This window comes from Adiantum capillus-veneris, chromosome 24 (assembly GCF_014529385.1).
Source record: "Adiantum capillus-veneris isolate H3 chromosome 24, ASM1452938v2, whole genome shotgun sequence".
Taxonomy (NCBI): domain Eukaryota; kingdom Viridiplantae; phylum Streptophyta; class Polypodiopsida; order Polypodiales; family Pteridaceae; genus Adiantum; species Adiantum capillus-veneris.
Genome location: NC_140954.1, coordinates 57,694,590 through 57,838,768, shown reverse-complemented (window position 1 = coordinate 57,838,768; position 144,179 = coordinate 57,694,590). Strand labels below are relative to the sequence as shown.

The 144,179-nt window shown below is 42.3% G+C and overlaps 2 protein-coding genes, 1 long non-coding RNA gene and 2 pseudogenes across 12 annotated transcripts; 2 read left to right on the top strand and 3 right to left on the bottom strand.

Moving 5' to 3' along the window:
- Positions 1 to 43,015: 43,015 nt before the first annotated feature.
- LOC147426422 (putative histidine kinase 6) lies at positions 43,016 to 51,011 on the top strand. The gene is made up of 12 exons (XM_086499147.1): positions 43,016 to 44,355; positions 44,477 to 44,713; positions 44,917 to 45,086; positions 46,029 to 46,244; positions 46,323 to 46,509; positions 46,585 to 46,636; positions 47,368 to 47,597; positions 47,692 to 47,790; positions 48,059 to 48,762; positions 48,872 to 49,393; positions 49,742 to 50,244; positions 50,392 to 51,011. Exons 1-11 carry the CDS (start codon positions 43,930 to 43,932, stop codon positions 50,007 to 50,009), a joined length of 3,111 nt encoding a protein of 1,036 aa, XP_086355273.1. The 5' UTR covers positions 43,016 to 43,929; the 3' UTR covers positions 50,010 to 50,244; positions 50,392 to 51,011.
- LOC147426423 (uncharacterized) lies at positions 50,090 to 50,936 on the bottom strand. Of its 2 annotated transcripts, none has more exons than XR_015186297.1 (3): positions 50,787 to 50,936; positions 50,614 to 50,716; positions 50,090 to 50,210 (listed from the first exon to the last, which is right to left on the bottom strand). It is a non-coding gene; the product is annotated as an uncharacterized LOC147426423 (long non-coding RNA). The 2 variants fall into 2 exon arrangements; XR_015186296.1 differs by having other exon boundaries at positions 50,094 to 50,231.
- Positions 51,012 to 53,098: 2,087 nt separating the features above from the next.
- On the top strand, positions 53,099 to 53,741 carry LOC147426421 (pentatricopeptide repeat-containing protein At2g42920, chloroplastic-like; annotated as a pseudogene).
- A 1,670-nt stretch (positions 53,742 to 55,411) lies between these two features.
- Positions 55,412 to 73,691, bottom strand: LOC147426420 (heat shock cognate 70 kDa protein-like; annotated as a pseudogene).
- A 23,068-nt stretch (positions 73,692 to 96,759) lies between these two features.
- On the bottom strand, positions 96,760 to 132,701 carry LOC147426419 (uncharacterized). 9 transcript variants are annotated; one of them, XM_086498838.1, is made up of 6 exons: positions 132,489 to 132,701; positions 131,481 to 131,547; positions 98,620 to 98,695; positions 98,400 to 98,537; positions 98,067 to 98,307; positions 97,041 to 97,981 (listed from the first exon to the last, which is right to left on the bottom strand). In XM_086498838.1, the coding sequence occupies exons 4-6, from the start codon at positions 98,403 to 98,405 to the stop codon at positions 97,455 to 97,457; spliced, it is 774 nt and encodes a 257-aa protein (XP_086354964.1). In that variant the 5' UTR covers positions 98,406 to 98,537; positions 98,620 to 98,695; positions 131,481 to 131,547; positions 132,489 to 132,701; the 3' UTR covers positions 97,041 to 97,454. The 9 variants fall into 9 exon arrangements, 8 of the variants coding, with proteins under 8 accessions (XP_086354964.1, XP_086354965.1, XP_086354968.1 ...); XM_086498839.1 differs by having other exon boundaries at positions 98,400 to 98,534; XR_015186254.1 differs by lacking the exon at positions 131,481 to 131,547 and adding an exon at positions 96,760 to 97,021 and having other exon boundaries at positions 97,346 to 97,981; positions 98,400 to 98,695.
- Between the last annotated feature and the right edge of the window lie 11,478 nt (positions 132,702 to 144,179).

Sequence of the window (144,179 nt, the reverse complement as noted above, 5' to 3'; positions counted from 1 at the left end):
AAGACATGGACGATTCAAATTGGGATCCTATTCTACCAATTCCTCTAATAAATTTGCATGTGTGCACTCTTCATGCCCGTCTATGAATTCTTGACAAGTTTATATGCTCCATATTAATTATGCTTGGAATATGGAGCCTGCAGAAACAAGGAAAGAGTGTATCAGAGAACTCGAATCTATTCTATAAAGTGTTGGCCTACATGGGGGTGTAGTAGAGTTATCAAAGGACAAGAAGGCATTTGGAAGTACTCAGGATCGTCCTAATAAAATATGTATGGGTGGTAGTAAAGCTAGGCATATGCTTTCAGACTATTCTGACTCCCAAAGTCCCATTGAGTTTCAATTATGGAAGAAGGTGTGTGACATTACCACCTACAGAGGTAACGAAGCATTCCTAGGAATTAAGCGTGCTCATGTGTGGCAATTTGGGAAGACTAGAGTGCAAAGAAGTTTAAATACAGAATAGAGAAAGTGGTTAGCGTGAGGCGATCACAATCATATCATGCTTCTAGTGCAAAAGATCGATTCCAATGATGGTTGGAGACAAGGCAACGAAATGGCTGGCGTTGGGTGGAAAACCAATAAATTTCTGACACTGACCATTTCTATAATAACCATACATTGTAATGCCACATGATTTGTTGACGCCCCAATCAGTGGTTCCATGGGTCAAATTTCGACAATTTTGAAGTTTTTTTAAATTGTTATTAGTATTATTGAGTTTTTAAGTTTTTTAATAAAAAAATAGTACTATATAAGTCAATACTCACAACTTGAAGTTCATTTCTTGTTTGCACATTCTAGAAGATGCTCTCAACGTGCACGCACTCATATCTTGCACCACATGGACGATTCACACGAGCAGATTGGCACTACGCACAACATGTAACATTTAATGGCCTAAAAAACTTGTGTGTAGCGGAAATTAGCATGAACATAGTGGGCATTTCATTAGAATAGATTCCTAATGAGAATTACAAGAGTGCTTGGGTGGAGAGAGCAACAAAAAGAATAACACCTAGTTAGATAGCATGAACAATACTTTCAAAAGAGAGAAAAATTAAGCTATTGACAATAGTTGAGGACCGGATTTGCATGGAGCCGGTCCCCCCTCCAAAAGGCTTTGTATTATGGTTTCTCCCATCAAGAGAGACATTGTACAATACAATTCTTTGTGTTCCTTCAAGACTAGCTAGTGCAATGAAGATGAAAGCTTCATGCACTAAGCAAAATACTTAGCAAACACAACATCAATTATCCCCGGTCTCAGACCCAAGACCTCACACACCTTCGAAGATGGTGAGAGCTAGCAGGGTATGAGAGTAGATTGAGAGGAAGAAGGAGTATCTTACGAGAAAGATGTACATCTCCTCACATAATCACTCATATTAGCATAGCTTAGCTTAGTAATTAGCATGGTAGAGGAGATGAGCATGCATTGAAGCTTGGCTCTTGGTTGGATTTGCATCCACATGCCAAGAGTGTGTCGATGTAGGCTTCTATCTCACAAGCTTGGAGTAGGTGATGAGCTCTCCATTAAAGCTTCTATCTCACATGCTTGGAGTAGGTGATGAGCTCTCCATTAAAGCTTGGGAAGAGATAGTCTTTTTCTTGCTTCTCACATAGACTGTGTGAGAGTGTGTGTGTGATAATGCCTTGCAAAAATCAGTCCCCTCTCTCCTTTGGGCGACCCCTCTTGCTATTTTCTCTTGCTATCCTCCCATTGGACCTCCTTAGGGCTAGCCAATGACAATTAAGCAGCATAAGTGATAGCCTTCTGACATGTGTCCCCCTTTCCCCTTTTGTGAGAGCTTTAGGTATTTTAATAATTCAGATAAACTCTCATTGGACCCCTTTGCCTCCTGGCCAATAGGAATCAGGCAAGCCATTGGGCTGCTGAATGCTCATTGGACCCCTTGGGAGACTGTCCAATAGTCATCCAGGAGACTTAATTTTCATTGGTTCTTTTTATTAAGTGTTTTTAAATTAATTAAACTAGATTTACTCTAGCATAATTCTCATTGGTCCACCTCCAAGGCCATCCAATAGGAATTGGGTACACCTTGTGGGCATCTGGGCTAGGGAGCTGACATGTGTCCCTCATTCCCTTTGTGTAAAGGGAGCTTGTGTGTGTGTGTGTGTGTGGCTTTCTCTCTCATCCCCTACATGCAAGGCTCGCCCCCTCCCAAGTAGGGATTGCAAAGACTTTTTTTGTACACACACAAAGCATCCAATTCCCTTAAGGTTGACCTTTGGACACAACCTTTGAATTTTGGAAGTCTTAATGGGCTGAACCTTAGGGTCTTTTTAGCCCATTGTTGCACATGGCTCTTTTGCAGATGGCCCCCCCTTTGGATCCCTATTGTGGCCGGTCTGCTAGCTTAACCAATATTCTAGCTTTTTCTCCCCTGGCAGTTCCCCATATTAAATGATCAGTTTAACATGAGAAAATCATTTAGGAGAATTAGATATTGATTATTATGACACAACAATACCACCACAACCACTCACACCACAAAAAATCCACAACCAGAACCCCATGCAGAATCTACGGCTTCAAATCCACATCCCCAACCACAAGTGGATAACCCAACGTCCCAACCCGCTCCAGACACACACGAGCCTCCCCAACCATCAAATCTAGATGATTTAACCACCACGAGACATAATTTTGGAGATCTAGGAGAATTAAACCATGCCAATCGCACAACTCTGCCACATCCCCCACCAATTTCAACTCTACACAGAGCCACACAAGAAACAAGAGCAACAGAAGAAGAATGCCGAGGTCCGCTTGAAAGTCAGGTGCCCTTGCCTTCTGTCACAGCAACTGGTGTACAGGCCATCGCGAAAACCACGCCGCAAAAGTTTCCACCGCAAATCAAAAAAAGAGTAATCAAGATAATGCCAGGAAAATCCAGCCATGAACATATCTGCTCCCTGCGCATCGTGGTGCACAGGGGCTTTTTTTGCCCCGTTTGACCCAGTCAGGCGTCGTCGTGGTCATTTGTGGTCCAGTTGACCCCGTACCCCCCCCCCCCCCCCTTGTTGCCCCGTTTTGCAAAAGAATCATCGAGATGTACCCCTCGGCCGCTCGGGGCTGCATGTTCAAGGTTATGTGTATGTGTTGCAGAAATAAAATTTATTGGATGATATGATTTTTTTTAATAAAAAGTACTGAATGTTGACAAAAATCATTGACAAAAACAATTATTATGTATTGATTTGGATATTACATCATGGTCAATTAGTTTTTCTACGAATTACATCTGTGGGTATGGGGCAAATGGCTGACTTGACACCGAGGGATTTTACAATTCCTCTGGGTTTGTCAACCCTTGATAGGCTCAAGGCGTAGTGGGAGAGGACCGAGCCTGGGTGCTTGCCTGGAAAGGCATACAATGCTGCCTCTTGGTCCACCAATATACATTTGTGAGCATTTAGGGTGAGAGAATTTTCAACGAGTATGGCACTTAATGCTTTGCACTTTAGCAGCTGCGTAGAACCATTCTTGGAGAACTCTGTGTGAGCAACTCTAAGAATCGATGGCCCCATGTGGCTCAGGTAGTGCCAAAGCGAGCTATCCCTACCCATGGACACGTTGCACGAACCTCTAGTACGAATTGCAAACTTATCAACATGGTATGCAGTCTGCAAAGCATTTTAATTGACTTTAACACTTGTAGTAAGGAATAATAGACAATCTACCAGGTTAAGATTTGTTCACCTCAGTTTCTTCATCCTTCTCTTCAAGATTTTTCGTTGTAAGATCGATGCTAGATTGATCATCTCTACCAATCACGATCAGTGGTTTGTGTGGATGCGATGCACTTTTCGGTACGCTTTCGTAGAAGGAGGCACATGATTTGATTTCCACAAGTGTACTTGCTACTATTTGCACCACATTGCTGCATGAAATGGAGTCAATGACACTCCTAGGTCGTCGAGTACCTGATGATGCCATGGGGAATAGTGGCACAACCTGCAGAAAAACACTTATGATTAGACATTGCACATCCATGTTCTCAGTTGTATAAAGATCAAGATTCTTGATGGTACACAAAGGTGAAGGATGCCACTTATTGCTATACTGCTTCGCCTGCTTGTTGGCTTAATGGGGAAGATAATGTTGCAAATCTTGAGAGGGAAGTAGATCCTCTCTAGAGAGCTTAATGGATAAGGAGCAAGAAACCCATCGAGGAAAGAAAGAGGGATGATCTAGCAGAAGGGTATGCTGCAAATCTTTAGCTTTAGCTAGAGGTGTTTAGTGAGGCCCATGGAGAAATGGAGAACTTCAGCTTGAGGAGAATGCAATCCTCAATAATGCAGTAAGCTTGAGGAGGGAAAGGAGGTTCAAAATTTTGCTGCAGAGCTTTTGGGAGGAAAAACTAAAAGGAACGAAAGAGAAGCAGCTTGCAAGGTGAAGTGAAGAGAATAGAGAGATGGTACAGTGTAGAGAGAGAGAGAGAGAGAGAGAGAGAGAGAGAGAGAGAGAGAGAGAGAGAGAATGATCAACACATTCTTAGAGGGACCCCCTTTTAGGAGAGAGGGGGGGAGAAATTGGTAGTCACTAGAGAGAGAAAGGATTGGTTTTTACTCAACTATTGAGAGAAAAGTTTAGATTTTTTAAATTGAAAAGAGATTTTCTCTTTATATTTTATAAAAGAGTACAAGTTTGACCACTTACTTCTAGGCCCTGCCATCCCCACCATTTCAATCCACATGGGATCCACCCATTTTTCCCCTTTCATAATCTCCTTTTAAATCCCATGGAAAATAAAGAGGCCCCCTTAGACCCATTCCCTTCCTAATGTTGTGTATGCGGCCCAATTGTGCAAGGTACATAGTTTTGCTATTTTTGTACATAAAAGTGTTGAGACTTCAAAGTGTGAGTATGTTCCCTTAATATATGGAAAAAAATGAACAATTTCTCAACTTGGGGTCAGTGAAGTGGGTTTTTCAATTGTGGATAAGGAAGCCCTTGTTGTTGCAACTTGCCATGGTGCGTGGGGGTTGTGTAGTCAAGGTGCTTGTGTGTGTGTGTGCAAAAGCCTAGAGCCTTGATTGGAGAGTGTGTCTCTCATCAAGAAGGACATTAACATGGTTTGTGACCACTTTCACCCCTCTTCTTTTTTTTGGGTGATGGAAGCCGCAGCAAGAAGATGTCCTTCATCTCATCATCAAAGTTAAGACCTTTGTGAGTAAGCTACAAAAAGACATGGTTGAACTCATTCAAATGAGAGCTAACACTACTACCTTCTTTCTTGTTTATGCACATAAGTTTCTTCGTGAGAAAGACCTTGTTTGAGGCACTTTACCATCCCATACTGCACATAAGGCATACCATAAATCTTTGGCATTTGGTCTTATCCATTATTGTGAAGTAAATGAATTCACCAAGGTGCAGACAAATAGTCGCCATAGCATGCTCATTCAATACTTCCCACTGATCATACGTGTATGAATTCTCTTTTCTATCACACAATGGCTCTATCAAACCCTTATTGATCAACACATTGTGCATATGCTGCTTCCAAATTGCAAGGTTTATTTTGCCCAACTTCTTAATGTAGTACTCATACTTGTCTGAAGCACTACTAACAGCCATATTTCAAGAGAATGTGACCAAAAAGACTTATGGCACAATTTTTGGGAGAATTTTGACAGAGTTTCTCTTGTAACAGAAGCAAAACCTCAAAAAAATATGTAGAAAAATCATTGTTGTGTGAACAATCAAGTGTGCCAAGAATGTGTATGGATGACTTGCAACGAAAATCGGGCAGAGTCTCCTTTTGTTTGGGGAGCGATATCTCAACCCAAAACGAATGTAAAACAATGTATAAACAAAATCAAATTCTCTCAGAGCATGTACTCGCATAAAATGGTAGCATAAACCACATACATATCACAGATGACCGCCAACTCGACGTCAAAAGCACCTATATCCTTCTATACATATCCTATGGGAAGGCCACGAATAGGGATCTCTAGCAACCTAATCCACCTCACACTGGGTAACCCAGCCCCCAGTGCTCGGCTTCAAAAAAGCTCACGCAACAACCCTCGCAAAAGGCTATGTAGACACGACTAGCCACAATCTTAGAAAGGGCTCTTCTAAATCGAGTCTTTGAAACGGCTAGGATCACCAAGAAAATACCAAAATTGGCTCCACAATGTCGTACAATGGTAGTATCTAAAACTCAATGTACATGTAGCACTAATCACTGCTAGTGCAGTAGGATTTGTGCACAAACAGGCTCCAAAAGAGTGCAAGTAGTATGTACTAGTAACTCTCCATGCCGAGAGTGAAAACTACTCTCAATAGAGGACAAGCACTTGAAGGTGCCAACACACATGAAGCACACCCATGGAATTGATGCCATCCCACTGAAACAATGTGAACCCTGTCAAAATCTATCAATTGTAGCCAACTAGGCTATGCTGGACCGGACATGAATTGTCAGAGAGGCTTGAAGATTTAGAAAATCTTGATGAACAAAGACTAACGACTGTAGCTTACATCTACGCACAAAAATGAAATCAAGAACAATTTTTTAACTCACATCTAGTCGCAAAAATTTTCAAAAAAGGGGACCTAGTTTTAGTTTATTCCCTTAAGCAACACATTCCCAAATTTAAGAAAAAGGGAAATAGACCGTTTGTCATTGAAGATGTATCTCCAAGTGGGGCAGTTAAGTTTTCCACTATAGATGGTGAACCAATGGCTAATTGGATTAGTGAATGCCGCTTAAAGAAGTACCATTTTCCACTAACCAATGAATTTCTAGAGAAAATGCATGCATCAAAGCAGAGAAAGATTAAACGACAACAGGTTATTGATGAAGCTCAAGAGGAAGCTCAACTTTGAGTGCTCAAGAGAAAAATTGCTTTCAAAAATCAACAAACACCTATTCCCATCAACACTTTGGAAACAGATGAAAGACTATGGGAATCATAAAATGATGCAGTATCGACAAGGGCACGAAGTGATGCCGACATGACCAAACCTTACCAAACTCATTTTAGGATGTGTTTTAGATGTAATAAAGATGTGTAGGTCATAAAATTGTCTTTTCAAGCAAAAAATACAACTGTTGTTAATAATCACAATTATTTACTTTTGTGCACAATTGGCTTGAAAATCATCATTTTGCTTCACCTATCACTTGTACACATCTATCTCATGCCACATGTCAAATATGAGCCCAAAAGATTAGGTAAATCTCAGATTTTGTCAAAAGAATACATTAAAAGCTCTTCAGTCCAAATTTCGAGTTTTTTGTCACATTTTTTGATCCAAAACCTCCCATATTTCACATAGAGGATCTATAGCATGTGTATAACCAATTTGCAAGAAAAAATGTTCAACTCGATGAAAATGTTAATAATCACGATTATTTACATTTTTGCCTGAATGAGTTCAAATTTCAACTTTGACCTTCTGGGACCAAAGTACATGATGTGACAAGCCCACCAATCAAGTTTGATCACATTTGGATCACAAAAACTAAAAATCCCTTCATATCTATTGTTTCACAATCTGAAGACTAAATCTGGCACCATTTCCACCATGTACACTGAAATGAGCTCACACTTCACTCAAAGTATCTAAATCACATGTCCTTCAAGGCTATGAAGTCAAAAGTGCAAAAATATAGAAAAATTCCCTTGCTATAAATAATCGTGATTTAGACACAGGGCATTTCAGAGCAAAATTTATGGAATTTTCTAACTTTGAAACTGTATTCTCCTAATAGGTGCAATGCAAGCTGCTGAAAAGTCAAAGAAGAGGATGACCCAAAAAGAAAAGCTACAAGAGTTTCCACCATATCAATTGGAGCCAATTTTCTATGAAAATGGCAAAAGTAACCTACCTGTCAAAGGAACAACTTGAAGAACACAACACCACAATCTTCACCGGTAGATTCGAGAGTGAAGATGAAAATCAGGTAGAGTTGCAGATGCTACCCAAATAAGTCTATGATGTAGTAGCGAAGCCAGCAACAAAAGAAGCCAACAAAAGGTTAGGACTTTGGGAATTTTAGGATCAAGAGCCATGCGGAGTAGACTTCCAAAGAGCTTATGAACTATTGTCAACAATCAAAGAGGATGGATCTGCTCAGATCAAGGATCAACAAGGACAAAAAGTCAAAGTGGTCATTAACAAAGACATAGTGGATGAAGCACTAAAACTACCCACTGAATTTATGACAATGAGGGCCAGAGATAGGAAGACATCTGGTAAATTCACAAAGGATACAGCTGCCACCACCTTCTCTGACCTTATTCTAAAGCAAGTGTAGGATCCCGCCCATCTCTATCACCAGCACTTCCACTTCCTCGCAAAGAGACCACCAAGATACACTACTCCAAATCATGCAGTTGCAACCACCTTCACACAGGTATTGCAGTCAACAACAAGACAAATAATAGATCATGCTTCGTATGTGCTTACAACACTCAAGAGCACAAAGAAGGAAGGAAAAGTAACATATCTGAGAGCTCTAGAAGTTCTAACCCGGATTGCATACCATGCCATTGGGATGGCCAATAACTTGCCGCCAACCCCAAATCAGAATACATAGATAGTCACAGCTCAACCCTCTCCACGAGGCCCTAGATCAAAGAAGAAAAGAATCTATAAATCAGATGAGGAATCGATAAAATCCTCATTTGAAGCCTATAGCAATGAAGAGAGTACTGGCAATGAAGAAAAAAGGGCAAGGAGAGAAGAAATGAAAAGAAAAGCAATGGCCGCCCATCACTAAGAACCTCAACAGAAAAAAGCAAGGTCGAAAGAGAGAAAGAATCTTATGAACGAAGTCAACAAGCTGCAGGAGAGAAACCCAGAATCATGGAGTCCAAGGGAAATCAAGGATCCTAGAACCAAGAACCCCGAGAAGAAGATCCAAAGGATCTGCTAGAAAGAATGTATGCGAAATCTGAAGCCCTAAATATATAGGAGGCTTTAGAAGCACAAAGAAAATCTAGAGAGGAGTCGACTGCTCGACAAACACAACAAGTTGAAGCTGCAAAGCCGACTGAACCACAACAGGAACATGGGGAGATGTCACCAAGACCACCCCCACCCACTAACAAACAAGAAGATCAACCATTTCCTAGTCCAAGCCCTTCACCAACTGACAAATCAGATGAAGGCGAGGAAACAAAATAAAGATGAGAAAAAAGAGGAGGAATCCAGTCAAGAACATCCTAAGGAAAAACACAAAGATGAGGCTGAACCTTCTACAAAACCTTAAGTAGAATCGGTTGAAGCATCTGCAAAAACCCAAGCAGAATCCGTTGAACCAACTAAAGAGCCGCAAGTCGAATCTATTGGACCTTCTAAAAAGCCTCAGGTGGAATCTGAAGAATAGGAAACAATGGATGAATTTATCATCCAAGTTAATGAATATGAAAGGGAGATGCAACTGATGACAAAAAAGATGCCAATAGTAGCTCTTAGCCGTAGTGCTAAAGCTCGGGAACTAGAACAAGGGACTGATGCTCTCCAAGGCGAGCTAGAAGACAGGATGGACATCATTGAAAATCTTCAAGGCCAGATTAAAGATCTTAAGAATGAAGCAGAGCAACACCAAGGCATCAAGGAAAAGCAACAAAAGAAAATGGAAGAATTAGGGGAGCTCCACACAAAGCTATCAGATGCATGTAAAAGCAAGGACCAACAGTTGACTGAAGTAACAAATGAACTTTTGAGCACTACTCAGTCAGTACAAAAGCTCCAAGTACAGTTAGATGGAGTAAATGCCTCTTTGCAATACTCAAAATAAGCGGCATTTCTAAATCAAATCAAAGAAAGCCCAGCAGTACCTTCACTCAAGAGGACAAATGAAGTTCACAAAACTTTGGAAAAGAGGAACAAAGACTTGGAACTTGAGTTGAAGCTGGAACAAGCACAAAGAAGGTCCCCTAATGCGGGTACAAAGAGAAGAGCAGTTGCTTAAAGAGATAGAGGACTTAAACAGAGCCAATCAGTTGTTGAGAGAAGGGAATGTGGAAGCTCAGAAGGAGGCAGGTACATCTGAACAGCCAAATCTATAGATACCATCAGTCTCCTTTGCAAAAATGGAAACACAGCCAATAGAATGGCAGACAGAAGGTTTTGAATTCCAAGTACTAATTACTGAAGAGGAACAAGTGCCAATCGTTCAGCTCTCTAAAGCTAAAGAAGATGCACTTAAAGAGCAAATTTCTCATGAAGTGGATGTTGAATGGAAAGCGGCTATGGATTGGGAGTTGAGGGTTCTTCACTCTATCAATGTAACTCTGCTCACTCCCAATCAAATCAATCCTTAGTTGCATCAATAGTCGTTGCCTTATCCTTTGATAAATGTGAAGCTACTGTAAGTAAAAGAAAGACTTTACAAGGATATGCAAGAAGAGGAGTCAAATGCTCTCCACCCCAAATGGAGAAATAATTGGCTCAACAAAAACTCAAGGTATCTTATCTTGTTTACAAGGGCACCTGCATCAATCTAGAAAGACTTGACATTCTGTCATGTACCAAGGGAAAGGACATGGCAATCACACAAAGCATTAAACAAGAAAAGGCCGACTTGGCTCAACTACCCAAAACTACCAGCTCTAGAGCAACGACCTGCAACAATTGAGGAATACATGGTGAAAACCCTAACGGGGGCCATGAACTTCTTCAAGAGCCTCCTTGACCTCTCATGTGCAATGCTATTTAAAATCTACAGAATGTTGCTCACATGTATCCAAGTCTTTCATGAGCCTAAACAAGCAGGAGCCCCATGGATGTCCTTTTTAGAAGGTAACAAAGGCTTGTGCTATGATTTGAGTGGACGACCTTCAGAAGAAGTCCTTTACGGCTTCTGTGCCAGATGTATGCTTTTGCCATCAAGCAATATGTTGGCATTTGAAGAAGCCTTTTACATAGGATTCTTTACATAGCATACAAAGATTTTTGGACCAGGGATCAACAATCTCACAACAAGGTTCGTCGAATATTCCGCCATTGAACTCAAAAATAAAGTTACTATTCAGTTTCTACAAGTCCCTGAGAAAGAACGGCGCATCAGATTTCCAAAAGCGCTTCAAGCACTTAAAGACCGCCTCGCCAGCTGTCAACCCGAAGACTATTTCAGTCAATGATACTGTGTCAAGGGACAACACAGTCGAGGAGGGGGGGAATGTTAGTAGCAAGCTAACCCATGTAACATTTTTTGAGAGATTTATTGTAAAAACGCTTATTCTTTTGATAAATCGAGAATATTGTAACTCGTATTTGCCAACTGGATATTGTAATCTATGAGCCGGAGCTATAAGCTTCCAGATTGTATCAATTTATCCTTAGTTAGAGCTCCCAAAAGATTAGTTTTTTGACCAAAGAAACCTTGGCTAAAGTATAAAAGCCAATCTTGTAAAGTTATTATTAAGTTTTTGGATAAGAAATACACAGTGTGAGCTAACGGGCGCTCACTTCTCTCCTTCTCATGCTTCCATCTCCCTTGGAGGTTGTCACATTGCAATGTCGTCTGTTGTGTTGCAAACAGATGTAAGAGCTCTATGCATTGACGTAAACATATCATGGTAAATCGTAGCTTTTGGCATCACTGGCCCGCGGCCTAATTTTATCCTAAGTAGGAATTTAAGCTAGAAAATCACAAAATAAGCATAGGCGGGGTATTGGGATATCATTGCTAAGCATTTAGATGCATTCGAGATTAGAAACGACTCGGTAAAAATCTCACTGCTGTCAATAATCACATTTTTTGCACTTCATCGTATATAAGACCTAAGCATGTATGCTTAGGTCTTATATACGTGTCCTAGAAGTTTCATAACATTCGGATATCATTTAATGTTGTAATGGTCATGTTTTGTTTGCCAATTATTGATTAGCTTTGGATGACTTAGGTCATTTAAGTGTAGCTTGTGTTAGATGCAAGCTGTCTGTTGTTTTCCAAGAGATTGACACCCTCTTGTAGCCTCCATGCACTAGTCGAGTCAGTTTCGTCTCATGGATTGACAATTATATTCGTGGTTCTCGCTGTGTCTGCAATAAGATAAGAGTGAGGTTAGGAAACCCATCCACACCTTGCTTCTAAATGCATTAGGAATTTTTGGCCTATTAACTGGATCTTGCCATGGAAACCCTCTCATGGCTTAGCAAGGTAATAACTTTAAAATCCTTATTGTACTTGGTTGTGGTTGCTATATCCAGCTATAAAAATCTTTTGGTGGCCAATGTTAGGATTTGAAGGGCAACCTATTCTTTCAAAAGATGGGTTGTAGAAAAATGCACTCTTCCCTATAGAAGGGTCTATTTTTAGTTTTCCCTTCCAATGAGAAAATTTCGCATATTTACAAGGCAAGATACTATATTCTGTCAATGAGTATAACCAATATATATATAGATATTATAAACCATTGACATGTATTCTATTTTTTTCACCCTTCTCTATAGAAGAATAATTTTTGAACAAGCCCTTCCAATGACAGACTCAAAAAAACTTTGGCCTTCATACGACCGGCAAAATGCCTTAAGAAGGGCAGATGGGCGTCAAATCCTATCACTGTTGGTGGCCCTACTATTACACACATTGACTTTGACACTTAAGGTGGCACTGTCTTGCTTATGTATGATGGAGATGATGGTTTTATTATCTTATGGGTGATTAGCATGAGTTTGGTGCCTGGGATTGGATGGGTGCACACACACACACACACACACACACACACACACACACAGATCACTAACATTCCTCGACTTGGTTATACGTAAATTTTCTCATATATTTACCTCTATTTTTCATCCCCCTCCTATTTCCATTTTTTCTCTCCCCTCTTGCCTAGCTTGGTATTTTCTAAGCCGAGATTTTGTCTACCCTGTGGTCCCCCCCCTCCCTCCCCCGGCCCCGAAACTACCCAAATAGGATCTAGCCACTCTATTTTTTTTTGGGCTCGGTTTTGGTCCAACTTGTGGGAACCCCCTAAACTACCTATCTCTTTTATGATCGGATACCACCCAATATTTCCGCTCCTCGTTAACTACTCTCTCCCCTCTACCCTACACTGAATCATTGCTGAGTGTATTTTGCTCCACTGCTTAACATTTAATCTATGTACCCTATCCGAGTCACATTGTGTGTATCCACCTCTGCTCGTGGATACCTTTGCCGATCTATAGGATATGATGCGATTATCACTAGATTTGAAGGGTGGCACCCAACTGGATTCCAATACACGCACACACTCGCGCTGATAGTGGCCTATCTACCATCCCAGAAGGTTAGCCCAGCTTTGTTGTAAGCAGGCAAGCCCCCCTCTCTTCATAAAAACATAATGTTCAAGTTTTCATAAATGTCTATGTCATGTGCGTACATGTACATACATACACTCACTGCAGTAAATGACAAAGTGGGAGAGGAGGGACAACAACACATGTGCCTAATATTCATTAATTTTTCAAGCACTTTAAGAAAGGATATAAAGTCTCTTTTTAGTTATTTTTTACAATTTTGAAATATAACCTTGCACAAATTTTTGAAAAATATCAATATTGGTTTCAAAAAAGGCCCTTGGAAAGACAAAGTCAAGTATATTTTCAAAAATCAGATTTTTTTTGAAATGATAAAACCTCCAACAAAATTGTCCTTTTTTTAAATGTGCACTTAAGTTGGTACATTTACTTTATGTAAGTGAGTACAGCCAAATAGCCAAATGACCACAAATGTTTGTTGCAACTCGCAACAAACATTTACTTTATGTAAAGTAAAAAATCTTTTGACTTTCCATTACCATTGACTTTTTAATTGTGTATCTTCTTACGCTTCACTTTTGCATTTTCCTTCACTTTTGTATTCTAAATTAGAAATTTTCTAAGGTTTTCAATGAAGTCAAGTCAATCAATGTATGAGAAGTGGATGTCCTCTCCTGAGTTGGAAATTTTAAGCTCCATAGGATGGGGGTGACCACTAATTTTTAACAGCACATAAACACCACAAATAGTATCATTACTCCATAGTGAGACAGGGCCGGCCAGTGGTCGGGGAAAATGTGTCTCAGCTTATCGTGCCGTTTTCAATTTAAAAAATGAAAGTTGAAGGCGAGGGGAAAAGGAGATATTCCTCTCCAAAAGAGAGAAAAATAGTGTAAAAATCCAAAAAAATAACCTAATTTTTTAAAATTTCTTCTTGGCAAACTCAAGGAAAGGAATTTTGTATGGTTGGAAAAATGGTTTTTCCGAACACTGGGCGGGCCCTAGCAATAGTTATTGTTTTAAGCTAATGTTGCCACATTGCAACACCCAAGTCATGTAAAGCATCCATGGGCTTTACAAAAGATGCTTGGTTTATATAAAGCTAGTAACCCTCTAAAAATTATGTTTTGTGGTATCACACTCAAGCTTAAAGAATGGGGTCATTGGGGAGAGGAGCACCTAAGGAATGGGTCCATTGGGAAGAGAAGCACCTAGGAAGCACACTGCTAGAAAATTCTTGAATTGATTGAAGAGCCCCTCATATCAAGCAAAGTATTTTTTGTGTGAAGTGCCCTCCAAAGCTCTCCACAGCAAAGTACAAGTTTGAAAGTCTCACTTTTCAAGGAGGTGACAATGGCCTCTACAAAAGGCCAAATACAAAATGTATATCTTTTGGTCGTATACAAAGGCACTTGTCTTGGTCACATCAACATTCATGATCTCAATATAAGTGGCTGGATATGATACTTTATTTCAAATTAATCTTACAATTTTATTGATGGAGCACTTCACTTGCATCATATGCCTTCTTTTTGCACCTAACCTAAAGATCATCTACTAACATAATATGGCATAGGGAGTGACCTTTTACATGTGTCACTTTGTGAGAGATGAAGGTTATAAGCCAAAAATGGGGGACCTAACGGCTAGAGAAGACAATGGGATCCATGGTGTCTAAGGATGTTTGTCAATTTGAAAGCCGGCCTTGAACGTTCGATGTGTCACGGGGACTAATGAAACATCTAGCACTATTCATCATGTCCTTCCTCTAAAAAAGAAAAATCATGAACACAAGGGGAATATATTGAAAAGGATAAAAAATTACTTCCTTTCGTAATGTTAACATTGTTCAAAGATCAAATGACCTAAGCGGACATAGGGATCGACCATGTGTGACGGCTTCGGCGCCCCATTGTTGTTTGATATCAAAGTATCAACCGAACACAAGCTTCTTCCATCAAGAAGGGAAGAAAGTTCAAAGGATGGCACATTTTGAAACAACTCCACCTTATGGAGGGAGCATTGCTTCATGGCTCCACAAAACTTTTCCCCTTCCCCCAAAACTTGACAAGCGTGAAAATATCTATCTAAAAGTTGATTACGTTATCCCTACAACTCGGTGCTCACATAACCCTAAATTTCTCAATTGGAAATGAAAAATTTCCGTTTGTAACGTCTTTGGACCTTAATTTTCAAAGGAAAATAATGGACTTTCTATTCATATATCCAGGAAAACACCTTAGGTTTTGTAATAAATCTTAGTTGTCTCATTAATGAAAATCGAGGCAACCTTTTTTAACGGAGTGCTATGACTAAAAGTTCTCTTAAGTTTTGATTTTTTTGTGGATTTTCTTACCCTTTATTTAGTTTTTAGCATAGTATAATACTTTCACAACAAGGCCAAAAAAACAGAGCATTTCAACTTTTTATATTTTGTATTTTGGTGTGTGTGTGTGTGTGTGTTTTTTTTTTTTTTTTTTTTGGGGGGGGGGGGGGGGGGGGGAGGGGTGTGGTGTGGTTTCCTTAATTAGCCCTTTGTTAATTTTATAGGTAGTAAATGATACTTTATGTGGGACTAGTGGCCCACACACCCCATGGTCTTTGATGGCGAGCTTGTAATTGCAAATTGCATAAATGGTTCTCACATCTTCTAAGAATTGTTGTTTTCTATCCATGTATACCATAAGAGGAAATATCTATAGCCATTTCAAGTTACACAAGTCGATTGAAAGCGTCCCAACATATCAAATGATTGAATGTGCATGTGTGGAGAGAGAGAGAGAGAGAGAGAGAGAGAGAGAGAGAGATTAGATAGATTTCATTGTCGTCCTTGGAGGTCAAATATGACCTATTGGGATCCAGAGAACACACATGTCTAGATCTCTTGCTAGAGTACATGAAGAATCATGAATAGTGTGGATACTACAAAATTGTGACATATGTGACTTTTTTTTTTTTTTTTTTGGGTTTTGGGGGGGGGGGGGGGGGACTTGGGAGTTTTGGACCTTGGAATTCCTCAATAATGGCCTTGCCGTCTCGATAGACAACCCATTTTTTGGTTGCTCGTGCTTCTCGAACCTTTTGGAGTTCATGTTTCTTGACTTTGAGTTGGGTGGGGGTCAAAGCCTCACTTATCCATACTTTGGTGCCCTTGAGAAGTTGTGCTTGTTGTAGAAGCACTATGCACACCTCTACCACAAATAGTGTTGACGCAGCAGTGAGAGCTTGTGTGACCTCCGTCGTCAAGATAAGGGATTTCTCTGCAAAGAGACCTTATTTGCAATCCGCCACTCTGCTCAAAATCTTTAGCCTGTTGTTCGCGCTAAGGTCCACAAGCTGCTCGTGCTTCTCGAACCTTTTGGAGTTCATGTTTCTTGACTTTGAGTTGGGTGGGGGTCAAGGCCTCACTTATCCATACTTTGATGCCCTTGAGAAGTCATGCTTGTTGTAGAAGCACTATGCACACCTCTGCCACAAATAGTGTTGACGCAATAGTGAGAGCTTGTGTGACCTACGTCGTCAAGACAAGAGATTTCTCTGCATAGAGACCTTCTTTGCAGTCTGCCACTCTGCTCAAAATCTTTAGCCTGTTGTTCACACAAAGGTCCACAGGCTGCTCGTGCTTCTCGAACCTTTTGGAGTTCATGTTTCTTGACTTTGAGTTGGGTAGGGGTCAAGGTCTCACTTATCCATACTTTGGTGCCCTTGAGAAGTCGTGCTTGTTGTAGAAGCACTATGCACACCTTTGCCACAAATAGTGTTGACGTAGCAGTGAGATCTTGTGTGACCTACGTCGTCAAGACAAGAGATTTCCCTGCATAGAGACCTTCTTTGCAGTCCGCCACTCTTCTCAAAATCTTTAGCTTGTTGTTTGCGATGAGGTCCACAAGTTTGCACTTCTTGATAAGTGTGTCGAATCGCTATCCAGGCTCTAAGCTGAAGTACCATGGCTGAGAAAAACCTAGATTTAGTGTAATCCTCCTACAAATTTTGAGATTGACCTAAGAACCTACAAATTCAAAAAAAAAGGTGTAATTTAATGTTAAAACCTTCAAATTTAGTCAATTTATCTCTATTGTTCCTCATCTTCAGGTTTGCCAAGTTTTTGGAAAAACGTTTTTTTCGAGCACTGGCTCTACCCTCAATGGTTCTAAGTACGGTTGCTTGTTATTGAGCATCTCACAATACTTGGATAGAGAAACCCAACTAGAAAACAGTAGTCTTGCTTGGTTGGCCATGCCTTAGAAATTTGATGATGCGATGTAGTGTTGATGTGTAGTTGCAACTCGGGAACGATATGTTTACGTATAATAAATTAGATACAACTAGATCCTTGACGTTGTCTTTGAAGGTACGTATGTATCTAGAGGCATCAAAGTGAGTACCATTGGATCCTTTGAGTTGAACTTTGTCTAGTTGGACCTAGTTGAGCGTCCATGTGCCCAACCAAGAGTTAGTGTAATTGGGTCCATGTTAAAGGAATTAGAATCTTTATGATTCTAAAGATATGCAACTCATCGCAATCAAGTATAAGGTGCTATTATGCCAATAAAATAATCGGGTGATGTAGATGTCTCTACTTGATGTAGTTACATGGTGAAGGTTTGTCTTCACATTCAAGCATTTTTTTCAACTAAATTTCTCTTAATTTTGTGTTGAAATGGGTAATTACATATTTTCTATGAATACTAATACATTGTCGCATACAGGGACTTGAGAACTTCAATTCAAGGGTTTCACTAGGATTCGATTGCACAACTAAATGCTATTGAGTCCAATGGATCGCAATTAGCTCTGATGATGCAATTGATCGTCACAAGTGCTATTAAGTTTGTAATAGTATATACTCAATATGTGAAGAAGCATGTACTAGAATACTCGATATGGTATGGACACCAAGCAAAGAAAATAGCTATAAGGACAGAAAGTAGACCTCACATCTGCTTCAAAGCTAGTATTAGATACTGAAGGAAATCTATAAGGATTATGGATGGATGTCGAAGGAAGAAATCTATGCCTCTTTCTAGATCTCACCTTCTTGTCTTGACATTGTTGTGTGTGTATGCATGCAGTTGCCCCCACCAAGACAACCAAGAAACAGCCTCTTTTCTACCATTCCTGTGTACATTTGGCTTGCTTGCACTTACTTTGAAGATAATTAATATTTGCATGATTAATATTCATTTTTCATTGTTAAAATTTCTATTTACAAAAACCTAATTTATTTACACCAGATATCTAATGATATAGAACTTATTTTGAAAGATCCACGGTCATTTGATAGATTATGACCCTAGGGATGTGACCATGCAAAAAAATTTAAACTCCAACGGTTCATTTTTTAAAGATCTACCTTAGAAAATAACAAAGATTGCTCACAGAACCTTGATATAGTGTTTTTTTTTAGATCTAATAAATAATGTACATTGTCACTCATTTTGATTTTCATATATGTCATAATCTTAGTGTAAGGTCCTCATAGAAAAAACAATTTGAGTCAATTTGAGTAAGGAAAAGACACTTTTTCATTGTTTTAATTTTTTTCACTTGCACCATTCACTTAAAGTGTACCTCCTTAGGTTTGGTAAAATACCAAACCTAAAAATTTTGACACTTGTCAACCAACCATGGCTTGGTTCTACTCTCTCAATCCTAGTTGGCTAGTCCACCTCATAGAAGGAGGCCGTCACATCACTAAAAGTCCTTGTCATCACCCCATCTCAGCTTCCACATCACCGCAGTCAACACTTTGACCGTAACACTTGTCTTGCCATGTCACTCTAATTGCCAACTCATCCACCATCCTCCACTGCCACCTTGCATGCCACTTCAACTTAAGTGTCATGTTATCCACAACCTCACATGCCACGTGTAAGTATTACTTAGCTTGCCACATCACTCGCCACCTCATGAGCCACCAAGCATGCCACATCACCACCTTGCCAACTCATCACCTCCTTTTTGGCCACCTAATCATTACATGTCACCAATTTGATACATCATCATATGACATGGCAGATGAGGGGATCCCATCTGCCACCTCATTTTTCCACTTATGCATTCCATGTCATCAATCATCCACATCAGCTTGCCACATGGATAACCATGTCATTCATGTTGCATGGCCACCTCAATAGCTACGTTATTTTTTATTTTTTATTTTAAATGTAAATAAATTAAAAATCAAGATATCTCAACCTGATTATTTACGTGGTAATCTAAGCAAAAAAAAAATATTTTTATGTAATTTTTTTCTTAAAAAAGTATAAAATTCTATTTATTTGAATATCATTGGATCACAAAAGAGATTTTTAAAAAATAGCTTTTGGTTTACTGATGCACACGAGTTTGGCACCTTCCCTATCAATACAAGCCGCACGTAGCTTGCGGCGAGAAAAACATATGCCATGTTCCTTGATCACACCGCGGTCGAGCGAGAGCTCACTATAGTCGATCCCTCGGCCCTGGACACGATCCGCTATCACTCATCGCCTACCCAGCCTTGTCGGCCACCTCGAGCGCGTCGAACCCCCCGCGAGACCCAAAAACGGCTCGAAAGTAGCCAAGCCCGTCATTGGAAGGAGGCGCGGGCCGACAAACCCCCCAAGAACCATGACCCATGGGCCGGCAAATGCGGGAAACCTCCTTGTTGGGGGAAGGCCCAGAGAAGGTTGCCATGAGAGGGTGTGAAGGGCGAGGGCGCGAAGGACGCATCCATCAACGACACCCAGTACGCTAACGGGATGGATCACATTGTGGAAAGGAGACAAGCGCACGAACGAGGGCCAACGAGTACTTAACGGAGCCACCGACGACTCCATCGTGATGTGGCTGACTACGTCAATAGAGGATAATCGAGGGCATGGATGCATTGACGGGATTGCATGGGCCGACGCTGTGAGTATGTCGGTGAGGGTTGTCAGGTACATGAAGCACGAAGTGGACAACGTCACTATCGATGATAATGTGACAGGGATGATCGAGGTCGGGTGCACCGACACGGCCGACTACGTCAAGGGAGGACAATCGAGGGGTCGTTCGTGCAAGTCTTCGATGATGGGATGGAGCGGGCCGACAGGGGTGGACATGCGATCGTGTTGAAGCACGAAACGGATGATGCCACCACGGACTACACCATGATGGAGCCGATTGAGGCCGATAGCGCCAACGAAGCCGACGAGCCATGCACGACGAGGGTGATGGGGTGGCATGGGTTGACGGGTGAGCCACGCGAGGATCAATGAGTCTATGAAGGACAAAGTGAACGATGCGAAGGCTAACTCCACTATGATGGGGCCAGTAGCATCGACGAGGTCAACGGGCCGTGCACAGGTGCAACGATGGGACAGCATGGGCAGAGGGGTGAGCCAACACGATGGGTGTGTCGATGAGGGTTGACGGGTGCATGAAGAACAAAGCGGATGTTAGGTTTCAAGCCAATGGCCCGTGGCCGGTTATGGTTGGGAGGGTGATCGCTCATCTATTCTTTGGTTATAAGGTTAATAAGGAGAGTGAGAAAGTCCTGACTAAGCTCCACCAAAACACACAATGTTCTCTGCATCCCCTTCCCCTTCTCTCCATCCCTTGTCTTGCACAGATCACCCTGATCCCCTAATTGGTATCAAAGCTCAGGGCACCCGAGCCCGACCCCGAGCCCCGGCTACCCGGCATGTGAAGCAACCCCGACTCGCTTGAAAGCTTTGAAGCTTTGCAAGTTCTACAGGAAATCGATAGTGCTTCAACCCAGGCTTGAGGAGACAGACACCGAGTATGGGAAAACTCTTGGACTGAATCGGGCTTAACCAAGTGCAATCGGGCATTTGCGGGCAGCAGTAAGCAGAGGGAATCGAGTTTGGAATTGGGGAGCAGACACAGAGAATCAAAACAAGGGCTTGCAAGGAGTGAGATCGAGGAGTGCAAGCATCAAGCTCAAAGGACCAAAAGAGATCCAAGGCAACAAAGGCATTCAAAGCCTTGAGAATCGGTGTAGCCGAGCAGATCCAGGGCTTGAATCGAAGCAATTGGGTGCAGCAGAGGTAGAGAATCGGGTTGAGGCTAGTAGAGCTTGGCATCTTGAGCAAGGTAGTAAGCAATTGAAGGAAATTGGCGTCACTATTGTGAGCAGCCAAGCTCAAGCGTGCGCATACACACACCCCTTGCCCAAATCAGACCTTGCAGTTTTTGTCAATGCAGTAATTCAAATTATTATTATTATTAAATTTGAGTTCACACTTCCTTGTGTGCAAGACATTGATCCCACGGGAGCCCTCGACACTCCCGACTCCTCGATCCTCACACACCCCGAGTTGCTAAGAGAGCGAGCAAGTGATTGAGAGAGAGACAGTTAAGAGTGAGAAACAAAGCTGAGAGAGCTGTGAGAGAGAGAGAGATATTTTCTCAGAAAAGAGAGCGAGCGAGTGCAATAGAGAGAGCAGGATTTTTTGGCCTCATCACCTCGGCACTGGAGGCTTCCGTCCAGCGGTGGAAGGCAACATCGACATTGACATTGTCACCACTCTCAGGCATAGGGGGGAGAGAGAGAGAGAGAGAGAGAGAGAGAGAGAGCTCCAGATTTCACACTGACACAACCTCTCCGACATTAACGAGAGCAGCCTCGACATTAGCGAGAGCAGCCTCGACATTGGCGACTTGCCACTCCGCACCGGCACATTGATTTTGACACCGATCTCAACGACCACAACACCGTTCTTGAGCATTACGCGGTGGATTTTTGACATCCACTCCGACACGTGCATTCCCACGGACGATCGTTTTCCTATGGACGGTTGTGCTTGCCAGACGCACGGGTGAGGTGTCTCTACCACAGAGGAGTGACACTTGGCATTTGTTGGGGTATAGGAGTCTGTGCCTTGCCCGGCCGCCCAGAGTCTAGGCGCCCACTGACTTGTATACCTTATACATAGCATAAGTGTATAGGGGGCTGCTCACTCTTTTGAGTCTCCCCACCCATATCTGTGTGTCGTGTGTCTCCTTCTCTCTCTCACTCTCCGTTTGTGGTGCTCCCCGATCCCCTTCAATTGGTATCAGACCGTAGGTGCGGAGGGAGCACGTGTGTGCACAGTCACGACAACAGCGGAGAGCGAGTTTTATTCCCGAAATCGCGTCCGCGCGCGAGCGCACTTTCAAGAGTGCAAACAGGGTTTCGACTTCGGCATCGGCAAATTCAGCTTTTCGAGAGAGTTTCCACCAGGCGTCTTGGTATTTTACCCCCCTTTCGAAGCCATTTGAGCCATCAGAAACCTCATTCGAGCTACGGTTGAGGAGCTGCATTTTCAGCCCTCTTTTGGCAGTTTATGCTGCGTTTTTGGGCCGAAACGGAGGTTTTTGGCATAGCTTTCACACTCGGACTCGGATACATGTAATCCAGGAGTCTACCTTGGGGTTTTGGCACGCTCCGGACGCGCTCATCATATCAGAATTTTAAAATTCTGAACGCTGAATTTTCTGCAGCAGCAGTTGTTTATTGTGTGTCGAGGATTCCACACATGGTTTGCTCTCAGATGTGAGAGTGATATTTGCTGCAAGTTTCCTCACAGGTGGGAGGATACGATGTATGCCTTATGTGGTTTGATGCTCAGGGAAACTAATGTGATTGCATTTTGAGCTCGGCAATGTATGCCTCGAGCTTGTTTTTTGGCAGTCACAGGTAGAGCAAATATTTGTGTACTAGATTTGCAGGTGTTTGCAATGATGTATGCAAAGTGTGGAGATTGGTGCATGCATTTGGAGTGCGGTTTGATGCGCTTTGGTTGCTCATGGTTTTGAACGTGCAGTCAGTTTGGTTACTGGTTTTGTGGCCGTTTTACTGACGAAACTCTGGCGAAATTTTCCCAGGAGTTTTATGCGCATCATTTATGCGATCTAGGTAGAGATTGTGGGTTGCACTTAGCATTTGCGTGCGGTGTTCTCTGCAGGTGAGAGATTTGTGGGTGTGTATGCATCGATACCGCACAGTGTGGGCTTGGTGATTAGCTCACGGGTTTGACAGGCGTACATTTATCTTGGCACACTCACAAGAGTGAATATTGTGATGTATGCTTGTGTGGCTACGAGCTAGGTAGCCGGATTCGAGCACTAATGGCTTGAGGTTTTTCAGCAGGTTTCAGCTACAGGTTTACAAGTTACAGACAGGTTTGAGGACTTATTTGGGCGCTGAATTTTTAGCCATTGTTTCCTCTTTGCAGGTGTCCATGTATGACTCAGTTGTAGGCTGATTTGGGACACATTTGTGACTTGTTTATGCAGCTGTTTAAGAGCTGAATTTTGGGGCTGTTTTGGGACTGGTTTGCAGTCATATTTTACAGCCATATTTGTAGACTTTTGTTGATGCGATTCGAGCCAGTTTAGGGCTGATTTGGTTGACATTGCGGGAGCTCTATTTTGGAGTGTGTCTCACAGGTTTTACATTGTGTTTCTGGCCATATTTGTAGACAGTTTCAAGGTGTTGTTGGTGAAGTGGTTTTGCTATCTAGCTTGCTACTTGTGCTCATGGCAGAGACAGGTGATCGATCAGATTGTGACCTCTCACAGATGCGCGTGTTTGATGGGTCAGACTTTGCGGCATGGAGAGAGTGTATGCTGGATGCATTGACACAGCGAGGGCTGCATCGACCATTGAGTGGTGATGTAGGTAGACCTTCAAACATGTCTGACGATCAGTGACAGGAGCTAGAGGAGATGGCACTCTCTTTGCACCTTGCGGAATCTGTATATGCTCTTGTTATGTATGATACTACTTCAAGAGCACTTTGGCGCAGATTACATGATATCTATGATAGATCTAAGTCATCATGGACTTGTGTGAGACATGTACATTCACGAGCACGCCGACAGGTGACATGTTGGTATTGTGGTCATTCTGGACACGTTAGACGGCGTTGTTTTCGTCGTATGCGACATCGTAGGAGACATGGCAGTCTCAGAGATGTATGTAGTGATGCCATGGACTCAGTTGCTTTGACAGTTGAGGCACATGTAGTGTCGGAGTATACTAGTGACGGGGATGTCACTTTTACCTCGAGCTATGCACGAGATGCTATACATGTGGATAGTGCACTCCCTTCGCAGTGGTTGCTAGACGCAGATGCTATGTTTCATGTCACGCCGCATCGTGCATGGTTTTGTAGCTATTCTAGCGGGATGCTTGGCAGTGTACGTTTGACCGATGGATCGGTGCATGCGATAGCAGGTGCAGGAGATGTGAGACTGTCATTACCGAGTGGTGCATCTTACTTGTTACGACATGTGCGCTATGTACCAGATTTGACAGTGAGTTTGATCTCGATTGGTCAGCTTAGAGATTGTGGATGTCAGATTTCGCTACGAGAGCGAGATTTTGTGATGCATTTGGGTTCGCTAGTGATTGCGAGAGGTGCCAGGAGTGGTACAGGTTACCCATTGCATGTGGATCACGGGAGAGACGGTGTTGTCTCTGTGATCATGCAGCCAGGTAGAGAGCGAGAGAGCAGGCGAGTCTCTTTTGCTTGTGGGTTGCAGGATGCTTTGCATGGAGTGCAGAGTAGTGAGCTCGTTGTGCACACAGTCGGGGCACAACTTGAGCAGTCACACAGAGAGGTGACAGAGTCAAACATGCATGCTTTGCTAGTGACTGAGCAAAGCAGAGAGTCAGTTGTGCGAGATACTTCTATGCAGGATAGACAGGTAGAGCGGTCTTGCTCTAGTGAGTCACTACAGGAGGACGTTGTGCAAGAGTCTATGCATACGGAGTTAGAGCATGAGAGCTCTAGTGAGTCATAGTAGATTGAGTGGTCATGTTCGCAGTGAATGATTGCAGAGGAGACTGAGATGTCAACGATTATGCAGTTATTCCTTTCTATGCTCGACAGTGAGCATGGGGATATAGTTGTGCAGGATATGTCTTCCAGCAGACATCTAGAGCAACTGGTTTGCTCTGAGGTTGCACGACAGGTTGATGCGTCTTTTGTGGACAGTCAGGAGATGCATGTGGCTGACACGCCTTGTCAGTCAGAGATGCCTATTGCCAGAAATATATATGTTGATGCATGCTCCGTAGAGCTACCAGGGCCCGCTAGCATTGCATCGGCATTCGGTGGTCTCATGTATGAGATGTTGATCTTGAGACCAGATATCGCAGCTGTAGTGGGAGCATTTGCAGTTGGGGTTGTCAGTCGTTTGTTGACTGATGATGGCATAGTGCACGAGGGAGATATACAGGTATTGCGTACGTACTTGCAGTACGTGTGTGGTACGTCTGGTGGTGTATGGACTTACACGTGAGCAGGACAACCGGATGCACACGATCACAGCCAGCCATTGGGCATCGGTTGAGAGCAATTTTCTCTCGCCTTTTGTAGTCTTTAGACTAGGTTCTCTTGCTTAAAGGCACAGTCGCCTTTAAGTGGGAGGTTGTTGGGGTATAGGCGTCTGTGCCTTGCCCGGCCGCCCAGAGTCTGGGCGCCCACTGACTTGTATACCTTATACATAGCATAAGTGTATAGGGTGCTGCTCACTCTTTTGAGTCTCCCCACCCATATCTGTGTGTCGTGTGTCTCCTTCTCTCTCACTCTCCGTCTGTGGTGCTCCCCGATCCCCTTCAGCATTGGCACCGATTGCACTCTACGAAACAATTTTTAGCTACGAGCACCTTTGGCGGCTATTTAACTAGGAATTTCTACCCGGCGATGAAAATTGGCACATACTGACACCGACACGTAGGTTACAAGCTACAAGGGGACTATTAAGCCCATTCACAGGCAGCTTCTTCAGACTTATAGACACAACGCTTTCACTAGAAATTTACCGGAAATTTAGCAGTCATTTTCATAGCAGTTTCTCTGCGGACAAATGCATTTTTATATGAGCACACCTAGTGCTACTGAGCTCTTTTGAGATCAAATATCCCCGCAGTGATTGCTTTTATTGCATGCAACAGTTTTCCCACTTGTTTGAGCGCGGTTCACTCATGTATGTTGAGTTGCGGACACTGCCTATTGTACTACGTGTGGAGCCAATTTTGGCTATTTTGGCAGTTTTTCTCGGCCGTTTCTGAGACTCGGATCGGATTTTGTGTTTGCATTAGCCTATGAAGGGTCAATAGAGTGAGGTTTTTGTTGAGCTGGGATATTCTCAAATGTTGAGATACCTTTGGTGATATAGGTAGCTAGAGTTTCCCTCTTACGGTACCCTTGCCATAGGACATGTATTTGGGTGGGTTTTTGTGCTTTTGACGTCGAGTTGATGATCACACAGCAATGGTTTTGTGTAGCATATGCCCAGTGGTTCTTTTGAGTAGTTTATGCATTTTTTTGAGTTGAGTTTTGACTCCTCATACAAAGGAGACTCTGCCAAATTTTTCCCACGAGTCCGTTTTATGCGTTCTTGGCACTTCTAGTTGTTCTTACACAGTGATTGTACTACATTTTGGTTTGATTTCTGGCTCCTTTCTAGGGGAAATTCTCATTTGTCCCAGGAAATTTGCTATAAATTTTTTGGCTATATTCTCTAAATGTTGCAAGTCGTGCTTTGGAAAGAGAAGAGTACTACATCAAAAAGTTTGATGGCTCAAACTTTGTCATTTGGCGGCAACGTATGCAAGATGTTTTGATCAACAAAGGCTTGATAGCACCCTTGTGCAAAAAGAGAGAATGCGTACACTAATGATGAGTGGGATGAATTGAATGAGTGTGCTATAGCAACCAAATGCCTACACCTTGGTGAATCCATTTACTTTACCATAATGGATAAGACCAATGCCAAAAATTTGTAGGATAATCTATGTCAGGCTTGGGATGGCAAAAACGCCTCGAACAAGGTTTCCTTGCGGAAGAAATTGATGCACATGAACATGAAAGAAGGCACTAATGTTAGTTCTCATTTGAACGAGTTCAACAACATGTTTTCATAGCTTACTTCAAAAGGTCTCAATTTTGATGATGAAATAAAGGCAATTTTCTTGCTATGTTTGCTACCATCGTCATTGGATACATTCAACACAGCCATAAGCAATTTTGCACTCAATGGCAAGCTAGAGTTTAATAGTGTTGCTGGTGCATTGCTCTCTGAGGAGATTCGATGTCGATGTCTTGCTGCGAGTGGGCATGGTGATGCATATGTGGCTAGTGGCAATTGTTACAAGCAAAAGCAGCATGGTCGTAGCTGTGGTTGTTCGCAGGCAAAATGTAGAGTGTTACTACTACCATAAAAAGGGACACTTGAAGAAATATTTTCACACACAATGTAGCATGATAAGGGAAAAGAGAAATCAAAGTCTGACAAACCTAAAAGCAACATGAAGATTGAAGAGCTTAATGTGACTGAGACTCCAGCCATTGAAAAAGTTTCTGAAGTGTCAAATGATGTGTTGATTTTCACATTGGATTTGAGTACTGATGCATTGCTATCTCATGATGAGTGTTATGCATAGAATTGGATTGTGGACTCAGGTGCTAGCTTCCATGTGACGCCTCATAAGAGTGGTCTTCTATGTACACTGCCACACATGGCACGGTGAAGCTAGGCAATTCTTATGAGCTTGATATATGCGGTGTGGGTAGCATCAAGTTTACTATGCGTAATGGCACTGAGTTTATGCTACATAATGCCAGACATGTACCCAAATTGACAAAGAGTTTGATGTCAATTGGTGATGTCATTTGAACAGTTGGATGATTTGGGTTACACTACCTTATTTACTCATGGTTCTTGGATTATCAAGAAGGGAAACCTTGTCATGCTTAAAGGCCAGAAGTCTGGCTCATTGTACTCATTTTATGTCTCTTTTGTAAAAGAGAATTCTATTTGTGTAGCCGAACTGTCGTCTACAAAGTTGTGGCATAGCTGGCTAGGACATATGAGTCAAAAGGGAATGAAAGCCTTGCAGCGTTCTGGTTATATCCCTGTGTTGAATTACTGTAACTTCTCTTTATGTGAGCATTGTATCTATGGGCAAATAGACTAGGTTGACATCATCGCCTTTGGACAAGGAGTTAGGAAGTCCTCTAGATCTCGTTCATAGCGACTTGTGCGGACCTATGCTAGTCAAGTCTCTAGGGGGAGCGTTATACTTCCTAACATTCATAGACGACTCTACTAGAAAGGTGTGGGTTTACCTCTTGAAGCAGAAGAGAGACGTCTTTAGTGTCTTCTAGAAGCTCTTAGCATTGGTTGAGAACCAATCACGTAAAAAGCTTAAAGCTTTGCATAGTGACAATGGAGGCGAGTACATCTCCTCCAAGTTCAAGGACTTTTGAAGTAAAAGAGGCATTAGAAGACAGTTTACAATGCCTTTTATACCCACCCAAAATGGTATGACTGAAAGGATGAATAGAACCATTCAGTAACGGGTCACTTCTATGTTGTCTATGACCAACTTACCTCAAGAATTTTGGGGAGAAGCTATTACAACACGTCTGCTTATTTGATCAATCGGTCACCTAGTACACCACTAAAGTACAAGGTTCCATAGGAGATATGGACGAAAAAAGAGCCCAATTTATGTGTATATGGGTGTGAGTCATTCTCACATGTGCCAAAAGCGCTTAGACAAAAGGTGGACCCAAAATCACACAAGTGCATATTCATTGGATATGGTGTAGACAGAGAGATGGGATGGGATATTGTCTCTAGCAACCGGAACCTAAGAAGGTCATACACAGCTCACAGGTGATATTTAATGAATCTAAGATGCACAAAAATCTAGTGAAAGACATTGAGTATCGCAGAGTACAGTTTGAGGATGTTCCCTCATTGTCAGTTACACAGAATGTTGGACGTGCTAATGATGTACCTTCCACTAGTACACACACACATGTTGCTCCAGAGAGAGAGGAATCCAGCAGTCAGGTACTTCAGAGATTTACGCGTACATCTCATGCACCTGAGCGTTTTGAGCCAAGATTGGACTACTTGCTAGTCTCACTGATTGCGGTGAACCCACTTGCTACAAAGAGGCCATTCAAATGGATGATAGTGTGAAGTGGGAAGAGGCTATGCAATCTAAGTATAACTTGATTTTAGAAAATGAAACTTGGGAATTGACAGAATTACCTGCGGATAAATATGCATTGCCATGCAAATCGGTGTACAAGAAGAAGTGTATGACAGATGATCCCGAGCCTAAGTATAAGGCTAGATTGGTTGCTAAAGGGTTCAATCAAACGAAAGGCGTGGACTTTGATGAAATATTTTCTCCAGTGGTCAAGATGACTACATTCTGTCTTGTGCTTGGTCTAGTAGCCATCAAAGATTTGGAATTGGTCCAAATGGATGTGAAGATAGTGTTTCTTCATGGGGATCTTGAAGGGGATGTTTACACAAAACAACTAGAAGGTTTTGCGATAACGCTTGAAAAGCCAACATGGGAATAAATGGTGTGTAGACTCAAGAAAGCTTTGTATGAATTAAAGCAAGACTCACGACAATGGTACATTAATTTTGATAAGTACATTCAGTCCCAGGATTATGTACGGAGCCAAGAGGATCATTGCTTGTACACAAAGAGGTTGAATGATGGTTCCCTCATCATTCTAATCTTGTACGTTGATGATATGCTCATAGCCGAGAAGTCAAAAGATGAGATTGAATTGAACAAGGATGCCTTAAGCAAGCACTTTGCTATGAAAGATTTGGGTGATGCACATCACTTTCTTGGTATGCATATCAAGAGAGATTGCACATGTGGTATACTTGAACTTTTGCAAGAAGAGTATATTCACAAGGTCTTGCATCATTTTAATATGCAAGGGGGGAAATTATTGAGTACCCCAATGGCAGCATATGAAAAACTTAGCAGCCATGATTTTCCCAAATCGGATGTTGAAAAGTCAAAGATGGCAAAGATGTTGTATTTCTCGGCAGTTGGCATCTCATGTTCTCCATGGTTAGCACATGACCAGACATTCCATATGCAGTGGGAGTGGTCGGCAGGTTTATGGCAAATCCAGGCAGAAAGCATTAGGAAGCAGTCAATCACATCTTGAGATAGGTCAAGGGCTCGTCTAGCAAGTGATTACGCTTTGGGAACAGTAATGCATCCATAGTTGAATACACTCATTCGAATTATGCGGGTTGTGTGGACACTAGGCGATCCGCATCTGGTAATGTTTTTTTGTCATAAAAGCTAATATCTAACCAACCAAAATGATTTTCTCATATTAAACTGATCATTTAATGTGGAGAATATACGAGAACAAGGGTTAGAATATAGACATGTGCTTATGGATCTATCTCAACACGGGGCCAAGGTTAAAGGTGTCCAAATGAGAGACGGTCTATCAAAGAGCGAGGCTAGCTAATGGAGCTTAAAGACCTTAGGGTTAGCTTCATTAAAGACCTCCAAAGGCTAGTGTTAAAAGAACTTTGACCTTAGGGAAGCTAGGGTTGTGCTTGAGGTGGGAACCTGGCCCAAGCTTGAGGTGCTTGTTGTGCTTGTTGTCTAAGGTGCTTGAGGTGCTTGCTGGCTAAGGTGCTTTCCATACTTGCTGACTATGGTGTTTGAGGGGCTCACAAGTGTTCCAAAAAGTCAACAAGCATCCCTACTCATGGGGGGACAATCCCTCATTATAGGAGCATGAGAGTGAACACACACACACCCTCACACAAGTCAAGACTTGCCTAAAGAAGCAACAGGGACACATGTCAAGTTCCTCTCCATGTTGCCCTCATAAGGTTCCTTAAGCCTATTGGTTGGCCTCTCAAGGGATCCAATGATAATTTAGCTAATTTCATTAATTGTTTATGCATTTATCAAGTCCTCTCTCTCAAAGGGGAAAGGGGGACAATTGTCCCAAGGCTAGCATGGTTGCTTGATATGCACTCTATATGTGATTGGATAAGCTTGAAGGGGTCCAATCAACTTCCAGCATGAGCTACAAGGGGGGCTTGACCAAGGAAGCTAGGGGCTAACTTGGGGGGTATACTCTCCGACTCTCTCTCTCTCTCTCTCTCTCTCTCTCATTGTATGAATTGCAAAGCCTATAATACAAAAGCCTATGGAAGGCGGACCGGTTCCACATAAATCCGATCCTCAGTTGTTGTCATGTTCTCTAATTATCTTTCTTGTAAAATTATTGTGCATGCCAAGTTAATTAAGTATAATGGTTATGTTGCTACCACTAAATAAGTTCACCCTCTATGTTCTCAAAGTAGTCTCATAAAAATGCTCACTCTAATTCTCTTAATTCAGCTATTCTCAAAGTTCATAGGCCATTTCCATTACATTGGTATTAGAGCTACTGGTTTCTCTTTTCTTGCTTAGGAAAAGCTGTCATGAAAGGTTGGACCTATTCATTGCAATAGGGTAAGTGGGACAGGGATCTATTATCTTGGTTGAGAAGGACTTAGTTTGAGGTACACCATTGGGAACTATATTCTTAATAATGGAGTCTCTCGGAGCTTGCCTTTGGCTTAACCATTATTGAGCTACGAGCAAGCTCAACAGGAACCATAATCAACCGAACAATGTTAGACCCTCTCCACTAGTCTCTGCAATCAACCGACTCTAAACCACAGGTGTGGTTGCTTGAGAACTAATTTTTAAAGGTAAAGAAGAGTAGCGACTAAGGTTTTTGAGGGTACCAAAGCACAAAGTAATCTATACATAAGTCTAATTAGCGTGGCTCACAATAATCAAGAGAGTAGAATGAACATAGATAACTTTGATTTTGCACATGAAGGTCCTAATGATGATGTCCCCATGTTTCTAGACTACCTTGTTATTAGGTTCCAATAGGCTATGTGCAACCCTGCTTTGCAAGCCGAAGTTACTCAACAACTTCGTGCTTATGAGATTTCCCTTCCTCTCCAAGAGGAGAGAGAGATTAAGAGGCCTCTTGATGAAACTCCCAAAAGAAGACTCTTTCCCATAAGAGAGGAGGAATCCAAAGAACAAGAAAGAAACGAATCCCTAAGTTCCTCTGAAGATGTGGCTCCACAAAGAGGGTGGTCTAGATGATCGCCAACTTCTCCCAAGAGGAAATGGTCAATCCATAGTCCTTCTCTCGGTCACTCCAAAAGTGAAGAGAGGAAACAAAGGAAGAAAAAGGCAAGAAAAAGGTCACCCTCTTCTCCTTCTTCTTCACCTTCATCCTCTTCTGATGAAAGCAGCAGATATTATCCTAGAGAATAAAAGAGGAGAGGACATCGCAAATCCTACCCTGGGTGGAGAAGGTCCCAAAATCTCAAGAAATTCAAAGAGGGAGGAAAGACTATCTCTTTTCTCCCCTATGATTGCACCTTTGGTGCTACTGACAAAGTATTGGCCTTCATCTAACAGTTTGATGCTGCCTTTGGAGACGAGGGCTTCACGGAGTCCTCCAAGCTATGCCATGTAGCTATGCACTTCGAAAAATCTACTCATCAATGGTGGCCCCCCAATACATGGAAAACTCTATGAGTTTCCATCATGAAGCAATTCCTTGCAAGCGATGCAAAGGACAAAGTGCTTACCAAACGGTGGAGTCTGAAGTTTCTCTTCAACGAGTCTATCCACAAATATGTGGACAAGTTTTGGGATTTACATCTCAAGGCTACCGTCTTTCAAAAGATAGACTTTGCCAAGCAAAAGCAACAATTCTGTGTGGGATTACCTGAAGAAATGATTGAGTATGTCAACTCTCAACAACCTTGTTCTATCACCGAAGTAATCCACCACACTATGGTTGCTTCGTGCATCAATTTTCAACACGGGGCTAAAAGGAATGCCAAGCGCATGGAAAGCAAAGACAAAAATGATGCAAAGGGAAAAAACAATGTCCAAAACTCTTCCCAAGGTAATTCCAAAAACAACAATCAACCCAAGGAGAAGTGAGTTTACAAAGGTAAAAATAAACTCTTTCCTGAAGAGCTAGAAAAATTTTGTAAGGACCAAAAATGTTTTAAGTGTGGGGATCAGGGACATGGCTATCGTTCTTCCCCCAAAAGAAATGCCCACACTGAGACTCCTAGAGCTTCCATGGTCAAAGCTCCAAAAGAGGATTCTCATTGCAAAGGATCACCTCTCTCCTATGCTTGTGAAAAGATAAGAAAGTATGATTCCTTCATCTTGTTTGACTCTGGCTCTACTCACAACTTCATTGCAATGGAGTTGGCCACTAAGTTGGGCATTCAAGCTTTTGAGATGGGAGATACTGTAACTATCGATGGATCTTTCAAGGGAAAACAAGACTACTCCCTTGATTAGGAAGTTGAGGCTTCATTTCCAAATCTATGTCAACAAAGAAGACTTTTTAATCTCTCCTCTCCAACATGAGGATGTTATCCTAGGGGCACCATGGTTCAACCGCATGACTGCCAACATGAAGTTCCCTGAAACGAGAATCTACTTCACCTACAAGGAAAAGAGCATGTATATAGATGCTAATGAGTCCAATCGTACTATACCACTTGTAAATTCACCTGCTTTTGATAAGTCAATGAAAAGCTCAGTTTCTACGTACATGATTTTTGTCAAAGAGTCTCTAAATGATGCTAATGTTTTAACAAAGCAAAGTGTTAGGAATCAAGAACATTTAGACTTGTCTAATTTTCTATATGGATTCCAAGATGTTTTTATCAATGATATCCCTATGGACTTACCTCCAAAATGAGGGGATCATGACCATCGAATTGAGCTCCTACAAGGAAGCTCACCGCCTAACAAACCTCCTTATCGAGTTTCCCAAGCTCAACAAGAGGAGATCATGAGGCAAGTATAAGAATTGGTAGACAAAGGAATGGTGAGGCCTAGATCCTCTCCCTTTGCTCTCTAGTCCTTTTAGTGCAAATGAAAGATGGTACATATCGCATGTGTGTGGAATATCGAGCACTAAACCATATAACTATCAAAAACAGATTTCCTTTACCGCGGGTAGATCTGTTTGATAAGCTATAAGGTTTGACCTACTTCAATAGGATTGATCTTAAAAGTGGCTATCATCAAATAACAATAGTGAATAAAGATAAGCTACAAGGTTTGACCTACTTCAATAGGATTGACCTTAAAAGTGGCTATCATCAAATAAGGATAGTGAATAAAGATATCATAAAGACCACCTTTCGTACAATGTTTGGTCTTTATGAATATCTAGTCATGCATTTTGGCTTGACTAATGCACCGGCCACATTCAATCGTTTAATGGAGAAAATCTTTAGACCCTACCGCAAATTCGTTGGAGTGTTCTTTGATGATATCATCATCTACTCTAAGTCCTTGGAGGAGCACAAGCAACATCTCCATGTGATTTTTGAAGCTTTGAGAGACAACAAGCTTTTTATCAATCGAAAGAAGAGTGATTTTTTTCTTCGAGAGATTCAATACTGAGGTCATATTTATCTCTCAAGATGGTATCCGTATGAATCCATCAAAGCTGGAGGTAATAAAAGCATGGCGTAATCCAAGGAATCTACATGAGCTAAGAAGCTTTATTGGTATGTGTGCATACTATAGATACTTCATAGCCAAATTCTCTCAAATAGTGAGACCATTGCATGAATTAACAAAGAAGAACGTCAAGTACTAATGGACTACTAAAGAGCAAAATGCTTTTGACACGCTCAAAGAGAAGCTTACCTCCCACCCAATCCTTATGCTTCCGGATCTCTTAAAGCCAGTTGAGGTCCAATGTCATGCTTATGGTGATTGCCTTGGAACAGGCTTGCTTCAAGAAGGGCATGCCATAGCATATGAGAGCCAAAGGCTCAATGCTGATGAACGAGTCTTGGGCATATACAAAAAAGAGATTTTAGTTGTTCTACATGCTCTAGACACATGGAAGCACTATCTATTGGGGACTCCATTTATTTTGGAAATGGACCACTAGAGTCTCAAGTACTTCATGAGGCAAACCAAGCTTTTTGATAAACAAATGAGGTGGGAAAATTTTCTTTCACAAATTTATTTTCATATTGCTCACATTGCTCACATTCATATTGCTCAAATTTATTTTCATATTGCTCACATTGCTGGTAAGCATAATCAAGTGGCGATGCACTTTCATGAGATGACCAAGAGTTAATGTGGTGTCTATAAAAACTCACAATGATCTATCTTCTATGATAGATAAGTATACTACTGACCCCGACTTTAGAGACATAATGTCAGACCTTGCATTGGGAAAGAAAGAAGAACCATTCACCTTGAAGGATGGTTATCTTCTCCATGGCAATAGTGAAGGAGTACGAGTGGAAGTGCGACGCGAGAGAGTGCGAGAAGAAGAGCACGACGATATGGTGAACTCGCTCTACTGTAAGAGCATAGTGAGTTCTTATTAGGTTTTTACAAAAGAACATGTGTACATACCTGGCGGCCCGCCCACTTACCTGGGCGACCACATTGGGCTTTATACCCCAACAACCTCCCACTTAAAGTCCAATGTGGTACTTTAAGTGTGAGAGAAGCTACTATACAAGCTAATATACAAGAGATGTAGAAAAGTGATGTACTACCCTACACCTAACTGCTTGCGAAAATGCGCAAAGCTCTCTGAGGGAAGTCCTTTTGTAAGTAGATCAGCAGGATTTTCTGTGGTGTGAACTTTGACAAGCTGAAGTTGCTTATCCTCGAGCATTTCCCTGATGAAATGATACTTCACATCCACATGCTTTGTCTTTGAGTGATAAAATGGATTGCGATCCAATTGTATAGCACTTTGACTATCACAATATAACACAGGCATCTCTTCTTTGATTCCCAAATCTGTTACTAGTCGATTAAGCCAAATTGATTCTTTGCATGCCTCTGATGCTGCAACATATTCAGCCTCTGTAGTAGACTGAGTAACACAATCTTGTAATCTAGAACGCCATGATACTGCTCCACCAGCCAATGTAAAGACATACCCTGACGTAGACCTTCGGTTGTCTAAGTCACCTGCATAATCTGAGTCTGTAAAACCCTTTACACTTAGCTCCTGACTCCCATAGCATATACACATACTCTTTGTAGCTTTCAGGTATCTCAATATTCCTTTCACTGCCTCCCAATGTTTCTTGCTTGGGTTTGACATGTATCGACTTACTACTCCCATTGCAAATGCAATGTCTGGGCGAGTAGAAATCATTGCATACATCAAACTACCCACTGCAGACGCATATGGAATCTTATCCATTTCAGCCTGTTCTTCCTCAGACACAGGACAATCTTGTTTGCTAAGTTTCACATATGGTGGCAATGGAACACTCAATGCCTTTCCCTTCTCCATATTGGAACGTTGCAAAACCTTGTCAATATACTCTGTTTGACATAGCCAAATCAACTTCTTTGATCTGTCTCTCTCAATGCGCATACAAAGTATATGACTTGCCTCACCCATGTCTTTCATGTCAAACGATTTTGCCATCTTTGACTTCAAAGCTGAAATTTCTTCCAAGTGCTTGCCAGCAATCAACATGTCATCCACATACAAAATAAGGATCAGCCAACTGCCATCCTTAGCCTTCTTTGTATATAGACAGTGATCGAACTCACTATGTTTGTAGCCTTGAGAAAGCATAAACTTGTGGAATTTATGGTACCATGCCCTCGGTGATTGTTTTAAGCCATAAAGACTCTTTAACAACTGGCATACCTAATCTTCCTTGCCTTTCTCAACAAACCCTTCTGGCTGCTGCATGTAAATTTCCACATCTAAATCACCATGCAAGAACGTTGTCTTGACATCCATTTGGTGCAACACCAAATCTAATATGGCAACCAATGCAAGAAAGCATCTCAATGTAGTCATCTTGACCACCGAAGAGAAGACTTCATCAAAGTCAATGCCTTGTTCTTGCTTAAAGCCCTTGGCAACAAGCCTTGCTTTGTACTTTGGTTGACTATCATGAGCGGTGATCTTATACCTGTAAACCCATTTACAAGGTAGAGCCTTTTTGCCCTGTGGTAATTTAACTAGCTTCCATGTCTGGTTTTTATGCAGAGCTGTCATCTCTGACTGCATGGCCAATTGCCAATTCCCGGAGTCCTTCATTTGCACTGCTTCCTTGTAACATGAAGGCTCATTGCAATCAGTCAACATGACATAGTTCATAGATGGAACAAACCTATCAGGAGGTCGCGTGACACGTCCACATCTACGCACAATAGGTGGCTCAGGCTCAGCCGCAACCTGTGGTTCCACTCTATCCTGTCCTTGCTCCTCTTGAGCCCTGACATTATGTCTTGCACGTGCATTTCTTGATGGGCCCGTGGGTTACCAAGTCATTCTTAATTGGCTTCATTGTGATCATGTTTTTGTCATTATGTTAATACGATTATGTTAATACACAAGAATTTTTACATGATGGCATAAATATGAAATCCTTGGGGTCCATGTCACCTACACTAGAATTACCTACACATTTTCTAGCATCTTGAGACACAAGGTGAGCTTTGATGTTGGACTCTTGAGGAACTGTAGGCATTTTGAGATATTTATGGATGCTAAAACATACAATGTCAGTGGCGTTCTAAGACACTTGCTCACTTGTTGGCCCAAGCAGGTAGCAACAGGAAGGCATATGAGATGCTCAGTGCTAGAACGCAAAACCACGTGTTGTTGTAGGCAAACGTCAGCTGGTGGGCGATGGCTTTCGAAATTTATTGGGGATAAGCCTAACTTGGGCGGCCATCATGTGTGAACTCTTGATAATGCCTTTAAAAGGCCCAAAAACCTAAATGAAAACTCTCTTTGCTTTGTGGCACACTTATCACTTGCTCTCCTCTTGTATCGTGGCCATGTCCTTAAGGGAATCCATTGGATTCATTTTCTCCTCGGGCTCAAAGTGATGCATTTAGACATCAATGGCCATATAAAGCCATGACACTCCACTTTGACCATTATTATCTCCATGTATTGCAATTGACTTCTTTGACCAAGGTTGATTAAAACATATTGGCAAGTGTGCACTTTTGCGTACACTAAGGGATTCACATATATGCATTAGCTTCAACTCATAAATATTACTATTGATAGATCCATTTTCTTCATAGTGTGAGTTATGTCTTCAACTATGACTCCTTGCCTTATTGTTGGTCACATCTAATGAGACCAAATTTCCATGCCTCCTTGGGAGAATTGGTATCGTATTACACTCAATTATAGGATTCTGCACACTAATAAACAAGTAATACATGACAATTTGTGGTCCCTGGTTCCAATATTTGAAGGCTTTCACCTTTTGAGGAGTAGGATTTTCCTAGGGCGACATTGGTGCGTCTTCCTATTCACCTTCAATGTACTCCCAATAAACTTTACCGATCAAGAAATTGGTGATTTTAAGCTTCCAAGCATTGAAGTTGTTCTTGTCCTGCTTCTCTCTAGCTATAGCACTCAATCTATCATTCTTAGATATGTTTGCAAAAAATTAGAAATCTGCACAAAATCTATAGCTGATCAAACATAGCCTATGTCTATCACATGTGACCACAATAGGTGTACATACACCCAATACACCTCTTCACAACTATATAGTGGATGTGAGAATTGTAGCACTGACTTGAGCTCCCTGCTATACCAAAATGGGAGATTTGCCTTTAAATTTTTGCCCCTAAATGTACTCTAACTCTAGAATGGAGGCTGAAACTTGCTCGAAACTAAAATCTGGTTGCAAAATATCAATCCTCAAGACTACATAGAATCTTGAGTTGCACCGTCTCCCATAGAAATCATCAAAAGCAAAGATCATTAGCGAAACCCCTCGGGGGTGAGTGTGGGGTACCAACATAAGGGGGAGGAGAATGGAGAAATCCTTGCCCTCAATTTTAACTTCTGCTGCTCTTGCTTTTCGCTCACATCTCTTTAGCCACAACTAGGGTTTGATACCATGTAAAGAGATAGAGAAGAAAAGAGCTTGAGCTATTGCAAGCACACATGCGTGTACACAATCAAGAGATCACAAAAAGGAGATGGAGGCACAAACTTGTCGCTTCTTCTTCACTACTCAAAATAATGATAAGGTCTATTAAACATACGTGGAAAATACAACATAATAAGAACTATATACAATGGTCAATCTGAAATCGCTAGTTGAGTTGGCAAAGATAAGTCAGCATCACTCTCGGTAGGTAGACCAAGTCGGTGTAGTCCAATTGTAGTGCCGATCCTAGTGTCCACTACCCCGTACAATGTCAAACGTAGGTGATAAATCATCCAGGAATACCATGTGCTGAGCTTAATATCTCAACATTGCCTTTCTAAGCATTAAGGTAAAGGGGAGGTGGTAGACTATGCTCCTTAGGACACTACCTTTGCTAAACAAAGTACTCATCAAGGGGGTGTTGATGCAAATATAGTGATGCCTAGAGCAAAGGGAAAATTCAATGTGACCTTATATCATACAAAAATGGAGGCTCTCATGGAATCTATATAAAGTCATGTCAAGCATCAAAGATCATGGTTTCTAAGTAAGTAATGGGTGGACATTTAAGAAACTATTCATGTAGTGTGCATTCAAAGGATATTTAAAAAAACCCTTTTACTTAAGATGACTCCTTTTTCTTCAAAAACTTAGGGATTTTTCTCTAAAATCAATTAAAAAACTTCTGTTAATATAATCTTGTTAAAATCTTAAACTTTTGGCAATTTAAAAACCTATTCATTTGAACTCATGTGAGATAACTTACATGTTTAAGAGGTGAATCCCCCAAGGTATTGTGTGTTTTCACACTCAATTTTTCTTGTTGCTTACTAGTGTTTTTTGAGCGGTCATAGTTTACAAAAATGAACTCTTAGAGCTTGTTGACAGTGACTTTTGTGAACCTATGCCTATATTGTTTATTGGGAGGTGCATGATATACCACTACATTCCTTGATGAATACTCATGAAAGGTATGATGTGAATTCTTAGGTAGTAGGGCTTCGCGTTTTAAGAAGTTGAGAGATTTGTTGCACTAGTAGTAAGAAGGAATGTGTAGAATCCTCATGCACTTATTCATAGTCATTCAAGTCATCCTCTCTACTATATAATTCTAGAGAGGATTTTTTAAATATGCACTAAACTATGGAAAGGTCCTACCAAATGGTATCATAAGTTTGATGCATTTGTAAAGTCCCAAGGTTATAGAAGGAGCAAAAGTGATCATTGTCTCTTTGAAGCAAGCATCAAGAGAATGATATCATAGATTTGATGTATTTTTAAGTTTCGAGTATAGAAATAACAATTTTTTTTGGACTCTCTATATATAGATGGTAGTCTATTGATTTTTTGTTCTTTACATGGATGATATGCTTTTAGCATAGACTGGAACAACTTTGAGGTAGATGCGTTGAAGGAAAGGTTGTATCAAAACTTTAACATGAAGAACTTGGGTGAACCAAATATATTCTTGGCATGTGAAGTGACAGGGGAGCAACAAGGTTCATCACGTATCTCCAAAAGAGTAATCAATTAAGTGCTCAAGCATTCCATTATGGAGAGGGCAAAGCCAATAAGTACTCTATTGAATGATGTGCTATGATGGGGATGCATGCATGCATTATATGTGTGTGTGGCAGTTATTAACACGTTTATGGCCAATCTTGCCAAGGAGCATTTGGAGGCAATGAAGGGCGTGTGTAACAAGAAAGGGTATTGAGAGTTGTGCATTTGCTTTGGAGTTAGTAAAGCACATGTCCTTGGTAAAACACACATTTACACAAATGTGGACTACGCGGACAACAAAGGTTCTATTTCAGGCTATGTATATACATTCATGGGGCAATTTTTGTGGTAATCTTGTTCGTGAAACTTTTGCAATATTGCAAGTGTATGTCTATCCCTAAAAGCTGGCTATGTGGCTACATTAGAGGCCAACAAGATGTATTGACTTTGAGTATAGGTTATCCATTGCATGCTTTTTGTTGATCTGTCACTTGAAGTGAACAAGCTAATTGGTGTGATAAAAGATTTTAATATTTTCATTTATCCAAATATAGCCCTCTAATGTTGATATTCCATCAAGTCTTATAATAAAAATACCTAATTAGTTTTTGGTGAGAAGTCTTCAACCTCATTAGTGTCATAGAAGGAGTATCTGATAAGTCAAAGTATCATCAAGACAATTGTAATGGAAATGGCTTATGAACTTTGAGAATATTGGAATTAGGAGAATTAGAGTGAGCATTTTTGTGAGACTACTTTGAAAACATAGAGGGTGAACTTAATTAGCAGTAGCAACATAACCATAGTACTTAATTGACTTGGCATGAACAATACTTTTGCAAGAGAGAGAGTTTAGAGAACTTGAGAAGAGTTGAGGACCGGATTTATGTGGAGCCGGTCCCCCCTCCAATAGGCAACCCTAGCTTGCCTAAGGTCAAAAGAATTTTACACTAACCATTGGAGGTCTTTAAGCTCCATTAGCTAGCCTTGCTCTTTGATAGATCATCTCTCATTTGGACCCCTTTAACCTTGGCCTAGTGTTGAGATAGATCCATAAGCACATGCCTATATTCTAACCCTTGTTCCTGTTTATTCTCCCACATTAAATGATCAGTTTAATATGAGAAAATCATTTGGGTTGGTCAGATATTAGATTTAATGACACAATGATATGAAATGACCAAGGGTCCCTTATTCAATTCTATCACAGGCTATACATAACATGTTAATGTAACTGATGCGCTACAAAATCGAGACCACAATTATACCTCTTGGTTGTGATGTTGTTCCTCTCATTTGCACCATAACATCCATGCATGGAATGTCGATTATCTCTCTGTCTACTTTGTTATCTCCTTGTTTCCTTTCACACTATTGCTGAATCAACTTCCATTGAGAAGGTGATATTAATACTCATCAATGAGATATTTATATACATGGGACACAAAACTTAATGAAAAGCCATCAAAAGCTTGATCTTAAGGCTCCTCTCTTTCTACAATCTTGCCAATAGATTTTACATTATTATCAACTTGTCCTTTTTTTTTTTTTTGGCCATATTCACAATTGTGAGTTGAGATATTTTATATTAACCCGATAAGAATATAACATCCCGCCTTGAGGGGGCTAGGGTATCTTTCCCCCTTAAGCCTCAAGTGAAAGTTGCTTCAAAATCCTCCACAATTTGGAAGCAAATTCACACATTTTGTTATAATCATTAGAGAGACTCCTCCTTTGATGATTCAGGAATCGGTCCTCATCTCTCTCTGGTTCATAAAATCTCTATGTTGGCTTGCTCCTCTTGCACACACTCATTCTGTGGCAGTCCCTCTCTCCTCCTCTCTCTAGCACAAGTCTAGTGTCTTTGGATTTGTCTCTTTGAGGGAATGAGTCCATCGTGAGCTAGGCTTTGATTTTTCTCGAGCCCAACTCATCATTCCCCCTGCTTCCCCCTTGCCAAAACCCACAAAAAATTGCGAGTGAGAGAGAGCGAGTGTGTGTTAGGAGAGAGAGCATGTCGCAAAAAATTCTATTATCCTTTCATAATTGGCCCTCGTCTCTGTATTTTCCTTTCTCTCTCTAGGAAACCAGGAAAATGTTAAAGAGAGAGAAAAGAGAGCATACTTGTGACCAATCATATCAAAGCAATAAAAAAATGCCCCCCCTCTCTCTCTCCTCTCTCTAAGGCTTTTTGTCCGAACAAAGAAAGCTTGCACCCAAAAGTCTGCCATGTAGAACGTGAGCAAGCACTCTTGCACAACAAGCACACGCAGGAAGGAGGGCAGCTCTCCGTTATCTCAAAAAAAAGAGAGAGAGAGAGAGAGAGAGAGAAGGGGGAGAGAGAGGCTGGAGCAAAGACAGAGCATGTGCGTGTCGTAAGGCCTAGAGGGAGCAAGCTCAGATCAGCAAATTTGGAGGGAGGGAGAGAGAGAGGAGGGGAGGGAGGGGCTGCTTAAGAGTACCAGCTCAGCACACAGAGAGAGAGAGAGAGAGAGAGAGAGAGAGAGAGGGCACCCACATTTCTGCGTGCCTTTTGAATACAACTCCTTCCTTAAAATTGTGCTTGCATACGCCTTTGGTGTTGCTAGGCTAGGCATGAAGAAAGGGGGGGGAGAGCTCCTTTCAGAGCACCTCTCTCTTTCCTTGGAAGTCCCTGTCACTCATGTCATGAGAATCGCCACGAGGGCGCTGAGCTAGAGAGAGGGGTGTGTGAGAGAGTGTGTGTGTGTGTGAGAGAGAGAGCATTTCTTGCACTCTCTACCGCACCCAGCTTTCTTTAGCATTTTTCTCTGGTTCCCTTCTCCTTGCACTACGTCTACTAAACTCTGCAGTGCAGCCCTTCCTCTTTGGTGGTCTTTCCATAGGCAGGAAAAATCTCTCGTTTCCATCAAGCTGTCCATTGTGACATAACCACTCCGTCTTCATGTGGCTTCCATAGCTCCTCTCTGAGTACTCACCTTTGCCAATTAAGGGGCTCTGCTCTCTCCTTCAAGCTAATCTCCCACAAAGCAGGCAGTAGTCCACCATTGCTCTGTTTGTTAGGGGCATGAGGGGTTTTAGTAGATACTGGCCACGACCAAGAAGAGGATGCTCCGATTTGCGTGCACACCTGTAAAGCCTCTTTTTGAGTAAAAGTTTAATTCAAGGTACTTATGATACGGGCTGGCTACCTTCCATACAAGCATCTATACAAGCAAAGAGCTGCAATGGTGTGATTTGATATGATCGCGAGAGCAGCGGTGTGTTGAAGATTTTGGAGCCAAGCAAGCAGAGAGATGATAGAGGAGTTCTTCAGTCTACTCTCAACACTTTTTTGGCTTCAGTGCGGCACCGTGCTGGACCCATATGCATGACAATTACTGCCAGAAAACATGGCTTTCTCTTCCGATGCAAAGATCATTCTCTGCAAGAAACCCCATCTCAACGGCACTATACGGAAGCCAATTCATGCCCCTGGACCGGGCAGGCTAGCAGCGAAGTGGTGGTTCCGCACCGCAAGCTTCTCTAATCTTGCTCCTCCACCTCCTCCTCAAAGAGCCAAGCGTCTCGGGTGGTCATGGAACATGATGACACTAGTTTGGCTCTTTGCCATTGCAGGTTTTATCGTCGCATGCATTGTTTACCACTTTTTCAGCAGTGAGCACTACAAGCATTACGAGGACACACTAGTTAACATGTGTGATGAAAGAGCCCGGATGCTCCAACATCAATTTGCAGTGAGCATGAACCATGTGCATGCATTGGCAATTCTGGTGTCTACTTTCCACTTGGGAAAATATCCTTCAGCAATTGATCAGGTACATTTTATTTCAAGCCTCATTCTTAGTGTCTGTGTATGCGATTGCGTCACTTGCATGCGTCATGGTTATATGTAAGTCACATATCAATTGACCAAGGGACACCATGAATTTTTCACAGAAAACTTTTGCAACCTACACTGCCCGTACTGCGTTTGAGCGGCCCCTTATGACTGGAGTAGCATACGCTCAAAGGGTCCTTCATGCTGAACGAGCGGCTTTTGAAAGTGAGCAAGGATGGGTCATCAGGACCATGCACTCAAAGGAACCTAGTCCAGTTCAAGACGAGTACGCACCAACAGTACTCTTCCAAGAAACACTCCGGCACTTGGCGTCTCTTGATATGATGTCAGGGGAGGTGAGAATATCTACCATTGGACAGCGAACTGTGTGTATGTATGTGGCTGTTTTAGGTGTGCCTCATTTGTTCTACAGGTAACATATTTGGTATTTAGCCTGCACTTATTCTGCATGAATGTGCGACCATGCGATGTAGCCTTGGAGATGTTTCTTGTATTGTTCACTTTATCCTTGGCATCTAATGTTGTTCCTATGCTGTAGGAGGATCGAGAAAATATCTTGAGAGCCCGAATGACAGGCAAGGGTGTCCTCACAAGCCCATTCAAGCTTTTGGAATCCAACCACTTGGGTGTTGTCTTGACATTTGCTGTATACAACAAAGACCTTCCTCCTGATGCAACATCGGATGAGAGGAAGAACACAGCAGCAGGGTGTGTTTTTCTTTTATATTTGCTATCGAGATTCGAAAGAACAATTGTGATGTGCTGCTATGTGCAATAGTGTTCTGGTGGTGCCAATTCGTTGGCTTTATCAACCTTGCATCTGAAATCTTGCTCTTTGCCAAACATCAATGTGCTATAACAAAGATTGTCTATAGCCTGAAAATTGCGGCTTTAACCTTAGTTTTTAAGAATGGAGGAACCTACTCTCAAATGAGGAAGAAATAGAAAACATTCATATTGATGTGCCTTCGGAGATAATATCTGCGTAAACCAGATCATGGAACATATGCCATATGCTTGACTAGCATACCAGCATTGAGATCTAGACTCTGCAAGAAGTAATATTTCAAATCAAGTTCTAACTTGTGCGAACTAGTATTTTATGGATGAAATATTATCGTTCAACATTGAAACACTTGAATTCTAAACATGTGGACATGTTTTATATGGACGAGATTTTATCTTTCAGCATTGAAACACTTGAGTTCAAGCTAACTTACTCTGTTGGGCGACTCCAATGATTCCCTGACATCACCTACGGGTGGCGTTACTAACAAGGGGACATGGAATAAATGACATGGCATAAAAATATTCTTTACTCCGAAACTTGCTCTTTTCCCCTTGCTGGCTCCAGCCCAAAAGAGTAAAAGGTAAAGTTCAAGCTAACAGAAGCAAAAACGCAAGATCAAAATATGAGGCTATGGTCTGAGAATGATGACTTCATTGGACAGCATCCATGAATTTTTACGCGTAAACATGCATTTTGGCAGCTCTGTTTAAACTATTTGAAGGTGAATTCGTCGTTTTTCTGAATTTGTGCATGTGGGTGAGAAGGATGTAAAGTGGGTTCTAAGTTTAGTTTGCCATTACGCAGGCTTATGTTTCTTGACCATAAGCAGTCTTTCTTAATGTTGCCATGGTGTGTTCTAGGTACCTCGGTGGAGCGTTTGATTTTGAGTCACTTGTACAGAACTTACTAGAGCAGCTTGCAAAGAAGGAAGCCATCATTGTTAATGTATATGACGTAACTAATTCAACACGGCCTCTTGTGATGTATGGACCAGATGACCTCTCAGATGTGACATCGTCTCATGTTAGCTCCTTGGATTTTGGTGACCCTTACAGGAAGCACGAAATGAGATGCAGGTATGGTGACAAGACCCAGTAGTGCTCCACATTGTTTGAAGAACGGATCACTTATTGTTTAATTGACTGATGTGCCAGGTTAGCAAGGAAACCCCCGCTTGCAAGACTAGCTATCGGTTTTGCTAGTGGAGTGCTTGCACTTGTAGCACTCATCTGCTCCATGGTGTATAACGCACACATGCATGTGAGGAAGGTAGAAGAGGATTATCGAAAGATGGAGGAGTTGAAGGTTAGAGCTGAGGCTGCTGACATTGCGAAGTCACAGGTTGGTTTCATGTATTTAACTAGGCTTTTATTTGTACAGTCCGCCCGACTTGCTAACAATTTTTTGTTTTTCCAGTTTTTGGCAACTGTGTCTCATGAAATACGAACTCCGATGAATGGAGTATTGGGTACGTTTCTTAACGGGATGTCCTCTATATTATACTGTAGCAAATAAAATTTGATTCTTGAAATGCTAACCTTAGAACTACTTACTGACCATATTGTGCAAATCTTTCATCCTAGAATTGTTGTTATTCTAATATGAATGGAGTGATAATGTTGAAGATGAGCTCTCTTGGCTCTCTGCCATATTATACTACACATTTGATACATTTTCGCCTCCTACTTTTTGAGGCACCCATCAATCGCCTCTATTGGCAGAGCATATTGTTTTCCATGCATTTGCTGTGTATCCACGTAGATGTCCCAACATCAGACACGTGTGTTCATTTTTTCGCCCATGCACTTACTTTTCATCAGCGGCGGCAACAACCAACCATCACAACAATCTTCCAGCTTAATCTCTAAGTTAGTGTTATAGCTATCATTTTCCTCTTTCATATTAAATCACTTCTGCAGCTATATGTACTCTACTACCATTGCCATATTTACTTCTATTAGCTGGTACATATAAACTACTCAAGTGGTTATACCAAAGGCAATTTTATGTCTGATACCAAGTACTACATCTTTTCTTACATCAGCTTGTCAGATACCAATTATCCATTAACTGCATATGTTGAGAGGAAATGTACAATTAATAATGATACACATACACAATTGATAATGATGACATATATGTGAGAGTTACGCCTGTTTTCCGTTAATGTAAAGATGCCCCTTTTATCTTTGAATGCAGGAATGCTGCAGATGCTCATGGACACAGAATTGGACACCACCCAGCAGGATTTTGCCAGAACTGCTCAAGCAAGTGGCAAAGCCTTAATAACATTGATCAATGAAGTTCTTGACCAGGCAAAGATAGAGTCTGGTCGCATTGAACTGGAGGCAGTTCCATTCGATCTGCGAACTATCATTGATGATGTGCTCTCTCTTTTCTCAGGGAAAACTCGAGACAAGGGGATAGAGGTACACATATACAATGCTTGCCCCATTCATCTGCCCAATCAAATTAGACTCATAAGCATTGTTTTGACAAACCTTTCTATTTCTTGTGGGGAAGCTTGCTGGGTTTGTTTCGGATAGGGTGCCCCATATAGTTGTTGGAGATCCAGGCCGTTTCAGACAAATTATTACCAATCTCGTGGGAAATTCTGTCAAAGTGAGTCTCTCTTTTTAAGCAAAGCATTTTTGCTAATAAAGGGGTTCTCTCTCTTAATTACATACATATGTTTTCATGCTTTATGCGTCTTCTTTCAAATTGTCTATTCATGCATATACATGTGTGCATGTTCTATTCACATGCCTATAGATAGTCACACAGGTGATTGTACTCACTTTAAAACAAATACATCATGCCTTTCATCCTCTGAATCACGTGTGTTCAAACTTGTAACTTTTTTGACTGATGAAATCTACATAATATTCAGTTCACAGAGACTGGCCATATCTTTGTATGCGTCCATATTTGGGAGGATATTGAATCAGTGCGAGCAAGCAGTGCCAAGGCTTTGTCCAAAGAGCTGACAGACGGCAGGCCAAAGTTCTGTAGTGTGATTCCCTGCAACACCCTAAGTGGTTTTGCAGTAGCAGACCAACAGAACAGTTGGGACATGTTTGAGCTCCTTAGAAACAGGAGTTGCAAGCCATGCGATAATTTTGAAGTGGGAGATTCGGTTCGACTATTTGTGAGTGTTGAAGATACGGGTGTCGGTATCCCTTTACAAGCTCAACAGAGAATTTTCATGCCCTTTATGCAAGCAGATAGTTCGACCTCTAGAACATACGGAGGAACTGGGATTGGCTTAAGTATAAGCAAGTGCCTTGCTGAGCTCATGAATGGGGAGATGAAGTTTAAGAGTGTGGAAGAAGTTGGATCAACCTTCACATGCACTCTTGAGCTGAAGAAAGGCCCATCCAACTGGGTGGAGGATAAGCGAAGATCGTTGAGTGATCCATTGCCAACCAGGTTTAAGGGCATGAGAGCACTTGTCGTCGATGGGAAGCACGTGCGGTCTGAAGTGACAAAATACCACCTTCAAAGATTAGGGGTACATGTTGAGGTATATCATGACTCTCGAGCTGCTGTCCATGTGCTGTTGGGACAGAACAAAGTGGCCAATGGCGAAGCCAGGTTAGTTCGTCCTTCTTTTCTTTGGTAAGGGTATGAGAGAAACAAATGCCTTCGAGTTTTGTTCGGATTTGCAATGTACCATATATGAATAATGCTCTCTGTATTACAGAGCAATGGTGCCTCTCGACATGATTCTTGTTGATAAAGATGCATGGGGAGCATCCACAGGGCTTTCATTCCCATCAGTAATTTCTGAAGCTAGGCAAAAATACTCTGTCATGGCTCATTGGAAGCTTCAAAAGGAGCCAAAATTAATACTCTTGGCAACTTCAATCACCCCTGCAGAGACCGAAAAAGCAAAAGCCATGGGATTTGTGGAAACAGTGATAATGAAGCCTTTGCGACCCAGCTTGATGGCTGCCTGCCTTCAACAAGCTCTTGGCTTGGGAAGCAAAGAATGCCAAGGGCGAGGTCTCAAAGGACCTACGAAGCTGCACAGCCTCTTACATGGGAAAAAGATTCTTGTTGTGGATGACAATCTTGTCAACCGGAGAGTGGCCGCTGGTGCCCTGAAGAAATATGGGGCGAGTGTCGAGTGTTGCGACAGTGGAAAAGCTGCAATTACACTTCTTCAGCCTCCTCACAGCTTTGATGCCTGCTTTATGGACATTCAAATGCCAGAGATGGACGGGTATGTGTATGTCTCATGTGCCAACCACCTCAATGGTGCATTTATAATTTCCATTAGTCTGCATGTGGTGCAATCTTATAAGAAAGACGTGTTCTGTTTTGCATGCGATATTGTTACAACATTGTAATCTATCGACCACTGAATAATGGGAAACAATGGAAGTCATGTGATTGTGTGCTTGAATTTATGCAACAAAAATACCCTGTCGATATCCTTCAAGGGCCCTTGCCAATGTATGCACGATATGCTAACATGGACTACAAGACCGGATATCCGGATCGTCCAGTCCTTTTTGTAATGAAATCGCTTAAAAGAGACGTTCTTACTTACACGTAAGTTTTGTGTCAGGTTTGAGGCCACACAACACATCCGCAGAATAGAGCGTTTGGCTCTCGAGCAGAAAACCTGCAAAGAGCAGAGTCTGACTCGAGAGGGTAGACAGCATGTCCCTATTTTTGCAATGACAGCTGATGTTATTCAAGCAACCCCTGATGAATGTGAGAAATGTGGGATGGATGGATATGTGTCCAAACCTTTCGAAGAAGAGCAACTGTACCTAGTGGTCGCTAAATGCTTGGAGTTGCCGTCCACTCCAGAGAAATCAGCATTGTCATAACCTTCAGAATCCCAAGCTAGCCAATTGCAGATAATAGTAATTTTGGTGCTCACTTTCTTGCGTACTAAAAGTAAGCTTACCTGGCTACCAAGCTCCTTGAACTGTGGTTTATGCTTCAATTTTGCTATGGAGCTCTAATATGACAGATTGGGTGGGGGCCATCAAAAGCTGCTCCAAATCACGGCGCAGGTGATTGTGGGCCTGCAAGACATGTCAAAACAACTAAATCTAACCAGTAAGTATAATTGAGTAAACACTATCATTGTGATGCATAAGACATCCCCCCCCCCCCCCCCCCCCCCCCCCCCCCGCGCCGTGCGCATCCACACACAATAGTGTAAAGAAATTGATTTTTGCGACTTATCTGGGTGATTCTGTGCAGATTGGTTTGCCATTACCAAAATCGCATGCAATTGTGTACCCCAAATTTAACTTCATGGATGACAATGGAGTAATTAACAAACTCGATGGAAACTGAGACAACTCACATGAGCAGATAGACATTTTACAATTGTGTGGAGAAATCAATCAACGTTACTTCATCGAATAACATGAATTCAACGAAATAGTAGGTGGCAAGATGCAGAAGAAGTGAAAGCCTTACATGTGATACTCTGCTCCATCTGAAGAAACACATCATGACAAGAGACCTCTCTACTTATAACGACTCCTAGCCTGCATTTGAGATTTGTATCACGGCCTTCTAGCTGTAGATGAGAGAAGTAAAGAGCCATTTCATAACCCAAGGAAGCAGAATAACCCATCAACGATCCTTACATGACTGGGAAGTTCTGTGGAACCACAATCCAAAGAGAAATGAAATGCTGGTGATTCTGCTATGGACGGTAGTCTGTTGCTCTTCACAGGCGCTAAGAATTGTTCCTTTCGGATCTTCGCAAAACCAGGAATTGTGCATAGGAAGAGCATTGACGAGACGAGAGTCCTTCCCTTGTACAGCGTTCAATAGTCCTTGTTGAAAGCTCTCTCGTCTTTATGAGGTCCTACCATGTCAAAATATCTCTCTTCTCTCTCTCTCTCTCTCTCTCTCTCTCTTGAATAATAGGTCTCGAGTTCAGCTCTCCTCGTCGGCTAGATCTTTAGGGATAGTTTCCTACAATGTTACAACTCTCTTCTTCTTCTCTCTCTCTCTCTCTCTCCCGCGATTGTTACTATGACTCTCTCTCTCTCTCTCTCTCTCTCAAATCTACTATGTGGACTCTCAATTGTGATGCTCACTTTCATATTTCTCAAGCATTCGAAGTCACTCATAAGCTCGACACACTCCACTTGGTTTCTTTCTTTTGGTCCCATATGTCATATTTGACCTTCAAGTTCAATAGTGAAATCTCTTGTTAGATTTTTTATCCCAGTTCTCTTCGGTCATAGGTTGCGAGTTCAAAGCACATTGGATAGACCTTTGAGGTCTCATGCGAATGTCCTTGGGCTTCAAAAACTCTCTCTCTCTCTTCCTTCTCGCAAGGCTCCTCATCTTGAGATTCATCCTATAGATTTTTTCAAGTCTCTTGAGATAGTTTCCTCACATTAAGCTTCCCTTGTTTTGGTGACTAATTATTCAAGTGTAAGTGGGTATCTTGCCTTTATCAACACTAGGGCTTGCCCTTGCTAAATTCCTTCCAATTGAAGGGTTGTATCTGTATTTAGACCACTCTAGGCTCCACACTTGGTAGTTGATTAATACCACTTAAGGTGTTGAAACAATCTCCATGAGGCGGCCATTTTTACACTCTGAAGGCCTACTTCCATAATGTGAACCGGCCTAGTAACTAGTCTCGAGCACCCACAAAAATATAAATAATACCAAAAAATCAAGAAAAACATAAAATTTCTCCATTCAAGCAAGTGTACCATGACTGTTTATTAATCAAGGCCTTAGGGTCCTACACACATTTGAGGAATGGCGCCAAAATATCATGGTGCTAACAACTTACATGTTCCATCAAGGTCCAGGGTCGCGGGGCAGGGGATCTCGGCCACTGATCTACTGTCCATTATTGACAGTAATTTCAGCATGGGTCGTCAGATGTGAGACAAATCAGCACGCATAATCACTCATGGCAATGATTGGCAATCATTTTATGACACCTCAGCATGCAGAAAAATGGCTGCCTGTACTTGCGCTGCAGGATTGCACATGCTCGTCGTCAGAATCCAGTGCTTGGCCCCCCTCCCCTAGACCTTGATGGTCGGGAAAGGTCTTTTAGTGAACCGGCGGGGAGCCGGGAGCCATGGCGGGAGCACTTTTTACGGGGAAAGGTCAGTAAAAGACCTTTCCCTACCCCATCAAGAGTATCAATGCATAGTAGTTTCACCATACACAACCACACATTTTTGTGTGCATGTATGGATGTGGATGTGTGTGCTTTTAAATATGCGTGCCTTGAGAAATTTATATAGAATACATAGTTGTAGCCAATTTACCTCTAGATATTATTATGTGAAGATTTTTTTCACAATATATATATATATAATATCTACTAACATAATATGGCGGAGGCCGTGACCCTTTACACGTGTCACGTTCTGCGAGATAAAGGCTATAAGCCAAAAGTGGGGGAACGAAAAAGAGAGAGAGAGCTCAGAGGGGGAGCGAAGGAGAGAGAGAGGCCGCCGAAGACGGCTGGCAGTACTCCTATATACATATTTTGGAGCTATGATGCCGTCCTCTCTTTGTGTTTCTCCCTTGAGATAGTCTAAGGCAGTGTTTGCAAAAAAATGGTCTCTAATGTGTTTTAATTGACTGCAATAGCAAAATCCCAGCTAGATTTCAAGCTTGCCTTGAAGAAAATTGATTAAATTCTACAACTTTTAGTGCTAAAATTTGCAAATCCTTTAAATTTTGACTAAAAGAATGGGGATCTTTAAGTGGCTTTTTCTGTTCTAGTTAGAGAAAACGTTTTTGGCAAGGTCGTACGTAAGGCTCTTGCAAGAGGAGATGCTTTGTTTCAAAACGTACCATTGCATGTGGAGATGCCTTTCTTCAACAAGAGCTTCTTTACTTGGTGAGCCTAATGAACTTTTTCACTTTCTGGATCGTGGAGTGAGCCACTTGGCTCAAATTCAACCATCCGATGATTGAAATCTCGGTTGTTCGTAGAAAAGCAGACTTTAACTTTAAGCGAGACATCCTTCGAAACGATGGTGAACAGGCGATGCAATAGGTGAGGCCGAGGGTACAGTACTACAGAACCCACCGCATGCTTGTGTCAGAAGAGGGGTTTGTCTGTATGTAGCTGATGTTGACCTCGCCGAGAGCAAGGAGACAATGAATCCATCACATCCTGGAGAAGGGCCAGCAGCCAGTTGGATGAGGGGGAGAAGGAGACGGTTGAGATACAAAGAAAAGGGCTGGTGTCAGGATCCATCAAGCCAGACAAGATTACATTTGTTTGTGTTTTGAATGCATGCTCCTATCTGGCACTTTTGAAAGAGGGAATTGCGGTGCATGCCTCTATAGTAGCTGAGCAATTTGAGTCTGACATTGTATGTGGAACTGCGCTTATTAACATGTATAGGATATGTGGACAAGTGCTCTATGCAGCTAATGTTTTTGACTGCATGCCTATCCGTGCTCTGATGACATCTTATACTCAAAACGGCCATAACCCAGCTGCTCTTTCTCTCTTTAAAAGCATGCTGACTGAGGGGATTGAACCAGCGAGCGTTTTTCTTTTAGGTGATGTCGAAGCTTGTGTAGGGAACTGCTTCATTTAAGAGGGACAAAGGATTCATGCCATTGTTAATGGGAGTGGGTTTTTGCCAGACTGTACATTAGAAAACGTGCTTCTCAACATGTGTGGAAATGTGGGAGCCTTTATCTTGTTGGGGTTGCTTTTGAGAGTATGCCATTCCAAGATACGGTGTCTTGGACTTCCATGGTTGTTTCTCTTTATCACAATGGGAAATATTATGAAGCCCTTTGTTTGTATGATGGTATGCAAGGTGCAGGAGTTGGACCCAATAACATGGCCTTTGTACCTGCTCTTAATGCTTGTCCAAGTTTGCAGGCCTTGGAAGAAGGGCAATCAATCCAACACCATCGTGGTCGATTGTGTTTGCAGTGAAAGCATGGTTGAAATTGCTCTTATACACATGTATGGCAAGTGCAAGACTTTATGTAGTGCAGAAAAGATCTTCTGGGGAATGGTTTCTATGGATGTGGTTGCGTGGAATATGATGATAGCATCTCTTATAGTAACAATCACATTGAGGATGCATTGGAGTATTTTCATTCCATGCAGAACCAAGGGTTTATCCCGATGATATCACTTATGCCTCTGTCCTCGATGCATGTTCCTGCATGAATCGCTTCAAAAGGTTCTCTTTTATCTTGGGTACCAACTCGACAGTTTTATTCAAGCTTCACTTGTCAGCATGTATGGAAGATGCGGGGACCTTTGGAAGGCAAAGACTGCTTTGGATATTTTTTTGCTCAAAACATCGCACCCTTGTCTGTATTGATAGAGAATGGACATGAGAAGGAAGCACTGTATTTTTTCCATTTCATGCTATCTAGTGGTGTCACGCAAGAATAATATCTAATGTCTTGGAATGTTGTCTCTTGGAGTGCATTGATTGTGGGATTTGCCCAACAGGAACAGGGCCAGGAAACTCTGGGCTGTTTTCACCAGATGCAAAGAGATGGGATCTCTCCAGATGCAATCACCTACGTACACTTGCATCTTAAAGGCATGTGGCATTACACAAGATGTTGTTGCTTGGTTGACATGTATGCCAAATATTTCAGATGGCTTAGAAAGTGCTTGACGAGCTTCCTATCTGGATTGTCGTCTCTTGGAATGCATTGATTGCGAAGCTTTGGGCTGTTTTTAGCGGATGCAAAACCAAGGCGCTTCTCCAGATGTAATCACCTATGCTTGCATCTTGAAGGCATGTGGCCCTACACAGGACTCAATATGGGCAATGATGACATTGTGAGATGGGAAATGATGATATTGTGAGACAAGCTGCGTGCTTGGCACTGCCTTGATCGACATGTATGCCAGATGTGGTGTGCTTCAAAAAAGTACAAAAGGTTCTTGGGGAGTTGCCTTTGCGGAATGTTAACTCTAAGAATGCATTGATTGCAGGATATGCTAAATAGGAGGGGGGCCAAGAAGCTATGGGATGTTTCAGTTGATACAAAGCGAGTGCATCTCTCCATAGGCAATAACCTATGCTTACATCTTGAAGTCATGTGGCAACTTGAAAGACGCTAAGATGGACAAAAGAACTCATGACGATATTTTTAGTCAGGGCCTGTTGAAAAAAAAACTTGGCACTGCCTTGGTCAACATGTATGCTGAATGTGCAGGGACAGGAAGCCCTGGGCTGCCCCAGCATTAGGCCAGCTGATAATCCAACTGCTACGATGCCCTGGATCTCTAGCAGTGTTGCCTGATTTGAAAAAAAGGGTCTTCTCCAGTTTTTGCATCTCGCAAACAGTTTTCCATTGGCTCCATGCACTTTTGGAATAGGTCCATGCTCAGCTCCTCGAATTGGGCTCTTGTGATAGTGGAGTAGAAGTCTATACCCTCATAGAGAGAGTCGATTTCAATAGTTGTATGAGCGGCGAATGACAATACCCTCTTTGCCCTCTGTCAATCTGCCCTGAGCCTGCACAGGGCCCTGGCATTGCTTGTTATATCCTTGTACTTCCTCTTGAAGTCCTGCATGAGGTGGCTGACGATGAGATGCTCAAAGTCCTTGTCTACCAGATGAGTGTCTCGAGTAGTGGTCTTCACCTCCTTCACCTCAAACATACCTTCTTCAATTGTAAGATGAGGGACATCAAAGGTGCCATCTCCAAGGTGAAAAATCAGGACTTGTCCAAACCATAAGCAATCGCTGCAGCAGTAGGTTCATTAATGATTCTCATCACATTCGAGCCGGGAATGACACCCGCATCCTTGGTGACTTGCCTCTGAGAATTATTGAAATATGTAGACACCATAATCATGACATTCTTAACTGTGGCGCCCAAAAACGCCTCAGCAATTTCTTTCATCTTTATCAACACCATAGAATATATTTCCTCTACAACAAACTGCTTTTCTTCACCCTTGTAGTGCACCTCAATCAATGGCTTCTCACTAGGCAAGCAACTACTTTGAAAGGCCATAGCTTCACATCTCTCTGCACACAAGGATTGGAGTATTGTCGTCCAATGAGGTGCTTGGCATCTGTAAAAGAAATCAACAGAAAGAGCAAGTCAGATATATTTTGCCCCAGCAAATACTATTGATACACCGCTAGGGCAAGAGCTACAGGACATGGGCAGCCTCCAATGAGAAACTACTTGCTGCACATAGGTACATGGAAACAACAAAATACAAAAGTACCCATGGGTAACCAAGTGATTGTAATACACCCAAACATGGAAGAGTCTAAGAGCAGAGCAAGATTGCATGAATGACAAGTAGAAGAGCTACAGATCATGCATGGAAATCCAACCAACAACTTGTAAAACCATATCCATGCGCATACTAGCTGCAGATCATGCATATCCTAGAAATCAAATCAAATCAAGATATGAGAACGTACCAAAACCGGTATTGATGGGATTCATGGCGACCTGGTTCTTGGCCGGGTTATCGAGAGGCGCTCAGTTTCAGTGAAGGCCACATAGAAAGACATGGTTTGGTTTCCTTGGTCGTTGATGTTGATTTTCACACAATCATGATGCCACACACCTACACAGGAGTATGTGGTACCCAGGTCGACAGGAGTTTGTGGTACCCAGGTCGATGCCAATAGCAGAACCTTCCTTTGCCGTAGCTGACTCTTAGGGATGTTAACTAGTACAACAGAAAAGGTGTGGTTTGAATGTTTTACTTGGTAAGCAAAGGTGCTTTTTTCAAATAATCCCACAGCATTAAGCCACTTGGCTCAATCCTGAGCATCGATAAAGAAATCAATCCAATGTTGCACATCACCAGCCTTACAACACTGCCCCAGTTAAAAAGAACCCATTGCCATCAGCCTTGTTGTCGTTGAAAAAAAGAAATACTCCGATCTTTACCCTTTGGTAGGGTCTCGTCCTCTTCATAAGAGATGTCGTGGCGACTTAGGGACTTCCATGGTGGAGCAAAGGCTCAATTGAACCTTACCTTCGCGAGCGGGTCTCGTGGTTATGGGATTTGAGGTGGCTGGGTCAACCCGAGTCTAGTGCGCAACAACGGTGTGCTATAGATTTTATGTTTCTGAGTTACAACATGGAGCAGTCAATGCCTGTCTCTCTCTCTCAAGGGACGAGCTTGTAAGCGATTTGGAAGAGACTTAGGGACTTCCATGGTGGAGCAAAGGCTCAATTGAACCTTACCTTTGCGAGAAGGTCTCGTGGTTATGGGATTTGAGGTGGCTGGGTCAACCTGAGTCTAGTGCGCAACAACGGTGTGCTATAGATTTTATGTTTCTGAGTTACAACATGGAGCAGTCAATGCCTGTCTCTCTCTCAAGGGACGACGTTGTAAGCGATGCCAAGTAGATCCAGGCTATTGTTTCACCCCTGCATCAATGCCATGTCCGTTTGATGGCTCTCCACACGATCTAGTTGCCGGCAACTGGTGCAACATATGAAAACCCTGTGCTACATATCGTCCGTTTGACTTCTGCATCTTTTTGGAGGGATCGCACCTTGAGAGCCTTCAAGTTGCATGTTTTGACTAGAGCTATTAGTTTCTAATGGATGACTATTGCGTCCCCTACACGCGGAAAGTGGTTATTGGAGGCTCGAAATCGATGAATCTTTAGAGTTTTTCTTGCTCGCTATACTGCTCAAAGCACGGGACTCACAGAAGTTCAGCAATTGACACTCAATACAGAAAACAAATCTATTGCTCTTGAAAATGAGATCGTTTTCAAAGGAATCAATAGATCTTTTACAACTGTTAATGACGAGCTTGAGTATACCGTCTCTATGGCAAGAAGACATAATTGCTGACAGAAGCAGCTTACAATACACACGCGTGCGCGTGCACGCTCGCGCGCGCGCACACACACACACACACACACACACACACACACACACACACACACACACACACAGAAGGTAATATTGATCAAAGGACATAGAACATAAAGTTACAGCAGCGTGTTTTGTGTATGGCAGGGAGGACATATATTCACAACACTACACGATCCAATTGCACAAGCGCAGCTCCAGCTCGACAACACTACAAGGTTCGTTATCTGCATCCAATTTCCCACACGCATGCGTTTGCTTGGCGCAACACATAAATGCTACGGGGTAGGGCACGGCTTCCGTTTCTTATAATTTTTTGGAGAGACCACAGTGCCAACTCTCCACCATACTTTTGTATGGCACCTCTGTATGACGTACACTGTATACTTTGCACTTTCAATCTATGACATTTCATTGAAAGACGATATGTTTAACTATTCACATTGATTTTTTGTAGCTCGGCTCAAAAATCGGCCTGTAGATTGGACACTCGAAAAGCAGCAGTATAACATTGCAGGTCAGTAAAGCACCTCATTTATTGTTGCAGGTCATTTATGCTTTATCTATTTGTTTGTTTTAGAATTTTTTGCATTACTTCCTTTGCTTCAATTTATTTGGATCTTGTTTTCAAGACTATACACTTGACGTCGATATCTGCACATGTTAGTTACACACACAACTCTTTATTGCAATTTCTAGCCAATGCATGTGATGTATTACAATAGTGAATGCATGTTGTGTATCACAGTAGTGAATTCACCTTGGTGCATCTTTACTTTAGCTCTATATAATTGATACCATACTAGGTATCAAAATAATTAATATCATACTATATATGTCCTCGTTTCTCTCGTACTAGGTGTCAGTATGAAGTTCTCAAGACGTAGAAGATTACAGTCAATAAGCTAGGGAGCAAACTATCAATAAGCTAGGGAGCAAACTGCAACTAACTTGAAACTAGCTTACCATCTGTATGCTAGGTCATGGTATAGAATTACTGCATTGTATAAATATTGGAGCATGTAATCTGACATCTTTGTTCACAATCTAGAAATATGTCTCTCCTGCACGGTGGCATACCTCACATATATAGCGATAAACCAGGTCGATAGACAAATAAAATAGATACTCCTAATGTCCTCACTTCTGTATTATTGTTGGGTGCTTTGCCTTCGTTGCGGGAACAACAAGACTTGACAGCATTGCATCTAAAATACATTACCAGTTCAAGATACCAACCACGAATCAATAGTAACCCCTCTGTTAACCCTCACGGCTCACGGACACCCCATCACCTACGACGGACGTGTATTATGTATTTGGTAGAGTCAGATACCGGGCTTGTCTGACCAATAGGAAAAGGGTAAGAGTGATCGCCGATGAGAGGCGCACTCTAACTGGGACATTCAAGGGATTAGTTGGCTAAGCATGGGCGCCCAAGTGTGAATGGGGTGAGCTCATATAAAAGCAAACTAAACCTAAAATTCACTCATTCTCTCATTTGTGCAATAGAAGAGTGCTCTTGCTCCATCTCCATCTCCATATTCTTCTTCTTCACCTCCTTGTGTGTGTGTGTATGTGAGAGAGAGAGAGAGAGAGAGAGAGAGAGAGAGAGGGAGAGTGTGTGTGTGCGATCGAGCATTACGAAGGCATGACGGCGGCGAAGCGGTTGAGCACGGCACGACTGCAGCTTCTTCTTCATCGCGGCGAGGAATCCATCACGAAGGCGAGCGTAGAGCAGTGAGTGACACACCTTTTGCTCTCTTGAGCTTGCTAGATTAGTCTTGTTGTGTGCTTGGAGCCATTTGTGGCTCGTACACGGTGTATCGGCAAGTCCCTTGCTTCGACAGTGCGGCAAGGAGCGCACATTTTTGGCGCCGCTGCCGGGGAATCGCCCTGCACTAAGCCCAAGAGGCACTTTGTGCTTCTCCTATGAGTTGTTTGTAGTAGGAAAGAAGAGGAAGAGGAAGAGGAATGAGTTGTTTTTCTATAAGTTGTTAATTTCTGTGTTGTCTGCAAGTTCTGTGATTTCTGCATAATGTTGTGTTTTCTGTTTGCACACAGTCTTTGCACAATTAGTAGTCGTTAGCTTGTTTGCAGTGAATGAATAAGTAGGAAGGCAGTTAGCAATTTCTGTTTGCACACAGTCTGTACACAGTTTTCTGTCAAGGTTTGGCTGCACACAGTCTTTGCACAGTAAGGTAGCGAGAGAGGAAGTAGGTGGACAGTTAGCTCATTGTCAGTAAGCAGTTAACAGATTAGTTAGTGGTTAGCAGCACTGTTAGTAAGTAGATAAGGTAGTGAGCTGTCTGTGAGCTGTTGACTGGGAGGTTAGGTAGGTGACAGTGTGTGTGGCCAAGAAAGGGCCACGTAAACCACGCGCGGTCATCGCCAAAAAAATAAAATAAAATAAAAAATAAAATTAAAAAAAACCGAAAATATTAAGCGTGAGTGACTGGGGGGATACACTAAAATTTTGATCGGGATCGGGCCCAAGCCCAAGCCCAGGCCTCAGTCCTCAGTCTTATGATATATACTAGACTCACTCTTATATATATACCCTACCCCCTCAAGAGGGAATGAGAGCATGTGGGGCAAGTCCTCCACTCTCCTCCCTTCTCTTCCCACTTGCACCCTTAGACTTTCTAATTTGGGCCTAGTTCCCTACTAGAAATTGACGGTTTTAGGGATTCCGAGGGTATAAAGTGACCAAACGGAGTGTTGTAAAGCACGGCACGTCCCTCTGATCGAGACACTCGTTTTGAGCTATCATAAGTTCTATTCTATAGCTGGGTCAGAAAAAAAGGACCAAAAAATCAAAAAATAAATAAATAAGAAAAGACTTGGGTTGCAAAACACCCAAAATTACTAGGTGAGCAGCCTTCACGGGCCCTCACTGACACTTCTAGGGGATCCAAGTCATATGAACCTACGCTCTGGACGAGTGTTAGAGCACGAGCATATTGGTAGTGCCTCCATTTACGCGGGCACCCATTATTCCTCCACCCTAGGTTCTGGACCTTCGGCCGGGACTCAAGGTAGCGCGACCCAAGATCCTCATATCGCGTCTAGTGATTCTTCCTCTGACTACGAAGTCATGGAGGGGTATCCTACACCAAACCCTGATAGTTCAAGTCAAGACATGCATGCCATGGGCCCACGGCCCGGGTCCAACGTGTTTAGCCGCTTAAAAGAAACCCTTAGTAGAGCTACTCGCTCCGAACATGCGGTTAATGAAATAAATGAAGGGAGTGGGGAAGTAAATTCGTCATTCATGCCTAAAATGGACCCTATGCTTCTTGAGAGTGTGCATGTGAATGTTCCATCCACTGCACCTCCTGATCCTTTAGGACTATCTCCCTCTGAGGTTTTACTACCCGATGGTAGGAGTCTTGCCGAAGTACAAGAGATAGAACGCTATATGCAAGCAACAAGGGAGAGGGAAATTGAGAACCTACGAAGGCTAGAACAAAGTCGAGCCCTGAAAGCAAAGGCTCCTATGACATCAATCATGCCAGCCGAGCAACCGAGTGCTCCCAAGGTAGCAGTCACGGAGGGGCAAGCTATGGGGAGCAATAATGCTTCCACTTCAAGGGAAACCTCCAGCACGCCAAGCCTAGATGGGATATTCCTAAACAAAAATTGGGAGTATGACCTACAAGCATAATCTTTAACTGATCGGTACACAGGACACACCTACCATGTGGGTTGGTTAGATGTTCTACAATCCACATCGGGTGCTACTAGCATAGATGAGCAACAACAGAAAGTCTGTGATGTCCTCCATAGGATTGTCGAGTTAGAAAGACAGAACACAGGGATCAACATGCCTTCAACAGGCCTAATGAGATTCTTGGATACGGGAAAGGCCAACCAACCAACCCTGTCACAAATGGAGACTCCCTCAGTGAGCCCCATTGATCCTCCATATGTTGTTTTGACAGGAGCCTCAGTACAATCTGAGCCCACAAGTGGCAGCTTTACCTTCCCAGATTTAGCTCATCTTTCTCTTAATAACACTATGGCTACCATGCATATCCCAATGGTGAGCATGACAAGAAGTACACCATGGAGTTCATTTGTTAACACTGCGCCGATGCCTAGTAGCACAATGCCCCCAACTATACCTACATGTATGTATCAATCATGTGCACCTGTCGTACCTCAGCCTCATGTAGCTCCTACACCTCCGATTATTCCAAGAGCTTACAATCCACAATGGAATTATCCAAGCTCTTATACAAGTGGAGCCATGCCATTTAATAATAACATGCCATATCAGGCACCCCCTATGCCTAGGGCCACGCCTGTAAACTTTGGACCACCGTCTGGTACACCACCATACAAAATTTGGGACCCAAGAGCCGCGCGTATGCCAAGGCCAAGGCCAACTCCCATCTCACATGTGGTTCCAGGAGCACATACACCCATTATACCTGCTCAAATAGGATATTTGGCAGCATTTGCTCAAACTATCGGTCGCTCTATTGCGGAAAACATGCGTAGTGCACCTGATAGAGAGCCTAGGAGCAAGGCAGTTCAAGTAGCTAAGCTCACACAGAAATTCAGTGGAGACGGAGATGCTAGAAAGCATATGGAAGTCTTTGAACATGTGTGCGATTCCTTGGAAGAGCACAATGAGCTACATACGTGTAAGGCTTTGAGTTTGACCCTAAGCGGAAAGGCTAGAGATTGGTATAGAACCTTAAGAGTAGAAGAGAAAACGATCTACTCTACTCTTAGGAGACTGTTCTTAAAAGAATACATACGAGAGGGAGTACTTTGGGGTGTAGCCTCTCAGCTCCAGAAAGCCCAACGAGAAGAAGGTGAATCCGTGAGAGACTTCATTAGTCGCCTAAAGAATTTGAATTCTCGATGCAATCCAAACGAGCGATTCAACAACAACCAATTGCTCGATAGATTCATTAGGGGACTACGACATGAAAGTATCTATAATGGCCTAGTCATTAGAGGTATCACTACTTAGGAAGCAGTCACCATGAATGCAATCCAATTGGAGGATAATTTAATGATTGCAGGAGAAAGAGTGTCTGCCGAGCCGAAGTCAAGTAGCTCGCAAGCATCAGGGCATGAGCCAATGAAGATAAAGCCAATCGTGAAAGAGCAAACAATATCTGAGATGACTTTGGCAGATCTCACCAAGGCCATCCAAGAAAGCCTTAGGGGTAATCGTGCTCCACAAAACACTCATATGTATCCAAGAAGGGAGCAACAATGGTGCTCAATTTGCTTGGGCCCACATACTACGAGTGAATGCCCTACTTTCAGAGTAAAGTTTAACGGGACTTGTAACGCGTGTGGTAGGTATGGCCATCAAGCGAAGGATTGCCTAATGCTTAAACGCATCATGGAAAATAGACCGCCTATAGCTTGGGCAGACTCACCTCGAGTTCCTGCATTGATGCCTACCCCACCCATGGAGCAACAGTTGCCATTACAGCACATGGTCCCTAGAACCCAAAATGTGGTCCAAACCACACCGTTGCCACCTCCAGTGCTAGGACCGCAACCCCCTCATCCAAGAGTTACACCTATGAACCAAATAGGTTGCGAGTCATCTAGTACTTATGTAGATTGCGAAGGGGACATAGACCCTAGTATCACCTATGGAGTCGACATGCTTGAGGAGTGTCCCATGTACTATATGGAAGACCATTGGGGACAAATCAAACCGGTATATCAAGCTACTACGCTAGCAGCAAGAGGCCAAAAAATTAATAGTTTTGCCGGGAGACCACCTCTTCAGTGCTACGAATGTGGTGGACCACATCGAGTAGCTGAGTGCCCCATTAGAATGCAAAAGAATGCTGCACTAATGCAAACAAGTCAAGGGAGTGCATTGGCAATGCCAATACTCATTTGTAATCGTTGTGGCATAGATCATTTGATCGCACAGTGTCCTAACAATCCAAACGCACCGAAAATCACACCATTGAACTTAATAGAGATTGTTGATGGGACACCACCAACTATAAACATAGCACCAGTGAATGCACTCACACGGTCGATGCTCCAAAAGCAAAATTACATCCTCGAAGAGAGAGATGCTGCATCCATTGGCCGAGCGAGAAAGAAGAAAACACGAAGAAAGAAATCCCTTGATGCTTCTAGCTCAAAACCTAGTTCAAAGATTAACGTAGGGACAGGAGAGGATCCCGTGTATATGAATGACCCTGAGGATGACTCAGATTCGATAGAGACCACGGAGACCAAAACTATTACTACAAAGGAAAAAGCCAGTGAGGAGGATCACGAGAGGGAATTACGACGAACACCAAAAGAGTATTCAAAGTTAAACCACCCAGTTGCGAACCCCCAAGATAAGCCACGAGAGACGAAAAATGAGGATTGCAAGAGAAAGATTGGAACCTATCCAAACCCAACAGTGGAAATTGAACGAGTCCAACAACTGAGGGGTTTGGTGGAAGAAACTCAACGAACATTAGAACCTGAACCCAAACATATCCAGATGTCGGACACAGTGTTTCCCACACAAGTTCAACCTCACAAGAACTACAGGCCGTTAGCTATACCCAGTATCATTCGGGAAGAGAGTGAGGGTAGGACATCTGAAAGTGGACACACACCTTTCCTACTAGAGAGAATGTTTGGTGAGGGAATGCCCGACCCCCTTGAGGAAGTGGAGATTCCATCTTCACCATTCTCTTGTCAGGGTTCTACATCCCAGAAGATGCCATTAAATGTTGCCAAATTGATGGATTTCATGTCTTCAGAAGTTAGAACCACCATCATGTCCAAACTATGTAAAGACCCCGAGCTAGTCTCAGCTCTTCGAGCCTTCCTCAATGGAGAATTACAGGCCGGATTACCACAGTTTGCACATATGAACAAACCTGACTTGGTAATGAATGATGAGGAACATTTAGCACCACCATCTGACCTAGCGGGACATGAATCTGTAATTGAAGTACCCGTTAACAAGTTGGGGCAATACTTTGAAGGTGATGAATCTAATGCTACTTTGCCAATCACTACTAAAGGATTAACTGTAAAGGGAGTCCTTGACGGTGGTGCGGGAGTCAGCATGGTGACAAAGAGTTGTTGGGAGTCTATGGGGAGACCTCACCTTGAAGCCACAAGCGTAGTGGTAAAAATGGCTAATGGATCTATTGTTACGCCTATTGGAATGCTTAAGGATCTCAGGATCAAGGTCTTGGGACACAAGGTAAGGCAGACTTTCATTGTTATGGATTTTTCCAAGCATCCTATGTCATTTGAGATGATCTTAGGGCGTCCATTCATGAGGGAAGCAAAAATGGTGCATGACTGGTCCAAAAACCACGTCTACTTACAGTTCCAAGACTCTGTCATTCGAGTTGATCTTTTAAGTGGTCGAACGCATCCTCTAGGAAATAAATTCATCATTGATAATCGATCAGACACAACAATTCACTTAGCTCCATTACAGTATTGTTACACGTGTAACAAAGACACGGATATTGGGGAGAACTCTCCTTATATGGATATCCTACCCGGAATGGCTGAATCACAATGTCGATTGGGTACACCTAGCGACAACTATAGATACATGGGGAGCTAGAGGAACAACCTGGGTAACACCAGATGGGGAAGAGATACCACACATTGCACCAGTAAACATGGTAGGTGTAGCGCATGTAACATCCGATGATAAGAAAGAGGCACACCTACTTGAGAGTGAAACCGATGATTCCTCAAAGGCTTCAGGCCAATACACATCAGAAACGGAATCTCAGGGAGAAATGGATTCAGAACCTGAGGAAACATCGAGTGAGCCAAGTATAGAAACTGAACACTCAAGGTCTAGTACGACCATCTATGGTAATTTATATGAGAGTGAAGAAAATACAAGCGAAGACCTATCAAGCGAGTCGAGTTCAAACATTTACCAAAATCAAAACCTTAACAAGAAACAAAGGTCATATAAGAGACGACGATATCGAGCAAATGTGAGAGCTAGGATACACAAGGAAAGATCTACTGCAGAATGGCTTAGCTATCTAGGGGCATGTGATGCTCATCGAAAGCTAGTAGACAATTGGGGTGAACATCTCCAGAGTGTCATGTGGTGCAACCCGCGACCCATTGACCTCGCTCAATTGGAGGTTACAGAGCCGAAATTGAGTCGAACTATAAGAACACGTCAAAACCGAGAGTTAGCACAACAACAAAAGGAGGAAGAACTAAAAGAAAGGTCTCCGTCAGGACAAGAGCCTGCTGACTTACATACGGCTCCTGAACATTTTAAATCTTATACCACGGGGGAGCGAAAGGTTGTGTATGCCAAAGCCCAGCGAATACCTACCAATGAAAGCAGTGGAGTCTATGATGGTCCAGCGGTAGTTAAAGAGATAGAATTAGCAGAACCAGGTGAGGAGTCTAAACCAGTCTTTATTGCTCAAGACCTTACCGAAACTGAAGAGGCTGTACTTTAGGAGCTCCTCAAGGAATACAAGGATATCTTTGCTTGGACATATCATGACATGAAGGGCGTTCCACCTTTTGTGGTGCAACATACAATTCCCATGATCAACACTGCTAAACCCGTCCAGCAACGACCCTATCCAATGAATCCTAAGTACGCCAAAATTGTACAAGAGGAGATTGAAAAACTTATCCAATGTGGATTCATATACCCTATTGAGCACTCAGAATGGGTTTCTCCGATAGTCATTGTGCCAAAAAAGAATGGGAAACTAAGAGTGTGCGTGGACCTCAAGAAAGTTAATGCAGCTACTAGGAGAGATCATTATCCTTTGCCATATTCAGAACATGTGCTTGAAAGAGTTGCGGGCAAGGAAGCTTATAGCTTTTTAGATGGGTACTCTGGTTACAATCAAATCACAATTGCATTAGAGGACCAAGCTAAAACTGCTTTTATTACAGAGTTTGGAGTGTTTGCATTTCGTGTTATGGCTTTTGGCTTAACGAATGCCCCTGCTACATTCCAACGATTAATAAACACTGCATTTAAAGAATTTCTAAGGGAGTTTTGTGAAGCTTTCCTAGACGACCTTTGTGTTTATTCTTCTTGGGAGAAGCATTTGTTATATCTACGAAAAATATTTGAAAGGGATATCCACAGATGAGAGTAAGATTAAAGCCATTGCCGATTTGCCACCACCTACTAACTATAAAGGAGTTCAAAGATTTATGGGCCATGTTGGTTATTATCGAAGGTTTATTTTAAACTTTGCCGAGATAGCGCGTCCATTGTACAAGCTTCTTATCGAGTTTCACTGGACGGAAGAATGTCATCAATCTTATGAGTTATTAAAGAAGGCCCTAACAAGTGCTCAAATCCTGCGAACACCTGATTGGAATGTACCTTTTCATGTGCATATTGATGCATCAAATTTTGCTATTGGGTGTGTTCTAACTCAACCAGGAGAACATAAATTGGACTACCCTATTAGCTTTGCAAGTCGCCAATTAAATGATGCCGAGATGAACTACACTACTACAGAGCGCGAAGGTCTAGCTATGATTCGCAGTAAAGAAATTTCGCTATTACCTTCTTGCTACCAAGTTTGTGTTTTATATTGATCATCAAGCAATGCTATATTTGGTAAACAAGCCGTGTTCCACAGGTCGAATTACACGATGGTTGTTAATTCTTCTTGAGTTTGACTTCATCGTTGTTGTGAGGCCTGGGAGGAAACATGTCATGGCGGATCATTTATCTCGTATCCCTACTGGCGAAGCTCCTACGGGGATTGATGATGAATTGCCTGATACTCCTTTGTTCATTGTTGAGACAATGCCTGAATGGAGTGAAAAGATTGTTAACTTCTTAGTTAATGGTTTTCCACCCAAAGAACTGCGAAAAGATATAGCTCGAAAATTAATCAAGGAATGCGAACCCTATTGCTTACTGGCTGGAACTCTCTATAAGGGAGGAAAAGATGATGTTCTTAGACACTGTGCCCGCGAGGATGAGTATTTATATATTCTACAAGAGGCACACATGGGCGTAGCTGGTGGTCACTTTTCAGGAAATTTGACTGCCCGAAAGATCTTACAGTCAGGCTATTGGTGGCCCACTCTGTTTAAGGATGCATCACTTTTTGCAAAGGGATGTGATGAATGTCAACGCTTCAACAAGCCACAAAGAAGGGATAGGATGCCTCTACATCCCATCAAGGTAACCCAACCATTTGAAAAGTGGGGCTTAGACTTTGTAGGACCGATTAGTCCGGCTGCACGTAACACGCAATCACGATATATCATTGTCGCTACCGACTATGTAACCAAATGGGCTGAAGCAAAAGCAACACGAAAGGCGGATGCAAAAACAATAGCTAAGTTCCTCTTTGAGAACATTATCACACGTTTTGGATGCCCCTTTGAACTTGTGAGTGACAATGGAACTCATTTTATAAATGAAGTAATAAAAGAACTCACATCAAACTTCATGATATCTCACCACAAGTCTACACCCTATTATCCCCAAGAAAATGGCCAAGCTGAGAGTACCAACAAAACTCTCATCTCCATTTTGACAAAGACAGTCGAGGCTCATCGCACTGATTGGGACCTAAAGCTTACATCAGCTTTATGGGCTTATCGTACTCCGTATAAAGTTGCTATTAATTGCACACCGTTTAAGATGGTGTATGGCCAAGAAGCAGTTATGCCATGGGAGTTTGTCATTCCTAGTCTTCGAGTGGCTTCTCAAGAAGGTTGGGATGGTAACCCCTTAGTGGAGCGATTATATATCCTGGAAAGGCTAGATGAAGAAAGACAATTAGCTGTGCGAAATGCTCTAGTGGAGAAGGATAGGAGAAAGAAGTGGTTTGATAGCCATTTAAAGGATAAAGACATCAAGGTTGGTGATAAAGTTCTTATGTACGGGGTACGTAATGAAAAGAAGAAATTGAAATATGCTGGTAAGGGACCATATCGAGTGTGTGTAATTACTCCGCAAGGTACTATTCGTGTGGAGACTCTAGATGGAGTTGAAACCATTGGATTCCTTAATGGGAGTAAATTCAAAAGATATTATGATCCTCTAAGCCAGGAAGAGTTGCAAGCCATCCATCAAAAGAAGGCTGCCAAGGAACAAGCAGAGCTTAAAAAAATCCAAGCAAGAGTTGAGGCTCGAGAACAACAACAACGTCTTAGACGCCAACGAGAGGCTAATCTGGGAATCATGCAAGCATTTTTCGAGGACACAGATGACGACTCATTAGAATCTGAGTCACCCCTACGATACCCAATTGAGCTAAATAGCCCCTATGGGAAAGTACTATACAATGCCTTATTAGATACGGGAGCTAAACACAATTTGTTATCCTATGGAGTTTGGTGTCAATTAGGGAAACCGACCCTATCCCCGAGTACGATGCAAGTCAAGGGCATTAATAAAAAGAAAACTGCTATTCTTGGAGTCCTTCAGACCCCTATTGTCTATGACAATGGAAGCATAGTGCAGAGGTTTTTAGTCATGCCCCCAGGAGCTATGGAAGGCAACGTAAACCTGGGACGCACGTGGATGTTGGCAACCAAATGCACTATTGATTGGGATACTGGTAGTGTCACGACGCGACCACCGACTCTTACCCCTATCATTCAAGCAAAGTCACCTACGTTGCAAACTCTAGCAAAGTTGAAGGATAGCCAACATTCACAAGCCAAGGTGGTTATCTCATCTTTGCCAGCTACCCATGAATCTAGCACTTCAACACTTGTAGTTGCAGCAAGCAGTAATATTGCAAGTACTCAACCTGCACGACCTAAGAGTACATATCAATGGGTCCCCAAGGCCTTACTTCCAACTACCTCAACCCTCCCATCCATTTCAAGAAAAAATTTCCCGGGAAAACCAAGAGCACGCCCTAGGAGAGTCAAGACCAAATCACGATGGATTCCAAAACAACTATTAGAAGCCCAAGGCTACTATGATGGAAATGAGCAAATTTGGGTACCTAAACGTAAAATGTGTCCTTCCCTATCGACAACAAACCCATATGAGTCAAACAGTGTAACGCTAAAGCCAATGGCAGACCGTGGGAAGGGAAAGATCACAGAATGCTACACACCTAGTCCAGAGCGAGTTTGGGCTGCAAGGCAAAACCAATTTATTCCACCTAGCTCAGGAAGGGGGGAGTTCCATGAAGCTTCTAGCTCCTCATGTAATACATCCATAGAGGTAAAAGCTTCTACACAGCCTCCATCTATAGTAGTGGACCTCCATGAAGCTACAAAAGAATCCACACCTCCCAGTGTTCAAGAATCACCTGATGAACCACTTCAAGTTCGATCCTGGGAGAGTACCTTACCACCCTTGCAACTTGAAGAGGCACCTAGGGTAATAGAAAACTACTGGCAAAAATCCTCACCTATTACCAACTGGAACAATTGGTTTCAAAGGGTGACGACATCATTTCAAACGGTATGAATCTACCCAAGGAAGGGGGAGTGTTTGTGGACATCCATCATACACTTGCTTCCCTCTCAACCTTTCTCCCTGACCTCTTAATCTCCGATCTTAGGGAATGTAATATATAAAGCCTTATACTCACAAAAACAAGATAAAAAGTAAAAGAGCAAGAGCCATAACACAAATCATAAAAACAAATTATGCACAAGAACACGACCCTTGTAATATTTGCACTCTAACCATCATCTATTTGCATGTACAGATATGGCTAGTACGCTAGAGTCATCAACTCCTGCCTTGGGTGAGAGGTACCCTCGTTACTTTTCACAAATATTTCACATGGTCTTTCCAGTGCTTGCATGTGAATGGATTTGATAGGTACGCTAGCATGTGAGAGGAATTTTGAGGAGTTAGAATGGCTGATACGTCTCTTGACCACCACGTCTGATCCATACTTAGTAGAGAGCGGTTCTCCCATTGCACAAGCCTACCCTTTTGACCAAGATGACTATAGGCGTCTAGTGACCTTCTTAGTAAACATGGCACCTATGATGAAGAAGAAAATTTACACGACTACACGGATGGCACATATGGTCTCATGGATGATGACTTTGTTTATCTCGACGACGAGGATAGGGGTTTAGCCGTAGGGTTTCCCCCCAACCTCTACAATATCCTATTCCCTTGACTCTCTAGGGGGAGTGCAAATAATTAGGTTAGGGTTCCTTATGTTTTTTGTTGTGTTCAATAAGTGTTGGTACCTTTTTCCACTAATGTGCCTCCTGGAGGTATTCCTTTTGTTTCCTAGTGTGTACAAGAGCGTGTTGCTATTGGTAGGATTTGGACCTTCATGGAATCTTTATCTCGACTCACTCTTCAAATCAAGCGCGACCATTGACACAAACAGGTGTTTCTTGTCCATTAGCATTGCCCCTTATCTTTTTTGCATCTATGATTGTCAGCTTTAATTGTGATTGGTAGCCTAATATTCACCGCATTTGCTTAGTATCAAACATTTAATTCAATGTAATTTTTTGTCATAATCACTTATCTAGGTTTAAAAATCAAGCAGTCCGACAAACTAGTTTGACCAAGTTAGGTGTTAGAAATCTTCTCTTAAGACCATGGGGAATGCCTTCCTAATAATTAATGGTTACGTAGGTTCTTAATTCGATTTAGGCAGCATTGTGTGAAATGTACTAGGGCTTTCTAGTGGGCTTGACCCTATTGACCTTTAGCTTAAGTATTATAAATGGAGTTTACTAGTGTGATGAGCCTGGGGAGGTGTATCAGTGTTATATGACCCCCCAAAGTTACAAAATTAAAATGCTGAAAATGAACAAACAAAAAATCAAAGTGCCACACCGTAAAATCTTAAGCTGGAAGAGAAATCTCAGCTTGATTTGGTACTTCACTCACATGTATTGCCTATGGTACTAGAGCCCTAGAGGTTCCCAGTATGGGCGCTTTTACTTGAAAAGCAAAAAACCCAAGGCATACAGGGGTTGAAGATGATGTTGGGATTGATGGTTCTCAAGTGAAGCATTCGAAAGCAAGCGTGTTTTCTATGAAGGTGTTGGTGTCAATTTTGTATCTAGGTTTACGATTGTGTTGTGGGCATGTGAGGACAGGGTGCCAACTCCCCTTGCATGGTGGCTCACCCTTGCAAGTTAAATTATCTCCGTGAGCAAACAAAAAATCCTACTGTATGTATAAATTATTATTCGTGGCAAGTATAAATCCTCTTTAGGTTGTTTGCCCAACCGCTTCTATCACAAATTGATGCACTGTTGGCACCAACTCCCTTTCAAAATAGATCTTGAGGTGCACACCATTCACTCTGTTCTTGAGAAAACGACTGTTCATCCACAATAGCAAATAAGTACCATTGGGAAAGACCTTATGGACCTTGTAGGGCCCTTTCCACTTCTTCTTAAACTTCTTCTGGAAGGTGAAATCTAGATAGATTTTGTATTTCATTACCAAATCTCCCTTCTCTGGCAAGTGTTGGTTGAACTTTGCCACTCTTTTCTCCCGCTACTTCACATAGAAATCCCAATGTCATGTCACTATCCATCTTCAAAGCTTCACGACTAGTTATCTTATCTTGCAAAACATCTTGGTGAGACTTATCAATCCGCCATATACCTTTTAGTGCACCTAATTGCACATGCATAGGAAACACCACCTCCTTGTCATAAACCAACTCCTAAGGAGTAAAGTTGGTAGCCACTTTGTAAGAAGTCATGTACGCACACAAACACTTGTCAAGGTTAGCTTCCCACTCTTCAACCTACTTGTATATATACTTTGTGAGCATCTTGACTATTTGCCCATTTGCACTCTCTTGACTAGGCCATTGCACTGTGGATGATGGAGATGAAAACTTGTGTTAAATGCCCAGCTTTTCCACTAGTGCACACACCAGCTTACTTCTAAATCTTTGACCTCGATAAAAAATGAGCATCCAAGGCACCTCAAAACGGAAACATATGCAATCAAAGACAAACTGAGCAATTGTATGAGCATTTACCTCCTTCACTGCTTTTGCTTCAATCCACCTAGCAAGATAGTCAATGGCCACCACAATGTATTTCTTACCGCTGTTGCTGACTTGGGCAATGGACCAATGGCATTCAACCCCCACTTTTCAGATGCATCTTGAGCTATGATAACCCCCTGTGGCTCGGCTACCAGTCGTCTCTCACCCATTGTTTGTCATTGATGGCATGTTTTGCACCAATAGTGCACATCTCCTACAATGAAAGGCCACCAAAACCCACCTCTTAAAATGTGAAACAATACCTAATCTTTGCCTTGATGACCGCTTTCTTCATGAAACTACTACAATACCCTACCAATCTCCTCTTTGTAAAAAACTCTCCACAACACTCCATCCCTTCTGTATGTCATCAAATCCTCTCCCATCAGAGTGAAATTCCATGCATGGTGCCTGGTTTTCAACTGCTTGTTGCTCCCTTTGACCATTGAATTGTGTAATTGGCCCTCATCCTCGACCAAATAGAAGGTACATGCCGCTTCTCTCCCTCGATGGATGAGGGAAATCTCGAGCATAATGGTCCTCCTCTCCGCAATTATAAAACCTGTCGGGCAACTGCCTAGCCCTGCCTCTTCCAGCCCATGGTTGTCCTTTGTCCATAACACTTAAACGCAGCTCTTGCATTTGCTCACTCAAATCTTGAATAGTACGTACCCATTGTTGAGGAATTGCTCCCCGGTTTGCCTGGTTATCCACCTGAACTTCTTCCGTTGGACTTGGAGTAGGGTTAGGAACCATCAACTTGTACCCCAATGCGCCTTGCTCAATTTTCTTCTTGATTTTCTAGCTCTTTGCTTGTGCAATATCAACCGCTCCATTGTAATTCTCTGGGCCCTCAAAATCCACCTTTTCTCGAACCTTGGGATGCAAACTTGCCATGAACTTTTCCAATTTAAAGTACTCACCCCCGTTTTCCAATTGCATGGCGGTTGCAAAACCCCTCCAGCATGCTTCAAAATGGTTGAGAAAACTCCGAATTCCTCGTTCACATCCTGCTTCAAATTCGTCAATCTTGCATCTAAATCAATAAGAGACATCTCTTTCCAAAAGTCCTACAAAAATCGAGTCCTCAAAGCCGGCCACATGGATCTCAGTTCGCCTTCCAAAGCATAGAACCTTGTCTTTGCTCTCCCTCGCATCAGCAATGGAATTGTTTGTATCCTGGGAGATTCACTTTATATACAAAATGGGACGCCACTTGCGAGCGGACAAATTTCATAAAACCCCTATATACGACTCATATTAGGGAATATGACCCCCTTTCTGCGCTTATACAACAATCAATGCAGAAAATTATCATACTCCTATCTTACATATAAAATTTAGGCCTCACATGATCTAACTGAGTAAAACTAATCAAAGAGGGTGTAGCATAGTGATTGGCAATGCACTAAGGAACCACTTCTATTGATAACTAGATGTATCCTCAATGTGTCTCAGTTTGACTTAAAGTTGTGTTAGGTTCTCCGTGTAAATTTTCATCTATACAAACTCTTTATAGCTTTCATCTCTCAACAAATAAACTATAATCACAAAACAGGCAATTGATATAAACCACTTAGTTCTTCCATGTATCTTTGTAGCTATTGACTCACAAGTTTGAGGGTAGACTCTTTTGGAAAGCCATGATTTTGAAACACAAAAACTTCCTCTCATTTTCCCCTTTTCTCACTTTTTCCAACCCCCCCCCCCAATATGATACTCCCCCTTATTTTTAAGCTTGTGAGATAAATTATTAGGGGCCTGCCCCTAACTTATACGCTTATGTAACTCGTAAAAAAACACCCCTCCCCTGCACTTGCGTGGTGCAATAAGCTTTCCATGGTGAATCCCCCAGGCTTGGACACAACCTGGGAACCTCCTTCATGCACCATATGACATGCCTGCTGCACTAGACTCTCCACCTCCTCTAGATCTGTTCTCTCCTCTTTTCCAAAAATGCCAGCATCATCAAGCCCTCTTTCTTCAACCATCAGCGCTTCAAAGTTGATCTGCTCTACCTGCTTGTCAGCTTCGATTGCTTGCACTTCAACCACCTCTTTTTCCGCTCCATCATGCTCTGCCAAAGTAGAGAGAGACTCGCCCCACATTGCATCATCCAGGTCCTCATTGGTAGACAAGGCCACCTCATCCCTTATGGAAAACTTTTGCATAATTTCTACATGCATACCATCATCGGTGGACATGGACCGCTTCACTTGATCCTCATCATGCATTCTAGCTTACATTTCTCCCTGGTCTTCACACATATCCAGTGTATGTCCATGCACATGCAAAAGATCAAACTCTTTATACCTGGACTCCGTCGACTCTGTTTCCCAATTGTAGAGCTACACTCATTTGGCTCAATGTCATCTTCTGTCTCCATCTTGAGAATCTCTCTAGGTTTATCGCCTTGACTTCATCCACAAACTGTACCCTATGATATTTATCATTCTTCAAAGGAGACTGTACATACATAATTTGATTCGGAATCACTTCTCTAGCTTGATTTGGAACTGTCTTCACTTCCGCTCTAACTGGCATTCCCGGCATAGAAATCATTCTATCTCTTTGCAACCACAAAACCCTTGGTCCTTCTCGCACCGACACATTCGTTTGCCCCACCTTGGGCTCGACTCTCACCGCTTCAATTGGCCTATGCACCATAGTATTTGACAACCCCTGCTTGGCTTGCTGCTTCTTCAATATCTTCTTGGTCCTGCTTCTTGCCATTTCCACTGCCTCGGCATATGTCACAGGCCCATCCGTCTCCACTTCATCGCTTACCTCCTCATGCAAGAAATCAAGAAACTTTCTCAATTTTAGAAAATCAAAACTTTGGGTAGCAGTTACTCCCGGAGGATTCACTCTATATACAAAATGGGATGCCTCCTGTGAGCAGACAACTTTGATAAAACCCCTATATACGACTCATATTAGGGAATGTGACCCCCCTTTCTACACTTATACAAATATCATACCCATATCTTACATATAAAATTTAGGTCTCACATAATCTAACTAAGTAAAACTAGTCAAAGAGTGTGTAGCATAATGACTGGAAATGTACTAAGGAACCACTTCTGTTGATAACTAGATGTACCCTCAATGTGTCTTAATTTGACTTTCAAACTATGTGCCCAATCAGCTTGCATTCTGGCAACTTGTCCAATTCTGACCCATCCAAAGATGGTGTAAATCAACCCTTGACTACTCCAAATCAACCCTTATAAATCATTACAAGTAATTAATCCGCATCATCCCCCTCATCCCCCATAAATATTATACCCCCCTCCCTTATATTTAAGCTTGGGAGAGATTATTGGGGGCCTGAACCTAACTTATAAGCTTATGTGACTTGTAAAAAAACCCCTCCCCTGCAATTGTGTGGTGCAGTAAGTTTTCCATGGTGAATCCCCCAGGCAGTTACCTCCATCAGCTGTCTCCAAAGGGCTTGGAAAATTCTTGTCAAGCCTTTGCTTCAGACCATCTATTTTTCTCTTTACCTCATGTATCTTCACCGCTAACATGTACTGACGTCAAAAAGCCACTTCCAAAGCTTCATAATCCATCTAGTCCATCAAACCACCATTTTGCACTTCCACAAACCAACAACAAAAAGATTTGTACCGCACCTTCTTCTCTCGTCAGTCGGTTCTCAATATGAACAGACCATAGTCTTGCAGCCATGTTTTCACATCTTCCACCCTAGTGAAAGTAGGAAAACCAGAGCTAAACAATCTCTCTTTAGGCCACTTCCAAGATTTCCAATCAAGCGGTGTGGAGCAAGGAGGAAGGTTTAGGAAAGAAACCTTTTCAACAGCCTCCCAACGAGGAATTCCTCCTGAAGTGAGAGGTTACAACAATCCTTCAAATTTGCCAAGGTTTTTCAATCCCCTTTTTTATCATTCCACAGAACATCCAAGGTGTGAAGACCCTTTTTGCTCAGATTCCTGGCAATTTCAAGCCAATGATTATCAAGAAACATATCTTCCACAATGGGGGCCCACACATACCAATGCCTAGCTGTTCCTTTCTAGTATCTAATATCCTCCTTCCACTTAAATGCCACAACTGCTTTGCAACATTTTTCAATAAACTTTCCGGTAAAACCACCTACTTGAGCCTTCGCGTCAGAGTAGCTCTATAGTGGAAGGGGATCAGGATGAATTCCCAGCGCTTCATTTACTTTTTTTATTTTCTCATGAACTTAGTCAAAGGTAGTCTTGTAAGTAATTCCTTCCCCTATGGGCACCCCAAGGTGGCGGAATATGTTACGTCTCTTCACAACCTCTCCAGCCCAATCTTCGTTTTGTTCTCTTGAGTTTCCTTGAATTATTTGCACTATTTAAGCAGTGAATTTATTTTTGGGAAGCCATTGGCGAGTATAGCTTCTTAGATAGCATATTCACAATTCCCTTTTTCCAATGATGCTTTTAGTCGGAGTGTTTCTTTGATTTTGTTGAACTTGTACCCCCTACGGGCTCTACTATACTTTCATTAACAAGAATCTCTTGAGATTCAATTTCCTCCCCCTTTTGCACACTAATAAACACTTATATACCCATTTCTATCTTCTTCGCTTGCACCACACCTCCCCCCATAGCCTACATCGTCAGGCTAACATGTACATCCCTTGGCTCGCAATCTCATTATGAAGGTCCCCCCCCTCCCCCCTACATTTTCTTGCACAAAAATTTATCCTCTGTCTATCTCTCAACAATGAGCTCAACACACACACACACACACACACACACACACACACACACACACACACACACACACACACACACACTTACTTTTGCGCATAGGGATGTCATGTTGGCACAAAACACATCTCACACTTGCGTGCATGCCCCTCCACACCGAGGGTGCCACACACACACACACACACACACACACACACACACACACACACACACACACACACACACACACACACACACACACACACACGCACACGCGCGCGCACAGAGAGAGAGAGAGAGAGAGAGAGAGAGAGAGAGAGAGAGAGAGAGAGAGAGAGAGAGAGAGAGAGAGAGAGAGAGAGAGAGCATTGGGTACAATCATCCCTCCATGCCTAGAGTGAGGTGGCTTCCTCTAGGCATGTATTTATATTAATTTCAAAAAGGGACTGCTTATAAAAATGAGGCTATTTACATCCCACTTTGGGGATAAAGGATTTTATTGAAGTAACTAAAAACCCTAAGTCTTATTGGATTATTCATGTCCTGCTATATTCTATTAGCCACCTATCCATGACTCAGCTACCTTGACCTGCTACATCACGCACACATGACCATAAATGTTAGTGTCAACTTTTCAGAATCCATTCCATAACATACCCTAGGGTAACAAAAGAAACTGCCCCCAGTTGTTCATAACAATAGAAAATAAATATGTGGTGGGTCAGTTCCACATGTAAATATCACGGAGAGTCCAACCTCATCAGGCGTAGAAACTCTAACACACATGTAGGTAACAACAACAATTTCCAGATTACTTGCATAGCGGAGAGACCTTAGACGTAGGATCTCTAACATGTGTTTGAATCAATTCCATAAAAACCAACCAATGTACCAATCAAGTCCACTCATTGTATTCCATTTCATGTAGTCACAATCAAACCATTCCACCAAATTTAATGCTATGCATTGCCTAATGGCGCCTCGTCAAACCTAAATGCATTACTGTGATTGTGGTATGAAGAAATCAAGTGCTGGTACATGGGACTTAAAGTGGCTGTAGAAAGCCATTGACATTCTTCAACAAAAGGATGCTTATATTTAACAAGATATCTATGATATTGTGTACCGGTGCATGTAGTAGTGAAATCACAATCAATAATTGATCCTGGAAGTTATAATTCTTCATCATCTTTGAGTAAGGGTGGGTCTTCAAAAAAAGGTGCAGTAGGTGGGGTACCTTTAAATTTTCACAACAAACTACCATGAAAGGAGTTATGTATGCGCCAGTGATGTGGAATGTCAATCCTGTATGCATGGGGGTTAATGATTTTTGGTGATCTTGATGGGACCATAAAAGCGAGGGTCTTGACCTTGGGGTGCTTTTCAATGCTCTTCAAATGACGCAACCAAACATAATCATTTAAAGTGAACTCAATGAACTTACACTTTTTGTTTGCTTGTGCAGTGTAGCATGCTTGGGCTTTTTGAATAGTTGTGAAGAATTCTTGCAAAATGCGAACGTGATCTTGTGCAAGGGTGTTAGCTGTAGGAACATTACTAGTGATGGTGATTATAGGGACATGAAACTTCTTACCATAGACAATCTCGAAGGGAGCTTTGTTAGTGGCAGAGTGGAGAGTGTTGTAAGAAAATTGGAGGAGAGGAAGGTGTTGGTCCCAGTTTGTTGCATTGTCTATTGTGTAGGCCCTAAGGAGGTCAAGGGTAATACTATTTGTAGTTTTGCTCTGGCCATTACTTTCAGGGTGGAAAGAATATGTGAAGTCCATTTTGGAGCCTAGATTAGTGCACAGTGTAGACCAAAAATGATGGCAAAATTGACCATCACAATTAGAAATTAATACTTTAGGAAAACCACGGTGAGGAAAAATGAGATTCAAAAACATTTTTGCAGCTTGAGGTGCAATTAGAGTCTTCTTATGGGGAATAAAATATGCTTGCTTGCTAAACCTATCTACTACAGTCCATATCATATCAATGTGCAAAGAGGTGGGTGGAAAACTTGTGATAAAATCCATGAAAATCTCTTCCCAAGGGCCCTTTGAAATAGGCACTGGCATAAGAAGTCCATTAGTTTTACCATGGTGTCTCTTAAGACGTTGACAAACAATGTAGTGTGAGACAAATTGTGCAACATCGTGCTTCATGTTAGGTCAAAAGAAATAGTCAGTGCAAGCAGATAGAGTGCTTTAATACCATGGTGACCCATATACTTTGGTGCATGCATTTTATGAATAGCAAGTTCTCTAAAGTGTGCAGTGACACAAAGCTTTTGACGATAAAAGACAAAATTATTTGCAAAAGAATAGTCACCGACAAGCAAGTAATTATTGGCAACTAAATTAGACCAGTCATGTGAAAAATCCATATTTGTTTCATAAGCAGGAATCGTAGCATCAAAAGATTGAATTTCAGCAACAGAACGATGATTAAGATACACCGCTTGAATGTGAGCAAACATGTAAGAGTGAAGGTGAGAGGGTGGCGCATCATCTACTGGCCTATAACTAAGGGCGTTAGCTACAACATTGGATTTTCCAGGTTGGTATTGTATCAATGGGTGAAAGTTTTGAATAAAACCAGCCCATTAATGTGTCTATCGAAGATAGTAGATTGAGAGAGGAGGTGCTCGATAGCCTGCTAGTCAGTTTTAATGAGAACGTCGGAGCCCATAAGATAATGTCTCTAGATATCTAATGCATGAACTACTGCAAGGAGTTCCTTATCATATACACTGTAGTTGGCTTCACTAGGCTTAAGCTTCCTAGTCTCATATGCAATGGGGTGGTCATTTTGCATTAACACAATACCTATTCCAGAGCCACTAGCATCAGTAAGTACAACAAAGAAAGGTTATGGAAAATCAGGAAATTGCAAAACAGGTGCATGTGTGAGAAAATACTTGAGTGTGTCGAATGATTTTTGTTGACTTTCACCCCAGGAGAAAGGGGTAAGCTTACGTGTAAGAAAGGTGAGAGGGAGTGCAATGTGAGAGTAATTATTTACAAATTTGTGGTAAAAGCCAGAGAGACTTGAAATGATAAAACTTCGTGTACGGTCTTGGGGATTGGCCAATTTTGGATAGTCTCTATCTTCTTGGGGTCGGAGTGAATACCATCACTAAAGATGATGTGACCTAAGTACTCTATTGTTGTCTGAAAGAAGTGACTCTTATTAGGGTTAGCATAGAGATCATGGTCACGTAAAATCACAAAGACAGTTTGCAAATGTTGTTCATGTTCAGTTTGTGATTTACTGAAAATCAAAATATCATAAAAAAAGACAATAACAAAACATTGGTGCTCCAAAAAGATTTTGTTCATCATGCAAGAGAATGTTCTTGGTGCATTTGTGAGGCAAAAGGCAAGTACAATAAATTCATAGTGCCCAAATTGTGTGCGAAATGCGGTTTTAAAAATATCCTATGGGTGCATACGATTGATGATACCCAGACTTGAGGTCTATCTTGCTAAACACAGAAGCACCTTTTAATTTATCTAGGAGTTCATCTACATAGGGAATACGGTAGTGGTTCTTCACAGTGACCTTGTTGAGAGCCCTATAGTCATGCACATCCTAAATGTTTTATCTTTTTTTTTTGGATAAGTAGGACGTGAGCGCCAAAAGGAGAGGAGCTAGGTCAAATAAGTCCTTTTTCTAGGAGGTCAGAGACTTGGCGTTGGATTTCATGTTGGTGCATGGGGCTGTGATGATACGGTGCACGGTGCGGTGATTGACTGTCAGGGATGATTTCTATTGTGTGGTCTATGTTGCCTTGAGAGAGAGGTAAGTGATGTGGATAATCGTGAGAAGAACTATTACCATATGCATGCAAAAACTATTGCTAGTGAGGAGAGAGAGGGGCTTGCTACTCTTCCTCAACCTGTGGGACATATACCATGTATATGTTGGCTTCTTTACTAAGTGCACGTTTAACTTGAGTGTGTGAAAGGAGTGGGTGCGTCTCAAGTTTGGGGTTGCCTTTGAGAGTGATGTGTTGACCGTTAAAAGTGAAGTACATCATGTTGCATCGTGTAGTCAATGTGGGGGTTATGCTCATGACAAAAAGGCGTACCTATAATTACATCGGCGGACTTGGTGCAACGAGAAAATTACGTTTTTGGGTGTATGCACCTAAAGTGATTTCAAAGTCATTAACCATGTAAATATCATTAAAGCGTGTATCTTGGAATGCACTCTTGACTTTAAAGGGTGATTTTATTTTTATTTAAATGTAGTTTGTGTGCAAGACATTAATAAATAAAATCATGTGTACTATCGTCATCGTGCAAAAGAGAAACTGTTGTATCATGTATAGAAGCATTCATTCGCAACAAAGAGTGTATAGTAATAGGAGTACCTGTTGATTCGGCAGAGTTGAGATCAACATGTGAGAGATCTGTAGTCGAGCCATGGTAGAGTTCCATATTCGTGTCAAGAGTGTGATTCTGAGCCACTTGATTGGGACGTTGGCTGTTGAGAGGGCAATTGTCTATGACATGGCCAATCCTGTGGGCAGCGATGACACACTACGTGAGAACGATGGTGTGTGGGAGGTGCAGTGGTGGGTGTAGTCGGTGGAGATGCGAAATTATGAGGTGGCTGCCCAAATGTAGGGCGTTGTGGACCAGAGTTAAAGACAGTGCGTGGATGTGGTGTATTACGAGGATCAAGCAAAGCACGTGTAGGTGTGAAACTGCAAATGCGTGGTGTTTGATAATTATTGGGGTTATACCTATGATTATTGCTGCAACGTGATAAATTGTTGAAAGGAGGTGGTTGGTGCCACGGTGGATTAGCTTGTAGCATATGCGTGATCGAATTGATCTTCTTTTTAGCATCATGTGCATAATAAACTGCCTTGTAGAGAGTGGCGGGCTTCAAAGAATGGAGCTTGGCTTGAATACCACATTGAAGTCCATCTTCATACTTGATTTGAAGCGTATCTTTGGGAACATTCTCCATCATGCGCAGGAGCAAGAGGCATTGCCAAAATTGGTTAGTGTACCGGCTCACTATCTCGCCTTCGATCCAAGAGAAAGCGGACCAGGCATGTCGAGCCTGCAAGTGGAATTGGGCTAGGAGAAAGTTGTGCTTGATTTGGTATTGAAATTCTAGCCAAGTAGATGGGTGTTGAGCACTGTTGCATATGACATTCCACCAAAGCAAAGTCTTACCGGTCATGTGCTTCGTGGCACACTTAATTTTGTCCTTCTTGGAGAAGGATTTGTTAACAAAGTAATCATTAAATTGACTAAGCCAAGAGAGGACTACGTTACCAATTTTGGGGCCATCATGGCGGGAAAAAGTGAAGGCATGACGATTGATTTTCTATTCTTTAAGAGTGGCTTGGTTGTCAAAAGTGGCCTTGAGGATTTTGGCAAGTCTCTTGTCACTCAGCTCTGTGTTGCGGTTGCGTTTTTCACGTTCAACAAGTTGATGTTGGAGCTCTTGGACATCTTGTTGGAGAAGCTCGATCTGTTGGTCGGTAGAAAGTGGGTCAAGGAGAAGAGAATCATCGATCGGCATGATGCAGCACGTCAAATGTGTGTGATGGTATCCACAATGTTGTATGCGTATGCAATGCGAGGCAAATTTTCTCCGTCTTTGAGAAGCGTCGATGCAGTCGAGTTATTTCAAGTTGCAGTGATGAAGCGCGATGGGGTTGCGGCTTCTCCAAATGGCGTCACTGGGTTGTGTTGCTTCGTCAATGGTGTCGGTTGGTGTCGCAAAGGAAGGTGTGCAGAAGAGAAGGCAAAGAAAACATTCAAAAAGAAAAATGTGCATGTGTGTGGAATTGTGAAGGATGTGTGTGTGTAGAAATCCTTAAGGGTTTTGTATTTGGGAGTTTCTTCTTCTGGTGGGGAAATTCTTCACGTGCACGTCGTACTGCAGGGCTTCTAAGGGTGTGTGTGTGTGTGTGTGTGTGTGTAGGAGCCAAGCACTACAACACTCTACATGCTTTTCGACGCGCAACATTTCGACTCGACGTACCTTTCCACGTGCATTTTGACGGGCATACCTCGTGTCAATATACGCGTCGATACGTATGTGGCAATACACGTGGCAATATCTGTCGAAAAGCGCATATTTCCACGTGTATATCGACGAAAAAAAATTTGGGGAAAAAAACCCTGCCTGTGCGCAAGCGGTCATTTTTGCCTGCGAGCGCGTGCACAGATCTAGCCCCTTGGAAACCTGCAGTGCAGGTATTGTTCTCCCCCCCCCAATCTCCCTTTCTCTCTCTCTCTCTCTCTCTCTCTCTCTCTCTCTCTCTCAAGCTACATTGTTGTGTGTGTATGTGTAGGAAAGAGAGAGAGAGAGAGAGAGAGAGAGAGAGAGAGAGAGAGAGAGAGGGAAGTAGAGAGAGAGAGAGAAATAGAGAGTGCTATATATATATATATATATATATATATATATATATATAGAGAGAGAGAGAGAGAGAGAGAGAGAGAGAGAGAGAGAGAGAGAGAGAGAGAGAGAGAGAGAGAACTAACTAGAGATAGCTACAGAGATGGATAGAGAGAGAGAGAGAGAGAGCCAGAGATAGAGGTAGAGAAAGAGAGAGAGAGAGAACTCACTAGAGATAGCTACGGAGATGGATAGAGAGAGAGAGAGAGAGAGTAGCAGATAGAGAAAGTAGTGGTGAAAGAGTTAGCTTGGCTGACCAATTCTGTGAAAAGGACAGAAACTATCTCTCTATCTCTCTCTCTCCCTCTAGAAGAAACTATGGAACTAAAAGAGGCAAAGGGGTTTTGCCCGCTACATGCATTGTCATGTACACCTGGGTGTGCACGTATGTGTCAACCCATATAGGATTTGACCAATAGAGACGAGATTTGGACTCGGTGGTCCTGATCTCCATACACCTGGACCGAGGTGTGCGGAGATCGGGCAAGGCTAGAGAATGCGAGGTAGTTTACATTGTGAGGAGTATATATATTGAGACAACATTCATAATCATTGTAGATGGCAATGTCATCAACTAACATGGAGGAAAAGATTGCATGCTCGTGCACGCTCTGCAAGTATCAAATCATGCGCAAGCGTAGGATATGTAATGAGCATGTGCACAAGTACGGAGAGTTTGCCAGACAAACCGTACAGAATCTACGATACGACTCCTATGGAACGGGCATTGATTTTTGCGACATAACACCTACATGTGAGAGAGAGAGAGAAAAAGGATTATGCATGAAGGTCCAACCAATCCAGAGCCAAGGATGGAAGCAGAGGAGGGCTTACAGACACAAGACGACGGCATGGAGGAGATGTTGGATGCCTTCTTCCAGCCAAGCGAGGAGAACGCTAACGAAGCAGCACCAGAAAACGTGCGCCTATCTCTTGAAGACATGTTGAGAAAGTTGGCACGACAACCAATCTATGAAGGCGCCAAAATATCGTACTTGTCTGTCGTTTTTGAATCTGCAGTCTGTATACGGGTGGTCAGATGCAAGCATCACTGCTTTGTTTAGGTACGTAACTTACAAAAGGGATTTTCCGATTGCAACGATGACGTGCTTGGGGAGGTTTTAATTTAATGTGGCTTAAACAGGTTGTTGCGCGAGCAACTATTCCCGCTGGCAATGAAATGCCCCCCTCCAGGCCAGACGCAAAGCGACTATTGACCTCAGTTGGCTTGGACTACAACAAGATTCATGCATGTCCAAATGATTGCATTCTTTTTTGCAATGAATTCGCAGATTGTCTGTCATGTCCTACGTGCGGAGCAATGCGCTACAAACAAGATGCGGTTGGCGAGTCAGTGCCAGCTAAAGTGTTGCGGCATTTCCCTATTATTTCGAGGATAAAAAGCATGTTTCGTTGTGGTTCCATTGCAAAGTTGATGCGGTGGCATTCTAGGAATAGATCCAGTGATGCAACATTTAGGGTGCCCGTTGATTCAAAGGCTTGGAGGCACATTGAAGATACCTGACCACATTTTAAGAGTGAACCACACAATTTGCGTTTGGGCATGGCAATGGATGGAGTCAATCCATTTGGCTTGAGAAGCTCGTCATGGAGCACTCGGCCAGTGTGCCTTGTCAATTACAACCTCCCGCCGTGGCTTGCCATCAAGAAGGGTCATTTGATATTAGGCTTGATTGTGCCTGGAAAGTTCAAGGCAAAAAACGTGGATGTTTATCTCGCACCACTAGTTGATGAGCTCTAGGAGTTATGGCATGGGATCGACATAGCAGATACGGTTGAACCAGCAGGACAACAACATTCAAGGATCCATGGACTTCTTATGTGGACTATGCATGATTGGCCAGGATACGGTGAAGCTTCTGGTAATGGTGGATGATTTAAAAATTCTTGTTATTCGCAAGCACTTTGTGTAGTACTGAATCATGCTTTAATATATGCAGGGCTTACAACTTCGGGATACAATGCATGTCCAATTTACAGGCCGTCTTTGGATGTGCGTTATTCTGCCTCACTTTGAAAGACAATTTATCAAGGCCACCATCGTTATCTTCCAGATAGCTATCACTTGCGCGAAGGTCAGCTTGGTCGCGTGGAATGTCGTCCTATGCATGTACAAGAGTGGCGTCGCCGATGGGAGAAACATGACGGGCAACAAGTTCTAGGAATGAAGCGTTTGTCTATTCTCCATATGTTACCATTCTGGGGTGATCTACTAATTAACCATTTGTTGGATCCAATGCATATATTCAAGAATGTGGGAGAGCTCCTCTAGAAGACAATCATAGGAATGAAAGACAATCGAGCTTCACGAGATGATTTTCAGTCAGTTGGAAAGATGCTAGACATGTGGCCTTTCACCAATGCAGCGAGCCAAACAAAGCTTCCAAGAGCACCATAATTATTGCTAAAAAGCGAGAAACGACAAGTCAAAAGGGTGATTCCAGAGTTCAGGACGCCAACAGGATGCATGCGGTGTCTCAAGACAGCATTCATCCATGACGATCAACAGTCAAGACTGAAATCGCACGACTGGCATAAGTTCTAGTTCTTCCAATTGCGATCAAGGGGTGTTTAACGGAGGAAGTGTGGTCCTGTATATACAAGATTTTAGAGCTAGTGCGGTGGATCTCTTCCAAGGAGATACGAGAGGAATCCATTGCAATCGCAAGGGCTAACTCCATTGAGACAGTTTGCATGATTGAGAAGTATCTACCCACGAGCTACCTAACTATCCAAATGCACTTGCTCATCCATATAGTAGATGAGGTTGCAGTGGCAGGTACAGTCCACAGCCGTTGGATGTTCTTTCTAGAATGGTTCATGAAAACACTTAAGGGTTTTGTTCGCCAAAAAGCACGTCCAGAGAGGAGCATGGCAGAAGGATGGCTAGTGCAAGAGTCTCTTGTCTTGACGATTGAATTTCTATCCGTTTCTGACTTAGAAATGTCTTGACTATGGACATCTTAACGGTAGGTGATCAGATAGGTATTGTGAAGTTACCACCTTATATCATTTTTTAATACATATAGTTAACATTGTTGTGTGGTTATGTATGCAAACCTCAATGAACATCCAACGGGTGAACATGACTAATCTTGTATAGATAAAGTGTACACATCCCAAAAAAAATCAATAGCTTCAAACAAAGAATAAACATAAACGCTTCAAATGCCACACTTGCAATAGGTCCAAATTCAACGAATACATAAGTATCATCCCACAACATAATCATGCTAAAAATTATAACTAGTCCAAGTTTTTGTTAAAAGATAGTTAATGAGTGCTCTTGGAAAATTACCCCGCGGATTTCCTAGTACTAATAAGAGGACGTCACTTGCTTGCACCAAATGCACATTATTTATGCCTATATATGGGATCATGCTTTGTATAATGCACCTTCTTTCCCTTGTATGGCTCCCTCCCTTATACTCGTGGTACCATACAATAATCGTTAGTGAATCCCTCGAGAAACATTACAAGCATGAAATGCTATTTAAAACCTAAATATTGGTAGGCATGTCAATATTAGTCTTTACACTCTTGATGCTTAGTGAATACTCTTATCAAGGAAATGTCTTCACAAGAAGGATTAAAGTTAGCTACTTAGGTACACATTGGCATATATATCCCATTATAACATGCCATCTCAAAATTTTACAATCAAATGGACAACACCCATTTAAACTATGCTGGCAAGAACCTTGCACTATTAAAAAAAAAAAACCTCGCCTTGATGACATCAAAAGACATAACCAAGAGACCAAACTTAACCTAAGAAAACTCTAGAGTGGATTCATAATAACAACATGAAGACCGTCAAAAGATCCGTGAATAAGGAGCAAGAAAGCAAGAGTAAGTTGAGCTCATGAAAATGCATCAAATATTGATAAAGGGGGGAAATGGGACCTCTCACAAAAATGCAAGTTGTAAAACTAAGCAAAATGGCACAAAAATGAACACTTGATCCTTATCTTGGGAGAAAATGTCCATTCTTTGTAATGAAAATGGCCTAAGAATTTTGAGAATATCGGAATTAACAAAATTAGAGTGAGCATTTTCATGAGACTACTTTGAGAACATAGAGGTGAACTTAATTGGCGATGGTAACATAACCATTATACTTAATTAACTTAGCATGAACAATAATTTTACAAGAGAGAGAGTTAGAAAACTTGACAACAATTGAGGACTGGATTTATGTGGAGCGGGTCCCCCCTCCAATAGGCTTTTGTATTATAGATTCTCCCATCAAGAGAAACTTGGTACAATATAATCTTTGTGTTCCTTGTGGCCTAGGTGATGCAATGAAGATGGAAATCTTCATGCATCACGAGCATACCATAATCTTGTAAAAGCGTTAACCATCCCCGGCCTCAGTCCCAAGGCCTCAAACACCTTCAAAGGTGGAGAGGACTAGCGGGGAATGAGGGTAGGGAAGAAGAAACATTCATAGGAGAAAGGAATAGTTACTCACTTATCATCACTCTTCTTGCTTAGCATAGCATAATAGCATAGTAATGAAGATGAAGAAGATGGAAAGCTTAAGCATCAAAGCATAGCTCTTGGTTGGATTTTCATTCCATAGCCAAGAGTGTTGGTGTAGGCTCTCAACTTCTCAACAAGCTTGGAGAAGGAGATGGAACTCTTGCACTTTGCACCTCACACAATGAGAGAGAGAGAGAGAGAGAGAGAGAGAGAGAGAGTGCGCGCGCACGTGTGTGGGAGAGTATATCTTGCAAGCACATCCCCTCCTTGCTTGGGTCGACCCCCTCTTCTAGCTCATGGTGGAAGCTCATTGGATCCCTTCAAGCCTAGCCAATCACATGCAGAGTGCATATCAAGCAACCATGCTAGCATTGGGACAAGTGTTCCCCTTTTCCCTTTGAGAGAGAGGACTTGATAAATGCATACACAATTAATTAAATTAGCTAAAAATTATCATTGGACCCCTTGAGAGGCCAACCAATAGGCTTTTGGTACACCATGAGGGCAACATGGAGAGGAACTTGACAAGTGTCTTTGTTGCTTCTTTAGCCCAATCTTACCTTGTGTGAAGGTGTGTGTGTTTTCTCTCATGCTCCTACAATGAGGGCTTGCCCCCCCTTGAGTAGGGATTTTGTTGACTTTTGGGAACACCTTGAACTCCTTAATCACCTTATTCATGGAGCACCTTAGCACTTTCGTCATTAAGCAGCTCAAGCACCTTAGTCAGCAAGCAACAAGCACCTCAAGAACCTTAGTCAGCAAGCACGATAAGCACCTCAAGCTTGGGCCGAGTTCCCACATCAAGCACAGTCCTAGTTTGCCTAAAGTTAAAGTACTTTTAGCACTAACCTTTGGAGGTCTTTAATGAAGCTAACCCAAAGGTCTTTAAGCTCCATTAGCTATCCTTGCTCTTTGATATACCATCTCTCATTTGGACCCCTTTAATCTTGGCCCCGTGTTGAGATAGATCCATAAGCACATGTCTATATTCTAACCCTTGTTCTTGTTTATTCTCCCACATTAAATGATCAATTTAATATGAAAAAATCATTTGGGTTGGTTATATATTAGATTTTATGACATTCCTCATAATCAAATGGTTGTAAGTAACAAACTTGAAAGGGTACATTGTGCTCTAAAAGGAGATTGAGAGAGAAAAATGGTTAAATTAAGGCCTTGAATGAATGATCTAGATGTATTTTGAAGGACTCAAAACATGTTTTTGGATTCATTGCATAACTCCATATCCATAGAACGATTTTGTTGTAATAGGCTCTATGTATGCATCACGTTTGTGCATGATTTAAAAACTTAAAAACTATTTAAGGTATCAACGATCAATGTTATGAAATAAATAAACTAGGACTTGCATAGTATTTATGTGAAAATATGTAGCAAAAATAATATTTTTTGAAGACATTGAAGTGTCCATTACTAGACACTGTAAACACCATAATTTGTTTCTTTAACTTTGCATGAATCCATATCCATGAATTTTATGAGTTGTTCACAATTAAGGACTCAATGTTGAAGTGTTTGGAAGAAATCAACGAGAAATTGAGGATGTCCTTGTGTGAACAAAAACAAGGTGAAGGGCCATCTTGGTGTTCTCAACCCACCCCCCTCTCCCAAACAAAGGATCCATATAAGCAAAAATGTAATATTTACGTAATTACATGAAATTTTGTGTGATCACAAGGACTTATTAACATATGAACATCATCACACTTAACATAATCACAAGCAAGTCAGTTGAGGGCAACCTGATAACCCACAAAAAGCACGACAAACTTCTTCATTTGTCCCGCGGGCCCATCGAGAAAATGTAAAAGCGCCCCGATGGGCCCGTAACTAAATATATAGACGTAAATATGGCGTTCCCTCATGGTGACTTGGAGGAGGAAATTCACACGCTTCAGCCAAAGAAGTATGAAGTAAAGGGTAAGGAAATTCTTTTTGCAGATTAAAGAAGAGCTTGTATGGTCTAAAGCAAGCATCAAAACAATGGTACTTGAAGTTTAATCAATGGATGCTAGATCACATATGCAACTCAGATCACTGTGTCTACACAAAGAATTTGGGAGATGGAAAGTTCATTATCCTAATGTTGTATGATTATGGCATGCTGATTGCAAGTGCTAACATGCAGGATATCAAAGACCTAAAAAAGGATCTGTTTAAATCTTTTTTAATAAAACATGTAGGAGCTGCAAAGCGGATACTTGGAATGAAGATATCAAGGAACACGAAGAAGAAGAAAATAAAGCTATATAAAGAGGAATACATCAATAAGGTACTAGAAAGGTTTGCAATGCAAGATGCAAAATTGGTTTCCACACCTTTGGCTAGTCACGTCAAACTAACCAAGGATATGTGTCCAAAGACATAAGAGGAGATAGCCTATATGTCTAAAGTTTCATATGTTGCAGCGGTAAGTTCTTTAATGTATACTATGGTCTGGACAAGGCCAGACATTGCACATGCAGTGGGACTTGTGAGTAGATTCATGGACAATCCATGTAAAGAGCATTGGCAAGCTGTGAAGTGGATACTTGTGTATCTAAAATGGACAACAACAAATGCTTTGTATTTTAAAGGCACTGATAATTTCTTGCGAGGGTATGCTGATGCAAATATGGAAGGTGATAAAGATACTCAAAGGAGAACTACTGGCTATGTCTTCACAGTTGGAGGCACAACAGTAAGTTGGGCGTCAAAACTACAAAACGTGGTCTCACTATCTACCACGGAAGTAGAATATGTAGTAATGACGGAGGCAAGCAAAGAAATTTGTGTGGCTTCATAGATTCTTGGAGGAGCTTGAATACAAGCAAGATAATTGTGTTTTGTACAATGACAATCAAATCAGCATTCATCTTGCAAAGGATTCAGCCTTTCACTCAAGGAAAAAGCACATTGAGGTGAGATATCAATTCATACGTACTCTTTTGGAAGAGGGACAACTAAAGCTAAGAAAAGTGCACACAAGGGACAATCCTGCATACATGTTTACAAAGGTAGTCAACAAGGATAAGTTGATCTTTTACTCATCTTCAATCGGTATTCAAAGATAACAAGCCAGGATGAAAAGCAGTCACCGATTTGGTGTGAATATCAGTCTCCAAGTGGGATTTGTTAAGTATTGAGCCTGATTCACCCCTTCTAATTTTTAGTTTTATAAACATACATTTGTAAGGCCCCCATTATGAGGAGAAGTCATCATGCGTAAGAAAAATCACTCTCGCTGAAAAACCAAAAATTCAGGCCTAGTCTAGAGCTCTGTAAGAAAAATCACTCGCCAGAATATTCTCTTTTCATCGAACGGTGGTTGAAAAATGACCGATCAGTTGGCCAGTGATCGAAAGTCAATAGCCGATGGTGGCTGGTGGACTGATTTCTAGGTGGACTTGTCTTCTCAAGGGCGGCCACACATGGGCACGTGGGAGAGTCCAACTTGGACTTGTCTAACAAGAGCGGCCTTTTGGCCTACAAAGGAGGCCTTTTCCCAAAATGCATTGTGAAGTTGATTAAACAAGGTGTATGTGAGGTGGTGAGAGTGAAGCAAGGTGGGAGCTCCACTAAGGATATAATCCCTTTGTAACCTACTTCTAGCTTGAAGTACTAAAGCCATTGAGTGATTGCTTTCCCGTGAACGTAGCCCACATTGGGTGAACCACATATATCGTGCTCTCTCTCTCTCTCTCTCTACTCTATAATCTCTCATTTGTGAAAATTCTCTCTCTATTAAGTAAACTACTCTAATATCTACTTAGCTATGTCCTATTTTTTAACACACACAAAATCAAGCGAAGGACGAGCAAGCATCAGAAATCATATTCATTGCACTATATGACAGTTATGTACATTCTACTGATGGTTGTGAAACCTCATCAGCTGCATGGGAAGCAGTAGAAAAAAACTTTGGAGCTAGGGAAAAGAAGAGCAAAGTGAGCTTAAAGAAGGATCTATACAAATTAAAAATGGAATAAAACGAAGATATTGCAAGCTTGGTCAATCGCCTTAAAAGCATGACTACACAACTAGCTTATGTAAACAATGCAGTACTAGAGGAGGACAAAATTACATTCCTTCTAGCAGCCTTACCACCTAGCTTTGACCAAATAATGACCATCATTAAGGAGAAGGATCCAACACCAAATTTCCAAGATGTAACCAACTCTTTAATTTCCGAGGAGAAGAAGCAAGGGAGGAATGTTACTTCATCAGGAGGATCTTTTATCGCAACCTCATCATCAAATGTAAAGAAGTGCTATGATTGTGGGAGAATGGGACATGTAGCAAAGGATTGCTATACCATCAAGTCTTGCAACAAATGTGGTAAGAAGGGGCATCCTCCTTCTCGATGCTACTCAAGTGGAGGCAACAACAATGGAGAAAGCAACAATGGAAACAGTAACAACAAAAACTACAAAGGCAAGAAACCTGCAAGAGGATCAGCTCATGTGGTGGAGGACAAAGAAGAAGACAAAGACCAAGGCGAGAACAACCTGGTCTACTGCAACGACATATTGTGAAGATTGTAGAGCCTCTAGTTCAAGGGGCTTACTTTTTTTTTTGTCATCCTTTGTGGATTTGTCATCCTTAGTGGATATGTATTGGCATCGTGTGTGGATATTTTGTCATCCTTAGTGGATAAAGAATCTGCAATGTATTGCCCTAGTCCAAACCTCAAGGGGAGGATTGTAAGGTGTGAGCTTTGTCCTAGAGTCACTAGAGTATGAGTAAAGAAGAGAAAAGGTGGAATTATCCCACATGTAGTGGTACAAGGCTATAGAGCTACTTAAAGCTCATTTCATGAATAAACAAATTCATTCCATGTTTGCATTACATCTCTTTTGTTTATGGTGAGCTTGTGATGGGTGAGCCCAAGTTAATCTATCTTGGAACCTAATTTGCTCGAGTGATCATCTAGCCTACACACACTAGCTTGTGTGCATGATGTTTGTCTTTCATCCACCATACCTAGCATGATCCCATTCCCTTCAAGTTCCTCATTGTTTTGCAAGGAATAGTAGTCGCCACTCCTTCTCTACTACGGACTCTTTTAACTCGGGATTTTTCAGACTTTGTTGGACTAGCCACCATGTCATCCACACTTTGCTCATATTTGACGCCTTCTGATTAAGGTTGCAAATCACAAACATAACAGGCATCATTACATGATATGCATTCATTACACTCCTCCAAACAAGCAAGCTTGTTTATGGACCCAGATAGACAAGTAATTTTCTCTTTCACTTTTTTGGTCTGCTCAAGCTGCCATTCATAAAAGGTTGTGCAGTTGAAATTGTCAATCACAATGCACTTATCGAGTAGGAGTGATTCCAATGTATAAAAGTACGTGCAAAATTGAGTTTCAATAAGTAATTTCAACACAACTGACATGCGCATCCTGTACAAATGGAGCACTCTTTGTCGTTTCAAGATGAACTTCACAACTTGTTGCACTATGTTAGTTATTTTGGCAAACCATGTGGCTTCTTCACTAGTATACCAATCTTTTAGCGCCAAGTTTAAACTGTGCATATTGCAAACATTGGTGAAAATGTGTGAAAAAACACTTTTTAAAATTATTTTTCTAGCATTTTTACAGTTCTTTGCATTGTCCATGACTACTTGAATGACATGCTCAATACCGATTTCTGTAATTACATTAATCAAGACCTCAACAATGTATTTGTCACTTTTAATTGCACCAGAACTGTCAATCGTCTTTATGAACGTTTTTTTCCTTGGATAAACCAACATCAGATTGATCAGTGGTCTTCTTTGAACATTAGACCAACCATCACTGACAATTGTGCATCCTGAAAGTGATATATGCTCAAGTATTATTCTGGAAGCACTCTCTTTTACTTCGATGTAACATTTGTCCAAGAGATCATTTCGTGTTGTGTGATACGAAGGGGTTGAAAATCTTGGGCTAAACTCATCGATTTTTTTCCATGCATGTTTCCAATGATTGCTGTCTACCATGACTAAAGTACTCTTAGTGAAAAAAATTGCTTTGGAGAGTGCAGTTTGTGCTTCTTCTAGCAATTGCATTCGAAAGCTTTGATGCAATGATTTTAGATGCATTTGTCCAAGTCCACCCTCATTGTGGTGCTTAAAAGAATCACTGATTTGCATTTCCTCTCCTTGCACAGGTTGTTCTACAGGGTTGGTTGGTGTCACTACTAAATTGGAAGAGTTTATAGTTAACTCTTGGCTTCTCTTGACTTCCATCCATGACGGATTTGTGTATCCGATTTCTCTTGCCACCCTTTTTGACGAGCTCTTCTTTCAAACGCTTTGCACTTGCATGCACCTAAAGATGATCACATTTCTTACAATTATTTGTAAGGCTACCCAAAAAATGATCCCTAATACATGGTGCATCATCAAATTTTATGGTGAAGCAAAATTTACATCCACTTTGATGGCTGAGTTTTTTTAAAAAAATTGCGTATTTGCTAGCATTGTGTCATCCCCAAAGTGTCAAAATGTTACTAAATTATGCAGAGTGCGTACAACTAATCTACTCTAGTAGAAAGAGGCACACCTAGAGTAATTTTTTGTGCCATCAGTAGACAAGTGAAAAGAACCACTTTGATGGCTGAGTTTTTTTTTTGTGCGTATTTGCTACCATTGTACCCCAAAGTGTTCAAAATGTTACTAAATTATGCAGAGTGCATACAACTAATCTACTCTAGTAGAAAGAGGCACATCTAGAGTAATTTTTTGTGCCATCACTAGACAAGTGAAAAAAACTACTTTGATGGCTAAGTTTTTTTAACATTTTTAATTGCATATTTGCTAGCATTGTACCATCCCCAAAGTGTCAAAATGTTCCTAAACTATGCAGAGTGCATACAACTAATCTACTCTAGTAAAAAGAGGCACACCTAGAGTAATTTTTTGTGTCATCACTAGACAATTGAAAAAAACCACTTTGATGGCTAAGTTTTTTTTATAAAAAAAAATTGCGTATTTGCTAGCATTGTACCATCCCCAGAGTGTCAAAATGTTACTAAATTATGCAGAGTGTATACAACTAATCTACTCTAGTAGAAAGAGGCACACCTAGAGTAATTTTTGTACCGATTATAGCATCAATATATGCAATGAAGTAGAATCACTGAAGATTTTCTTTCATTTTTTCAAGTGAAGGTTTTCATTATTAAAAGCTAATGTAAGGGCTATGTCATATTTCAATCACTTGTTAAGGCTTTTACAAATAGAGTAGCTCAAGTGCACAAAATTGATTCTTGACTATAAATATGTGTTGATTGTCAAGTTGCACTCAAGATCTAGGTATGATCAAGCTCAAATGATGTTCATGGCTTTTAGGAGGGGCTCTTGCTATTTGTTTGACCACATTGCTGTTTAGAGGTCATAACATGAAAAGTTCCTTGCTGAATATCACAAGCTTTGGGCAAATTGGAAATCTCATAGACTAATTTTCAATATACACAATTAGCTTCTGGCAAATATGTAACCAAGTGATTTTCTCTTCATATAACACTTTAAAATACCAACATAAAGTAGTAGTTGCAAGCATAGCACAAGCCTCTATTAGAAACATAACTTGCAACTACAACTTGTGTGTTGGTGTGTGTGTGCACGTGCATGCGCATCATTTTTTCATCGATAAGAGCACTTTTCCATTCGCCTCACAAGCGATCTCTAATCACCCCGCTTGCATAGTGAGTGGAAGAGTGTATGTTAGGAAAACATTAGCCACCCCACCCGCATTATAAAAAAATAATGTGCTTGTGTTGTGTGCATGTGTTCATGTTGCCATTAATTGCAACTCTCACTACATTTGGTCCTCAAATCTATTGACCATTATATTTTGGCACTTCTCATGCTAAAAGTCTAAACCTCTGCAATAATTTTCCCTATATTGAGTGAAGATTAGCATGCTTAAGAATTTCAGTTATCGCATTATTTTTAGCGTGCCTTTGGCAAAACAAAGCATCTCAGAAAGAGAATGACAAGGCATAAAACTGTCAAATACCATTTTTTTGGACAAAACTTCACCAAAAGGGGGTTTAAACTCAGCTGGTTAATGCAGCTTCCATTTTGAGAACCCTAAGGATTTGGTTGCTACAGTGATTTTATCTACAGCAACCAAAATCCATATATTTGATAGACCAAAATTTTCATCGCACAATCAAGACTCAAATAACACTTAAAGCACGCACAACATACCGAGTTCATTTAGAGATTTTACAAGGGCTACACTTGCAAGGCAGTTTGAGGATGATAAGCAGTACTAAGCATAATTGGGTTCCAAAGGTGAACTGCTGCTTGCGGCAATTTTGCTCCCCATCTATAAAACTGCACCTAACCTGGTACATTGACAACATTCCTTATCTCCTTTTGTAAGTTATAAGAAAGGTTCCAAGTACAATCTTCAACTTTGAGTATGTCACTGCTCTGATGTTTACAAAACCATAGCTGCAGTACACAGATAATATCAGGTTAACTGCTTGTTTATGGCTCCAGAAAACTTGCCCTCAAAATGACAGGTACAAAATCGTTGAAAAGTGTTAACTCTCAATAACATGTTTCAACAATTCACCAATGCATCAGAAAGCAGCTGCTTCTTCTTGGCCATCACTCTCGGTAGGTAAACCATGTTAGGACACATAAACTTGCAATATAAACCTAAGGGTTCTGCAATCCTTGAAAAATACCAATTACATTTTTGCATATATTAACAGACAAAGCAGGGTCCTATTACATGATCCATAAGCTTTTCCAAAAGACATGATATTTTACCTGCGGTAAGTCCAGTGACGTTTGCTACTGCTATACCTTCTTACGAGCCTTCTATTCACTCATCTATATATATATATCTGGGCAAAATAGGATGTGGGCCCCTATACCTTCACTGCCTTCCCAAAAGGGGGACGTCAACGATCAAATTCATCGCCTTCTCTGCTACTTGGTCTCTGTAAACTGGAATGTCAACAGTAAGCTGAATGTCCTGCTCACACTGATTCAGAAGAAAAGAAGCTGATTCTTTTACTGGTGGTCCAGGGCTCTGCTTACAAGTCGACGTATTTCGGTAATTTTGTCTTACTGAGATGCCCGTTTTCTGACGCTTCACTTGATTGTACCTATTATTCTTCTTGATGAAACTTGTACCAGCCTTGCAGGATGCTGAATGCAAGCTCAATCCTTGAGATTTTGCAGATAAATTGGTTTGCTTAGCTTGTCTAAGAGGTGTGACAGCCGCAGCCAATGCCGCTCGAGCTGCAAGAGGGCTTAAGCGTGGCTGTCTGTGCAAAAGAGTTGATGAGTTGTCTGCACAACCTGGTCTTAAACTCTTGCGACTCCTCCTGAGCACCAAAGAAGTTACAGAGCTCCTTTTTGAATCCTTCTTTCCTTTCTGACTTCTGATTGCTATATCTCCTGAAAACAACCCCACCTGACCAGCTAAGAACTGAGGCTCGATAAAATCAAAGCAAAGGAACACTCAAATCACACTTAGGCTTACCTGCAAGAATTTCTGTCGTAGACAGAGCTTTCTCCCTGATGTTGTCTGCCAGCATGATAATTCTTTCCAACTCTTCTTCCAGATTCCCACTTTCCGGGTTTGTATCAAGCATATCGCTGCTCACGTTCGGTAAATTACCAGTATATGATTGGTCACATGCTGTGCCACACTGGCTAACTCGAAGGTCATTCTGTTCCTCTATACCCATCATATGAAATCCACTAAGGGTGAATGCCTCTGCCTGCATGTGTTTACACTAAAATAGTCAGTTACGCCTTCGAAGGAGGTTGGGCATATACTACTTCAAAAATTTAAACATTTAACAATCTATACCTGCATGTTCCTACAAGTGCCATTTGATAGAGATCTCAATTGGTTGCTGCAGACGCCAATTTGGATGCAACTGTTATCCTCTCAGAAAAATCAAAGACAGCAGCCTCTTGTTGTTTGCCAACTGAGGATTTATATCTTCTGTCATATAAAACATACAATCAACTGGTTCATACTTCTGCAACTAAGTAAAAACTCTGGTTCTTTGTCACATTTATGCTACCAGGAGCGATGCTGCACTTTCATTGCTTTGTTGCACCACTAAACTTGTTGTCGTTCAGCTTTCTTCTTGTAATATGCTGCATGAAAACATGAAATACAATTGATAATACCAAGACACTCGTGTTTCTTGAGCATCAGCCAATTCACATTTTCAAGAAAGTTTATAGCTTGGATATGTGCCACATGTAGTCTGAAGCCTTTGATGGTTTCAACGGAACCTTACACCTGGCCCACTTGGAGTCCAAGGGCGCCCCCCGAACAACCAATAGCAGCAGAAACCCTTATCCATGGAGAATAGCAGCATGTAGACCCAAACTAAGGGATAGTAATGCTAGTGGTCATTTCTAATGATGATAGGAAGACAACAGCGGCAACTAACTACCACCAAGACATGTGGGAACGTGTGATGAGCAAATGACGTGGCACTAGTAAGGGTGGCACCAAAGTGAAGCAGCTGGCAAGCAAAAGATCAAAGGATCTTCCTTTGAGCGCTGAAACCCGTGAAATGCAACACAAAATCTGCTCTAAATTGCGACTGTATGGATGATAATGTGGCAACTATATACCACACCACCATGGCTGGTGTGGCTGATTTTTACGTGGGATAAATTTTTAGGCAGCAATAGTTAAACGCTATTGGCTTTTAAGCTTTTTGGCCAAGTGTCCCTAAATAACCAAGCAAGGTCAAGTTGTATAGACATAATTGGTGAGTGGTCTCACAAGAGAACGGTTTGTAACTTGACAATTCTAATTAATAATTGGGCAAGGTCGGATTGTATAGACATATTTGGTGAGTGGTCTCATTAGAGAACGGGTTGTAACTTGACAGTACTAAAGAAATATAGCCAAGGTGCTCGACTTGTGCGCGAATACTGTCCAAAGAGGAAGTACACCTCTTCCGTGTCATCTACGAAGTGCAAGTGTGATCTTTTTGTTCAGTTCCAATCTTTCAGTTATTAAACGTGTATTCGAGTGGGACACTCCAACAAGTGATTACGGTGGTATCAAAGCTCAACTTTCTTCATGTTCTTACAAGAGGAATGATCACTTGCAATCGAGGCTAACCCTAATCCCAACTCCAACTTCTCCCTAGGCAACTAATGGATCTTCACGCAACCCTCTTGCTTCGGAGGCTCCAGCAACAATTCCATTTGATCGTGAATATTTGGTGGATTTTGTTTGAAGATTGCAAACGGCTATAACTCCGGAGTAGAATGCACCTTATGTGGAAGATGAAGATTTTCAAAATCTTTATTCTCATGTGCACATGGCTCTCTGTGCCACGTAGTCACAAATTGGTGACGCGGCTGCCTGGTACACACATACACACTGCCCGCTGAATTGCTGGCTGCAGTGACACATGGCAGTGCAGCGTACGGACAGGCCCGCGTTTTGCGGCGCAGTTCACGGAAAAGCCTTGCTGACGTGGCAAATTGCGTACGGAATTCCTGGCAGCTTTTTGCGTGGTCTGGACTCTATGCAATACTTGAGAGAGAGAGTTATGCTTTATTTTTGAGCCTAATTTAAAAGGGGCTTTTGATTTACAGCTTTTGGGGCTCTGCCTTTGGCATCCTTTATAAACCCTTTATAAGTGTGGGCAAGCCTCCCACTTCTCAGAGCATCTGGATGCAGAGTCTGAGAGTGAGAGCCTCCCACTCCCTTGTACTTGCAGATTAATACAAAAAGAAATACCGAAAGGAGCGCCAGTGTATGGCGCTAATATCTCTAGGCACGGAACTCCGCCGGGTCGTGTCGAATCAATTGTGAACCGTGAACTGTTTTGAGGTGAAATTCTTATTGTGTCGCGGTAGAATCTTGACTTGGAGTGTCCAAGTCTGTTACAGTGGTATTAGAGCACGGCCGATTTCTCTTCTATCGAAAAATCCAATCCTTTTTACACAACACTTATGGATTCAAGCAAAGGACAGTCGACTTCCTCTGCATCCGACGATGCGGGAAGAGATCACGAAGAAGATTCATGCAAGGAGTACGGCCCGCCTCAGCCTACTCAGGCGGAGCTTGAAGAGATGGAGCGTCGATGATTGATCGCCGATGCAACAAAGATGATGCTAAATTTTACGAAGGACCCGAAATTTGCAAAATTTATGAGCCAGACCTCCTTCGACGAGGTGCATTCACAATGGCGGCAAACCACAGAACCACCCCTCAAACCGGCACTCAAGAAACCTCCTATTCCAAGGATGTTTACAGAGCAAGAATTAGAAGAGGTGGTTGATGCACAGATTTCTCAGCTTCTTGACGCGCAGAACAAAGCAGAAAAGCACGACAAAAAGCAGAAGAAAGGAACTGACTTCCCGGGTTATTTGGGTCGTCAGTCTACTTTTGCCTCGCAAGAAAGCAGAAGAAGCATGTGCGATTTGAAGGAGTACCCAGTTCTTCTTCTTCTCCTTCTTCTTTTGACAGTTCTTCTAGCTCCTCTGACTCGAGCGAAGAAGACAGGAAAGGAAAAAAGCGAAGCAAAAAGCAAAGTGTCACGTGACACATCCAACCCTATGTGTCTGTGGACAAGCTACAGCATGATCAGGGTTCAGTCAGTCTAGTCAGTCTAGATTTAGAAGTGATATGGCACTTTTGTGAGTCTATTCGTAGACCGTGCATGCCCAGTCACTTAGTGTAGATGCATATCCTCTGGTTGCACACAGCATGATCATCAGAATTCCCATCAAAATCAGTTAGGGGAATTTTCCAGTGCATTTAGCCTATTTTGTCATTTTTCACTTATTATTTTTAAGTGACTTCCCAACAAAAGTAGGTAGGGCAATTTTGCTAAATTTATATATAAGCAAACCCAAGTCAGCACTAAATGGTAGAAGAGGCAGCAGGAGCTTCCCGCTCAACAGGCACCTTCTCAGCAGGAACCCCTCAGCACCCCTAGCGTTTTTGGATCCTCATCCTCGCCACGCATCAGCCAGCCTTTTCAGTTTGCAGTCACCGCTAGCAAATCCAGATCCTTGGCGTTTCCTCCCACGATCGCCAACCTCCCCCAGTCGCTAACAGATGCCAGGCAGCCTAGTGTTTTTCACTAACGCTAGAGGAAGGAATCAGCGTTTTTGGTTTTCAGCCTTAGCGACATCAGGACAGCAGCGTTTTCAGCCTATAGCAGAGCATCAGATTCAGCCCCAGTTGGTTGCAGAAGATCCTTCATTTTCAGCCTCGAAAACGCAGCCAAAACAGTCATTTTCAGCCACCGAAACAGTCCCGAAATTCAGCAGATAGAAGATCACAGATTTCAGCCCTAAAGTCGTCGTCATCACCGTCGTCGTCATCGGCATAGTCCCAGATTGCATTAGTCCATTGCATCGTCATTGTACCACTTTGTGCAATCAATAAGTAGACCACTCTCGCCGACGAGAGTGGGGCCTTTGGAGGAGGGTTTTACGTCTCTGGTGTCGTATCTCTCTTCCCTCTCTATCTCTCAGTCTCATACACTTGCACGCACAGTGTCCATTCACTTTGTTTGTGATCATAGCATTCTCTCATTAAGAACGGAAGGCTCTCCCTTCCATAAGAACTAAAAGGAACCTTGAGCACAGTTCGGAGCACTCATCTTGAGCAAAGCGCAAACAATCATTCCGCTGCACCTAACACAAAGCTTCGGAAAGGGCAAGAAAAAGGCAAAGAAGTCTAAAATCTCGCCTAGTTGTTGACAGTTCTACAGAGGACTCGTCTTCGGATAGTTCGGACTCTGACGACAGCAGCTTTTATGCAAAGAAGAAGAATTTTTATAAAGCCAACTAGTATGACTTTCTCGAGAATAAAAGCAAGAAAGTCTGAGAGTTTAAAGAAGGTGGACAGTCAATTAAATTTGACACGTTTTTCTGGTTATAGAGTTGCTTCGAAGGCTTTGGCCTTCATACAGCAGTTTGATATAGCTTTCTCTGAAGGGCGTTACTCAGAGCACTCCAAGATTAAAGAAGGTGGACAGTCAATTAAATTTGACACGTTTTTCTGGTTATAGAGATGCTTCGAAGGCTTTGGCCTTCATACAACAGTTTGACATAGCTTTCTCTGGAGGGCATTACTCAGAGCACTCCAAGATTCGGAGGGCTACCTCTTACTTCAAGGGAAATGCTCTAACTTGGTGGTCCACGCTTCTACTAAACAAGACAGCGTCAGTTAAATGGCTGAAATTTAAAAGGCTTTTTATTTCTTCTTGGCTAACTTGAGAGTACGAACGCGACATACAAACTGCTTGGAACCATCTTCGGATGACCAAGAAGGATACATTGGACGAATATTGCGAGAGATTCTGGAGATCTTTTCTACCAGCCTCTTCATTTCAGAAGATCTCGTTCAAAGAACAGATTGAGCGGTTTACCTTGGGACTTCCTACAGAGATCCGAGATCACTACTTAGAGCAAAAGTCAGATTCCATTCTGGAACTGATGAGTCATGCGAGACGGGGTTTTGCCATTCATTCAGGCAGTTTGACCTACCCCACAAATGAAATCATGACGCAAAGGACCGAACAGACTTCGAACAATGAAAGTAGAAAGAGGAAGAGCAACCTAGAAAAGAAAGAAAAGGATGCATGACCCAAGCTTACTCGTCGAGAGAGAGCTCGCTACATCAAAGAGGGGAAGTGCTTTGGATGCGGGGAAACGCAAGTATGACAGGCATAAAGCACAGGGATTGTTACAACCTTTACCCATACCCACCCGCCCCTGGGAAAGTATTGCAATGGATTTCATTTTTGATATCCCGAGAACATAGAGTGGTCACGATGGTATCTGAACTGTTTTTGACTGATTTAGCAAGCAAGCTCATTTCATTCCAGTGAAGAAAACAGTCAAGTCGGATCACTTAGCGAGACTGTTTGTGGCCCAGATCTTCAGATTACATGGCATGCCCGACACGATTCTCTTTTACAGGGACCCCAGATTCACGAGTTTGTTTTAGAAGGCTATTTGGGAGAACATTGGCACGCGGTTGCAGTTCTCGTCATCGTTCCACCCACAGACTGACGAGCAATCCAAGATTGCCAACTCAGTGGTACTAGATTTATGATATCGATAGACATGGTTGCAATAGGGATTAGTCAATCGGGCATCTATGAGGTCCCCTGTGGATCTAGATATAATTGCGTTGTCGATAAATCACGGTCTGAGATCCGAATGAATGTTGAATATGATTTGTCATGTGATGTCCTGTGATGTCGTGTCATGTGACTGTCGATTGGTACATGTACTAGATGTGTGTTCCTAGTGTGTCGGTACTAACAGTTAGTGTCTGCTAAGATAGTTTATGGCTTTTGTCTATTTTTCACGCATAATCGAGGGCGATTACAATGCTTTCAAGAGGGAGGTATATCACAAATTGGTGACCTGGCTGCTCGGTACACAGATACACACTGCCCGTTGAATTGTTGGCTGCAGTGACACGTGGCAGTGCAGCATACAGACAAGCCCGCGTTTTGCGGCGCAGTTCATGGAAAAGCCTTGCTGACGTGGTAGACTGCATACGGAATTCCTGGAAGCTTTCTACGTGGGCTGGACTCTATGCAATACTTGAGAGAGAGAGCTTTGCTTTATTTTTAAGCCTATTTTAAAAGGGGCTTTTGATTTACAGCTTTTGGGGCTCTCCTGGCTCTGCTTTTGGCATCCCTTGTAAACCATTCATAAGTGTGGACAGGCCTCCCACTTCTCAGAGCATCTGGACGCAGAGTCCTTGAGTGAGAGCCTCCCACTCCCTTGTACTTTAAGTTGCAGATTAATACAAAAAGAAATACCGAAAGGGGCGCCAGTCTTTGGGGCCAATATCTCTAGGCACGGAACTTCGTCGGGCCGTGTCGAATCAATTGTGAACTGTGAACTGTTTTGAGGTGAAATTCTGGTCATGTCACGGTAGAATCTTGACTTGGAGTGTCCAAGTCTGTTACACACGTGGACATGCTTCATCAACTTCTAGAGTCAATTTTCCACTTATCCCTAGATAGGAGTGTCTAGAATCCTAGGAGGATTAGTACCGGCAATTTTGTGAGCATGTTCGCACGACTTGCATGTCCTGACAAGTCCATTAGATTAGGTTTTCCAGTTTTGGAACCCTCTTGCATAAATGGATTGTACAAGCGTTTTGACAAATGTTGTTACATTGCGGTGGGCATCTGGCATGACGTGCATGTAAGTTTAGGTTAAAGGAATCCAACGAGCCATTCCCCACGTCAATCGGATTCCCAGGTGGGCAGACGTGCGACAGTTCCATCCGAAAACTTAGTTGAAGTCAAGTTTATAAATATTTAAATCATTTAAATAATTTATTTTTATAACTTTGTCTTCAACTTTTGCCCTACCTAAGTCTTAAAAAGTTCTTAACCAATAACCTGGCCTATAAAGGGAGCAAGAGGAGCAAACCAGCCCTAGCATTTTCATTCACAGATCAGCCTTGGCGTTTTTGGCAACAGTGCAACTAGAGTTTTTGCCAAATCAGCCTAGCGCTAGCTTCTCCAGCAGATCAGCCCAAGCGATTTCAGTTTCCAGCCCTTCCCGTCACCGGAAAACGGCTTGGTTCTGCGTTCGCAGTCTTCCAGTTACCGTCACATACTTTGGCAGCCCATTGAGCTTCTCCTTGGCCATTCCCTCGGCGCATTGAGTGCTCCCATTCCTACCCATCATCGGCGTCATCGAGATCTGCATTTTCAGCCCTTCATTCCTCTCACATTGCGAGTGCAAATCAGCCCCGGATCTACCCCTTGGTGGCCATCATTGAGATCTTAGAAGGATGCAAAGGTGCATCATATCAGCCCCGGAGGTGCTTCATCTTGAAGAGTTACCGAGACGACATTTGCACTTGAGGTATTGCATGTGTGTACATTCCATTTACGCAATCAAAAGCAAATACCACATCGGCAACAGTATGGGCCTTGAGACGGTTAGTTGGGGACCCTCTCTCTCTCTCTCTCTCTCACACGACATCGGAGACGCCCAGTCAGAGTACTCACTGAGGATATTCATCAGCTTTGCCAAAGGCTGTAAGGATAGGAATTGTAGATCTACTGGAATTATTAAAAGTCAACAGGAATAGAAAACTCTGATGCGTCATATGATGGGTGACATTAAGCATCGCGAAAAGGTTTTACCGTTAGTTCGGTAGGAGAGACTGGGAAACGAATATTTCTGATGCATCACATGATGGGGTGACGGGAATATCTCGTTGGTATGGCAGGAAACCCGAATTGGTAAGAGGAATACACGTAAAGACGCGAGCACAAGAATAAAGATGGGTTCTGAGAAGCTTTTCTTGAAAAGCGGAATATTTTAACTAGTTTTCCGAGAAGAGCGAACGCTTTCCTGCGAGGAATCTATGTCTGCATTGCATTTGTGCATGTGGTTGCATCCAGGGACGCCTGGGAAGTGTTGTGAAAAGCATTGTTTTTAACTTGTAAGGTTTTATTGAGTTTTTGGGCAGGTTCATACCAATTTTAAAATATGCCGGCCGCCCACTTAATAAGTGGGCACCCACCTAGAAAATAAAGCAACAAAACCAGCCAGCGATTTCTCTCTCCCTATTTCAGGTAGAACAGCACCAAAAAAAAAAAAACGCCGCGATCTCTACGCGGGCAGCCTCCGCTCAGCTATTCCTACAATGGCCAAGGAGCTATAAAAGCATCCCATGCCCTCACTTAGAGGGAGGAGTTGCCAGCGTCAACAAGAGAAGACTCTGCCGCCAAAAGAGGCAAGAGATCGGGAGACTACGAAGCACGAAAGTCACTTTTCCCGTGCAAGAGCGACAAGTATCTATTGTGGATTCGCCATACGAATTGTTGTCCCGTGTTTGTGTGTGTGTTTGCGGGTACTTCATCGCAAAGGAGAAGCGGGAAGGCTTCGGCCTACGCTTGGGAATTCCGGGAACGAAATTCGGAAATTGTCTACGGAGTCTTGACTCCGAGTACAGACGGAAAAGGATTGAGAGCTCGTCTCTCGGATTTCCCTCACGAGAAGGAACAACCATCGAGTCTGAGAATTAGAACGGAGGGGTTTTCTTCGGTTCTTGTGCTTGTTAAAAGATTCTCCCTAATGAAGGATTCTCTTTAAGAGGGGGGGGGGGGACCAACCCATCTTTTGTTCCCAAATACTGTGTCAAACTTCTCCCTCAACTCTGTTTAGTTGATAGATTTTTTATGTTCATCTTGTTGATTATTCGTGTGTGCTCCCGATTGTGACAGTGGTATCAGAGCTCGGATTCCTCTCTTTCTCTGCAAAGGAGGATGATTTTGGGAAGGAACGGGAAGAACCATGACAAGCCACGGAAGAACTACTCAAGACGAACTTCAGTAAGTGCGAGCCCAACTCGCGGAATTGCAACAACTCATTTCGTTGCCGGCTGTCCAAAAGGCTTTGGACGGAATCAAGAATCCGCAAGGAACAGATACCGATGGGCGTCAGGAAAATCCTGCTAATGGAAGTAACCCGCAGGGGGATGGTGCGAAAAGAGGTGCCGAAACGCACAAGGGATCTCCGGATCAGGACAAACGGCCTTCCAAGAGTAAGGGACAGGAAAAAGAACTTTCTTTGCTTAACAAAAGCAAGGATGTCTCTATCTCTTCTCTATCATACTCTCCTGACTATACTACTACATCTACTTCTCATAGAGTATCTAAATCTTCTCCCAAGACGAAAACTCCTACTACTTCTCTACATACTACTTAAGAGAAGCCCCAGTTCAAGAGGGATAACCGCAGATGTCACCGCAAGATGCGGATTTTCAAATCCGGTGACAAGGATGTGAAGTTTGATAACTACATAGGACGGAGAGATATCTCTAAGGCACCGTCTTTCATCAGGCAGTTGGAAGTTGCTTTTGCCAACGGAAACTTCACTGAAAAGTCCAAGTTGCGTCATGTTGGGATGCATCTCAAGGAGACTGCAAGCAACTGGTGACTAGCCAAAATTCTAGAAGGTACTCAAGCTAGAACCTGGGCTCAATTCAAAGCTGGATTCTATGAACAATTTCTTCCACCTGATTTTGAGAAAGACATTTGGAAGGAACAGGATTGGCTCGCCCAGAAGGAACAAGAGAAAGTCATGGCTTATGTTGACAAGTTTTGGTCGGTTCTTTTGAAAGTTACGCCTTTTATGAAGATTTCCGACGAGGAAAAGATGCGAAAGTTTGAAGCAGATCTTCAACCACCCCTTCGAAAGAGCATGAAGGTGTACCCACACGACACCCTTCAGCGGATGATGGAGTCAGCAATCATTGCCGAGGATTTACATTCCACTGGTACCCCTAGACGGATGGAACATAGCACATACCGTGCAAGGCAAAGAGCGGTTTATGATGACCATGGCAGCCAAGAAAAAAAGCGTTCCCCAGAGGAGCCGGATCAAGTATCTCACGCCAAACCAAGTACAAACCTTCAAAGAACAAGGAAGGTGCTTCTATTGTGGTGAAAAAGAACATATGAAGCCTGAATGCCCTGTTCGGCAGCAACGGCAGGAACAAGCATCTTCGAAGAAGGAACAATCGAAGAAGGAATCCGCTCCACCGAGCTGAAATTCCATTCTTGATGTGCAAGGGAATAAAAAAACCGAGAAAGGGAAGCGCCAACTCCTTAAAGGTTGGGGATTTGTGAATAACCAGCGGGTGTTGATCCTCTACGACCCTGGATCGACGGATAACTTCATCTCACTGGAAACTGGAGAACACTTGGGCCTTACACCGGCTTAGCTTGGAACTCCGGTCACTTCCAGATCAGCATTCGAGGGGTTGACCACCAATGCAACTCCCGTGCAAGGACAACTCAATCTTCGGATTGGTGAATACAAGGACTGCGAATGCTTTTTGATGGCACCCATCGAGGGATGTGACATCATCTTGGGTATGCCATGGCATTACCATATGCAACCAGTCCCCGACTATGTAGAAAAGACCCTCGCTTTTGAGCATGAGGGCAAGAACATTAAAATTTTTGCTGATGCAGGGGATTGGCTATTCCCTATTGTATGCCATATCTTCATTAAGAAAAAAATAAAGAAGTGCGTTTCTGCTTACTTGATTTTCGAACGTGAAAGAGATAAAACTAATGAGGGTTCTCTCTCTAGTTTGGAAATTAAGCGTTCTCAATTTCTTAGGAAGTATAAAGATTGTTTTACGGATACTCTACTAGACAAGCTACCTCTGTTGGAACGTCCGGAAGATCATCGCATTGATCTTGTACCAGGTAGCTCTCCCCAAACCTACCTCTTATCAGGTTAGTCTTGCTCAACAAGAGGAAATTTTGAAGCAAGTCAACGAGCTTCTGGAAAAAGGTCTAGTACGACCAAGTACTTCGCCTTACTGCTCTCCAATTCTACTGGTGCAAAAGAAAGACGGCACATTTCGAATGTGCATAGATTATCGATCTCTAAACATCTTTAGTCGCATTGACTTAAAAAGCGGGTATCATAAGGTACGCATAGCCCCTGAAGATGTCCATAAGACTGCCTTTCACACAACTTTTGGACTTTATGAATTTTTGGTAATGTGTTTGGCTTGACCAATGCTCCTACCACATTCAATCGAGTGATGGATCGAATTTTCAGCCCACACCGAGCTTTCACAGGAGTGTTCTTTGATGACATACTCGTCTTTTCAAAGACTGAGGAGGAACATTGGAAGCACTTGGACATAGTGTTTCAGGAATTGCGAAAGCATGCGTTGCATGTGAATGCAAAGAAGAGTGAGTTCTTCCTTACTGAGATACATTATCTCGGCCATATAGTCTCACACAAACAAGTGAAAATGGATCCCGCAAAGATCCAAGCCGTGCAAGATTGGCCAACTTCCACTACGGTACATGATGTACGAAGTTTTTTGGGATTGTGTTCTTACTATCGGACGTTTATCCGAGGCTTTGCTCAAGTAGTAGGACCACTTCATGACCTAACAAGGAAAAAGATCCCTTTCAGGTGGGGATCGAGACAACAAGGTGCCTTTGGTAGGCTGAAGTACCTATTAAGCCATGGACCTATCTTGATAGTGTCAGACTTAAAGAAGGTTCACTGCGATGCTTCACGTGATTGCATCGGTGCAGTGCTTAACCAAGAAGCCCATGCAGTGGCTTATGAAAGTAGACTACTTAAGGATGCAGAATTGCATGCCTCAATCTACGAGGAGGAACTTATGGATGTGATCCATGCCTTGTCCACCTGGAAGCATTATCTTCTATAGGAGCAAATTTTGTGATCAAAACCGATCACCAGAGTTTGCGGTATTTTCTTACGCAACGGAAATTATCTGAGAAGCAAATGAGATGGCCAACTTTTTGTCCATGTTTCACTTCCAGATCCTCCAAACAGCTAAGATCAAGAATGTGGTTGCAAACGCATTGTCTAGACGGCCTAGGGTGAACGCAGTTACTTCTGTGTATCACCAAGAACTGGAATCACTTCCAGAGTTGTATCCGAATGACTTAAACTTCTCCTCCAATTGGAATAAGTTACAAAACGGAGAGGATGAATATCCCTATTCTATTCGGGATGGTTGCCCTATCACCACCAAGAAATTTGCGTGGCAGAACCATTGAGAAAGAAAATCATGGAAGAAGCACAAGCTAACAGACTTGGATTCTCCAAGTCAAGAATCAACTGCCACAGCACCAAATAACCACTTCAAAACAAGTCACAGATCACAATAGATTTACACTGGCCCGACGGAGTTCCGTGCCTAGAGATATTGGCCCCAAAGACTGGCGCCCCTTTCGGTATTTCTTTTTATATTGATCAAATCAAAGTACAAGAGAGTGGCTAGGGTTTCACTCTCAGACTCTGCGTCCAGATGCTCTGAGAAGTGAAGCCCTCACCACTTATTTAAAGGTTACAAGGGATGCCCAAAAGGAGAGTCCCAAAAGCTTCAAAATCAAAAGCCCCGAAAGCAAAAGCATATGCTCTTTCTCTCTCTCTCTGAGAGTCCCAAAGAAAAAGCAAAAGACTTTTTCTCTCTCTCTTTCTGAGAGTCTCACTGAAAGCAGAAGCATCCTCTCTCTTTCTCAATTGCGTAGCCCAAAAAGCTGCTTTTCTTCAGCGCAAATTCTGCCGCAAATCACGGAATTCCGTACTGCTGCTGCCACGTGGCATCCCGACGGCAATTTTAGGGTTTTGCTGAAATTAGGGTTTCAGCCAGGAATTAGGGTTTGCTGCAATTTAGGGTTTGCAGGGATTTTAGGGTTTCAACCTGAAATTAGGGTTCAGCTGCCCGTAGCCACGTCATCACTTTGTGACATTATCAAACAAGGCACGCCAAAAGTTGCCTATCATGCGAGGATCTCGATCACTCACAATAGACTTGGGCAGCCCATGATGCTTAAAGATCTGTGCTAGAAAATTTTTAGCCATATGATCTGCTTTGATTGTTTTCTTGACTGGAATAAAGTGAGATTGCTTGCTAAATCTGTCCACAATGGTCCAGATCGCATCATTTCCAATTTGAGTCTTTGGGAGGTCCATAATAAAATCCATGGCAATACTCTCCAGGGTTGATCATGCATAGGTAAAGGTTGGAGTAACCCAGGCGTCTTATGCCGATCATACTTTACTTTTTGGCAAACCAAGCATTCCCTGACATATTGATCAATGTTTGCTTTAAGGCTTGGCCAAAATAAATATCTTTCCAATGCTAAGGTCGTAGGGAGGATTCCCCAATGACCCGCGTAAGGTTTTCCGCGGCACCTATGGCTTCACGCAAGGATCAATCGACTCCCTCTGCATTTGGAGATGCGGGCTGGGATCACAACGAAGATTCAGGCAGAGAGTATGGCCCGCCTTGGCCTACTCAGGCAGAGAGACAAGAGATGGAGCGTCGTCAGATGATGCTCAGTTTTGCGAAGGATCCGAAATTGGCAAAATATATGAGCAAGACTTCTTTTCAGGAAGTGCATGAACAGTGGCAGAAAACCACTACACCACCATTGAAACCCGCTCTCAAGAAACTTTCTGATCACAAACAGTATTCAGAGAAGGAATTACAAGAGGTGGTTGATGCACGGATTGCTCAGCTTTTTGACGCGCAAAAGAAAGCCAAAAAGCACAGCAAAAAGCAGAAGAAAAGCACTGACTTCCCGGGATATTTGGGTCGTCAGTCGACATTTGACAAGGCAAAGAAACAGATGAAGCGTGTTCGATTTGAGGGAGTACCCGGTTCTTCTTCTTCTTCTTCTTCTGACAATTCTTCTAGCTCCTCGGATTCGAGCGAAGAAGGCACAAAAGGTAAAAAGCAAAGCAAGAAGCAACGCTTCGGAAAGGGCAAGAGAAAGGCAAAGAAGTCTAAATCTCGCCCACAGACTGACAGTTCTACTAAGGACTCGTCTACAGACAGCTCAGATTCTGATGACGGAAACTTTAATGCGAACAAGAAGAATTTTTATAAAGCCAACCAGTGTGACTTTCTGGAAGATAAAAGCAAGAAAGTCCGAGAGTTTAAGGAAGGTGGATAGTCAATTAAATTTGACACTTTCTCAGGATACTCAGATGCTTTGAAGGCTTTGTCTTTTATACAGCAGTTTGACATCACTTTCGCGGGAGAACGCTACTCAGAGCACTCCAAGATTCGGAGAGCTGTCTCTTGCTTTAAAGGGAATGCTCGCACTTGGTGGTCGACTCTTCTCTTAAACAAGATTGCGCCAGTTAAATGGCTGAAATTTAAGAAGCTTTTTATTTCTTCATGGTTGACGCAAGAATATGAACGAGATGTACGAGCTGCTTGGAACCATCTTCGGATGACCAAGAAAGACACAATCAATTCTTATTGTGAAAGATTCTGGAGCTCTTTTCTACCCGCCTCTTCATTCAAGAAGATCTCGTTCAAAGAACAGATTGAGCGGTTTACCTTGGGTCTACCTAAAGAGATCCAAGATCACTCTTGGAACAGAAGTCAGCTTCTATTCAAGAGTTGATGAGTCATGCAAAGCGGGGCTTTGCCATTTACTCTGGCAGTCTGACCTACCCCATAGATGAGGCCATGACACAACGAGCCGAACAGACTTCTGGGAATGAAAGTAGAAAGAAAAAGAGCAACCCAGAGAAAAAGGATGCACGACCCAAGCTTACTCAGAGCTCGCTTCATCAGAGAGGGAAAGTGCTTTGGATGCGGGGAACAGGGACATATCTCCGCGAAGTGCCCTAAAAAGGCACAGAAAGCATAGTTACCAGGAACGGGAAACCGGAACGGGAACGGGGAACGGGAACGCGGAACAAAATGCCATTCCCTGTTACGGGTACTCACGTTTGAAACACGGAACGGGGATTTGGAACGGGAACTTGGAATGGGAACGGGGAACGGAGACCTGAAAACGGCCATTCCCTGTTACTATGACAGAAAGAACAAAATGATAAAGACGACGAAAGGCCTGAGAGTTCGAGAGTAGCTGAGGAACGTGCAGAAAAGGCACATAGAAAAGCAGAACTGGTACCACATGGCATGGGACCTGCACCGAATCTAATGAATGAAAGTACAAACTTTGCCGCTTTTGGGGCAAAGTGAAGGATCAAGAAGCTCTTTTGAAGGAGCCAAGGCCAACTTCTTTTCACTTGGAATTGGCGGCTCAATTTGGAATTACGTCCGACAGACTGACGCCACAGGCGGAGGTAGTTCGACTGGCACCCGGATGGGATGTTGCCATTACACCGAGCATTGGCAAACTTCGTTTGCAATGACAGGGGTGTTCAGGGCACGCGAGTGACGTTCTACTCAAGATCCCTTGGTACCACAAGAACTACGCCGTGGTTGACTACCGGGCCGAGAAAGCGACTTTGATAAATGAAGGGCTTAGAGATTGTACTTGATGAACTTCAGTTTCTTACTCATTCTTTTGGGAGAGAACTGAACGATGGATAAAGGTTGAACATGTTTTGACCTTATCAAAAGAACGCCAAGATTTTTTCTCCACACTCATGCCGATTGCTTTTCAGAGGGCCTGAAGATCAAACCATTGATCTGATACCTGGAAGCACGCCACCGAACCGGCCACCTTACCGTGTGAGCCGAGTACAGAATGAAAAGATTATGAACCAAGTGAAAGACCTCTTGGAAAAGGGTCTTGTCCAGCCTGGTACTTTACCGTACTACTCTTCATTGTTGTTGGATTTGAAGAAAGACGGATCTTGGAGAATGTGCATTGAATATAGAGCTCACAACAAAATCACCATAAAGAACAGATTTTCAATTCCTAGGATCAATGATATACTCGACAGGTTACAGGGATCCTCGTGCTTTAACAGGATTGACTTGAAGAGTGGATATCATCAGATCCAAATCGCGCAAGAAGACGTCTACAAGACAGCTTTTCGAACGACTTTTGGGTTATTTGAGTTTTTTGGTGATGCCTTTTGGTTTAACTAATACTCCTGCGACATTTAACCGGATGATGGACAGGATTTTTCGAGAGTACAAGCTATTTGTTGGCACTTTCTTTGATGATATCATTGTTTTCTCCAAGAATGAGGCAGAACACAGAGATCATCTCCTTCAGAGATACACTTTTTGGGACACTTCTCAGCAGCAGGAGTGCAAGTGGATTCGGCCAAGATAGAGACTATACGTGATTGGCCCGATTGGAAGAATGTCGAAAGGTAAAGTCCGAAGGCAGTTCTTGCTTAAGTTCAAGAACTTTCCTGCATTTGATGCGAAGTGGATGGAGGAGGAGGACCTAGCAGATACTCCTCGGATTGTGAAACTTTACCTCGATGTTTTCGTTTAGCATAGTCTACTCCAAACAGAACCCAGAAATTCAGCTTGGCCGAAGATCTGGTACAGTGGGATGCACAAGAAGGGAGTTACTCCGCTCCTTTGTCAACAGATGCCTTGATTTTGATACTAAAGTCACTGATGTCTCTTTGAGCTTTAGGGATACTGAGAGCTGACAGTATTCTGCTGGATGACTTTATGAAATGGAATTCCTGATAATGATACTGATTTGTTCTTGACTTCTTTTGAGTGCAGGAACTGATAGCCGAAATGACTGCAGCATTTTGGTCTAATTGATCTCGAATAGACATGGTTGCAATAGGGGTTAGTCAATCGGACATCGATGAGGTCACGATTGGACCTAGATGTGATTGCTAGCTACATTGCCGATAAATCATGCTCTAAGATCCGAATGAATGTTGAATGTCATGTGATGTCTTGTGATGTCCTGTGACGTCGTGTGATGTGACTGTCGATTTTGTACATGTGCTAGATGTGTGTTCCTAGTACGTAGGTACTAACAGTCAGTGTCTGCTAAGACGGTTTATGGCTTTTGTCGGTTTTGCAGGCGTAATCGCGGTCGATTACAATGCTTTCAAGAGGGGGGTATGTCACAAAGTGATGACGTGGCTACGGGCAGCTGAACCCTAATTTCAGGCTGAAACCCTAAAATCCCTACAAACCCTAAAAGCTGCCAGAAACCCTAAATTGCAGCAAACCCTAATTCCTGGCTGAAACCCTAATTTCAGCAAAACCCTAAAACTGCTGTCGGGTGCCACGTGGCAGCAACAGTACGGAATTCCGTGATTTGCGGTGGAATTTGCGTTGAAGAAAAGCAGCTTTCTGGGCTATGCAATTGAGAAAGAGAGAGGATGCTTTTGCTTTCAGTGAGACTCTCAGAAAGAGAGAGAGAGAGAGAGAGAGAGAGAGAGAGAGAGAGAGAGAGAGAGAGAAAAAGTCTTTTGCTTTTTCTTTGGGACTCTCAGAGAGAGAGAGAGAAAGAGCAGATGCTTTTGCTTTCAGGGCTTTTGATTTTGAAGCTTTTAGGGCTCTGCTTTTGGGTATCCCTTGTAACCTTTAAATAAGTGGTGAGGGCTTCACTTCTCAGAGCATCTGGACGCAGAGTCTGAGAGTGAAACCCTAGCCACTCTCTTGTACTTTGATCTGATCAATATAAAAAGAAATACCGAAAGGGACGCCAGTCTTTGGGGCCAATATCTCTAGGCACGGAACTCCTCCAGGCCAGTGTAAATCTATTGTGATCTGTGACTTGTTTTGAAGTGGTTATTTGGTACTGTCGCGGTTGATTCTTGACTTGGAGAGTCCAAGTCTGTTACAGATAACCTTGGCACAAAGTTGAATTTCTCTTCTGCATATCATCCTCAAACGGATGGGCAGAGTGAGATCACTAATTCCACAGTATTGGATATGCTGAAATCTTATGTGTCAGAAAGACAGTCTAACTGGGAGAAGTATTTGCCCCTTGTTGAGTACACGTATAAAGATACCGTGCATTCGTCTACGGGGAAAGACCCTTTTGAGATTCTCTATGGTAAGCATCGATCCTTGTCACTAAGGATAAGATTTTCGCAGCAGATGAGTTTGTTCGGGATTTGGACACTGCCTACGCGTAAGTTAAGAGAGCAATTTGCACTCTCAAGAAAAACATAAGAAAGCTGCAGACAAGCACAGAAGGAATCTGGACTTAACAATCGGTCAATTAGTCTTACTCAAGTTTGAGAAGGCAAGACTAAAGAAACAAGCGACTCATAAAGGGAAAGTGGTTAAACTTTCCAATCGCTATTATGGGCCGTTTAAGATAATTGACCAAGTCAACGATGTGACGTTCCGATTAGACTTACCATCTAATTGGAAGATCCACAATGCTTTCCATGTTAGTTTACTTTGGCCATATGTGGGACCGCCTCCAAGTCAGCCTATTGCTGAGGAACCTGCTGAGGTTGAGGAAACCAAAGAAATACTCCAACCGGAGCAGATCATTTGTTAGGTGCAACGGAATGAATGTTTGTGCTTTGCTCAAGATGAGTGCTCCGAACTGTGCTCAAGGTTCCTTTTTGTTCTTATGGAAGGGAGAGCCTTCCGTTCTTAATGAGAGAATGCTATGATCACAAACAAAGTGAATGGACACTGTGCGTGTAAGTGTATGAGACTGAGAGATAGAGCGAGAAGAGAGATACGACACCACAGACGACGTAAAACCCTCCTCCGAAGGCCCCACTCTCTATGGCGACAGCGGTCTACTATTGATTGCACAATTCTCTACAATGCTTGGACTTAACGACGATGTCGACAATGATGAGGACGATGACGAGACGGGCTGAAATCTGAAAACTCTAATGGCTAAAATCTGCAAATCTTTATCTGCTGAATTCTGACTCTATGTCGGAAACGATGTCGATGGTGACTATGCGAAGACGACGCGCTGAAAACGCAGATGCTGAAATCTGCGTTTTCCGGGCTGAAGCTGTAAACCTTGCGGAAACTGACCGTGTGGCGAGGAACTGCTACGGGAAGGTGAGATCTGCAAGGTTCGGGACTTGATCTGCAGTGTCTAAGGGCTGAAAACTGAAAACGCTGATGCTTCTTGAAGTTCCGTAACGGAGAATCTACAAAACGCTAGGGTGTGATGCAGATGCAAAAACGCTAGGGCTGAAAATTTGCAAATATGTCGCTGGTTGTTCTGCAAATGCAAAACGCTAGGCTAATCTACTGTGTAGCGATGGCACCGGGGCTTATCTGTTGTGCACCAACACGCCAGGGCTGATCTGATCCAAAACGCTAGCTTTAGGCTTGTGAAGCAAAAATGCTAGGGCTTGGGGTTCTGCTGAGAAGTTGCCTGTTGAGCGAGTGCTCCTGCTGTCTCTTCTGCCAGAAAGTGCTAACTCTAGTTTTCTTATATACAAACTTACTCAATTTGCCCTACCTACTTTCCAACAAATGTCAATTGAAAATAATAAGTGAAAAATGTCAAAAATAGGGAAAATAGGTCAAATACACTGGAAAATTCCCCCGAAGGATTCTAATGGATTCTGATGGCAATGCTTATGATCATGTTGTGTGCAACTAGAGGATATGCATCTACACTAAGTGACCGGGCATGCACGGTCTACAATAGACTCACAAAAGTGCCAAATCACTTCTAATCTAGACTGACTGGACTGATTGAACCCTGGTCATGCTGTAGCTTGTCCACGGACACATAGGGTTGGATGTGTCACGTGACATCCCCTCCTTTTCAAAGTGAGGTACTGGTACCGAACTGTATGGCGTCGAGGGAAATCGCCAATAGCATCCGGAATCCTAGAAGGGACTCTTCGCCGGCCCACTCTAATGTGTGGGTCGTGCGGTACTTGAACTTCATAAAGGTCTGCAATGCCTGCTTCTTTGGGCCGCGCCGAAAGCGACACAAAGTCTTCTGTGGCTCCTTCGATGCTTCAACTTCGTCGAGTGTCATGCTTCTTTCTTCTTCAAGAATCTCCATGGCTGAAAATTCATGAAACCATTTCAAACACAAAACCATGAACATACCTATTTCATGTAAAGTGAGTGGAAAAAATCTTGTCTTCATCAAAGACTGTGCATGCAATGTAGATGAACATAGAAACGGAGTGCTATCCCGTTCACCACACACACGCAAACAATGAGATCGAATCTTTCTCTTATGATCTAGAGCAATAAACTGTGGCAATTCACAACGGAAATGCCCATGCTTGGTGCTCATACTTTTATGTGCTCTTTCTACAGATGTGTCATGCCAAGGAAGAGACATGGAATGTGACTTCCTTACATACATACTTTTCAGCTTTTCATGAAAAATCCGCATACATCCGTGCTCATCCATGAGAGAAACGTGCTCAACGTACAATATGTCATGCCTAGGAAAAGGGATCACATAAAGACGCTGACTAAAATACAGGAAACGATCACGAATGAAACACTCGTACAATGCGTGCGTATCAATCATGCGAACACATAATACTTCCTGTGAGGGTTCTTTGGACCAAGGCTCGAGAGCCAAGATCGGTTCTTCTTGAAGGGGTTCTTTAGACCTAGGCTCGAGAGCCAAGATCGGTTCTTCGTGACTGATTGAATTTACAATGAGGTTAGCTTCACTAGAGAAAGTATCAACTAACACATCATCCTTGTAAACAATCACATCATCTTCATGCAACTCATCATGCTTGTGAGAAATCACATCTTGATCATGCAAATCATCATGCTTGTCATTGTCATCCAAACCATCATGCTCATCATTATCATTCAAATCATCATGCTTATCATCATGCAAATCATTCAAATCATCATGTAAATTCTGAGTGTCATGCTTTGGAGAAGAAGAGACAGAGAGAGTCTCATTTTCCCGAATCTTTTCAATCTTCGCCTGCACATTAGAAATGAGAGATGGAGGATGAACAACTTGCTTACGATCCAATTCTGTTTTCTTTCTGCGTACTTGCGATCGAATTCTTTGGCCTCCAAGCGTAATTGCTCGCGCTCACGCTCCATGGCTGCCATTCTTGCTTCAAGCCACGTTGTCATCATGTCCATCATCGTCTTGCACAAAGCTTCCAAAGGATCTGATGCAATCCTTGGCGTAGATGGGGAAGGGGGAGGGTCGGAAAAATCTCTTGGTGAGGAGAACTCTTCGTCGCCTCTGTCATGCTCATCACCTGTATGTGTAGTATCCATTCCGCTTCGGGTGATGACCATGCACTATGATCTTTGGTTCTTAAGTCCACGAGGGACTTGGGTTCTTGAGGGTCTTGGGTTCTTGGGTGCTTGAGGGTCTTGAGGTTCTTGAGGTTTTCTTTCGCTTGCAAACCGTGTTTGAGAAGGATCTTCTCTTCACCCGAGTTCTGCTCTTTTCCGCGGGCGCACCCCTTGGCGGCCTTGCGCTCACACCAAGGTTGCTTTTTTTCACCTCACGTCGATTGGCCGGCCGCTAAGTGCACGCTCCGCTCTCAATGAGTGAAAAGAGGCACAAGGGGAGGCTAGACAAGCCCTTCTTTCTTGGGATTCCTGTCACTCTTCAAAAACACGATTAGGAATCAACACGCCCAAGTGAACTTGGATTCGTGCGACCGCAACAAGTAAAAAATTTATTGTGATTCTTGTGGTTCTTTCCTTGAGTGATACAGAACACTGCCAAAGCTCTGATACCAATGTTAGGTACAGCGGAATGAATATTTGCGCTTTGCTCAAGATAAGTGTTGCGAACTGTGCTCAAGGTTCCTTTTTGTTCTTATGGAAGGGAGAGCCTTCCGTTCTTAATGAGAGAATGCTATGATCACAAACAAAGTGAATGGACACTGTGCGTGCAAGTGTATGAGACTGAGAGATAGAGAGAGAAGAGAGATACGACCCACAGACGTAAAACACTCCTCCGAAGGCCCCACTCTCTATGGCGACAGCGGTCTACTATTGATTGCACAATTCTCTACAATGCTCGGACTTGCCAACGATGTCGACGACGATGAGGACAACGACGAGACGGGCTGAAATCTGAAAACTCTAATGGCTAAAATCTGCAAATCTTTATCTGCTGAATTCTGACTCTATGTCGGAGACGATGTCGATGGCGACGATGCGACGGCGACGCGCTGAAAACGCAGATGCTGAAATCTGCGTTTTCCGGGCTGAAACTGTAAACCTTGCGGAAACTGACTGTGCGGCGAGGAACTGCTGCGGGAAGGTGAGATCTGCAAGGTTCGGGACTTGATCTACGGTGTCTAAGGGCTGAAAACTGAAAACGCTGATGCTTCTTGAAGTTCCGTCGCGGAGAATCTGCAAAACGCTAGGGTGTGATGCAGATGCAAAAACGCTAGGGTTGAAAATTTGCAAATCTGTCGCCGGTTGTTATGCAAATGCAAAACGCTAGACTGATCTGCTGTATAGCGATGGCGCCGGGGCTGATCTGCTGTGCACCAACACGCCAGGGCTGATTTGATCCAAAACGCTAGCTTTAGGCTTGTGAAGCAAAAACGCTAGGGCTTGGGGTTCTGCTGAGAGTTGTCTGTTGAGTGAGTGCTCCTGCTGCCTCTGCTACCAGAAAGTGCTAACTCTAGTTTTCTTATATACAAACTTACTCAATTTGCCCTACCTACTTTCCAACAAAAGTCACTTAAAAATAATAAGTGAAAAATGTCAAAAATAGGGAAAATAGGTCAAATACACTAGAAAATTCCCCTGAAGGATTCTGATGGATTATGATGGGAATGCTTATGATCATGTTGTGTGCAACCAGAGGATATGCATCTACACTAAGTGACTGGGCATTCACGGTCTACGAATAGACTCACAAAAGTGCCAAATCACTTCTAATCTAGACTGACTGGACTGACCTAACCCTCGTCATGCTGTAGCTTGTCCACGGACACATAGGGTTGGATGTGTCACGTGACATCATTCATCATCAAGTCCAGGAAGATTACACGGAAGTATTTGGTAAAGTTTAAGAATTATTCTACTCTAGTGCTCAGTGAATGACCGAGCAAAAATTAGCATCCTATCCCGCGATTCTGGAAGGATATGTACAAGCACTACAGTTGAGGACAACTGTGTTTAGAAGCCAGAGGGATTTTGCTAAATGGACTATTTTCTTATTTTCTCGAGTAATTTCTTTTTATTGAAATTAGGATATTTAAAGTTGTACACTTGAACCATAAGGTTAGGAATTGTAGATCTACTCGAATTATTAAAAGCCATCAGGAACGGAAAACTTTGATGCGTCGTATGATGGGTGACATTAAGCATCGCGAAGAGGTTTTACCGTTAGTTCGGTAGGAGAGACCGGAAAACGAATATTTTTGATGCGTCACGTGATGGGGTGACGGGAGCATCGGAAAGGAATTATCTCGTTGGTCTGGCAAGAAACCCGAACTCGGAAGAAGAATACACATAGAGACGCGAGCACAAGAATAAAGATGGGTTTCTGAGAAGCTTTTCTTAAAAAGCGGAATATTTTAACGAGTTTTCTGGGAAGAGCAAACGCTTTCCTGTGAGGAATCTATGTCATTGCATTTGTGCATGTGGTTGCATCCAAGGACGCCTGGGAAGTGCTGTGAAAAGCATTGTTTTTAACTTATAAGGTTTTATTGAGTTTTTGGGCACGTTCATACCAATTTTAAAATATGCCGGCCGTCCACTTAATAAGTGGGCACCCACCTAGAAAATAAAGCAACAAAACCAGCCAACGATTTCTCTCTCTCTATTTCAGGTATAAAAGCATCCCATGCCCTCACTCAAAGGGAAGAGTTGCTAGCGCCAGCAAGAGAAGACTCTGCCGCCAGAAGACGCAAGAGATCGCGAGACTATGAAGCACGGAAGTCGCTTTTCCCCGCAAGAGCGATAGGTATCTATCGAGGATTCGCCATACGAATTGTTGTCCCGTGTTTGTGTGTGTGTTTGCACGTACTTCATCACAAGAGGAATTGGAAGGCTTCTGCCTATGCTTGGGAATTTCGGGAACAGAATTCAAAAATTGTATGCGGAGTCTCGCTTCCGAGTACAGACGGAAAAGGATTGAGAGCTCGTCTCTCGGATTTCCCTCACGGGAAGGAACGACCATCGAGTCTGAGAATTAGAATGGAGGGGTTTTCTCCGGTTCTTGTGATTGTAAAAAGATTCTCCCAAATAAAGGGAGGGAGCTCGAGGGCTTGCTACGGATGCGACCGGCACTCGAAACGGAGCCCAAAACAGAAAAATATAGCCTGCTGTGTATTTTTGCAGGTTTGGAGTTTTGACCCTAATAGATCAGGAGCTTCGAGGAAGTGATGGGATCACTGTACAGGTGATCTGGTGCATTTTCAGGGCAGAAAACGAAGAAATCAGCATGCTACAGATTCTCGCAAGGTTTGGGAAAGTGCTCATATGCGCCAGGGAAGTCACCTTTGGCATGGGGATCTCAAGTGCTATGTTTCGGAACGACAATCTGAATGGGAACAATACTTATCGTTAGTTAAGTTTGCATATAATAATACCATACATTCCTCAATTGGTAAAGCTCCCTTCGAAATTATTTATGGAAAGCCACTCTTGCTTCTAATCATGGTTACCAAAGAAAACATCTTTGCTGCAAATGAATTTGTGCAAAATATTGATACTGCCTACCAACAAGTAAAGCAAGCAATCCTTCGTACTCAAGAGCAACAGAAGAGAAAAGCCGACAAGCACAGAAGGAATCTCAATCTTGAAAAAGGACTATATGTCTTGCTTCGGTTTGAGAAAAATAGATTGAAAAAGCGGGTCGGAAAAGGGAAAGTTGTTAAACTTTCCCATAGATTTTACGGCCCTTTCAAGATTACACATAAAGTCAATGACGCGACTTTTAGATTGGATTTGCCTCCTCATTGACGCATCCATAGTGCTTTTCATGTTAGTCTCCTCCGACCATATGTTGGACCTCCTCCACTGGCGCCAGTACAGGAAGATCCTCTAGAAGTCGAAGAGACTGAGAAAATCCTTCAACCTGAACAAATAATACACCACTCTGAGAGACAACTAAAGTCCGGGAGCCTACATCGAACGCATTTAGTCTAGTTCAAGAATTACACCCCTTTAGATGCAAAGTGGATGACTGCGTCCGATCTCAAGGACTACCCAGACATCTTGCACAGTTATGTTGACACTCTAGACTTGAGGTTAATTGTTTATAACCAAGAGGGATGTAACAATATCAGACTTGGTAAATAATTAATTTATTTACGAGGACATAATTATCTAATTAGTTGAGTGCACTTCAGAATAGATATAGCAAGTCTGGGTCCCTCAGGTGCACCCACATTTAGGCCAGAGCACCTCAGGGGGATCCTAGCAGAAAATACCCTGATGAAACCGGCTTGTTCAATCCAAAAAGGGCGGTAGACTTTACTTCAAACCTTGATTTAGCTTTCACCCATTATTAGTCGTCTATTTTACCTGTACTTTCAAGACACAACAAAGGGGAGAGGGATACAGGCTGCTAGATTGCACCTGTATGAGTAGACGGACACCAAATTGGCCCCTAACTTAGGCGCCCCTTTCGGTATTTCTTTATTGTTCAAAAGAGGGAATAAACGCTGAGGTTCCCTACAAGCTGCCCTGCACAAACTCGGCTAAATTTCCACTGTTCCAGCCCGATTTCGGCAGCATAACTGTACTAGAACCCTTCACAGTCAGTATTCCCACGCATTGACTGACTTTCCCGACGCATACGGGCACTTTGCAAAACCTAGCGAGAATCTGCAGCACGCTGAATTCTCTGTTTTCAGCCCTGAAATTGCGCCAGATCACCTGTACAGCGGTCCCCTTGCATCCCCGAACCTCCTGGGGGTATTAGGGTCCGTTTAGGGCCAAAACCCTAAACCTGCAAAAATACACAGCAGGCTGTAATTCACTGTTTCGGGCTCCGTTTCGCGTGCCGGTCGCATCCTTAGCAAGTCCTCGAGCTCCCGCACCTGTAGGGCTACTTGCCCTTTGAATCGGACGAGATTTCTGGCGTGAAACCTCTCCGAATTCACCTGTACCTGCGGGGGGATTAGCCGCTAGCTAATCCAGTACCTGTGCAAGAGGCTCTTGCCTCGGCAATCGCGCATGAACCCACACAACTGTACATTGGTCAAATGAAGAGCCCACTAGAGGGGCATAACATACTGCCAAAGGGGAGAGAGAGGGCAGTGCGTAGCGTGCAGGGCATCACTCCTGGCACCACACTGTGCATAAGAGGGAAAGCAAGCACTCCATAGCTCTTAACCTGTGACAAAAACTGAAAATGAGGCTCTCCCCTCTTCAAATTCAGCGCCACTTCTTGTTGCATGAGGCAAGTGCACCAGAATGTGCCACTTGGCACATTTACAAGCATTTTCCCGTTTCGGGGTTGCCGCCTAAAAATATCCCAACCGGTTACCCAGTTGACTTCACGGCAGAGTAAGAAAATGTTCCCTTTGTCATTCCGGAGGTAATGACGCCAACACATTTTCAGGTCCCAAAATAGCAGTTCCCTAAATTTTAGGAGATACTGCCATTGTATCTTTCTAAGTCATCCGACCCTCTTTGTACACTGCGGCCACATCCAGAACTGAAATGTAGCCTCTGTAGCAAAGGATTCCACTTTGGCTAGTCAATGACCCCACTTGGTTAACCATAGTCCTTGTCCAACCTTAGTGCTCTCTTGCCCTCAGGCCTTGACTCCCTCTGGACAGTTCCACACTAGCTATGCAATGCAGGGCAGTTAGATTTCCCGAGGGGTGTTTCCAAAAAGTGAAAGTAAATAGATAATAAGAAAGAAATCAACAAAAAGGATAGATAGTAGTCACACGCTGGTGACATACCCCCCTCTTGAAATCTCAAACGTCCTCGTTTGCATCTATGTCATACATGCTTATTGTCAACACTGATGTATTCAACACCTGTCGACACATATACAACACATACATGCTCATTGTCAACCCTGGTGTATTCAACACCTCGTCGACTCATGTATTGCCTGCGTGTGAACCCTGTCCCTATGACATAGTGGTAGCTGCGCACTCTGCCATTGCTTTGAGTCACTAACTTTCCAATGACAAAATGGTAGCTGCACATTTTGCCACTGTCTTATAGTACACGTTGGATCCCGTAACACTTTCGAGCATACCCAAACCGACAGTTTGAGAATGCAGTTACACATGTACTCTTGAATAGAAGCAATCACTGTATCCTTGACAAACTGACAAGAAATACTCACTTCTATAGCACTAACCAACTTTTGGACATTCCATAAGAGCAATTGCCAAACTGACAATCTGTACAGCTCTAACATTCATGTAACAGGTATTTGATTTGAGCTCACTTTAAATACCATGTACATCATTTGTTTCAGAAGCCATTGTCACACTGACAATCCATTTAGCTTTGAAACTCAAGGGGTCAAGGTAGGTTGCAAATCGAAGGCTTCCAGGTAAAGTGATAACACAGTTGGTGACTCTGCAAGTTCACCTTCTTCCATCCACTTAGCATCCATTGGTGGATAGTTTCTGAACTTTACCAAGTAATGCCTAGCAACCTTGCCTTTCACTTTCCTTTCTTTGTGTGCCAAAATCTGTTCCGGGACCAAGATCTCGTCCAGTTCCTCGACTTCCGGCTGATCTTCAGCTGGCATATCTTCTGGCACATCACCCACATAGGGTCTGAGAAGACTCACATGAAACGCATTGTGAATCTTCCAACTGTCAGGCAATTTCAACCTATATGCAACATCACTGATTATGTCGCATACTTGAAAAGGCCCATAGTAACGCATGCTGAGCTTTGGAAACAGTCTTTCCTTGCCCTTCATCTTCTTTAACCTTGCCTTTTCAAAGCGTAAAAGCACCCAATCACCAAGTGAATATACCACTTCACGACGGTGACGATCAGCTGCTTTCTTTTGTTTTGCCTGAGTCCTTTCTAAGGCCACTTTGACCTTCTTGTACATTTCATCCATGTCCTGAACATACTTATCTGCTTCAAATATCTTGTCCTTTGTATGAAGTATGGGAGGAACTTTCTTGCCACCTTCAACTATCTCAAAGGGTGCCTTGCTAGTTGATGAATGCACTGTATTATTGTATGCATACTCCACCAATGGCAAATACTGCTCCCACTTTCCTTTATGCTCTGACACATAGCACTTCAGCAGATCTAGGACAGTAGAATTTGCCTCTTCTGACTGCCCATCTGTTTGAGGATGAAATGACGAAGAGAATTTGAGCGTGGTGCCCATATTCTCAAACAAGCCTCTCCAGAACAAACTTGTCATGCGTGGATCACGGTCGACAACAATCGACTGTGGCATGCCATGATACTTGAAAATATTGCTCATAAACAAGCGTGCCATCTGATCTGGCTTTATCTTCTTCCTGACAGGAATAAAATGAGCCTGTTTGCTGAATCTGCAAATAATGGTCCAAATACCATCGTTTCCTGTCTGCGTTCTCGGAAGATCAAAGATAAAATCCATAGCAATACTTTCCCATGGTTTATCTGGAATAGGTAGTGGTTGCAATAACCCTGGTGCCTTTTGCCTGTCAAACTTGACCTTTTGGCATATTAGGCATTCTCGCACAAAGGCATCCACATCCCTTCTCAATGTAGGCCAATAGGAGAATGTCTCAACCGCTTTAACTGTAGCATCGATACCACGATGCCCTGCATACGGTGGGACATGACTCTCTTCCATAACTTTGCGTCGCAATGGCTTTGTGACACACAATCTGCCATGCATCATCATGAACCCGTCTTTAAGAAGATAGTGTTCATGACGTTGTCCATCCATTAGTTGCTCGAAGACCCTTGCAAAATCTTCATCATTTGCATATTGTTCTCTCATATCATCAAGTTCATGATGATAAGGAATCGACACAGCTGAAATTTGTGGCTTCCTTGACAAGGCATCAGCCACAACGTTCTTCTTGCCTTCCACATGCACAATCTGAAAATGGAACATGGACAAGATATTTGCCCATCGCATATGCTTCTCAGATAACTTTGTTTGTGTCAAGAAGTATCGCAAGGTCTGATGGTCCGTTTGGACAACGAAATCTGCACCTAGCAGGTTGTGTTTCCAACTTAAGAGCGCATGAATCACAGCCAGTAACTCTTTCTCATAGACCTGCATGGTCATCTCTGGCCCTTGCAAAATTCTGCTCTCATAGGCTACTACACTGCCATCTTGCATTAGCACTGCACCAATGCTACTACCGCAGGCATCACACTGGACCACAAATGACTTCCTAAGATCTGGCAACACAATGATTGGATCTGAAGTCATCTTTTCCTTTAAGAGATTAAAAGCTGAAATTTCTTTTTGTGTCCATCTAAAGGTGACTACCTTCTTTTGAAGAGCATGTAAAGGTGAAGCAATCTCAGCGAAATTTCGGATAAACCTTCTGTAATAGGAGCGTAGTCCCAAAAAGCTTCGGACATCATGCACCGTCTTCAAATTTGGCCATGACTTGATCGCTTCAACTTTTGCAGGATCCATTCTGACACCATCCTTTGAGACAATGTGTCCCAAAAAGTGAATCTCTTCCAGAAAAAACTCACTTTTCTTTGCATTGATGAGCAACCTATGACTGCGTAGCTCTTTGAACACAATGGCCAAGTGATGCCTATGCTCCTCTTCATTCTTTGAGTAGACTATCATGTCATCAAAGAATGTACCAACAAACTGCTGGTGTGGACGGAAAATTCTGTCCATCATCCTATTGAACGTAGCAGGAGCATTTGTGAGACCAAAGGGCATCACTAAAAATTCGTAAAGGCCAAACGTCGTTCTAAAAGCAGTCTTGTGCACATCCTCTGATCTAATGCGGATCTGATGGTACCCACTCTTTAGATCTATCCTGCTAAACATAGCTGCTCCTTCTAATTTGTCCATAATATCATCAATTCTAGGTATAGGGAACCTATTCTTGATGGTATTCTTGTTCAGTGCACGGTAGTCGATGCACATACGCCATGAGCCATCCTTTTTCTGCACCAACAACACTGGAGAACAGAATGGAGATGAACTGGGCTGAATCATCCCCTTTTCTAACAGCTCCTGTACTTGGCCCATTATCTCTTTCTGTTGAGCCGCACTAACCCTGTACGGAGGCTTATTTGGTGGGCTACTGGCTGGCACCAAATCTATCGCATGGTCCTCGGGTCTCTCTGGCGGTAATTGAGACGGTAATGAATCGGAAAAACAGTCACTATACTGTTGTAAAAACATTGACATTTCTTTATCTAGCACAGATAAATTTGATTCATCACAATCTGACACTTCACGTGCAAAAACCAAGTACGCAGAAAGATGCTTTTTCATTACAGAAGTAATAGCAGAAGCTGATACATTAGGAATAGACTCCCCTTTAAGCTTTACATCCAGAATGTGAGTCTTTCCCCTGCTCTGTACAATGATCTTTTTGTTGTAGGCATCCATGATTCCCTGTACACGAAACAACCAAGGAATACCTAACAACACATCACATCCGTCCAGTGGCATGATGTAAAATTCTTCAGCATCTACATAGGACTAGATATGTAGACGCAACTTTCCAATGATGGGTGTCACAGCCTCTGTATGGCCAGGACATGCCAACCCTGCCTCTGCTGTATACCCCATCTCTTCAGGTCTGATTCCCAACTTTGAAGCCAATTCTGGGGAAATAAAGTTGGCTTTGGCACCTGGATCAAAGAAGATAAGCACTGTTTGATCCCTGACCTTTCCCCATGCTCTGCAAAGCTCACTTGCATCTGAATTTGGCTTGTCGCCCACCATATCTGGCACTAGACCAGCCATGGGCTTCTTTCCTTTCCTGTCTTACTTGTCATCAGAATCAGCTGGCCTTTTCTTTGTAGGACAATTGTAAGCAATTTGGCCAGGCTGCTCACATATAAAGCATTTGTTTTCTGTCCTCAGGACCTTCTTTTGCTCTTCTGACTTGCGAGGAAAACGTCTTTTCCATTTCTTTGCTGATCCTTTTTCTGATTCAGCCGTAGCTTTATCTTTCCCTGCATTGGCTGACTCCTAAGTCCCTTTAGGAGCCTCATTGGGAACGTGCTTCTTGGCTGAATTTTTCTTGCCTGATCCTGCCTTGACGCCAGTGTTAAATTCACAATCTTCTCCCTTGAGCAAACCATTGCCAGTGTTTGCTACCTCGATGAGCTGCGTCAAAGTAGTGACTTTTGTCTTCGTACAGTACTTTCTCAATCCTTTGGGTAGGCCACAACAGTATTTTTCGATCTGTTCTGTCAATGGCACAAACCTATAGGAAGTTACTGGAAGTAGAGCTTTCCGAAACTTCCGATTGTAATCATCTAGATTTCTGCTAGTGGCAGCATTTAGCTTGTGCCATTCTGTCATGACATCTGCTTCAAAGTCATCAGATAACCATGCTGCTGCAAAAATCTGCTTGAAGTAAATCCATGTGGACGGAGCTTGCCCTTGAAGCAATAAAGTTGTCCACCATTGTCCCGCATTCCCTGTCAAGAAAGTGGCTGCCTTGTGGACCTTTGAAGCCTCTGTAAAGTTTCCCCCTGCATAGGCCTTGTCAAACTGCTGGAGGAATGAGAGAGCCTTCTTCCTGTCATCAAACCCTGTAAAGGTCGTGAATGTCACACCTTTGCCACCTTCTTTGTACGGAGTTGGCCTCTCCAACGGCGTTAAATTGTCATATGGAAGTGACTGAAACATGGGAACACTATTAGGGTTCATCTGTGTTCCTTGGCCGCTATTAACTTGACCTGGAAATGCCATATTTGGCTGCTGATTTGTAATTCCAGCCATACCAAAATTTGCCTGTGGCATCCCAAATTGGCCCTGAGTGCTCTGAAACCCTGGTTGCATACCCATGACACTATACATGGGCACCCCCAAACACTGTTCCTGGCGTGTAAAACTGATTTCCAGGTGCATGACCAGCCATGCTCTGGAATACCGATCCACCTCCAAAATAGCCAGGGTGTACTGAAGGTGGTGGGAGATTTCACGCGAGAAATCTCGTCCAATTCAAAGGGCAAGTAGCCCTACAGGCGCGGGAGCTCGAGGGCTTGCTACAGATGCGACCGACACGCAAACGAGCCCAAAACAGAAAAATACTGCTGTGTATTTTTGCAGGTTTAGAGTTCCGACCCTAATTGATCCCTAATACCCCGAAGAGCTTCGGGGAAGTGCTGGGATCACTGTACAGGTGATCTGGTGCATTTTTAGGGCAAAAAACAGAGAATTCAGCATGCTGCAGATTCTCGCCAGGTTTGGGAAAGTGCTTGGTAGCACTCTAGCTGCCAGCAGGCAGTGGTTTGTTGAAGTGTTAATTCTAGTCACAGGTCTATTTGTGAAGTTCCTTTGTGTCATAAAGTGTCAAGTAAAGTTTTTCAAGTAAAGTATCGGGTTAAAGCTAAAAGTCTACCGCCCTACGGGCCAGTTTCAAAAATAGCATATTGCAATATAAAGTGGCCTCCCTGTCTCTGCTCTCACTTTGACCCGCATATATCTAGCATGCTCATCTCTCCGAGCACACGAATGAGAGGATGCAACTCTTCCTTGAATAAAACTGCCACACCTCCCCACCCACGTCCTCTATTTCTGATTTTACCTCCTATCTACATATGGTCTCCCACTGGTATCTTGTCACTCTAGGAAGTGTGACACCGGGAGTTTGATGTGTCTCAGAGTAGAAAATAATGTCTCTTCCCACTCTCTTCAACTCTATGATGCCAAAATGGGGTCATCCCCTCCTTCCTATATAGGTGAGCACAAAAAATGCCCGACCCCATTCCATCAATACCCACCAACCCTAAAACTAAGAAATATGGGAGAAACTGGGAAATATTAAAAAAAAAGGGAGAAATAAAATACCTTGCCCACCAAAGTGGCCAGCCAAACCAAATCCAATACTTCCCTCCCATATGCGTTAAAAACCTTAGAAGGAGGGGGCACAACCACAAAGAAGCCCTGCCTCACAAGATATAGGCGGGGAAATCTAGGAGATGACCTCCAAAACTTTAACAGATCAGCGCGTGGCTGCACAACTACAGAGTGCACTCCCCCGCAGTTGTACTCTGTGACTTATTAATATAATGGCGTACTAAAACACGCGCCTGATAAAGCGGCCAATGCATCTGGGTGGAGACCTCCACTCTACCATGTCTCGATTTGACTTGTTTTGAAGTTAAAGTAAAACAGTTTTCAAGTTCTGATGTGTGTCAAGATTGATTCACCGGCTCACCAATGGCTGCCGGTTACAAAGCATTACTTGCTCGAGGCAAATTTTACAGTGTACACGAGCAAGACAGTTTCAAGATATGCTCTCAAGGAAGGTTATTTGATGCGGAAGACCATGTGTGTTGCACGAGTTTGAGGCAAAACATGTTCATGGAGAGTGACAATCCTCTGTTTGTTGGGCAGAAGGGAATAGAGGCAACACTCAAGGCAATTAAAAGTTACTTCTATTGATTGTTTGGCTCCTCTATCTGCTCTCCTCTTTTCATTCCTAGGACAACTACGACACGATTTGGGACATTTCTACCAGAGATTTCATCCTTGTAACTTGTCATTAAAACTGAAAGGTAATCAATAAACTAAGACTCCATGAGCTTCCTTGCTTCAAATCTTTGCTTTCATAGACATTAATTCCACAAACGCCTTGACTCCCCTCACACCTAAAGAGCACGTTGACTTCTAACCTTGTCACCATTGTAGAGGCTTCACAGGTCCTATCAACGCATTGATGGAGATAGACAAGATATCATTCTGCAACAAAAATTCTTTAGTTAATGCTCTCCAATATATGAAAACCAAATATCTAGCTTTGATAGATATTTTGGCACAATATACGAAAGAAAGCTTTCACTAAGGTTTATTAGACCGACAATCACTAAAGAGCATGCACCTTGATTTGTATCAAACTTGCAAAGCTTCTATGAGATTGCTTCCATGCTAGGAGATTTTGTGTTTTCAAAATTATATACGCACCATTGTTCGCAAACAACTACCAGCACATACTATTTCTCCTCCTTGCCAAGAAATACTTGATAGTCACTTTGCGAGACTCTAAAAGTTTTGTCCGTGTTGCCCAACAAAATAATCAAGGCTTTGTAAACAGTTGCATGTCATTAACATTGTTTGGTGAATTTTAAGCATGCCCTATGTCAAATTCTGTTTGACCCAACATTTGATATGGTTGGCCATTTACAATTATTCAGCATATGGAAGAAATCAGTAAGCTGCCATACTCCATTGCTCAAATTGTAGGAACAAGTCCACTTGAGAGGTAAATTCCTTTTTCCCTTCATTGTGACAAAGGCTCTACAAATTGAAATCCAATATCCTGTTGTAGCATGACTCTCTAGGCTATGCTAATCTTCATCAAAATGCCCTTTTAGTTGTAGAATTTACTACAGCAGGCCATGTTGTTGAGGAAACACATCATGTCCAAAGGACCAGAAACGTGCACGTAATAATGACTCGTGCGCTCGTGTGCACTTAATTGAAGGCTAGCTTTAGTATTCCAACTACTAAAGCACTGCAGCCAAGCGCCTCCTTGTATAATTACTAAATTTTCCTCCCATTAGGCCCCACAGAACTAAACATGTGTATAACTAATCTCCTTACCACACATACTCACACACAAAAAATTCTCTCTCTCTCTCTCTCTCTCTCTCTCTCTCTCTCTCTCTCTCTCAAACACTCACACTGTCGTCCTTCTCCATTGTCGCGCTGTGAAGCCAGAGTTGCGCTTGCTCTCTGCCGTCGTTCACTTTTAAACCCTGGATATCCTGCATCTCCTTCCAGCACCACAGTGACCACAATGTTCAAAAAGTATTCTTTCCTTGTCTTTGGCTGCCTTTGCAGGGCCTTACTCTTGACTATAGAGTGCCATCAAAACTTGAGCCTTAGGGTGGGGTCACATGGCCAACCGAAAAGAAAGAAAATGTGCACTAGCTCAAAGGTTTATTGACTTTTCCTCTCAAATGACCTTTGGCCACATCACCATACTTCTCATTTGTTCAAACCTGAACTTAAACTTGGTTCACTTTGAGCTGAAAAGTAGTTTCAATAAGTTTTAGATTTGAGAGACGCACTTGCAACTTTGAAAGTCTTTTGGTTTCCTATCTATTCTATTCTATAACGGCAACGAGGGTCACCCTTACACGTGCAAGCTAAAGGCTAAAGTCCAAACAAAAGAGGGACTCCTTTAGCTCCTGTGCACAAGCTAAAGGGGGGACTTGGGAGGGAGGAAGAGAGAGAGAGGCCGCCGAAGGCGGCCGGCCGTACTCGTAACTACAATCTCTCCACAAACGGTTGGGTCTCTAAGCTAGGTCTTGTGGAGTGCCAAAGCCAAACATCTTTTTTTTTTAAAGAGATCCGAACATTCCCACAGGGGCAGATACAAGAGAGCATCTTTGGGCGTCACCCAACCGCAATTGAACCCATGACCCAGGTCACGGAGTTCGAATGCTCAATGAACTAGGCTAGCTCCCATTGACAACGAGAGTATCATGGCATATCAAAGCCAAACATCTTATTGCGGGTCCAAGGTATTACAAGGCAATGCCCCTTGTAAATAGGTCTTTTGAGGTACCACAAATCTTAGGATTTGTAGGGGCTCTTGTGTAAAACATAGCAGGGGAAAGACCTTAGGATTTGTTATGGCCTTTATCTACAAAGTATCACGTATGAAAATGCAAGTAACGAAGTTCAAAGTGGCATAAATTTGTAGGTTACTTCACCAGCTACTTATTGCTTCTACAAAAAAACAAAAAAAAAACATTCATAATGACCCATTTGGAGAGAATTTTGTACACTTCTCTGCCTATGGCTCCCTTCCCTCGTCTCTGGCCTGCCTCCCTGCCACCCTCCCCCTCTTACTATTGCTTAAACCTTAAAAATGAAGCGTTGGGTGCGGTTGCATGCTTTTTAGCAAGGAAGGGCTCCACTCTTCCAACATCATTTGCTCTTATTTTACCTAATTTGCTCCATTTACCTATCGAATAGAGGGTGCTCTTAATAGTCGAAAAGGTTTTGAAAAGAGCATGTAGAAATTCAAATTCATATCTTTTTAGCATTTCCTCACTTTTACTAGCAAACCTTGTGCCAAATATTAATTTTCACTCAAAATATTGTTAAGTTAATTGGTACTATAAATGTTGCTCAGTTTTGATATGCACAATCAATATGTGATCAAAATTTACCTACAGACTATTGGTTCAACCAATTTTCCCATGGTTGAACATGAATGGCAATGAAGAAGTAGCCAACTCAATTATCGCTTTAAGTGTCGGTTTTTTTTTTGCCATATTGACAATTGTTATGGAGATGTTATATTAACTTAGCAAAGAATGTACAATGTACCTCTACATGTGCCTTGAGGGGACAACATTTCCAAAAAAGAGTTGTACAATTCATAAGCAAGAGACCCTATTTTCCCATATCCAGTAGCTCCTACCATAGATCAACGGTCTACTTTCCCTTGAAAGGCACCAGCCATCTGAGCAGCCCATGCAACTCAGTGCATGGTTCCATTCTTCAGCTTGTGAAGCTAACCCTACTCTTGACCCTACTAAGTATATAATCTCAGTGCTTTCACTCACGACATCATTCAATTGAGCAACTACAAAGTTTCTCTCAAAAATGAGAAAGTTCCAAGATTTTGATACTTGTTTCAAATAGAAGAATTCGGTTATTTTTGTTTACACTAGCATTTTTTTATTTTGAAATCTTCTCCCTCCTAGGACCACATCATTCCTAAAGAAGAGCACCTTCCATGTCCTCTGCACCCATTTGCATATTTTGGTAGCAAAATCCCATGAGAAGGGTAGTCTTCAAACAAATGCAAGGGATCCTTCGAAGCTACTTTGCACCCATAGCAAGTGTTTGTGCCAATCCCCTGGGCAAGAATCTTAATCCCACTATGGATAGTCCCCCACAATAACTTCCAAGTGAATATCTTCATTGAGCTTGGCCAATTTACCTCCCAAGTGTTGTTTAAGACTTTCAATCACTTCTCTACTGACCAATTCACTCATTTGATGAGCAAAGTGAATCGGTATGCTTCTTTTTTATTTTATTTTGTTACAAAACTCACAATTGTGAGTGGATAGTATTAAGAGCATCAGAAATATACACCAACCTCGAGCTCAAACCGAGCCTTGAGGGTCAAAGGATTACAATTTTTCTGCTTGACAGAGAAACCACAACTACTCCTAGGCTTTACTTATTACAAGATGTCATCATGACATGTATTGTTCTAGACCAGTCCTCTGAGGCTTGTTTGCCTCTGATCATGTGGATCGTCACTCTGCTCTCTTGTATGATTTCACAAAATCTTGCCACAACCAGATCCCCCTCAAACACACGGCGGTTCCTTGCTTGCCAAATATGGTGATAGACGTAGTACCTGATTATTTGAGTGCAGACAAGGAGAGCAAGATTTCCCAACCTGTTACTACCAAAGAAGAGATCAGTCTTGAAGAACTTAATTTGCCATGTCCTTTGAATCCACTTGCATATTTTCCCAGCCATTCCATTGATTGCCTGGCATCCCATGAAAAGGTGGGCTAGGTCTTCACTAGCTATTTTGCACCCCAAGCAACGATCAGACCCGATTCCTCTTTCTTGTATCTTTACGCACGTCGGCAGAGCACCCCACATCACTTTCCACAAAAATATCTTCATATAGTGAGGCCACCTTGGCTTCCAAATGTTCTCCATGACTCCCTCCCACCGTTTTTCCGTCCAGTGCCTCTTCCATAAATTGTTGAGGGGGACTACACCAATTAGCCTTGTGCATTAATGCATGGTAAATGCCTTTAGAATGTGGTTTCCAAAAGAGGCTACTCCCAGGCCATCTCCAAGTGTCCCATTCAAAGTTGGATTCACAAATTGGCATCACCACCTTATCAAGCTCTTTCATCACCCTGTAGACTAGTAAGATCTCAAAGCCATTCATTTGTAATCGGATGGCTAAAGAGTCGGCAGTTTTCCAGCACTTACTGTTGCCATCCCAGAATTGCTCTAGTCAAACGAGCCCCTTATTATTCACATTCCTGGCCATTTCTATCCAATAGGAGCTTTGTGGCGGCCTAATATTTTAGAGAGCCAAGGGGACCAATGCAAAATGGAGTTCTTACAGTATCTGGTTGCTTCCCCCATTCCAAAACCTCAGCTGCTCTTTGGCACTTCCTCATCAATTCCCCTGTCCACTAGATCTAAGATAAGACCACTTCGGGGCGAGAAGTTTGTCGTGCATCACAACCCCCTTCCACTTTCCCCCTTTCGATCCCAATTTACTGCATCAAGCATTTCCTTGGTCATGATAGCCCAAGCTTGGTCGTGTTTAGCTTGTTGTATGTTCCTAGTGTTTTACAAAGTAAAAAGATTCTATATTTGGGCCAATGCCAAGATTTCCAATTGATATCTAACCTAGAGACGATAAGTATTGGACCATTGCATAGAAGGGTGGAGACTCTATTGATCAATAGCCTTTCATTTAAATTCAAACTATGTTGTATCACTTGGCTATCCACCTCCTTCCAGTAGATGTTGTCGTTGTCCCAAGGATATGCCAGCTTGGAGAACAAGAAAGTGTCTGCAATCAAAGAGAGGTATCATAATGCAATCAAAGATAAGTATCTCTTTTTTGTAGTTGTACGAGCATTCCCACTAGTTGTGATACAAAGGATGTCCGTGGGCACCATCCTAGTCACTTGGCTGCATTCGAACCCATGACCCTGGTCACAGTGGTCAAATGCTCAACCAACTAAAGAGAAGTATCTTAATGCAATCAAAGAGAAAGACCTCCTTATGGCCTTTTCTATCCTCTTATGTTTCCCTTTCAAACATATCAAAAGCAAAACAAATCAACATTAGATCGAAATTATGCTAATCTTAAGGAAAAGTTACCAAATATTGTTGAAATTTGTAGAGATTACCAAAATACCCCTCGAATTTTAGAATTCCCAAAATACCCCCCACATTCGAAAATTTTTGTCAATAATTCCCTAAACCTCTTGAAAATTTTCCAACATTTGTGAAATACCCCATTTCAATCTCATAAACAACTCTCACAGCATTATATTTGGTAACTTTTTGTAGGAAGATTGGTTATTTCTCATATAAAGATAATAAAACTAGGAATTTAGATGGTATTCAGGGCTCGTTGTTATGAAACAATTCACTATTTATAGGCCCAAATGCCACTATTTGGGAGCTCATTGGTAGATGATTTTGTCTAGGGAACTAGAGGATATATAAAAATAATCAAAAAATAGTAGATTATGTGAAAAAATTGCAGCAATCCATCCAAAATTGGTACAATGATATTTTTAAAAGTTTAAAATTCAAGGGTATTTTTGGAATACGCATTTAGAAAAAGCTATTTTGGCAATTTTTTACTAGTTTCAAACATAAAAAGAAGAGTTTAGACTATCTAATCAAATGTTGTTGCATTTGGTGTTCCTGTGTGTGTGTGTGTGTGTGTGTGTGTGTGAGAGAGAGAGAGAGAGAGAGAGAGAGAGAGAGAGAGAGAGAGACTAGTTTGGCGGTGTTAAAATGTTCGTACAAAATGCCCACACAAGGGAGGGTAATTACCCCTTGTGTGACTAGTTTGGCAATGTTAAAATGTTTACTTACAAAATGCCCACAGAAGGGAGGGTAACTACTATCAAGCTACCCCCCCCCCCCCCCCTACCTACACCCATTTGAGATGCAATTAGAAATAAACTTTGTTACTCCCCCTCCCTTTTTGTGCACGTGTGTGTGTGTGAGAGAGAGAGAAGTCTAATCAAACATCCCATCTTTCTTTTCTAAAGAGTTACCCTCCCATGTTCAGTACCTTATCTATATCTTTCTCCCTCTAAACTAGCACTTCAAGAATGAAGTCAAAGGCCTAGACACACAATACCCGAACTTTTCTATTTTTGTATGACCCAAAACTATCTATATAAAAGGGGGAAGGATTTTGGCATCCCATGACACATGGCGGTAACTCGTTGAAGTGGCAATGTAGCCTGCAACTCTAGCGACACAGGGGACTCTAGCCCACAATTAGAGAGAGTGTGTGTGAGAGAGAGAGGCAATCAAAGGCCGCCGGCCATACTAGTTTACATAGAGGACCATATGGATAAATATGCCAAAAATTCTTCACAAAGAATGATATGTATGCTAACCAAGTTCTTAGCTAGATAGATACATCAAAGTGTACAACACCCCATCAATGAGAGTGATAGCTAAACAAATACAAGCAAATATGATATAGAACTCAAGGCACCAAGACCATAAGTCTCTTGTTTTAAGTTATGCTAGAATCTTTGACAAAAATAAAAGTGATTATTTTGATCTTTGATAGCATTTAAATAACCAATGCAACAAGGTGACGGTTCACATAAGCATTTGAAACAATAACATGAAAAGGAAGTCAAATTATGTAAAGCTATGAAATGAAGGAACTTTTTGACAATGTAAATATGAAAAAATATTTATGAAAGGTCAGTCCATCGTATAAAATAATAATAAAATATCAAATACATATCTATCTGTCTCCTTCTCCAAGGCTTCTTGTTTTAGAAAGCCAAAAATTAAGGAACAAGCATATTGAGAAAGAAAAAAGATAGTACCAAAAACCAATAAAATGTTTCGGTTGCACAAGCAACTTTGAGTCATGTCATCTGTGACTCTTTAACAAAGGGAAAGGTGGATATCACATCATTTAATGGGAGAAATAGTCAAACAAGTACTAGAAAATAAAGATAACCACAAAAGAAAAAGAGAGTTGTAAGTAATTCAAGGAGCTTGAATGACAGATTCTATGGGCAAAACAAACAAGGTGAAGAGTCACGAAGGCCTACTAAAGGTAAGACCCATCATCAGGGGGGATGATGAGAGTTATAGGGAGCGGGTATGAATGAGTGTCACATGTCATTTTTTTGTACTTCAATATAAATTTTTATTATCCATTATAGACACGTAATCAGAAATGTCTTATATGTTACGGAGGGCCCCACTTAAACAACAAATTGAAAGGCTCACATTGGAATTTCTAAAACAAAATAAAATGAATAAACGGACTCATTGTCAAATTAAAACAAAAACAAATTTTAATATTTTCATAGGAAAAGGTAGATCTAATAGACATAAGATATAGTAAAATTAAAAATATTGGTAATTCTCACATTTTGTGGAAAATTGTATGTAATAAAAACATTAAAAGGGACCCATTGCCAAAATTAAAAGAATTTTTTTTTAAATGTTTTCATAGGAAAAGGTAGGTCTAATAGGTGTAGGATATAATAAAATTTAAAAAACTGATAATTCTCACATTTTGTGAAAAAAATTATATTTAAGAGAAAACAAAAGTGTTTTGGGAGCCACGGACATTTCGATTGGTCAAATGTTGTGCTGTAAAATGTGCCAAGATCTCCCAAACAATATGCTCATTTAGAGCAATTGTATGCCCTAGTTCACATTGTGAGCATCAAGAAAATAGAAAAAAAAAGATAAAAAATCACAAACAAAACCAAGAACAAAAAACACAAAAAATGGAAGACAAACATCTAGTGCTTGCCAATGCTTGTAGGACACTGAAGTCACATGTATTTATGCTTTGGTTGAGTTCTAGAGTCTAAATAGCTATAGAGCGCTTCAAAAAACACAAAAAATGGAAGACAAACATCTAGTGCTTGCCAATGCTTGTAGGACATTGAAGTCACATGTATTTATGCTTTGGTTGAGTTCTAGAGTCTAAATAGCTATAGAGCGCTTCAATTTATGCGGGTATCCACTATCCATGCACATTACGTTCCCGATCTTCAGCTAGGATCCAAGCTATTGCCCACACATCGTGGCAAGTGACTCTTCCTCCTTCTATGACTTGATGAAGGGACACCCTACACCAAACCTTGAGAATCCAAATCAAAGCTTGCCTGTCTTCACCCCATAACCTAGTGCTAGTGTGTTTAGTCACCTAATGGAAACATTTAGTAGAGCCACTCGTTTGGAACCTACGGCTAGTGATCTAAACAAATGGGATGGGGCAGTAGATTCACCTTTTACATCTCATGTAGACCCTGCACTGCCTAAGAGTGTCCATGTGGATATCCTACTCACTGGATTCACTGAAGGCCTACAAGGCTATCACCCTTTGAAGTTATGTTACCTGATGGTAGGAGTCTTGCAGAGGTATAAAAAGTCAAACCTTATATGCAAGCGGCTAGAGAGAAGGAAATCAAAAGCTTACCCATGATAGAACAACATTGAGCAATGAAGGCAAGGCCCCTATGGCAGTAAATGTACCAGCCAAGAAATCAAGTTCTTTTGAATTAGCAGCCACTAAGAATTAAGCCATAGGGAGTCATAATACATCCACTTCAAGAGGAACCTCTAGCACATCAATCCTAAGAAGGATTATTTCTCAATGAAAATTGAGAATATGACCTATAAATTCAAACTCTGACCGACCTATACAAACTCTGACCGACCTATACAGGGGCTACACATACCATGTGGGCTGGTTAGATATTGTACAATCCACGGAGTAGCAGCAACGAATGGTCTGTGTGACATTATCCATAGGATTGTCCAGTTGGAGAGCCAAAACAAAGGAATAAAGAGGCCTTCAATAGGTCTTATGAGATTCTTGGATACGGGCAAGGCCAAACACCGACCCTATCACAAATGGAGACTCTTTTGGTGAGTCCCATGGATCCATTGTATGTTGTGTCGCTTGGAGTCTCAATGCAGTTTGAGCCCACAAGCAGTACCTTTAGTTTCCCAAACCTAGCTCACGTTCTCCTAGAGGCCAACCTACTCCAGTGATGAGCATGATGGAAAGTACATCCTTGACCATGATCATTAGTACTACATCACTACCTTTAGTTTCGTAGACCTAGCTCAACGTTCTCTTAGAGGCCAACCTACTCTGTTGTTGAGAATTACAGAAAGTACATCCTTGACCTTGATCTTTAGTATTGCATCACTACCTAGTAGCATACGGTCTACAAATAGTACCTACAATTGTGCATCAATCATATGTACCTTGCCACTCATACTCATGCAGGTCCTGTGCCCCCAATTATTCCAATGGCTTATGCTCCACAATCACATTATCTAAGCTCTTATTCAAGTGCCACTTGACATGACACCATACCAAGCATGGGACGCAAAGACCGTGTGTATGCCAAGTCCAATGCCAACTCTCATTCCACATGTAATTTCAAGAGCTCCAACACTAGATATACTTGCTCATTAAGGTGATTTGGTAGCATTTGCTCAAAATTTCAGTCAATCTACTACAAAGAATTTGCGTAGCATACGAGAGAGAGAGAGAGAGAGAGAGAGAGAGAGAGAGAGAGAGAGAGAGAGAGAGAGAGAGAGAGAGAGCTTAGAAGCAAGGTGGTACAAGTGACCAAGATCACACAAAAATTTAGAGGATAACAGAGACATTAGAAAGCATATTGTGGCCTTCAAACATGCATATGATTTCTTGGAAGAGCACAATGAGTTACATAAGTATAAGGCCTTGAGCTTAACCTTGAGAGGGAAGGTTGGATATCGGTATAGGACCTTAAGGGTTAAGGAGCACACGCATTACCCTACTCTTAAAAGAGTGCATACGAGAGGGTGTGCTTTGGGCCATAACATCTCAACTCCAAAAATCCAAACAAGAGGAAGAGGAGTCTGTGGGAGATTGCATATGAATTATTGTTGTACCCCAATGAGAGTTTCAACAATAACCAGCTATTCTAATAGATTCATTAAAGGTTTGTGACATGAGGATATCTACAATGGCCTAGTCATTAGAGGTATCTCTACTTGGAAAGCAATCACTACCAATGCAATCCAATTAGAAGACAATCTAATGATTGCAAGAGAAAGGGTGTCTTTTGAACCGGTCTGCTAGCTCACAAGCGTTTGAGCATGAGCCAATGTCAATAAAACCTATCATTAAAAAGCAAAAGATACTTGACATGACTTTGAAAAATCTCACCAAGGCTATTCAAGAAATCCTTAGAGATAATCGTACTCCACAAAACAATCAGATGTATCCAAGAAGGGGGCATGGGTCAACATAGCAACAGTGAATGCCCTACCTTTAAAATTTAACAAGAATTTAATTGCATGTGGTAGGTATGGCCATCAAGCTAAGGAGTACTTAGTACCTGAATGCATAATGGCAAATAACTTTGGCTTAGACAGACTCTCCTCGAGTTCTTGCATTAATGCCTACCCCACCTGTTGAGCAACCATCGTAACACATAGTCCCTAGAACGCAAAAGGTTGTCCAGACCATACCACTACCACCTCTAGTGCTAGGACCACAACCTCCACATTCAAGAGTTACCCCTATAAAACAAGTAGGTTGTGAGCCTCTAGTGCTTATGTAGATTGCAAGGATGACATAGACTTTGGTATTACCTATGAGGTTGATATGCTTGAGGAGTTTCCCCAGCACTACATCAAGAACCTTCGGGGACAAGTTAATCATGCATATTAAGTGGCCCTTCAATGCGACAAATATAGTGGACCACATTGGGTAGTTGAGTGTCATTTCAGAATGCAAAGGAATGCCACACCAATGCAAACAAGTCGAGGAAGCACATCTATGTTCCCAATACTTATGTGTAATTGATGTGGCATAGATGATATGATTTCCAAATGTCCCAATGCACCAAAGATCACACCATTGAACTTAATTGAGACTACCAATGACATCACAAACTACACTGGTTGTACCTATAAATATACTCACATGGTCGATGCTCCAAAATTGAAATTATATCCTCAAAGAGAGAGAGATACTGCATCAATCGCTCAAGCAAGGGAGAAGAAAACACAAAGGAAGCGATCGCTAAAAGCTAGAAATTTAACACCCTAGTTCAAAGACACATAGGGACCAATGATGACCCCGTGTATATGAACAACCCTGAGGATGGTTTAGATTCAATCAAAACCTTGGAAACTAAGACAACCATCATGAGGGAAAATCCACTGGGATCACCATGAGAGGAATTCAAGCAAGGACACCATTAGGGGAGGACATACGAAAGCCACTCCCATACCACCAAAAATTCAACGGGTGTCCTCAAGGCTAAACAAATGGGACTAGAACCTCCAAGAGAAGCCACAAGTGCCAAAATCCAAGGAAACCACAAAAGAAGATTTGGAATTACCCAAACCTTGTGGAGGAGATCGACCGAGTCAAGCACTTAAGAAGCTTATTTGAGGAGACTCAAAGGGAACTAGAGCTAGTCAGATCAGATTACATGCAATGTTTTCCATGCAACCTCAGCCTTTCAAAGACCACAATTTGTTAGCCATACCTCCTATTATCTAGGAATAAAGTGAGTGTAAGATATCGCAAATTGGGCATACACATTATATGTTTGAGAAAATTTTTAGTCAAAGAATACCCGATCCCATCAAAAAGTGGAAATCCCATCTTCACCGTCCTTCGGTCATGGACTAGATTCTCAAAAAGTGCCATTGAATATTGCCAAATTAACAAATTTCATGTCTTTTGAAGTCATAACCACTATCATGTCTAAATTTTACTGAGATCCCGAGCTATTCCTAGCTCTTCGGGCATTTCTCAATGGCGAACTGAAAGTCGAGTTACAACAATTTGTGTAGTAGGCCCAACGAAATTACATTTGAGGAGGAACGCCTGGATCCATTACCCAAACTAGATGAAAACCCTATTAGTGAAATACAAATTAACAAGTTGGGACAATACTTTGAAAGGGATAAATCTAATGCTACCCTACCAATCACTATTAAAGGAATGATTGGGAACGGATTCCTTGATGGTGATGCTCAAGTTAGCATTATAACAAAAAATTGTTGGGGAAGACCTCGCCTTGAAATCACAAACATAACAGTAAACATGGCCAATTGTGTTATCGCAAACCCTATTAGAATGTCGAAAGATCTCAAGATACAAGTCCTCAAAGTAAAGGATGCCTTTATTGTTATGGATTCTCCAAGAATCCTATGTCATATGAGATGATTTTAAGATGTCCCTTCATGTGATAAAGCAAAAATGGTGCATCACTAGTTTAAAAACCATGTCTATTTACAACTCTCTATCATTCGAGTTGATCCTGTAAATCTACAACTCCAAGACTTTATCATTCAAGTCGAGCGCATCGCTTAGGAAACAAGTTTATAATTGACAATCCATCTGAGACTATGATTCACTCAACCCCACTATAGTATTGTTACATATGTAAAAAGGACACTAACATTGGAGAGAAATCTTTGTATATAGATGTCCTACCTAGAATAGTTGAGTTGGACAATGTCTATTGGGTACACCTAGTGGAAATCATGGATTTTGAGACCAAGGGAAGTGAAGCGCGGCTCTCCATCCAACCATATGCCCTTATAGG

Excerpts from the sequence above, each read along its gene's own strand:
- LOC147426422 (XM_086499147.1), top strand. The coding sequence starts at position 43,930 with ATGGCTTTCTCTTCCGATGCAAAGATCATTCTCTGCAAGAAACCCCAT. Across the intron at positions 44,356-44,476 it reads ATCCTTCAGCAATTGATCAG|AAAACTTTTGCAACCTACAC; the intron begins GTACATTTTATT and ends AATTTTTCACAG. Across the intron at positions 46,637-47,367 it reads TCCGATGAATGGAGTATTGG|GAATGCTGCAGATGCTCATG; the intron begins GTACGTTTCTTA and ends CTTTGAATGCAG.
- LOC147426419 (XM_086498838.1), bottom strand. Across the intron at positions 97,982-98,066 it reads TACGACAGAAATTCTTGCAG|GAGATATAGCAATCAGAAGT; the intron begins GTAAGCCTAAGT and ends GGTTGTTTTCAG.